The 125,118-nt window shown below is 38.7% G+C and overlaps 1 protein-coding gene across 8 annotated transcripts; it reads left to right on the top strand.

Moving 5' to 3' along the window:
• The first annotated feature begins 18,676 nt into the window (after positions 1-18,676).
• Positions 18,677-93,501, top strand: ADGRL4 (adhesion G protein-coupled receptor L4). 8 transcript variants are annotated; one of them, XM_080602301.1, is made up of 17 exons: positions 18,680-18,785; positions 19,305-19,365; positions 20,924-21,073; positions 56,966-57,118; positions 63,483-63,638; positions 64,159-64,229; positions 65,977-66,150; positions 66,240-66,423; positions 68,726-68,842; positions 69,979-70,172; positions 71,474-71,644; positions 73,172-73,375; positions 74,380-74,600; positions 74,700-74,766; positions 89,369-89,460; positions 91,073-91,241; positions 91,762-93,501. In XM_080602301.1, exons 1-17 carry the CDS (start codon positions 18,744-18,746, stop codon positions 91,822-91,824), a joined length of 2,289 nt encoding a protein of 762 aa, XP_080458427.1. In that variant the 5' UTR covers positions 18,680-18,743; the 3' UTR covers positions 91,825-93,501. The 8 variants fall into 8 exon arrangements, with proteins under 8 accessions (XP_080458430.1, XP_080458427.1, XP_080458431.1 ...); XM_080602302.1 differs by lacking the exon at positions 18,680-18,785 and adding an exon at positions 18,792-19,149; XM_080602304.1 differs by lacking the exon at positions 68,726-68,842 and having other exon boundaries at positions 18,677-18,785.
• The last annotated feature ends 31,617 nt before the right edge of the window (positions 93,502-125,118 follow it).

Genomic DNA, 125,118 nt, shown 5'->3' with positions numbered 1-125,118 from the left:
CTCCAGGTCACTCATCCTTTCCTCATTGTTTGAACTGGAGCACTACATTTTTTTCAACATTTGGGCAGTGGATCTTTGTAAAATCTGCTAGATGATCCTGCTAATATCTCTGCTAGATCCTTTTCACAAGGATCACATCCCTTCAGGATCTGAAGTCTTCTTTCACTAACTTTTCTTAAGCATACATGTACATTCTCTTTACTGAAGGCAAGTTTTACATTTTCACTTTGTCTTTTTGGATTTTGCTCCCAGTACATCTCTGCCGATGATTCTTTCCTGTTAGAAAGATGAGGGGATGAATTTACACAGGCATTTTGCCATGTCTAATTCTTTGTTGATTTTTTCCCCTTCTCTGTTATTCAGAAATCTTACTTAGTCTTTCGTTTTTCTTTTCCCCTAGTTATTTTTGAAGATTCTCTTATTTTTGTTTGTTTATTTATTTTACTTCTTTACTACTACAACACACAGGAGCTCATTATGTTTTAAAAAATCTCATTTTCTTCCCTCAGTTCTTTACTGCTAGCATGTATTTCAGGTGTTAGAGATATTTTTAATCACACTCTCTCTTTCTTTAAATTTCTTCTGCAAATCTCTTCTGTACTTAATACACTTCTGTTCTGAAGAAGAATTTTATTGTTTTAGTTGAAATTCTTCAAATACAAAACCCACAATATTAAAATGTTAAAATTAAAAGTGTTTGTGACTGCTCATTAGAGCAAAAGATTTAACAGGGGCCTTCCACAGTTTTCAAGGAAATAACTGAAAAAGGAACCATGAAATATATTATTCCTAAAACAAACTTACAAAGTATATCTGTTTTGAGGCATAGTGTATATGTTGGTACAGGAACTGAGATAATTTCCAATTAGGTTTATATTTTGACTCTTTTGCATCATTGATCTAGTAGGCCAGTACAGGGGTAATCCAGTAGGGATGAGTGTAGGAATGGCTGCTTTCATTGTCTGATTGTGGGTTTTTTGGTGGATATTTTCCTTTTTTTAATGCTTCCTACATGATTCCTTTTACCTGCCTCCTTATTCATTATTGATTTATGGAAGTACTAGGAGGATAATTGTGCTAAGAATTGCATGCAAAATGCATAGGGTTTTTGTTGTGTGTTGTGAGGGTTTTTTTTGTTTGTTTTGTTTTTGTTTTGTTGTTGTTTTCCAAGGGATACTGTGAATATGCTGTAGGCTATAATTGTTTTGGAAGATTTCACTGAATTAGAGTACTTAGATTCAAAATGACACAGTATCGTGCCTTCTAGGACTCCCAAGACGTATATTTAGATCCTGCCTTGCCAAAGGCTTCCTATGTAATCGTAGCCACTCCCCTTATCTCTCTGTTCTTCAGGTTTCCAGCTAACCCTACCAAGACAGAAATGCTCCCCATCTTTCATCTTTCTGGGGAGATTATAACATGCTATGTATTTCACTTGATTTTTCCCCAAAATGCCCACCTTGACTTCAGGGGGATAATTTCAGTGCATGAAAACTCTATCAAAGACATTTTTTTTCTAGCAATAGAACTCATCAGTTGTTTAAGATGAATATGAGGCTTTAAACAAAATAATTTTAATGCTATTTGAATTGTGTTGTTTTCAAGATGTTACGCATGTTTTAACTAGTATGTCATAATCACAAAGCTGGAATTAAATGAAATTATGCTCTGAAAAGAAAACAATTTGATAATTTTCTTCTACTCTGTACCAAGGACATAAAATTTGAAATTTTCCCCTGTAAGCTTAATCCCTTTCATTTAGCCCCTAAGATCACTTCCCAGTTGTTTTCTTTCAAAAGTATATTTCCGTGTTATGAGAAGACATGTTATTTTTATCTGAAGTGCTTAATATACCACACTGTTAAAACTTTCCCAAAACAGTCAATCTTCAGTCTTAAAGGTTATTTCACTTTATTGCATTATATACCACAATTTCTGCTGCATTTGATCCATTTGAGCTGTGGAGCTGGTAATATTATACATAGTTTATACTTCACAGATATTTAATGTTTCACACATTAGCATTTAAAAATTGCCTTCACATCCCCTGTACTGATTCTTGTGGACCCCAACATACAGTATCATCAAGTGGCTTTGCCGTACACTCTTGATGAAAAGATGACATAGGAATCCCAGTGGGGACAAAGACAACCACAGATTTAAAAAAAAAAAAAAAAAAGGCATCTAGTTGACCACTTTTCTTAAGCCTCATTGTAAGCTTATTTTTCTTCTTTTTATGATGGCATGCAGAGTATAACTGCCTGAGGGCACGCTTATTATAGACTGTATTTTGAAGCTGATTAAAAATAAATTCTCCATGCCTGTCTGAAACTTATTCCGCAGAGAATCTTGTTTTATATCAGATGAGTAAAGGGATCTGTTGCTTAGTTAACTAGGTTCACCTTTTACCTCAGCACACATTTAAAAACTCGTATCAAATTTCCATTACACTTCATTTATTATCCAGTCTTTCTACTTTCATCAGAGAGAACATTATAATGACTGTGACTTTGAAAAGTTTTATAACTAGTGTATGTGTGTGTGTGTATATATATATTTATACATTATTATATTTTATTTATACTCCATATAAAAATTAGGCTATCAAGTCTGACAGAAAGATCTCTGTACCATAATAAACAGACTTGTCTTCACAATCACTCTGCAACACACAGGACTTGGCAAACTGTCAGACGGCAGGATGAAGAGGTAAAGCGCAGAATCTGCAAATTCTGGCCCTGCACGTGGGAATAGGTTCTGGGCTTTCCAAGAACTTGCAGAGAAAATGAAACTTGGCAGGATCCGTGCGGAAATTCATTTCATCTGTTTTCATTTTACACTGTCTGTCATCTAGTTCTTGATCACTAAATGAAAAAGAAAAATGAAATTCTGCCATATGCATTCTATAAATTTCAATTTAGCTATCAGGTGTCACACCTGCCATAACTTTGCTTTTTACTGCGTTTCAGACAACAGACGTAATCATTTGTTTGTGTTGCCAATGTTGGTTTGGGAAAGTTTATTTATGGTAGTATTTGCAGTAAATCTGCTAGTTACCAACCATCACTGTATAAACCTATCACTTGAAATATAGACAGTTATGTCAGCTTGTATAGGAAACATATTGTATAATGTTAATTAAATGGCAATATTTATACCCTCTGCTCCTGTGCTGAAATGCTCTGAGCCCTGAAACTGATTGCTCTGACATTTTGAACAAAGTCACACAATGCAAGCTTCAGGATGATTTTCCCTAAGCAGGGAGGCACAGTTCATGTGTCACGTTTCTGTCTTGTTCATCCCCTCCAGGAGCATGCTGCCCTGCCAGAAAGGGCACAGCCAGCTCTGCTGCCGCTGCCTTCCCACGGGATTCACACCCACCCCCCCCCCCTCCAGCTGTAGAGGGTTCTTCTAGGTGAGGTCAGGGATGGGCGGCATGGCTATTTGGTAATTTCATCTTGCTGTGGTAGCTTTGGCCATGAAACTCTGGCTAGGACCAGCCCTTTCCCATGAAGGTTTCCCATGAAGGCTTTGAGTTTCAGTCCCCCAGGCATCACCAGCACCTTTCCCACACCCACAGAACCTCAATGCACCAGCATGGTAACAAGTCGCTTTTTACTTATTCTGTCCAAACTTAAGTGTTCATACTCTCAGAAGAAAGACTCAGTACAGGGCAGATTTACACTGTAATTAGCCAGGAGGATTAATAGCAGCAAGTTAGCTCTCCACAAGTTTCAAATAGACTTATCGTGGCACTTCTTCACAATTTTTTTTTTTTCCGAGAAAAAAAAAATACACTTGAAAAATGAATGAAGAAATTAATCTCCTCACCAAGAATCAGAAGAAAAAAAAAAAAGCTACAGGTAGGTCAATTTTTGTTGGAAAACAGATTTGGTGGCAAGAATTTTTCATTGGTTCCCTTTCAATTTCTCTGAATTGCTTGTGACAAGAATGGATGGATGAAAATTAAAGTAAAATCTGAAACAGAAGTCAAAATGCTTTGCTCTGATGCAATATCTGGACATTTCAGTATTTGAAATTGAAAGGATTTTTCTATTTGAAGATTTTTTTTTTCCTTATTATTTTTATTTTGAAAATGATACATTCTGTTTTCAGTCAGTTCATGCTTTCTCATTTTGACTCAGGTTTTTGGAACTGTTTCAGGCTTTTTGGAATTGCTGGAAAACCAGAAAAGCTTCATGTGGTTATACACAAAGTACAAACATAAGCCTATTGATTTACCTTTTTTTATTTCCTCTTTTCATATTCTCTTCTTTAAAAAATAAATCTCTGAGCTATAATGTGAGACCAGGTATGCAACAAAAAATGCAAGGATAATCTATTTAATATTATTCCAGTAATAAAACACAAGTCATATTGCAGTCATATTAATGAATCTGCGTGATACCATGTATCATGCCACATACCTGAGTTTTGTTATATTGGATTATGGGATCATGAACTTTTTTTTTCTTTTCTTTTCCATTTTTTTTCTTCTTTATCTTTTTAGTGGAGGTAGAGGAAAGATTCACATTCTAGTTCAACTTTAATTTATACCATAATTTTTAATGTCACTTCATTACAGGATTTTATACTTGCCCTTGGATAGTTAAGGATTTTACAGGCTTTTCATTAATTATAGTAATTTTGAAAAGTTCCAATTCATGCTCTGATAAATGTTGGTCCAGGATTTGAGAAAAATATAATCTATTTGGAGGAAAGTAGGGAAAGGATTCATAGGGTGAAAGTGAACATCTGTAGAGTGACTTACTGGATATGATTTTTGAAAATAATCCACTTGGGTTATAATAAGAAAACAGCTGTGGGGGAATCTGTCACGTTGCATACTGATAAGCATTGTACAGATGGGCCAATGTTCTCCCTGCACACATACACCCGTACACTCTGTCATATCATCCAAAGGTGAGTGCATAATTCAGGACATGATTCGTAAGTTTGTTAGTTTCCCAAAGCTGGGAAAAATATCATTACATTAGTGCTCAAACTTATTTGGCAATGAAATTAAAACAACAATTAGCTTAATGTATTTTTTCTGTCTTTCTCTTTGATTTCCTTGTATTGCACAAGCTTATAGTTTAATTGAAAGATATGTTTTATTGTAATTTTTTTTTTTTGTGGAGCAATGTCAAGCGTCTGTACTTCAATGACACTAAGCTGCTGCCAGTCCCACCTCTTGTAGTTGCATGCTTCTGTTGCCCCAGCAGTTGGGCTGATGGTTTCAATGCCAGCGTGCCATTGCCAGGCACGTACCAGCTCAGCTTGTGGACCTCTGTCTCACTTGTGTGCCTTTCATAGGAAATCCACTTAAGTGTAAAAATAGGCAGTGCGTTATACTTGCATCTCTCAGGAAGCCAAAGCACCCTATACCTATTAATAAAACTGTTGAGAGTCATGTATATCAGAGCATCTATCTCTTGCTTTTTTAGCATTTGACAGATTTAATCAATTAAACTCCTATGCTCTATTCATAGCTCAGGTTTTTTATGGTACAGAGATTTGCATTCCAATTAGCACTCACATAGACAGTTTTCATGTTAACCTGATCAGTAGTATTTCCCCCTTCTTGGTGTCTATCTTATTCCATTGAGACAGCAACAATGTGTCAGGAAGAGCATCTCTGTTACCTTCTGATTGAACAAAACTCTCTTAGGCTTCCTTTGAAATCTTGAGGGCTTGTCACTTGAGATGTTATTTTTTTAAGCATGAACAAATCTTGTCAGCCTAAGCTGAGAAATCAGCTGTATTTTATCAGCACTTTGGGATCAAACTTCACATTCAGTATTCCACACTGGGTGCTGTTTGTGAGACAAAACTGGAGGTTACAGTTTGCTTTAGGAGGACCATCTCTGGTGGAAAGGGATCAGTTTCTTACTGTTTACAGAATACATGCTTACAAAGAAATAGTTCAGACATTTCCATTTGTGTAATATATGAAGTGCTTAATATCTTGCAACACTTGCTTATTTATGTAGGCACATTACGTTGAATTAACTCCAGCTTCTTTGACTTAAAGTGCCTTGAATCCACACACAACTTTTTAAAGAGAATTAATTGGCATCATAGGTCTTTTGTAATTAATCCTCCTTAAGGCTGAGGTAATGCTGCTTTGCAGCAGGTCTATCACTTACCCAATTACACACTGATTGCTGCTCTCCCTAGTCTTCCATCTGGACATCTGCAGAGCTCTGGGACTCAAAGAGCTGGATGCTCAGTCCCATCTGGATGACTGTCACAAATGCAAACATCTACAAGATGGCATTGAAGTAAATAAAACTGAGACGGTAATTCCCTCTCCTACTCACGGTGCCATGTCAAAAGAAAAATGCTCTGTGATAGTGACTGAAGGTAGGGCAGGACAGATCCTCAGTCAATGCTCCCAACACCTCCCCACCTTCATGGGAAATGGAGTACTTTGGCAAGCTGTTCCACCAACACATGCATGCAGTGTGTTGGAAAGTTTTTCGCAAATTGCTCTGACCTGACAGGCACCCAATAAAACATGTCAGGCTCCCAAGGGACCATAAAGAATAAAAATACACCCTTTCTGTGTACATGCTAATGTCTGGGCAGGAGGAGACTTCTAACAGCAATCAAAATTATGTGACCTAGGAGGCAGGCAGAAGCTTGTTGTGCACAGGCTTTCCTGAGCCTGTGCCACAGAGAATGTAAAAGCAAGGAACAGGATCTGGGATCTGTGTCCTGATATTGAGCTGCACATCAGCACAGTGGGGCAGGGAGAGCACTGGGATAGAAACACTGCAAGGTATTCACTGCCAGCCTGCCATCCTGGTCGGTGCTATAGGAGTGTCCCTATTCTCACTCAGAAGACCTCTCCTGCTCTTCCCAACATGTCTGAGACGGGGCACATCACACACTTACAGCAAGGCTCCCATTTCCCTGCAGCACCACGTTCCATGGGGCAGGCTGTCCTCCAGCATCACAATCCTCCAGCACCTCTGCTCTGATTTGAACAAAATCTTTTTAACCTTAGACAAAGAAAGAGAAATCAGAGTGTGTAAATGTGGATGTTGATAGGTTAATGTTTAATTTAGGAACAATTTCAAAAAATTTTAATAATTTTTAAACATAGATTGTACTGTGGGTACAAAGAGAGACCTGTAGTTGTGGATGTTGTGAAGGAGAGCTTACGGCAAAGCCAATGATTTGTCCTAGAATGCTCATTTCAAGACAGGGTTTATCCTTAGACTTGTCCTTCTAACCAGGTTTTCTTCCATTCCTGAGGGAGTCATTTCTCACCTGGTGGCAGGCTGAATTTTCTTAATGCCTATAGGGAATATTCAAGCTACCCAGTACATTCCCTGCTTGCTGCTTTTGCCTTTCAAGATTTTCATTTTTCAGTATTGCAGGCAAAAAGGATATCCCACTGCTTTAGGTTCTGGGGAGAATAAGGGTTTTCACATGGATGTTCTGTCACTTCAAATGAGTGCCAAATGGCTTAGCAGGATTGTCACCTTCTCCAGCATTAAATTCTTCAGCACTGCCTTTCCTCCCAGGATTGTATCCTACCAGGCACTCTCACTGCTCACCAAGTTAAGAAGCAATGATGCACTGTGTGAAAACATTTGTAGAGAAATGCCTCCAAGGAAAAAAGAAAAAAAAAATCTTTTTACTTCATCCTCCAGATTTCCTTCTCCTGAAACCATAATGCTGCTCCTCCAAAGCTACAAAGCCAAATCCATCTGACTGTGTGAGTGCCAATACAAGACATTATCCTGTTTATATTAAAGACTGCTGTAAGTGAGCAGTGTGTCTTCCAGGCTGCTCTCATGGCAGTTTAGAAATGAAGCTGGCAAAACACAGCTGAGTTATAGGAGAAGAATCGTGGCAGTTTAATACAGCAAGTCTCAGGCCTCCTGCCAGTTGTAGGAGGCATCTCATAAAGCACTGTGAGAAAAATCACAGAGCCAGCATGCAAAAGTTTGCACTGGTTTCCAGGCCAAAGTTGCCAATTATGAGGTCAAATGGAATCTGCAACTGAAATGGTTAACATGGGAATTTCTGTACATCAGCATAAGGAAGCAGTGTGGAAGCACTTACTTCCATTTAACATAGTCTAACATTAACTTCTTTTCCTCACTTTAAAACCCCCATGTAGACAAGCCTAATATGGTTATAAAATATCAAGATAACTTAAAGTTTAAAAGACTTTATTCTAATCCAGAGTAGTTTAAATCAGTTTCTTTTGGCCTTTTATATATTACATCAGAGAGCAAGAAATATTTAGTGTTTCATATTTCATCTAGCATCTTGAGCACACACATAAATATATATTTTAAAGAAGTTCTTAAAACATCTTTTTCTCGTAACATAGACCCATGTGAGAACCCTGAGAAAAGAATAAGTTACAAGCATGCATAACAACCACACATCAGTTTAAAAAATGTACAATGGCTAAGCATGAAGGGGAGAGTTAAGGGATTATATGTGGAAGCAGTAACTCTAAAATCTCTATTATTCTAGGTTTAAGTCCCAACATTATCATTATTTTAATGGTGTTTTTATATGCTGTTGAGTAATAGTTTGTCCACATCCTGGCTTTTATCGAAGGAACTGCTTGTGCAGCATTTCTGATGGCAATAATCTCTACTACAGTTGTGGTCACTTAATTAAACTATTTGGAAGTTTACTTTAAGTGACATTTAAAACTGAAATTTCAAGTGCATTATTCTACCATGTTCTCTCTTGGTATTGTTCTGTAAAATGCCGTATTCAAGGAAATCCATGAAATTACAATTCAAAGACGGTGATAAGAATGGATTAGTTTTGTAGCATTTTTAGCTCTCATTACAATTTTTGTTGCAAGACTAAGTCTACAGATTGAGTGTAAAGTATATCAGGCTTTAAGTTCAGTGATAAGTCATTGTTAGGACAGAGAATTTTGTGATAACACAGGCAGAAGATTAATCCACTCTGATGACAGCCTTACAAGTCTATGAGGAACAGAACACAGAGCAAGATTTATCCACCGCGTTGACAAGGACAGTAAGGGGAATGGGAAATGGAACAAAATGAGTCCATTTGCATGACAACCTAAGACTATAATCATATGGTTCCACTCAAATCCTACAGTAATAGACCATAAAGAAAAAGCATAAACAAGGCACATCATTTAAAACTATATTGTACTCATCAACCTTTCCTGTGTCTGCAGAAAACATAATCAGGGAAGAAAAATTAATTTCAGTCTGCTAAATTACACTGTAAATGCAGAGGGGATACAACAGAATTGTTCAAACAAAGTTATTCATGTGGCTTTCATAAGTCTGAATAAATTCATTCTGCTCTGTATTCACAAAGATGACACTATCAGACTAGATCCTCAGTTTGCATAAAGCAGTGCAGTTCCCTTGACTTCAGTGAGCTCAAAATCTTCTTAAAATCTCCAAGGAAACTCTCCTCTTGATAGTGAGGCTTTGAAAATACCGAAATAAAAGATAAATTCAGATACCTAGGGGAGAATTTTAAAGGATGGAGATTGGCAAACAATGTGAAATATAGAAAAGCAAATTTATATGTGCATCTTCTACATCCCTGTAGTTCCCCAAAACACCCTGGAACGCACACATCTATTTGTGTGCCCAGATGTTTCCAGGATCATGGCTGTAATGCTGTCAGGAAGGGATTTGTGATCTGAAATCCAGCATGTCATCATTTGAATTAAAACAACTGTGATGAGGGTTTAGGTTGTAACATATATAGTATATCACGCATATACTATAAATCTATAGTTGCTTTTTTCATTAAGTAATTTAATCAATGCATACTAAGACATAGGCACCGAGTAAATATGATGTCATTACTGGAGAGCTCTTAAGTGCTTTGTCTAAAGGTCAAATGCAGAATTACATTAATTTAGTCATGAACCCTTGCACTTTCTCATCTAAACAATGGAATCCCATTTTAATTTCCTTTTGCTTTAAATACAAGCATTTCTGTGAAGGAAGTTGCATATGAATATCTGCACGTCTGCTTTCCTGAAACCTTATGAAAAAGCTGTGTCATATGGTATAATCAGCACTGACTATGCCACATGCATACAGCAGTGGTTTTTGGAAATAATATTTATTTAAAATAGTTCATTCAAAAACATTCAAATTACTAAGTAAAGACTCCAGTGTACAAGCTCAAGCGGTACATAAATAGCTTCATTGTATTCCAGTTCTTTTAAAGAACAAGCCCTATAGCCATGCATAAGCAAAATTTCTGCTAGCTTTAGCTTGCAGGCAGGAATTTATTCAGTAACTGCCCTGCTATACCTGGGCATTTACATACTGAACTATATATTATTGAAACAAATCATATCTCTTGCTGCTTTTTGAGCATTGCAGACTATATTCCATTCTGTTTTCATCATTATACTAATGTGAAGAACAGACTTTAAAACAATTTAGGCTAATCACCCAAAAGGCCAAATGGTCCTCTGTGAGTGTGGGTGGGTGGATGAGGACTTTGGCACCATCTTCAAGCAGAGCTTAATGTGGAGCACGGATATGAATTTGCTGAAGAGACTGAAGAGTCTTCTTGTCCTTATATGTGCACTTAACACAGTATCAATTCTACTTTAAAATAATAAGGAATAAAAGATGAGGAGAATCAAAACTTCTCACCAGCTACCTCCGTTTAACCTCTTCTTGGTTTACAGAAGTCAAATCAATTTAATCCCTCTGCTATAGCAATGTTTCCCATGCACCGTGTCAGTGTTGCATATACCCTTCCTTATTCACGGGCCTTGCTTCTGTTTTCCCTTTCTGGTATCTATATGGGTTTCAAAGATAACCTTGATCTAGGTTACTGCTGCTGTACAATGCATAACAGAACCAGTAACAGGCGGCACCCATTCTTAACTGCTATTGTAAAATATCTCATTCATTTATGACCTTGATTTATGACGCATCTGATGATGTTTTAGAAATACACAGGGTCACATTTAAAAAGCTGCTGTGCTTCATGCAAGCAGCGCAATCTCTACTATTTGGGTAAGATTAGCAGGGCCCCGCAAAGCCCAGTTACCTCCCTGGGGCTTTGTCTGGCTGTGTAACTGCAGGAGACAGCAGAGATGCAGCAACTGGCAGCCTGTACCAGGTAGCATCCATACAACCAAACCTGCTGAGACCCCATAATCTTTTACCAGATGGGACTGAACCAGAATGCCGGGATGCATGGAATAGTCAAGCTATAAGTGAAAAGAGTTGGAAATATGGGACTGGTCAGGACCCAGTACAGACGGCAACAAAGGGCTGGTCAGGACTATAGGTCTTTACTTGGCACTGGGTGGATGCTGATACAAATGGTGAATGGGAAGTGTCAGAAATGCAGTTCTCCGCTTATGTGTCTTGTGTCAGATTGCCTCTGCACGAGAAGGGGAGGGGTCTTCCAGAACATACTCTTAGTTTCTGAGACTCTACTCCCTGTCTAGTGAAATCCCTTCTGTCCCTGAAATGTGAGATTTGCCCATAAACATACACATTGAATTCTGTTTGGAGGGATTATTTGTATACGGATGTAAAATGTGAATTTCTTGCATGCATTTGCACTAGTAAATCTTTAGCACTCAACCATTCGCAGAAAGTGAATAAGGAGTAGTCACGAATGTGGTCAAAATGGAATTTGCTTTTAACTTCAAATGAATATTCATGAATAATTTCCTCCGCTATTTGCTCACCACTCATATTTAATGATACGGGAAATGGGATGAATAACAAGGTGCTGAAATTTGCTGACAATACACGATTATTTAAGTTAATATAAACCAAGGCGCAAAGTAAGGAATTTCAGGAGGAACTAATAAAACCTGAATGACTGAGTAACAAGATACCAGATTAAGCTCAGTGCAGACAAGTACAAGACAATGAACACTGGAAGAAATCATTTGAACTACTTGTACGTATTGATGGGGCATGAATTAGCTCTAACCTCTCCGAGAGAGATCCAGGGGTTAGGATAGATGAACTGTCCAGCAGCAGCAAGAAAGGAAAAAAGGCTGCAATCCTCTCGTGGGGAAGGGTGAGTCCACATCAGAAGGATCCTTTCGGTCCTACTTCAGCAGGCCTAATTTCACATAGAAGTAGAGACCTCTAGACCTCTATGCAGGGGTGTAACTGAGAAGAAAAATCACTGGATTTATTTATAATTGCTCTCTCTTATTGCGGACTGAATTACACCCAGTTAATCTAAAAGGCAGCTTTGAATAGACACGGTGCAAACAAAAATTCCCAGAGAAAAGGCAAACACGTGAAAAGTGGCCTGAAGGATACAAGTTAAGCAAACAGTTTACTTTCCAAGTCAAAAGAGCATCAGTGACATACAAAATAATATGCAAATCTGTGATGGGCATAATTTGAGTTTCTTCAAGACATGCCACAGTCCAGCAGCTAGGATTAGAGAACAAACAGAAAGGTTTAGCAATGAATAATTAGGTTTAAATTAAGATGCTAAGCTTTTCATTGAAGCAACTGAAACAAATTGTTATAGTGGTGGTCTCTAACAGAGGGTCAAAACAGCATACTGCAGGCTTTAATTTTCAACTGCTTCACCAGGACTTGCCAGAGCTCCATCATCAGTGCAGTAACACTGCAGGAACATGAGCCTGTAGCCGGAAGAATTGTATGAGAAAATGGTTCTACATCACTGTCTCCGGGCAGCAACAAAGCGTGAACTTTTCTGCAACTGCTACCTAGTACTGCTACATAGTACTGGGGTCAAGAGACCCTTTCTGGAGCCGGTCCACATGAACATCATGGCTTGCCAGGTGACCTGGATGCTAGAAAAGCAATCACACAAGTAATTACAGGGATACTTGAGGACCTGTCCCTTCCATTCCTTCTGCTCTTCTCTCCACCAGACCATCGTCCACATCATCTTTGAGTGCAGTGACTTGTGTTTTATGGGGTGGTGCCAACTTTCCTTCTAACCTTGCAGCTTCCCAGTGAGCTACAATGTTCCCGAAACCTGAAATGAAAGGGATGATATCATAGACAAAAAATATTACAAAATAAGTGGTGTCTTGGCCCATGCATCACAGAGAACTTTCTGCCTACAGAAAAAGTCAGCGATGGTAATTGTTTTTAACACGTTTTGTTTTGACTTATAGCACTCTTGGCAGTTCATAGGATGTACTCTAAGTCCTAAATGGTCATCCAATATTTTCCTCCTCTGAGTATTATTTTGTTCCCCAGATACAGTCCTCATGCATTTTTCCTTCTGTAAGGGTTCTCAGATAGGAAGTGCACAAATTCCTGAGGAGTGACTGAGAGGAAGGAGGAAGCTGGGGGGAGGTGGGTGAGGCAGGAATGGGGGCAAGGGGAAGAGGGCTCTGGCCACACAGAAAGAACACACAGAGCACAAAAGCAGCAGACAGGTAGGGCTACCAGGAGATGTTAACCGAGACATTTGCAACTGTGAGGGGCTGAGGGGATGAAAAAGAGCATCTTCTATCCCAGAATTGTGCATACCTCATCTGACCACAGCCTTCTGAGTCCCTGTGGCCATATCAAGCTGGCCGCACCTCCTCCTCTGCTCCTTGTGGGCCTGCATCTCTGCAAGGTACAGCCCCAGGGCAGATGGAGGTTCCTGGGAAGTATAGGACCAAATCCCAATATCCTTGTTTAGGATCTATTCACTCCTCAAGAGACACAGAAGTTAATTCAAGAAGGACTGAAATTTATAATAAAGTTTATAATTTAACCTTGTTTGGCAGTCTGTTGCCTGAGGAGTAAAAAGACTTGGTGTATTTATAGGATATTGGCCTGTGTGGAATATTGATCCAAGTGTTGTGAGGGTATACACCTGGACAGGTTGACAGTGACTGTCATTACTTCATGTCTAAGACTGCATGTTAGAATAACAAGAAGAGTCAAAACTCTTATCCCATGTAATGAAACAAAGAAAAGGCACTTGTCTTCTAGGAGCTACTCTGGTTATCTGATGGTTAACATATTAACACTGCACTGTACGAGCCCTTCACTTCTGATATAAAATGAGTGTGGATTAAAAGCAACTGGTAATCTGGCATTTCACTTCTGTAAGTATTCATGGGGTTCTCTCTATTGCTCCTGAAGAGATGTGACTATCATTGTCACTACCATAGAATAGAATGACCAGTCCCAGGAGAACATAAATAGACAAGAAAACCAAATTACTTTGTCCCTTTTAGCTGTGAAGATATTTTTACCCAGTCTGTACATCTCTTCTGTATTATAGCAGATGTGGAAATGGAGCCCAGTTTCAGGGTAGTTGATATGGATTTTAGAAACATTGCATTCACTTTAAATTCCCTCATTTCATGACTTCACCCAAGGTAAAACAAAGAGCAGAAAGAAAGTGGCTCTGAACACTGAAATATTCAATTTCTTTCAGATGGACATAGCTACGCAGCTTTAGGAGGATGTGTGCACGCATATGTTTATGTGTGTTTGTGTGTTTATAGCTTCAGAGTTGCCTAGAGTTGCATCTTCCCAAGAGATATATTCAGACCTGTATGCTTGGATGGAATATGATGTTTGCACACAAAACAATAAGGATTCGTGAGGCACTCAGACAGGAAGGTGAGGTGAAGCAGTTGAAAAGCAGATGCTAAAACTGCTTTTTTGGCAGAGTCCTACCTGAGGTAGGATGCTCTGTAATAGGCTAGTTTGTGTTCTAAAAATGTTTTCCCTGGATTATTTTTTATTTGAAAATAATTTTAACCAACCACAGAAATATATTATTTGGAACTGACATTAAGTGCATTTTCAACTGTATCCAGTTTTTATTGACTAGGAACAAACTATAATTGGTCTAGTGACTAGGATAAATGAAACATATCTGAAGTAGCTTTAAAACCATCTAAATTCTTGAAGTGATAGGATTTGGTTTGGAAACAATAAATTAATTTGTTATATATATATATTTAAAAAAAAAAAAAAAGATGAAAAAAAAACAGCAAGAAAAAACAGCAAGTATCAGAGATAAAGATTTATCCAAGACATTTGGGCATCCTCAATCTGTTTTACATCTCATTTTCTTTTTGGCAGAAAGCTAGGATATTCAAGTGAATAGTCATTTGCCAAAAATAATGCAAAGGCCATAAGCAAAGATCAGGGTCATCTTTTTATTATTGGTATTAAGTATTCATCAGCCCAGTTCAGTAACAGACACGTATATGTGCTTATGTGATACAGATAAATGTGTGAGTGTGTGCGTGCAAGTGCTTGTGGCTGTTCTGCACATACTGAGTGGATTAATAGAAGCATACTGCTGATGGGTTAGATACCAGAGGCTGAGGGTGCTGAGTATATGTAGAGCTGAACAGCAAGGAGGCTGAAGATGTATGAACCTTACTTAGAGCTTTCAGGATCTCTCAGTGTGATACACTCTCACCAACCCCTCTCAAAATGATTCATAGTGGTCTGAAAGTGGGGTCAGCAACCTACGGCAGATACATTTGTAGGATGCCCATCAGATGACAGCTTTTGGCTCTTGATAGGTATCCAGTGGCATACATACTTAACATGTAATTTGAGAAAGAAATATACTTCCTGATATAACACACTTGTTTATCCCCATTATAATATAAAACTGTAAATGTGGTGAGACTCTTAGGTATATGCCCAGCTAAGCAGTCCAAATTTGATCACACCAAAGGCATAAATCTGTCTTTAATGCAGTAGATTGTGCTTATGTTCATTTGAAGGAAATAATACAATACTAGCTTTGTTCAGTTTTTGCTCTTTTGTTGATACTATAGGCAGCTTCAGTAATAAAAGCAGTTGCTCTATCTTTATCTTTTGAAAGCTCCTAGGACTAAGTTCTTGGAAGTGTTAACTTCCCTTCCTCATCAGCTGTGGGTGTTAGTTCCATAGCATTGTCTGCACAATCAGCATCCCAGTTACCTTTAAAATCATTGAGAATACGTTTCTTCAGGATACAAAGCTAGCAAAATACCCAGTCATTTCTATGAGTAGGCTGATGTCTTCCTACCAGTTCACCAGTAAAAACCCAAATTGAGAAATCTATAGTCAGACATAAGATATTGTAATCAAAATGATCAGTAATCAAAAACGTGTGATTTGAAGTCAAGCATGTTAACGTGTGTATATTCACTTATTTATGCCCTTCTAACTCAGTCTTGCAAAGACCAATGGGCCCATTTATAAAACGAACTGCACATTTAAGTATAGGATCAGGGCTCTGTTTCCACTGTGTAATAATGGAAAGGCATTTTTTTTTTGGAGTGTTTCCACAAACCATTTATTTTTAATGTTTCTTTATTTTAAAGCAAACAGGGATGGATTCTTCTGTACTGATGTTCAACATTCTTGTACACATTTCATTTAGTTTTGACATATTCTTCAGTCTTCCAGGAATATGCATGTTTGTGCATGTTCCTCCTCCTTGCCTGTAAAGACAGACACCCATCAATACTTCAGTTCTGTGACACCAATATTTTTTTCTCAGCATATTTTGAAAAGTTTGGCAGCACAAATTTGAAAGTGTCTGCTTTCTTATGTGTTCACCTGCTTGTTTAACTCCTTATCCCTATATGCCAATAGATAGTATCAGTAAATCCTCCTGGTTTAATCTCCAAAATGTCTCAGAAATCTCCCCTTTCCTCTTCATTCTCCTCATAAAATCTTTGTCAAGTCCATCCTTCTCCACATCCATGCCTACTGCGACCTTGCTGTCTTCAGCCTCTAACTGACATCACATTAGCCAGTTTTTAAAGTAGTCTCATGCAAAAGTAATCCACTGCTCCCAGTATTGAGATCTCATTAAGATATTCCTAAATCCCCCTTCTTTACCGTCTCCCTATTGCCTTCCAAATCTGATCAAAGCTCCTTTTATCACCCAGAGTTCCTCTTGACCTAAACCTTCTTTGTTGTGTCCTTCTTATGCTGTTCTTCCTCATCTTTCTTCTTTACTTGCTTCCTCCTCACCCATTGCCAGTTATAATGTAAACCATTTGCCAATTAGACCTGTGCACCTTCTTTCACTTTGTCCACTGTATCTGACAGTAGAGTTATGCAGCAATGCTGTTGCAGGTGGAAAGGGTCCTGACAAAAGGTTTATACCTTGGACTATCAAAAAAACAAGTTAGCATATACTTTTCTTGTAAAAATTAAAGAAGACGTTTGCCTTCTTATAGTGAGGTTTTGGTTTTGTCTGTCATCCACAATTTCTCCCATATGCCTAGGCCTTGAATCAGAATATGGATTAAAATTCTTACTATAAATTTACCAACACTATGATTCAAGAAACTGCTTCCCAACCTGTCTCTCTGAACACCCCTTGCAGAAAGCTGCTGTCCAGGTGAAACTGAAACATTCATCTCTGACTTTCCAAAAATGTGTTTTCAACACTTAAGATCTGAATTTTAGGTTGTAACTTATTGCTGTCTGTCTTACTCTTAAACATCTATTAGCTTGATTTGGGGGAGTAAAAAGACACGGGGCAAATAGATGTAATTTCTGTATTACAGGCTTTCCACACCAAGCCTTTATGAGTCAACTGCAATTTGGCACCAGGATCTGCAAATTAGTGCAGACAAGCCAAGCTCTCGATACAGCGCATGTCAGCATGAAGGACAGGACATGCAGATCAAAGCTCCTGTCGGTTCATCTGACTTTCTGTTCCTCTGTGTCTCTGCGCATTAGATTATGGGAAAGCTTAACAAGCTCCTTCCTTTCTTCCCCTTTAAGTCCTCCCCCCTACACACAAAGTCAAACCAGAGAAAAACAGCCTTCCTACACCTGGACCCTTTGTTCATTATTCTGTGGTTCATCGAAAATTAACATCCGGTTACTGGAGCTTCCTCTCTCTTTGCCAAGGTGCTACATAAGTACTTTGTGCCAGCCAGACACCTACGTGCTGTTTCTACATGCCTCACTTCTCCCTGGCCTGAGCAGATGTTAACCCATTCAACTCTAGCCAGCAACAATAATGAGGACGCGGGAAAATAATAGTGAGCAAACAATTCATAACAGAGCTAGAAAAAAATGTTGCCACATCCACATCCATGAATATTTTTTTATAAGCAAGCTGATGCCTCCCCATCTGCTCCCTACCAAAATCTCAACTTGAAAAATTCATAGTCAGACATGAGGTATTTTAGCCACAATGATGTTCTACAGTCCATCCATTTTGTTTACTTAGAGAGATTCTACAGTCTTCCAGGAGCATGCCTGTTTGTTCGTCTCCCTTTGCTTTCATCTATGAAGACTGACATACATCAATTCTAAAGTTTTACAGTGTTTCAGTGCATGAGTTATCATCCCCAGGAAGCTGGGAAATGATGGCATGCACATCATCAAAACTACATTAAATATTGCCATGTCCATGGATAATATAAGCATATGCCAAAGTATCGTTGATTAGGATGCTATAATGAGGAAACAATTGCTTTCATGTTTAGCAAAAAGACATGCCAAATGCTTTACCAAATTTGCTATATTTTTATACAACACCCCGCTCCAGTCCCACGAATCTGCAGAAACTTTGTCTCCCTCGGCTCATGAGATTCCCAGCCATACAATTGCTTTCCTGCCTCTTTCCTCCCTGCCTATATGTCTTTGTTTTCCTCACAAAGCAGAGTTCAGTGGATTTCCTGTACCTCCTTACAGGCCATTACCCTTAAAGCAACACTTCTTGGCTGCAGAAAGGATCTATCTCAGAACTGAAGAAAGCTCTAGGAAAATCACAGTCAGGCAGGATTGCCTCAAAGAAAAATGGGTCTTGGGGCTCACGTATACTCAGCTCACCAGGAAAAGGTGGAAGGAAGCATGTAGCCCATTACCTCCGAGCTCGTAAACCCTGGCTAGTTACTAATCTCTTCCACATCTTCCTCACCCTCCCTGATTTGTTTCACCATCCTTCTACTGCTTCTTCACTCCTTCTGCCAGGAGGCTGCCGCTCTGCCCTTCCATCCTCTTCCTCCCTCTATCCTGAGCACTCTCCCAAGCACTTCCTCTAACCCGTGCTCATCTAACCCACTCACTCCTGCATCTTTTCTGACACCTCCTGTGAGACCCAGGCTGCTGCTTCTTTTACTTTCTCATTTACTCCCTTCTCATTTATTTCCTACTGGACAGAACACGAGGTCCTCAGCCCCTCCCAGCCCTCCATGTCCTGCTTGTGAGTCTCAGGATCTTTTGGGAACGCGAAGCTCGGGATAAAGGGCAGTGTCAGGGCAGCACCTGCACCAGGACATAATTTTCCTAATAGGCATGTGTGCATATTTTGCACATGGTCGTACATTTTAAGGCAGGGAGTTTTTTTCTGTGACACAGGGGCTCTGCACCAGGCGCCACGCAGCAACAGTATCACCAATGAAACTGCTTCCATTCCTAGGTAGGTGAAATCTCCTTCCCGGAGGAGCGAGTGGCAAGTGGGAAGGGAGTGGGGTCTGGCAGGACAACCTATGGGGACAGCTGTGCTGGGGCTGGAGAGAAACGAGTGTGTTGGAGGTAATGGAAGGCTGCTTGTACAAGGACTCAAGGTCCGCAGAGCTGTGACTTGTGCTGGTTGCTACAGGCTTCAGCAATCCCGCTGTTATGGTTGTCCCAAAACCAAATCCCACAAATGCCAGTCTTCATCTCATTGTTGGTTTTATCCTATAAAAACAGAAATATTGTGGGTTTCAGTGTTTTTTGTTTGGCTGGTTTGTTGGTTTTGGTTTTGTCTTAAATCCCTCTCTCTCTCTCTGCTTGGGAGATTTTTAGATTTCACTTGTTATGAACACTAACATGGCAACAGAATCCTACAGGTTTCTGTTTTAATCTCTGATAGATGGTCTCCTCTCTCAAAAACAGAGAAGATGAAACTTGGTGATACATAAATTGATTTGGATTATATATAGTTGTTAAAAAATTGTGTGTGACTTTTAATCTTTTGAATTTTTCATGAAATTTTAATTTGTTCAAGAAAACAACACCTCAATGAGATTTCCTGAAGCAATGAAACCTATAATTGTAACACTAGGCTAGCAAATATCCAAAATAATATTTGGGTAGGGAAAAGCAGAACTGCAGGGGAAGACAACATCTAAAAGGGGCTTCATGTTCTGCAACTTTCGTTATGCCTAGCTAACCATTTATAAAGAGCAAATTCAGAAACTTACTTTCCCTTCTGAGTTAACTGCCTCTTTTCTAACCCATTATGGGGTGTGTATAATTATTCAGTGAGCTGTTAGTTTTCTGACAGGGAGAGGTTCCTTTCTTTTCTTTGTGTTGGAAACTATATACATTCATACAACGGGAAAGTAGTTATATCATGTGGGAATTGTTCAGTGGATAGAAAAAAGAAGGCAGTACTTTTATAACATGGAAATGGTATTTTAAGAGATTACTTTTAAATAATTTGGAGACGTTTTTAAACCCTAATGCCACAATGTTTTAAACACTATGACATGTTAATTTAATCTCTCAGACCATGCATGTGTGTTAGCTACGTATGTATGGAAGTGCTTGTAAAAATAAAAATAAAATGATCTTGGGAACCCTCTGTGATAATTTTCACTTGATATGTGTAGGGCAGTTTGTCTTACACTCCATACATAATTCAGAGTGCAAATAAATGTCTGTGCTTTACTGGAAAGTACTAGAGAGATTTGAAAGCCTTTCAAACATTTTCCTCATATCACTGAGTAACTTCTACATTGTTTACCAATTTTATACTAGTTGAACATATATGCAGGTTCTTATTCTCCAACGTCTGCTGTTCCTAGACCCTGAGTAGTTTCACTAGAGTCCACTGCTGTTGATGGCCATAGCCCCATCCTGAAATACAGCTGACTCTGTGATGATATTAAGTTTATATAAATATCTGAATTTCATGGAAACCTTTTGATTTTAGAGGTCAGTATGAAGCCTTTAAATAAAGAAACAAATATGGTTTTCCTTTGTTCCAGTTCTGGTTTCCAGTCTGCTGGACTATGGCTACACTACTGCAAGCTGCAACATGACATGCCACAAAGATGCACGTTGTGAAGTTCAGGGTGGGACACAAGGCTGCTATTGTGCCCAAGGATATACGGGAAATGGCATAACCTTCTGTTACGGTAAACAGATTTTACCTATATGTATTTCTGTGATGTGCTTGCTTGAAAAGAATACTCAAGAGTCCATTAACTCAAGGATTAAACTTCATGGTACAACACCTTATGCTAGCATGCTGTCAATGCCAAAAATTAAGGTCTTGGCAGTTTCTGAGAAATTCTACAGCTCAGCCTCAAGCTACTATTTTAGTATAGCATACCATGCATCTCAGTTGTATATGACCTGTTTTCCAGCTTAATTCTTGGTGCATTACAGTTCCATAGAGATGCTGATGTATCTTCTCTGATTTAGCTTCAGCAATTGCCCTTGTGACTTCAGACTTCTAAAGCTTGGGGTTGACACAACTGCTACTTTATAACCCTCACATCTCATCCATACACACGCAGTGGTAGCTCACTCTTCCCAGCCGCTAATCATGATAAAAAAACTACCATTCCTGAGCTATGCTAGAAGACTGAGGAGGTGTGTGCACCATGGGGAAATGCCCACATGTGAAGCCAATATTCATTTTTCTGCTTCAGCTGCTAGCAAGGGAAAAGTGCCAGAAATCCTGCAGAGGGGTCTGCTTCTGGATGTGTTTGTCTTCCATCCAAAGAAAATTATATTTTCCCCTCCTTCATTTTTGAGTTGTCCTCTATTATGTGTAGCTCTAATACTTATTTCCACTGCTAAATGAATATTGTCAGTTTTTAGTGTCCTGAGAAACAGTTATGAATATTAACCAGCCATTTAGTCAGTTTTTGTGTTTCATGCATCTTGGGAAATTAAGCAGTAACGGGCACTTCAGTTTAGTATACGCAGAGACAAGCTGCCCACCTTTAGTTTGTTTTTTTATGGATCATTCACAATGGTATATTTGGAAGCATGTTTATTGGAAAATTTAGAATGCAAAGACATCCTCATAAGAAATTTGACTATCCTTTTATAAGCTTGGAATGTTTAGACAGAAGTTTTGCAGTCTAAAATAATAAACAATAAGGAATCACAAAAATTGTAGAATAATTTAGTCTGAAAGAGACCTCTGTAAGTCATCTGGTCCAGCTCCCACTCAGAACAGGACCAATTTGGGGTTTCTTGGGGCTTCAGACAAGTTTTGAGCACCTCCGAGGACAAAGATTGCACACGTCTCTGGGCTGGCTATTCTACTGGCTGACTACCAGAACTTTGAAAACTTTTTACCGATATCTAGCTGAAGTTTTTCTTGTTGTACCTTATGCTCTCAAGTGCACTCATCCCTTACTAAATTTCCAAGAATAGCTTAGCTTCATCTTCTCTATGAACCCCGTGACCCCCCCCATTAGGTACCTGTAGATGGCAATAAGATTTCCCCTTTGCCTGTTCTTAAGTCTGAACAAACCCTGTTTTCCTAGGTGCTTCTTTGCATCAAGTGCCATGTAGTCAATAAATATATTTCTTTAATATAACGCTAAACTTGCCATAAATATAGGTCAGTCTTGTATACACCACATTGTCAGTAATTTTCTAGAAAGTTGTGATTATGAATCATTAACTAAATTTACAATAAACATAACTGTTGTCCCTCATTGATGTTATTAAATCCATAAAATATATATGTCAGGTATGGCATTCTTAAATCTACACATGTAAGGATGTATTTATCTTGCCTTCCATGTTATTTGTTCTCATGCAGCATCTTTTTCTTACTTTCATTTTCTCTTTTATTTTCTCGGGGAAATATACATTAAAAATCAGAAGGACACTTATTGGTCATTTAAACAAAATTCAGTACAGTGAAATAGAAGTGTCAGTCACTCACAAAACTTGTAAATCATCTAATTGTTTATTAAAAATAGTACTAAATGTTTGGAAACTTAATATTTTGATCAAAATTTCCAATACCAGTCCAGGCAAACCAGCTACTAGATTTGTATGTGCTGCTTTGCAGTTAAGTGGCAATGGTTTGAAGCAAGCCTCAGGTCAGGAGACCAACATTTTCTCTGGTAAAATAGTTCAACAACCACCAAAGTCACTTACCCTCAAGCTAAGTAGCAAAGCTTGTATCAGAAAAGTATGGCTGTTGTCCCTGAAAGAGAGCCTACATTTCTCTAGGGCAGCATATTATACAGTGTGTTATTAATATTGTGCAGTAGTCCTCTAATAGCATAAACAAGTAATTTTAATTGGGTAGGCTCTAAAAAGGATTAGAAATATAGGCTAAACCCTATCATAAACAGTTTAAAGCTATGAAAATGTAAAGCAAAGCCTCAGTCATTTAATGATGTATTAGATCTTGCTGTTCTGTATGGGGAATGCTGCAGGTGTATCTGCTATTCTACAGATAGCTACCCATTTTTCTTCAGTTAATAATCTTAGGCTTTTACAATGATAGTCCAGTCACCTTCAAAGGAGATCATCAATTATGTGCTAACACAGGCATTTTCTAAAGAGTATATATGGTACGTTATGTTTGCGTGTTTGCCCTTTTTGTTATTTAGATGAGTTGTGAGAGTCATAATTACTGTCATCAACATTAATAATTCTGCATAGTGCAGAACCATCTTCAGTGCATTTACCTGGGAGGCAGTTAAACTGCAGCAGTGGTTGTTCTGAGGTTTTCTTCTAAAACCAGCAACTCAAATTCTTTTGACTTGTAAAAATGTTGAACAAGAAAAACATACTTCTTTTCAGTTTAGTTCTATTAAGCTTATATAGCTGGAAAAGTGTCCCTTTTTATTTATAGAGACATTCTCAATGTATTTAAAGGATTCACAATTTTTTCTCTACTTTCACTTGCTTGTAACACCTCTTAAATACTTGTAAAAGTTATTTCTTTGCTAGCTCTGTCTTTTCAATGTGATACACTTAGACATTTTCCCTTGTGTTTACTGTGCTGCAAAAGGCAATAATGCCCTGTTACATTTATTTTCTAGCACCATTGTTGATGAATCATGAATCACTGATGTCAGCATACCTTAGGAATGGGGTTTGTTAGTTTTTACTTTGCTCCCTTTGCCAGCTGGCTAAGTGATTGTAGAGAGCTCAAGATTATTGGATTTGCTGTGTATAGATAAAGACATATAGATATGAATTTAATTTCCTGGTGTCAAAGTCATGGCTGTTAAAATAATTATCCTCTTACAATCTTTCCCACAAGATTTCAAAAACTTTAAATTAGGTCATGTTTTGGACTTTCCAAAGGCATACTTTGGCCAATCTAACAAAAAGCTAATCCTCTTCATAATCTCATTGTCTTCACTAAGAATATGTGCAGGAATGCACATAGTAAGGAGAATAACTGATTGTAGGATCTGGCCTCTTTTATATATTGGAATTATAACTTGCATAGCCATAAATTCCTTCTGTAGAATATCTTCTAGAAAAAGATAAATGAGTCACCTTGTCAAGCTTTACACCTCTGAGGTATGAAATAATATCCCATTCTTGTTTTGTATTTATATATCTTGTTTTATGTAATATAAAATGAGAGAGAATGGCCTCTGAAAACTGTTTTCTTTTTAGGACTCTTTTTGGGCAGATGTGTACTCTGAATGTAATGTATGAGGCTTTAGCTTCTCACTATCATACACATAAATGAAGTTTCATAGCTAAAGCTCTTGGCAAAAAAAAAAAAAAAGTATATATATGTATATATACAAATAAGGCTGATTTATAGTTAACTTCTTTTTGTGGAAAAAAAAAAAAAAAGCCATGGATTTTGTACAGACAAACAGCATATATTTTCCACTTTTGTAATCTATTTCTTTATGTGAAAAATCAGCCGTATAAATTATGTGTTGCTCATAATCCCAGCTTTCTTCTCAAAAAATAGAAAAAAAAAGAAAAAGGAAACAAACAAAATTTCAGATCCTTTAGAGAAGATTGGGGTGGAAGTAAGATTTCAAAGAAGCTAATATTTTATTTTTAAAACAGAGGGGAAAATGAGTTGGCATCACTGATGCTTTCCCAAGCAGCATTGCTGTTTCAATACTGGCTGCTTCTTGATTGCTGACTGCCAATTTGCTGCTTTGCTGGCACACTGCAGGAAATTAAAATAAACAGTGTGATCACAGTGTTTACTTCAACTTTGTAAAATACGGAAGGAAAATGAAGCAGTGTTGTTTGTTCCAGGAGGGTAGGCAGGCAAGCAGGAAAAGCCTGAACAAAATATCCCTCCCAGATATCCCTGCACAATATTCCCTTATAAATGTCACTTGCAAATTATACTGCAAAAATTAATCAGTCTTGCTTGTAAAATAGTTACAGCTCTTCCAGAAATAGCGAGCAGGGACTTAGGCTATCAGGACGACTTTGCACTGTAACAGGACGCTGACTTTCTTTCTGAAGTGCAATGCAGTAGGATTTATCATTTTCCAGAGGCAAAAAATACATCAGTGAAAAGTGGTATTTTATATCAAAATATGGAATCCCTCTGAGGACACAGAGCAATTTATGTAAACTCAGCTGAATCAAAATGAAAGCCTACTCAAAATCTGAACATAAACATATTTTCTTGTTTTACCGAGGGTCATACTACCAACTCTCTGGCTTTTGCCAGCTCTTAGAAGGAGCCTTCCTGTGAGACTCCCATCTTCTTGCTCTAAGGTGATGTTGAAGTGTCCCACAATCAACTTCTATTGTATTCACTGAATTTGTTTTGATTCACCAGTGTCACCATTGCCATTCTATAGCACTCAATAGGTCTATAGTTTTATGGAAACTATATAGAGTTTGGAAATTTTACCTTTCAAATTAATTTGACCCTGTAAAAACACTGTATACAATCATTTCATTATATTCAGAAGTGTCTTTCGGTAGCGGATGATCTGATCCAAATGCTGGATCACCAGAGATTTTTCTGTTGTTACCAGCAGGCATACATCACTGGATGTCACTTCTGTGTTTACCAAATAGTCTGAAATCACTGATACGGAAGATCCAACCCACACACTTCCTAAATTCATTTCACTGCTATCAGTTACCACAAGCTATAAAAAGGCAAATTGCAGCTGCTCTAGCATAACACAGCAGGAGAGAAATATGCCTTAGCCAAACACAAATAATGGGGCTCAACACAGTGGGTGACAGCTTGGAAAACTTGGGATATGCTACACAGGAAGGCAAAGCAGACCTCTGATTCCAAGCCTTTTTTATACATTCCTCATAGCCTCTGGGCTTGTCTCTCGCTTTTCATTACCCTTTCTCCTTTTTGCCCCTCTGTCTTCTAGTCTCTGCTGTTCTACATCCAAATTCTGCCATATCTTTTCCAGTTTCAGGGTGGTGCAAACCAGAGTTTGGGCTGTATGAAAGGGCAGAATTCATCTTCATATTCAGAATTCATACTCTGTGTTTAGGTGTCTGACATTTTGGTGGTCCCAAGAACTGTTACGAGGCCCCATCCTGTTTGTTGTATATGTAGTTATTATATTTTTAATTAAGTCCATGCATTCAGTGTTTCTCTTTGGGAAACAATAAGTTTTCTTCTTATCTACATCTGCATTGGTCATAACACAGCTGAATGTTTTTCACCTTTTCCTGAAACACAGAGACTGACTGCTGAGCTGTACGATGTTACCCAGCTGAGGTATCTCAACATTCATTATTAAACCTGTAGGCAGATGATGAAATAGGAAAACCTGGGCAAATTAGCCTGGAGGATTTTGTATTCTCTACCCTGTGCATAATGGTCTACTTGCCTGGGAACAGTTGGACTTGCTAGGTTAATGGTTGGACTTGATGATCTTGGAGGTCTTTTCCAACCTAACTGATTCTGTGATTCTAAGTTAGCATAGCAGGTTCCTGGCCATTTGGGGACCTACAGCTTTGGTGGCACTTCTTGTCTTGTGGGTCCTTTCTTTGTGTATGACTTTTGGCTGTTCATACACAAGAAGTTACACTTTTGTGTGATTTTGGGAGGGGTTTGATAGCTATGGTGTGTGTAGGTTGCTGGGGACTACCCAGCAGTTGCATGATTGCTTTCCAGTTGCAAAGGACTGAGATATGTTTATCTTCCTTAAAATAGCCATACTCTTTGCTAAAAGTGTTAATCAAAACAGTATTTGTACAGTTGACTTTACTTTTTATAACTAACTGAAATTGCTTATTGTAACAAGCTACTATTGAAAGTATGTTTTATATGAAGCTTTTAAGAGTAGATCAGGAGTTTGAAAGGGAAGAGGGCGTTACAACAGTGGCTGGCTATGCATAAGAACATCAGTCAGATGGAAAGCAATGCAGGATATTTGAAGTAACAAAATGTTCATGCTGAATAAGACACAGTGGAGGCTGTCCTACTCCAATTGTCTTACCTCCTTAAATGATTGAGTCCATAAAACGTCCATAAACATTTTATGCAGTCAAAGTGCCAAATCCAGTTAGCTCACTTGTATGAAAAAATATCTTACAGTTTTTCACTTGAAGAGAGTGAGATCTATGAAGAGAGAGAGATCTATGAGATAGAGAGAAATCTTCAGAGGGATAGCCCTGCTTCCTACTGGCAGAAAATACTGTTTTCCTGGGCCAGAGATGGAGCCCACTATAATCACTTTTAAAATTGACCCTGACTTTAATAAGGCTTGGACCAAGCCCATGTTAGACTTGTAACATTCACAGATCAGAACACAAAAAAAAAAAAAAAAAGCTTTCCATGTTTTTTGTTTACATTTTTTTTGAAATGCTACTTTGAGCATGACTTAAACATAGTAATGGATTACTAAACTAAACTTCCTCTTGTTATATCTTTAATCATATCCAGTCTCTCTTTTAAATTAGTCCTGTTTGCATCTAAAAAGTTTTTTAAATGTGTGTACATGATGTGGTAGTAGAAAAACAGTTAGTTGTCTCTCTCAAAAATGTACCCAAACTTTCAAGCTGATCAGCTGCACATGGATAGTTTCTCATTTGTTTAATTCAAAACGCGTTTTAACCCTTGCCAAATAATGCTGACTTCCTTTCTTGAGAAAATAATTTTTTCATCCTGATTTATGGTCCAAGAATCAATCAATATGGTCCATGTTTAGAGGATGTGGGAAAATTTCATTTAAAGAACTTAAAACTTATAATCTCAAAGTCTGCTAACTTTGTGCCTACCAGAGACATAACTGACTTTCTGTATCTCTAGCATCTACAACGCTACAATCCAAAAATATCCAGCAATAACAATACATTCTTCTAACTTGCTGGTCCAAAGTAAAGGGATGGTAGATATTTCCAGAACTTTTGGATATACATACATGTATATGACATGTACACAAATGTATACACACCGATCTATGTATATGTGAATAAAAAACACATGGTAGAGCTCACTACACCTATCGGATTCTGCATCTGCCTTTGGGGCTATGAATTTAGTGTAAGTCACCTAACAAAGTATCATAAAGAATTACACACCTAAGAGAGAATGATGTCATCTTTGTATAGCTACATTGATTTTCATATAATATCCCACCAATCTGGCATACTCATTTGTCTCTGTTCAATAAATCATAGAGTTTAATAATGGAAAAGTGTTCTCCATAGGATTTTTGTTGCTTTTCCCCCCCCCTCTTCCAACATAAACTGTCCAGGAGTGGTGAAGTTGTCTGTAACCTCATTTGAAATGTGTAATTTATCTAGGATGATATGCTGGTGCACAATTTTTCTGTGTATGACTGTGAAAAATTGCCGACTGAGCTGTTGGCAGACAGAATATCAAACCTTGCTCAACCCTGTATGTATAAAAGAGTTTAAGAAGGTAATTGACACTTTGGGCCTCTATTTGCCAAAGAAAGAGATAATGACGTTCTCCAAGAAGATTGGAATCTAACCAAACATTGTGCTCTAAATATAGAGCACAAAGCCAGGTGATGTTTGTGAAAATGCTGCTTGGCTGCAGGAGGAGGAGGGTGTTGAAGGACTGCGATTTTGCACTGTATATTTTTTAGGTACAGATTTAATTTAGAGATTATGGCTTGAAAATGAAATTTACAGTATGTGTGTTTTGGGGTGATAAGAAATTGATTTTGTGACCTTGGTACACACTAATTGAAATATCTGGCACTGTGTTTTGCTGAGGTTAAAGGAAGCCATATATGCCTGGAACTGTATTCTTCTTTCACCTTGAACTGTGCAGTTAATCACAACCATAAGCACTGGCAGGAAGGAAGCTGCTGTTTAGCTGTTCTACAAGGAAGCTGAATAATCTCTGTTCATTGTCTAATGGATAGGTTGTTGTGTGATTACTTTAGGCTAGGTTTAAGAGATTCAGATAACTTCAAAATGGAGACTTCTGGTGGCATTAACCATTCAGTGAGCACCCAGGGACAGAGCTTCACCCAGTGCGGGGCAGAGGATGGCGCAAACAGGCAGGTATTCACGGCTCTGTGGAGCTGCCCACCACCACTCTTGTGGCTGTTTGCTGGGGCTAAGACAGCTCTGTCCTGTGCTCTCTGCCTGTGTGCACGAGGTGGTCCAGGGAAAAGCTTCCCCAAGCTGTATCAGCACTGGGGAGGTTGAGAACAGTACATGAACTGCTCTGGCCTTGGACTGGTATTCCTGGACATCCTCCTGCTCGAAAGGCCAGTTGTAGCATTAACAGGTCTGCTTTATTTAGCTGGATTTCTGTCTTAGCTTAGATTTATACAACTGTGACAGTCTAGAGGTTTCTATAAAGCAGTGTGGCAGGGTGCCCCATTATTTTGCTTATTACTTAATGTTACATATTTGTTAGGTTGGCACAGGATCACGTTTTTCAAAAAGGAAAATGAAAGCTCCTGAAAAGCCTTGACAATAAATGGTTATTTGTTCAAAAACAGCCGAGTCCAATCTTTGTTTATGTTAGTTGGCTTCATGTAATGGTGTTGCAATAAAGAAAAATAGCTCTTCAGGATATGCATTGGCTTTTATGTTTTATTTGTAATGAAAGCTATGCACATAGGCAGCAATCTACATAAGTTACATTGAGGGAGAACATAAGCATAGATGGTGACTTGTGTGTTTATATATTTAGTATTTGTTTGTGGCAGAGCGTCTGGATCTCAATTTTAAAGAATGTGAAACCAAGCTGAGGTACTTCAGTTTTCATTCCCAGAAAGCTACCAAACGAAGACTAAGAAAAAAGGTGAATTTACCACCCACCCGGAGACTGCTGCTTCTCCTTCTCTCCTGCCCCATCACTGCAGAGGATCTGCAGGTCCATTCCCCTGACCTTATCTTCTCCTATTCGATCCCAGCTTAGGAGAAAGTCCATGGGCTCTGAGGTTTATTATATTGTGATCCTCACTGCTCTCCTAACATAATGACGATTTTTGTGTATACCTAAAGTTCAAATGGGCTGAGGGAAGCACAGTCCTGGTTCACCACTTGCATCGGGAATGTCATGGGAGCCAGGAGCTAGTGCCACAGTGATATCTGCATTCCATGAAGATCTTCATCACTGATCTCTGTAACTTCAGAGGTCCTAAAAAAACACCAGAGAAATTTGCCACTACAGTTCAGCTACCAGGTATATTGGTGTGAACTGAAAGAAGTTCAGTTAAGCTCTGCGGACCTAAATAAGAGCTCTGAGCTGCTCAAGCCTTGCATTAGTTCTTTGTGGTGATGGAAAAAGGGTAGGTGGAAAGTCATATTTCAGTGGAGGCTTTGCCTTACTTTTTGTCTTGAATAAATCATTTTGGTGGGTAGCATTGATCCTGAGGAACCTCTGCCTTTTTAAAATCAGCTTGGAAAAAGTTCAGAAGGGAGATCAGTGGAAGCTGGAGGTACTCAGGCGAACAGTTCAGGCCCTTTGTACCTATCCAAAATGTTTCATTATTCAGAGATATGATGAAGCATGCATCAATTCATAAATATGACCCACTGTGCAATGTAAAAATGTCAATATTTCTGTCCCATTGTGCAAGGGATACCTGGTGCATACAGAAAGAATTTCATCTCTTTAACAACCACAGAGAAAATAGGAAAGGCAAATAGCCTTCAAAAGAGTATTGACTTGAAAGCAGGGGTAGGTAGAAGTTTCTAAAACTTAACACAGCTTTTGAGCTGGGGTAATCAAAATAGAAATGACACCGGGGAACAGATGTAAATGATGCAGAGCTGCAGTTTGGCTGCTTTTTTAGAGTCGTGATGCAAGTTGTGGTACACTGATTCCACCACACTCAGCTCTGTGGTTAAAATCTAGGAGCTTCTACATGAAACTGTCTTTAGAAGATGAGGTCACTTTAGGCATGCATCACACAGTACCACGGCTGTCACAGGAGAAGCTAGATAGTATGGCCTAGCTGTGCTAGGACAGAGTAGTGGGCTACCCACTGTTGAGCTCAGTTTGCATCATTTTGCACATAAGGTCTAAGAATTAGATGAATGTCAAAGGGGAGGCTGAGACAATATTTACACAGCTGTGGGCTGCAAAGAAAAGAACTGTTAACTGAACTTTTTGTACATCGTCTTGAATAAACAGGTAGTATGCTAATACCACCAAATGCTGAGGAGGGATGTGCTAAAAGGTCTCTGGGCTGTGTTCTCTGTTCTCAGAGAAAGTTATTGCAGCTTTTATTAGCTGTAAAGTGCTCTTGAATTATTGCTTAAGATTTGGCCTTAGAATGATCTAAATTCTAAAAACTTTTAAACTAAGGATGGCACATCACCCCCAGGCAATTCCATGCAGACAGCAGCATTCACACTGGAGCTCAGTATTCAAACTAGTGATGGGGCTGTGCTGTAATATGGATATCTGGTTTTGTGTACCGCAACAGAAACCCAAGTGCTGGACTACTGCTGCTTCTGCTGGCATTGTAGTAAAAACAGTCTCTTGAAATACCTGCTGCCTCTGTTCTCATTGCAGCAAGCAATGGCAAGAGCACAGATGAGTACAATGATATACTTTATTATAGTTTCCTGCAGAAAGGGTGATGTTGATGACTTTCCTCTGATAGAGAGGGGACTTGCAATTGACTTTTGCAAGCCACAGCAGCTGTAGGACACAAAGCCACAGTTAGGGGTGGATTTTCCAAAGAAATATTTGTTGAGCACTTTTAAGCTGTCAGGCTCTATCCTAGGTGCCTAAAGGAGGACTGAGTTGTTTCAAAAGAATAATCTCAGTTGTGGGTGCTGAGCAATTGAAAATCTGTCTGTGAAGTGCCTCCTTCCTTTTTTTTTTTTTTTTTTTTTTTTTTTACTATCATCTGTTGGTAGTTTGGGCTTTTGATTTATTTATTACTTTATTTTTAACTGCAAAGACCCTTTAATTAGGGGGGGAACTCTGAATGAGCTGGCACTGCTGGTGGTAGTAGCTCCTTGCCATTGGAGATTCAGTAATTAAAGAAGTAGATAATATCGTCCTCATTGAGGAGATTTAGAAAATCATAAGGACTTTGCATTATTACAGTGTTTAACATCAGCAAATGGAGGGGAGAAAAAAAAAAAAACATAATGGCAATTTTCATTAACTGCAATGCATGTGGAGGGCTCTTTTTCTTTCTTTGAACAGCCAAACACTAAACAATTCCTAAATCCCTCCTTGTTACTTACGTTGTTTTTTTTTTTTTTGGTGGTTAAAAACCCCATAAAGCAGAAATTGAAGACTTGCGATTAAAATACTTGCTGACAGCTCCATTCAAAACATTCTTTCAAATAGTGCTATCACATCATGATTCATCCACTATTCTGATATAGTTGCTTTAACAAGCACCTTCCTTCACGGTTAGGGCCCATCTCTTTTCATCTGAAAATTCTTCCTTTAGACACTTATTGAATTGCTGCTGTAAACATGTCTTTCTCTGGTATTGCACTGTTTGGGCTACAGAACACATGTAACCCCCCCCCTCCCCCCCAAAAAAAAAATAAAATTGAGATGGCCATTGGTCATGGCACAAGAAAACAAGAAAGAAACACTAACCTTTTTTTACCTTCTTACCAGGAGGATCTGGGTACAAATGTCTTGTGCCATTAGCATAAGTCAGAGTTTCTGGCTCAGTGCAATGACCTTGCATCCCTCTGCAAATAACACGTTTCTGCCACAGAGCTGGCGTGCAGCCCCAGTACTTGGCACTTCTGTGCACTGGCTCTTCTAGGGCCAGGTCTTCACCTGGCGTATAGCAGCACAGCTCTACTGATGACAGCAGAGTTAAGCAGCTCCCACCACCTGAAGACTGAACCCAGGAACATCCCAGGGATTAAGTGGTCCCCAGTGAAGTAAGGTGAGTTTCACTCTCTGAGCTTGAAGTTGGAATTATTTACAGTCACTTTAACAGGACAACAGCTGTTCTTTACCTAGAGATGTGCCAACAGCACTGAAAGAATTTGGATCTGAATTGCAGATGGATGGATTTCAATTTGATTCAAGTAGCTGGACTGCACAATGCTGTACTGTAAGCTCTCAAAGTCAGAGCTTGAGAGAAAAATCATTAATTTGGAAGCTGATACTCTGAAAGACTTTTATGAAGCAATATATTTTCATAGCAGACACAGATCAATTTAAAAGTAGTAATCAAGGGCCATGTGCTACGTGTTCATGGACAGAAAATGTGGAGAATTCAGCCAGAGCCAGACACTTAACATTCAGAGCATTCAGACTAGCACTGAGGATATTGCCTCTATGGAAAATAGTATGGTACAGAATTAAAGTATTGTGAATTTGTCAGATAATCACAATGCTGTACAGATATAAAGAAGCTGCCAGATCACTGCCAGAAACAAAATCAACATAACTTTTCTAGGCAAATTTGGGTTTATCTTCTGTACAAATTTTGGTGGAAGGAAAAGTCTTTACAAATATTCCACAGATAACATGTGCTGAAGTCGTGAGACAAAAGAGAAAAATATAATTCAATAGAATTTAGTATAATTCAGTATCTTTGATAGGCATTCTTTAAATTCAAAGTAACTATACCTGTTATCATCAAATAAGATTCAGGCACAGGGATTATTCCCTTGCCAGTCATAAGAATTTTACGAGATGTAACAATCCCTTCAAAAATAACGCATCCACACAGTACTGTTTTATGTCATGCAAATGATAGCATTGTATAAACCCAAAATTTATATTTACTTGGATACTGCTACAACTAAAATCCTCCTGGATATTTTTAACCTTGCTCCCTTAGTAGTCTCTTTGGAAATACTTTTATGAAAACATAGTGGCCACTGGCAGTGATAGATGTTCCAAAAGGCTGAATCATTTCATCTTTCACAGCAGTCATTGACAGACTCTGCACAGTACCATGCTAAGTGCCTGAAATCAGATCTTCAGGCATTCAGGATTCATACTTGGATCCAGCCTTGTTTTCAGTGCCTAGCTGAAGTCATCCTATGTCATAACTTGGAACAACCTGAAGACATCCTTGTGTGAATCACAAACACTCTCAAAGGTTGCTGGTTCTCCAGTTTTCCATATCAATCCTTACCAGCCAGGGAGGAAGGTAGAGAGTAATGAAATCTTTAATTGGAGGCTTTATTTTAGCTGATATGAGGTTTTCTGCAGGAGTGACATTGAAGTGTGGTCCTCCTCAGTACTCTTGAACTTTGTTGTCTTCCACTGAATCAGACAAACAAACAAAAAACAAACAAAAAAAATGTTTTCTTTAAATAACCTCATTTGAAAAGTTACACTGTGAATTCACATTTACTAAGGAATCCACATGGCAGTATAATTTTTCTTTGGATTGAATAATGAGGAAATGTGACCTTGAGCTTGCATTTCACTAGCCATCAAAGTTAACAAACTTAAGATGTAAAATGGTAGGAAGCCAGGTCTCAACATTTTCAGGTCCTGTGAAAAAATTTTGTTTGCTAATAATTATATGTTTGCTGTTTTTATTGTTATTTCTCTGGTCCAGCCTTTGATAGACCAGATGTAAATTACTTTTGTCTGGTTTGTCTGTGGGCTCCTGTTATTATGAGTTGCAATGTAAAACCCTCCCTCACATATTTGTATAAATAAATCTGGTCACTGACTCTTCCCATTCCCATCCTCTCTGCCTTCCTTCTATATAATATCTCTGTCCTGATTGGTGTTAACAACATCTAGTAATTTAGCATCATCTGTGAATTTAATTCTCAGGCTGTTCATCTCTTTTTCCAGAGCATTAATAAATATGTAAAATAAAACTGGGCTTAACACCAATTCCTGTGGCAACCCAACTGGATACCTCTTCACAGCTCAGTGCAGTGCTGTTTGTCATGACTCATTATCCTTTGTTTACATTCCTTCAGCCAGTTTTCAATGCACATGACAGCACTCTTATCCAAGACATTATAAATTATTTTTCTAATAAGATTTTGTGAGCCACTGTATCAAATGCTACAGCCCAGATATATTGCAGCCACTCTGTTCCTTCCATATACTAACCCAGAAAATGGTGGAGAAGCAATTACATTTGTCTGGCATGATCTGTTTTTTGAAAATACAAAATACTTATTGGTCATGGTTCCCCTGTTGTTCCAGATGATTTTTACGCTCATAATATTTATTCCATTATTTTAAAGGAGATTGATAACAATTGTACCAGAAGATATCAGCGGGTTCACACTGCCTCCCTTTCTCCTTTTCTTTAAAACCTTTCAGGAACTGCTGAGATTCACAGCTAGGACTTTAAGGCAAAAGGGGCAATATATCCCAAATGCATACCCTTCAGCAACAGGGAGTCACACATGAGGAGTATTGCCAGAGGGGTGTCTGAGAGCAGATTACAGCTGCTCCCTTCTCTTTAGATGAGACATCAGTGAGGAGGGACAGAAAGGCTGCAGGGAGGGAGGAGGGGATTGCCATGAAGATCTGAAGAGAAGAAAGGAGCAGGGGAAGGCGGAGGGAGTCTCAAAACTGGGAGTTGAGTTGATGGGGGAATTCTGGAGCTATCAGCTCTAGCAGAGGATCCCTAATCTGTCATTAGTTCAGTGATTTCGTCTGTTCCTATTCAAACTGAGAGCTATGCCTTGCTCTGTTCCCTAGTAATTCTTGTGATGCTGTTTGCTTGATTGCATACCACTTGGGGTTTTGGAAAACAATTAAAAATAACCCAGTTCTTCCATATGAATTCAGATGAAGGCATTTTGTTTGTGCACTCTGCATTTTGTATCTGCAGCCTATCTCTTCTCATGACATCTAGGCCATGTGGAATATTAGGGACAGGAACTTTGCTTTTGTAACCCCATGTTTGGGGTCTGAAATACATGGGCTGACTTTGCACTGGCTTTACAGAGAGCTGTTCTTGCTTGCAAATGGTGGGATCACACCGAGGATCAAATCCTCTTTGTGGAAGGATTACATTTTCTGCCAAATATGTGACATGGTTCAGTTTCAAGCACATACAGAATAAATCTATGACAAGACAGACATTTAATAGTGGCTTAGTATCCAGGACTGTCACAGGAGACAGCTCTCAGTATCTGATCTAGTAAGATCTATTAAGGTCAATGTGGGATCCACCCACATTTAAAAAAAAAAAAATGTACGGATGATGTCTAACGAAGTTTTAGTACAAATTTATATATACTGCACTAGTATGGATTAGTAAAGCTAAATTATATGGGGAGATAACACCTAGGAAGCCACTTTTAAAGAAACTGGTTTTCCTTTCTTCCAGATCTTGTCACTGCTCTGCAAATCTTCCCTATCTTCTTTGTGTCTCTTACCCACGCTTATCCTTTGACTTTAAAATGCATTCATCAAAGAGATAACAGGCTTCATTTTATATATGGCTAAGGATTATCCCATGAAAACAATGCTACTGAAAACATGTGATGGCTGACTTGTAAGGAGTGTGCGAACACTTTGTACATATTTTGAAATTTTCGGTCCAGCTCCTGGAAACAAACAACATGAACTCACTCAGGAGATTCCTGTTTCTTGCTGTGCTGAATGCCATATGCTCTGAGAGCTCCAAAAAGCCTAACTTCCTGTGCTGGGGACAATCAGAGAGACAAATGCTGTCACTTCCACCCTGGAAACTAACTGCCAATGAAGTTAATATCCTTCTCAGACTGCTCACTTAGGAAAGTATGGGTAATAATGTAATTGGATTTCTCCTTATATGACTTTGTAAAAACAAAAGAAGTGGGGAGAAAAAAAAAAAAGAACAAACATGATAAGTAAATTTTAAACCAGATAAGACAGCCTAAAGACTTTGTAACCACCTTCCTCCTCTGTAATTAAAGAATGTTTAAAATAGACTAACTTGGGCTATATCATCATGGCTATATGATCCCAGGATCCAACCCATACTTCAAGATTGCACCGACTGGAATAATGCTCTCATGAATAAAATAATGCAGGATAAAGTGTTGTTTATGATTTCTTTTCTCAGCAGATTAGCTACGTACCTCTTGTAACACAGGCTGGCTCTGTGGAATATCAAGCACAGCAAGAGACCTGTTAGAAAATGAATTATATTATCCAGCCAAAGCAATATCAGAAATGTCTCAGAGTCTACACTATCTTAATGTTGATTTAAAATCATATATTCATATTACCTTTTTATGTCTAGTATAGCAATGTGATGGAGCCTTTCTTTTGCCAAAGTTGTATTATCCCATTTCTCTGAGTTAGGTAAACTGTAATGTGTCTGCTTTACAGATGGGTAAACTTAGCATAAAGAGTGGGAAGCCATTGTTTTCAGTCAAGAACGCCTAAACGTAAGCATTTTCATCTGTATTGGCCATCCGTAGTGGTACTGGTTCTGGAAATGCGCCTCTTTCCATTCATTTCTATGACAGATTATTTTACTTTAAACAATTCTTGGATAAAATACATTAGGCTTCCCTAGGGCAGGAACCTGAAATCAAGACTCCCACATGAAGATCCTTCCTGCCTGGCTGGAGAAATGTGCTCGTGGGCTCAGGATGATTGAATTGCATTTTGCCAAGTGGCATAACTTCATCAGGAGAGATGGGTTGCATTTCTGCTCAGTTACTGCCTGTAGATAGGCAACTGGGGTGCTTTTCATGACAAGGGGAGAGCAGAATTATTTAGAACTACCTCAAACTCCAGCATGCTAAAACTGCTTATGAAGAAGACATTGCCACTGCCGCCTCCTCTTTCTCCTTTTCTTCCTCCTGTCTTTGAATAAATGTGGCTGCAGCTGTGCTGAGTACAGAGCAGGTTCCCATCAGTGTGTTAGGTATATTATGTTTATAGGACCCTGTCCCAGTTTATCGCTGTCAGAGTCACAGGCTCTGACACAGGCTTTTGCAAAAATTCTTTTTTGTCAAGTTGAGACTAAGGAAGTGGCTGCAGAGCAAGGCATTAAATGAGTATCCCTGTCAGTAGCCAGTCCTTTCTAGCCTGCATTTTGATCAATGTTGTATAAATCATAGTATATTCTAAATTATAGGTATATAAATTATAACTTGTAGCATGGAATATTGGACCTGCTGTGGTTTTTAGCCTGCATACTACGGCATAGCCAACATACTGTTTCTATCATTTTAATAACCTTTACAGAGCAGGTGGCTGTTGCAGTTAATGCTGCTATCATTTTTCTTTCCTCATGTGATTTGCTGTGATGACAGTTCCATCATTTCATTTTGAGTATTTAAAGCTATTAGGAAGCATTTTTAGACAATCATCTTGTATAGGTATTTTCAAGCATGCCTAAAGCATATAGGGAGTCAATCCCTTTTGCACTGCATATTTCTAAATAAGTATATAATATGTTTCATGTTAATCTGTGGAAAAACTATGGAAAAGATCACCAGCTGGGATAAACTGCCTAATTTAGTTATAGTTATGCCCTTATATTCCAGATGGGGATCAAGCCCAACATCTTACAATTGCAAAGATTTCAAAGACGTAAAACATTTCTAAGATCACTGCCATATATATTTTGCATTTCAAAGATAAAATACATAAACCAGTATGTCATCAAACCATTTAACTTTCTTCCAAGTTTGAGAGTAAATTGACAAGAGATCAGCAATTGGCAGGAGAACAAATGAAACATATTGAAAGAGCCAATTTGCTAGTATCGAGGGAGGCAGATGTGTCAGTTTTACATCTGCTGAAGCAGAGTCCTTGTTGCTGGTTTTTCCCCTCCTCTTTTTAAAACATATTTAATTACCTAAAGGTTTAATTATTAGATAATTGAATAATCCTTTAGCAATGACCAAGGAGCACCCCATTCAATGAAGAGCCCCTTTCATCACTGTGCTGTGATTCTGGCAGTCACAGTTTGTTTGTGGAAGTTTCTGCTTTTTCCCTCAAACTCGTCACACCTGACACACACCAGATTTCAATTGCAGCTTAGTAGTTTCCTGGGCCCCGATACTCCAAATGCCAATTTATTACCTCTTTCTTGAACTAGCTATTAAAAGGGAAGGAAGTGGAAACAGAGCTGAGTTTTCTACTGACAGCCTGCTTTAGGATGTAGGCAGAATGAAGAGTGGAAGGCTTAAGGAGGAGGAAAAAAAAAAAAGGTAAAAAAATATAGACTAGGGCAAGTGCTTCCATATTTCTATACTCAGCCAGCAAGCTAGACCCATTCATAGTTACTTTCTTCCTGTGAAGCAGGTAGGCAGAAATGAGCTAAGCCTGCCAATAGGTGTTAGTCAGGGCTGTAAGTCTGAGGTGTTGCAGCAGCTGTAGTTTGAGGGAACATACACAGATAATGAAATGAGTAATTCTGTGCCCTTGACTTTCATGGTTAGTATTTGCCAGTCTCTATTCTCCTTTTCATTAGTTTATTATGTGTTAGATTCTTATGAGAAGGATTTAAAAATACATTAACAAAATGAGGTAGCTGAGCTATGTAATTCTTGATATTTTATTAACTTTCAAGAGTCTGATATGTGGTGTATCCAGGATGTGTAAGCAAATTAGAAAGCCAAAGAACTTTATGTGAGAAATTGTAGTACCTCTGGATTTGCAGAGTCTTTGCTGCCAAGTGTCTCTGTGAATCAGTTCTCTCATATGCATGTACCCTGAAAACTAAGGAACTGGAAACAAACAAACAAAAATAACACCTTTTTTTTTCTTGGGGGGGGGGGGGGTGGTAAAGAAAACAGACTTTCTCTGTTGCTAGGAGTTTAATAGATGTTTTCTCTTTTGCTTTTATTCTTCTTGTATGAGGTTTGAGTATTAATGTAGTTAATGTGACTTCAGGAGTTAAAGCCTTAAGAAAAAAACAGAAGCATTGTAGAAGTGTTCACTTCATATAGTGAAGGCTTTTTTAAAGCACTGAGCACTGTAGCCTTGAGGTACTCATTTATGCTTAAAAATAACAATTATGCTCAAAATATACTATTACAGCCTTTGAACCTCCACAATTTTTACCTTAAGTTCTACATTAGACAGTTTTTTCCAAAGCAGGAAAAAATATATATATTTTAGAGAAGGTCTTGGTGGTCTTAGGAGAAGTGCACTACTCACTTACTGCAACGAGGGCTGTTGACTGTGGGCTGGGGTGCCACCAGGTGATCACCAGTGCTTAATAATGGGAACAGCAGCACAGGGCTTAGAAATGAGTGCATGTAACATGTCATTTTTCCAGGGTATTAAAGGGTAGTCAAGGTTAAATTTCCAATTACTTGAATTTCACTTCTAGTTCTACTTGATAGTAGAAACCAGGTGCCTTCCTAACTACACAATTTACATGAGCCTTTGCTCAAAGGAAAAACATTCCATTGGCTGGATGGTCACGCTCAGAGTTGTGGTCAATGGCTCAATGTCCAAGTGGAGATCAGTAACAAGTGGTGTTCCTCAGGGGTCGGTATCAGGACTGGCACTGTTTAACGTCTTTGTCAGTGACATAGACAGATCAAGTGCAGGCTCAGCAAGTTTGCTGATGGCACCAAGCTGTGTGGTGCTGTCAACGAGGTAGAGGGAAGGGATGTTATCCAGAGGGACGTTGGCAGGCTTGAGAGGTGGGCCCATGAGCCCAGTGAGCTTTGTGAAGTTCAACAAGGCCAAGTACAAGGTCCTGTATCTGGGCCAGGGCAATCCCAAGCAGAAATACAGGCTGGGTGAAGAGTGGATTGAGAGCATCCCTGAGGAGAAGGACCTGGGGTGTTGGTTGATGAGAAGTTCGACATGAGCCAGCAATGTGTGCTTGCAGCCCAGAAAGTCAACTGTGTCCTGGACTGCATCAAAAGAAGCATGGCCAGCAGATTGTGGGAGGTGATTCTCCCCATCTGCTCTGCTCTCATGAGACTCCACATGGAGTACTGCTTTCTCTGGGGCCCCCAGCACAACAAGGACATGGATGTGTTGGAATGAGTCCAGGGGAGAGCCACAAAGATCATCAAAGGGCTGAAGCTTCTCTCCTGTGAAGACAGGCTGAGGGAGTTGGGGTTGTTCATTTTCCAGAGCTATTGGATTTATCACCCATCAAAATGCCTTGTGGTTTTTCAAAGGTGTATAGAATGTGTACAAAGCTCAACGATCAGAGAGGCCTGTATTTGCCAGCACTATGTATACTTGCCTATTTTGCCCTTTGTCAGCAGGGCAACCTCTTGCTGATCAGCCACCAGAGATGAGACGTCCTTCTAGGCTGATGACCTCTAATTGTGCTGTTCCCATTACCATCTCAACATTGTCTCTCAGAAGAAATCAGTGTGCTAGAGCACTGCTGAGATAAAAGTTGTGGACAGTATTCATCATGCAGTCTACTGGAGAGTCCACAGCCCTTCCCTGTGCTTAGTATAGATGGGAATTGTTCAGTAGCAGCTGGCAAATGTTGAATTATTAAATCATGTCTACAGCACTTTATATAATTATTGCCCAAATGATAGAACAGTGAGATAAGCTTGATGTCGACAAGCAGACTTATCCACCTTCAGAATTTGGTTAACAGACTTGCTGTTTTGGAATTCAAGAAAAGTCTATTCTGTCAGGAAGGATTTAAATAGAAAATTAAATGGGTTTGCATATTGCTCTGCATGACAGGTTTTTTGTTAGACTTCAAGGTCTGTATGATCTAACCAAGCATGTGGAAGTAAGATACATATTTCTGAGTGCTGTAATAGTTGTAGTTATTGTAGAGAAGTGTTAAATATAAGCAGTTATGCTAAAATGTCATTTTAATCCACAGAATATTTAGTAGATTAAAATAATAATACTGTATGTGGAGGCAGGAGAACTGGGATGGCTGAAATCATTTTGGGGTGGCTTCTCAATTGGCTGTCCAATCAGGGTATTCATTGTCTGATCTTCTTATCCTTGAGGAAGCAAATGTAGACAAGAGAGATTGCTTCACAATTATGTCTTGACTAGAAATAACTGCATCAGAAAGTCTGTTTGCTTTTCCCAATCTCTTTCAGAGAAAGTGCAATTAGTACATTGTTTGCTTCTTTCTGCAAGATGTTTGTAGGCAGTGTTATTGTGAAGGAACACAAGCTGCCACTGCAGCCGTTTTTAAACATGCAGTTGAAACAGACAGCTCTGCTATGGTGACAGAAAACATCAAAGCAACAAAACACAGTATTTTATCTGATGGGGGTAACAATATCTCAGCTAATAAAATGGCTGTCATCCCTGCCCATTGTATAGATAGGGAAGCTGAGGATGTTTGGATGCTCTTTGTTGGCATGCCAAGTCACAATTATCCTATGACAGAGCCTTTCTGGGATATGATTGATGAAGCGTTTTGAGGGGGAAAGAGCTTCAATAAGTGAATTTCACTAGATTTCATGATGACATTCCTTGCACAATGGTTGGCAAAAACAAAAACATTTTAAGCAGAACTAGGAAAACATGGCCTTGTTTAATCTGCCAGGGATGTCCTTGCCACATTCACTTATTTGTATTGTATATTGGATGTAAACAGCTCTAATTCTGAATTTCTTGCGTTGACCTTTTCTGGCATTAAGATCAAAGTACTTTCTGCAGTAAAGATGAGAAGTCTTTAAAGGCTTCAGTGGCCTGTCAGAGTAGGGTATGTAACAGAAAATAACACAACAGTGCACTCTTTGGCTAAAACAGGCACCAAATGAAGTTCTAAAGAAGTTCACTGCTCCTCAAGAAAACCATCATTATCTTGCAGTTTGGCCTAAAAGTGGGCCAGCTTTAAAAATGATTTTCTTCTTCCCTGGGCCTTAACTCACAGGGTGATTTTGCCACTTGCCTCTAACAGATGTAACATAGGCCTCCTCAGTCAGGAGGGAAGGGTTGCCCTCTCCTTATTTGAATTCCTGGGTGGATATGAAGACTGGTAAAGCATTCCTCTGAGCAATAGCCTGTAAAATAGCTTTTCCAAACCACAGTATTATCCTTTCCTTGATGCTGTATGCTGCTGTCTTATACCCAACATGCCTTTTTTCCCTGGCTCCAGCTGTCCCCTATCCCAGATCTTTCAGCGGGTCTCCAGAGGAGGTCCTGGAGGTTGACTTTACAGTGCTTGATTTGGAGCCAAGGCAGCTGGAGTAAGAATTTAACTCTAATCCAGTATTATGATATTTAACAGCTTGACCACATGAAAATAAATCATTTAAACACTACTTTTCTCTGTGTGTAGTACGCATTTACACTTGGAATGTAAACCTACCCTACTTGACAGAATAAATTAGAGAAATGTTTAATGCTTACTATAATATGAAGTTCACAACAAATCTGAGCACAGAAAAATCTTTCCCATCAAACTGTTCTGGGATCTCCAGTATCCTGACTGAACTGGGACTTCTGGAGCAAAACTAAGGATATCCCATAGAACTCTCTGTGCTGGTACATACAGAGGCAGGAGCAGAGGACAAAAGGCAATGACATTTTTAATGAACAAAACATTTGATACATGATGTAATAGTTTCCCTGAATTAAAAATAAACAATCTTTACTACTGCTTTTGCTGAACCAGTTTCTTATTCAATATATCTTGGAAGAGAAACTTACAGTACTTTTCTGCATATTTAATAAATGGCCCAGTTATCAGGCTGTGCTGAACATGCTACGTACATCTAACCTAATGTTTCTGGAAGCTTAGTGTATTTGATAATGAAGATGTTTATCAGTGTTTGAACTTAAATATAGGTGTTTACTTTGCAAGCTTCATTTTAATAAATGAAGAGTAAGTACTTTATTCTTGAGTGATTTGCAGGGGGAGCAAGTTACTACCACTTCCAACTGAGAACTTTGCTCATGAGTAGCACTTTAGTATACTGGTAGTGAGGCTTTCTGTGATTCCTCCCTCTCTGACAGGTCCCCAGCATGGTAGTCTGTAGTGATCTGTGTGCTTTACACTGCTTTATTCACTATGTTACAGTAATCCTCTTTTCCTGTGGCTTCTGTCTTCTTAGTATGTAAATTATACCCCTCATTTTAATTAGTGGCAGCAGTGTTTTCTCTGTGTTTTGTAATTGGGACGTCGTCTCCCAGAGTCTGCTGAAATGACACAACGCAGTACTGGCTAAGCCAGGTCGAGTAGCAGCAAGTCGTGTTGCTGTGCAGCACGTTGCTACATCCAGGCTACGAAAAACTGTGTTTAAATAGGGAGCAGCACTAATGCAGTATCTCTGCTTGCAACCCAGCCTACTTCTGAGCTCCGTGCAGCTCTCATGTGTGGTGCACAAGCCAAAAGACTTGCTAGTTCACCAGTGTGGTACGCAGGATCCAGTTAACCAGATACACAGCTTTTATATGATACATACACACCCTCCCAGCTGCCAATACTCCCAGGCAAATGCACATAATACAACCTGCCATATGAAGTGTTATTATGCTAGGCAAACTTGAAGTGTTTTCACTTCTGTCTTGTGCCTCATTTCAATGTTATTGCCTCTTAAAAGTACCACTTCTGTCCAACCTGAGGACTTTATTCTTTACTTTTTCTTTTAATGGAAGGAACTCCTATATTTTTGCCTGCCAAATGTTTCACATCTTTGGTCTAAGAATGTCCTTATTTGCTGTGTGTATATATATATTCAAGAGAAAATAAGGTTATGTAGACAATGTCAATCATAAATAAAATATTTCAAACTAGTATATAATAACTGTTGAAAAACAGAGCTGTTGGTGTAATCAGCAAGGGAAAGTCACTTTAGTTTGAGTCAGAATCTTATAGTCCTCTCACAGTCAAAACTCATTAAGGGATCTCAGTGCATTAACTTGTTATGCCATTTGAATTTTCTGGATTGTGAGCATTAGAAAGAAAGCTCCAAAAAGAGCTATTAAGACTATGTGGCATGAGGAGACCACAGGCTCCATCACTCTAAAGCTGTAAGGTTCAGTAAGGAGGCCTGAAAGAAGAAATTCAAGCTTTACAACAGTCAGTTTAGGAAGATGTTGCTCCGCAAAGGAAGTGTTATACTTTTCAAATAAATTTCATTAAGATATTTGATTATTATATGGGAAATTGATTGTGAGTATACAAAAATCTGCAACCCTTGAGACTGAGCAGTACAATAGACCTGACTGCTGCATTTTATAACCTGTAATTCCACTTGCATCATTATATTTAGCCCTATTTGATATCAGAAGACAAGAAATGAAAGCTATATGTTTTTATAGAGACTTTTGTTATCCACAATGAACTGCTGGGGTCAGTCTGTCACAATATGACTGCCAGTAGTTAAGACATTTTCACTATGGAGTTAAATGCTTAAAGCATTGACAGTAGCTGGAAATACTTCAGTGGTTATTGTTGAAGTCATTAGTCGAGCTGAAGTAATGCTGGCATGTTTTCCCTTTGGGTAGAATTCCTCAGTCTAATTGTCTCCTCCTTGCCAGACCATATTTGATATCTTCAAGTTTGGAGACTGGATGTTTTCCAGTAATTAATGTTTTTTCTCAGTTATAGATTAAAATGATTTCCTTTCATGGATTAGTCTATTATCCAGTAGTGAAGCTATTGAATTGCAGAGCATTTAAATGGGATAAATTACAGAGATAATATTTAAAAAAAAAAAAAAAAGCTTCACCAGATCACATGAAAGGTATGTGAGTCATTTTAGAAGATGCTTAGTTCACGTGTAAATTTTGACAAGATTTAACAGGCTATTAAAATACAGGGTGGAGAGGAAGGAAGAGGGAGGCCATTGTCTGCTACAGGGGTTATTTTCTTTTAATTACACAGCACTGGTACTAACTTAAAGCAATACAGGTCTCTGCATCTCATAGACTAATGTTAGGTCACCTCATCTAACCTCCTGAATAGTACCAGCAATCAAATTTCATCAAGCTACTCTTGTCTTGAGTACTGTAACTTAGGTTTGACAAAAGTACATCATGAACTCAATGTCTCTGATGCCCAGACTAGACTCTGTAAAGTACTTTGTCCACTCAGAGCATAATTAGCCTGTGGTTTCAGAAATCAATGAATACTGTTCCACAATGGAAAAAAAAATAGCTTTTCTTTTAGTCACTGTTTTATTACCTTCCTTACCATTTGAGCTATTACTTCTTTCTTTCAAAGCAATTTTACCACATCTTTTATTATATTTTGCTTTTTAAATCCAAAGTGGACAGTGATAGAGATCTAAAAGCAAGAAGCATTTTTAATACTGTTTCCAATATGTTACAGCAAAATAATTTTCAAAGGACAAAATTTGCTGAAGATAATGGGGTAGAATCACACCTGCACTTTATCACACGTCACCTATTTTTTTAAGTGGCAGATTCAAAAGCATGTGGGATTTCCAGATAAACACCAATGAACCCAGTTTTCCTTTCTACATATGGATCTGTTCTTGTTGCCCAAATAAAGACTTCCTACTAAAGCTCTTAAATCATGCTACTCCATGACTTAGCAAAACCTTTTTGGTAGAGTTCACATTTTCTTTTCCATTCCAAAAATACTACTGAAGTGGTGAATGTAAGCTGACAGAGTTTATCTCCCCAAGGCCAGGAAGGTAGTCTGGCCATGTGAGTCATGAGAACTTGCGTTCATCCTGACTTCCAGCCTTATGTTTCACTTGGATTTTTTTTAGATGGGGTGCTGTTGAAGAAGCCAGAGATCAAGACCTCTGAGTGATGGCCTGTGTGTAACTGGCAACAGGGAACATCCATCACAGACTCACTGGGGATTAGATATGGAAAGAGTAATGCTAATATGAATATGGTTATACTGCCTTTTTAGATGCATTTAGCATCTGTTAGATACAATTCAATGGATGCCAAGATCTGGTGCGTGATAGTGTTCAACTGCTTTGCAGCTAATGGGGAACTTTTTCTTCCAAAAGATGCCAGTTTAAAGTTTCTGTTGTGAAATGCAAAAGAAAGTTTGGATTTAGACCAATACCAGAATGTGTCATAGTGAGTTTATGTATTTTGGTTCAAAAAGTTCTGCATTTGGAGTTTTCAGAAGTGAGTGTTAGAAATATCAAGAGCCAGCTGCATTACGAAGTGAACAACAAATTTGAGTCTTGTTTTCCTGAATGTAATTAGGCAGTGCCTACTGCAGTAGAGTGGTATAGGTGAGGATATGAGTATGCAGCAGAACTTAGCATTTATTTATATAAACTATGGAAAGTATTAAACAACGTAATCAAGATTTCAGCCTCACGTTCTGATGCATCTACTTTCATAATACTGGCACAGAATCAACACCACGGAAAATGCAATGGGAAGTCTGCAAGAAATTACAATGCAGGTAGTGTCTGGCTATAGGTTTGATATTATTATTTTTAATAAAATCTAATTCCATTTTCAGTGCTGAAACAGAACTTTTTCTTGGGCTGCATATTCAGTTCTACAGGGGCACAGTTATCTACCGATTAATCCCTGTCAGTAGGGAGCTGCTGTTCTGCTCACTCTATTTTAAGCAAAACTATTCTCTGATTGAACATATGCTGTTTTACTTTCCAGTTAAAATATGAGTTTTAGTGAAAACAAGTGAGTTAGAAAAAGAAAAGAAAAAAAAAGAGAGAGAGAGAATGACATAATACAGTAACTGGGAAGTTTCTAAAACCCTTCTGTTGGTAGCACCAAGGAAAAACATTGACGACTGCACGCTGCATATCCAGCATATTCCCATTCAGCTGCACTTCACCTTTTTTTAATTCAGTGTTTCTGATGGAGGCAAATCAAGAAACTGATCATGTGTCTCAGTTACATTCTGTGTAATCCTTCAGAAGTAGGTTTGACACAGGGTGCCTGCCAGGTTGTTGAGGTTGGGTCCTGGTAATTAGATCTTTGTGGGGTGAGGATAGGAAGAGCAATGTGGTTTTCATTCTTCTGCTCTTTACAGGTTTTCCCTCCAAGAGTCTGCTTCTAGAAAAGCAAAGATGTAGGTTAATGGGAGCCACTCCTCTGACATCAGGCAACTTGAGGTCAAGCCCGGTTATGGAAAGAGCTCTCACACTTCAGCAAAACATGGGTGTGGTGTTCTGTTCACTCTCAAATAAGCACAGAAACCACCCTGCTGTTTCAAAGTCCGCCACAAGGAGTGATGGAGCAGGTGAGCTGGCAAAAAGCTTTCTTCAGAATTGGGTGGAGATGAACCTGAACTCACCCTTTAATTCAAATAGCCATCTCTCCACTCCAGGGAGGAATTCAGCAACTGCATTTTAATTTCTGGCTCCCAACTCTATAATACAAACCACCCCCATATGAAATGACCATCAGTGATTTGCATCATTTCCAATTAAAAGTACCCTTAAGCACATACCTATCAGGATATTTCCTCTATAAATCTTTACAGAGCTCCATATACTTTCCCTTCCATGTCTGCCACCATATCCTGTCTGGGTAGTGAACTTGCATGCCTCACTGTATCACTGGTATTAAGTATTTGAAACTACTCTTTGTGCTCTGTGGAGGGCTCCCTGAGCAGAGTGGTGACAGTCCTCTGTGGACATCTGGGCACTTCCAGCCCTGCACAGCAGAAACCCAGTGTTGCTGCTGCCATGTGGTGTTTTGGAAGACCACAGAAATACTCCAGGCTTTAGTTCTGCGTGAGTAATGGATAAGTCTATGTCCTGACAAAAAACAGTGTTATTTCATTGGTCCCAGCCAACATGGGTTCATGAGGGGTAGGTCCTGCCTAACAAATTTGATTTCTTTTTATGATAAGATCACCCATCTAGTCGATCAAGGGAAACCAGCTGATGTGATCTTTTTGGACTTTAGCAAAGCTTTTGACATGGTTTCCCATAGGATCCTACTGGACAAAATGTCCAGCATACAAAAACAAAATATCATGCAATGGGTGAGCAATTGGTTGACGGGCAGGGCTCAAAGGGTTGTGGTAAATGGGGCCACATCTGGCTGGCGGATGGTCACTAGTGGGGTCCCTCAAGGCTCCATTTTAGGGCCAGTCCTCTTCAATGTTTTTATAAATGATTTGGATGTAGGACTAGAAGGTGTTTTGAGCGAATTTGCTGATGACACCAAACTTGGAGGAGTTGTGGACTCGGATGAGGGTGGACAGGCCTTGCAGAGAGATCTGGACAGATTGGAGAGCTGGGCGATCACCAACCACATGAAGTTTAACAAAAGCAAGTGCCGGGTCCTGCACCTGGGATGGGGCAACCCTGGCTATATGTACAGACTAGGCGACGAGATGCTGGAGAGCAGCCCTGCAGAGAGGGATCTGGGGGTTGTGGTTGACAGCAAGTTGAATATGAGCCAGCAGTGTGCCCTGGCAGCCAGGAGGGCCAACCGTAGTCTGGGATGCATCAAGCACGGCATTGCTAGTCGATCGAGGGAAGTCATTGTCCCGCTCTACTCTGCGCTGGTGCGGCCTCACCTTGAGTACTGTGTGCAGTTCTGGGCACCACAGTACAAAAAGGACATTAAACTGTTGGAGAGTGTACAGAGGAGGGCGACGAAGATGGTGAAGGGCCTAGAGGGGAAGACATATGAAAAGCGGCTGAGGTCACTGGGCCTGTTCAGCCTGGAGAAGAGGAGGCTGAGGGGGGATCTCATTGCAGTCTACAGCTTCCTCGGGAGGGGGAGTGGAGAGGCAGGTGACCTATTCTCCGTAATCACCAGTGACAGGACCCACGGGAACGGTGTTAAACTGAGGCAGGGGAAGTTTAGGCTGGACGTCAGAAAGAGGTTCTTCACTGAGAGGGTGGTCGCACACTGGAACAGGCTCCCCAGTGAAGTAGTCACTGCACCAAGCCTATCTGAATTTAAGAAGCAATTGGACTGTGCACTTAGTCACATGGTCTAAACTTTTGGGTAGACCTGTGTGGTGCCAGGAGTTGGACTTGATGATCCTTATGGGTCCCTTCCAACTCGGGATATTCTATGATTCTATGATTCTGATCAAAGCCTTTCCTGCTTGCTTGTAGGGTGTTTGATAAAGCTCATCAGATAGTGCTTAATGTTCCTCTGCCTCATTCAAGCTGTGTTCTCTCTAACTTACCTCCTTTTTCACATGTTGCTTTACCCATACCATAATGGCACGACAGTGGTTTGCATATGTAAGCTGTAATGTGGTGATGCATTTCCTGGCTGTGTTGTTCAGAATCTGGATAATTATCTTCCCTTTTTGCTCTGGAATTTGGAAAAGTGCTGCCTGGAAACATTTCCCCTTTATCAAACTGTTTGCTAAGCTGTTTTTCCTCATGCTTATCTTTTGCTTGGGACCAAAATGTTTAGATTTGAGTAGTGACATCTCACTTGTACACATCCTGTTGGATGGAAGCCTTGGGTTGTTTGAGTTCACAGTATAGCTAACAAGGAGCTGCATATGACTGGTACTGATGATGGGATTATTGTTTTATCCTACTCAGTGTCTATAATCCTGTTTTCCAGTGAATTCATCTGGTCGTCACTCCTTATATCCCAGACTAGGCTGAGAACTCCAGCACTTCATCCCTATTGTGGACGCTGTCCCATTTACCTGTGACTCCTTGCTGTCTCTGATATTCCCTCACTACAGTCTCTTCTCGTCTTTAGCTGTGCATTTTATCAGCTCATCAGCCCCAGTGTTGAGCTGGTGAATTGATGTCACAGGGAAGGCAGGAGGGGAACCGGAGTGCTGCATGTGCAAGGAGGTCATGGTGTGCTTTGCTTCCTTGAAGAGTGAGTGGCCACTCCTTGTACCTCGTGCCTGTGCTGTGATGTCATGGGTTGTGCTCTGCACCCATACCCCTGACAGATGCCCTAGCACCCTGCTCACCATGTCAGCAGGGGTATCCAGACCAGCTCCAAAGTGTACCTGTAATAGAAATTGTGCATCTTCATAGGACTCACAGCCCTTCCCTTCTTGATCTTGTCAGGAAAGGGGTGTCATCCAGACACCAAATAACAAATCTTGGGTTTTCACACCCAGCCTGAAGCTCTCCACTTGCAACAGTACAGCTCTGAATCTCCATTGGTCACTGCAGCTCTGAGGTCTCCTATGGGAGGAGTGGTGGGTCACGTTGCTGCTGTCTGCAAGGCACATGCCTGGAGACTCCTGCTCTCCAAAGGAGGAGGGGAGACAGTGCTAGGAAGAAGGTTTGACAGGGCCTCTCAACAGCTATTTATCCCCCTTTTCCCTGTTTCACTAATCTGAGCACCCTGTTCCTTTTTGTTCTCAAAATCCTACAGATGCTTGTATGGATATATGTTTTGTTTCCAGTCAGTGACTAGCACTTCTAAAGACTTTTTTTCCTCCTCTTGTTCTTCACATATGAGTGATCACAAATTGCAGATTTTCTTTTCTTTTTTTTTTTTTTTCTCTTTTTTGATACTTCACAAGCATTGAAAAGGCAGGTTGTTCTGTGTGGCTAAACAAGTGACAATCTCATCACTGGCACTTACCCAATAATAAATGTTTTTCATGTTTAATTTGTAATGTCTGAAAATACTAGCAAGAGATGAAGGAAGCAGCTTAAATAATATATTAACCTTTCCAAACCTTGTCCCTTCTTTAAAACTCAACCCAACTGTATTTTGGATATGTAGGAACATGTCTTTGCTCCTTCTTTTAGACTGTTTTGCCCCATTCCTCAAAATGGGGCCATAGGATTTTTATTTTTTTGTGAGGACTTGTAGTTCAGCCAAACACACAAAAACTGTTTATCTGAAATCACCTCTGCATGTAAACATAGCCTGTGAAGAATGTGAAAGAAAATGTGTTTGCTGATCCAAGGACTTCTAGGAGTCCAGCTAGCTGCAGAGCCATCAAGTTCAAGCCAGTCAAAAACTCCTAGCAAGCTATTCAAATGTCCCAAGAAGGCATTGTGAAGGGCTCTTACAAGGAGGTAGAGAGCTATGAAATTCAAGCAAGACGGAGCTTTCAGTGGCAAGATTTCCTGTTCAGCAACTGCATGGTCCCCTGCCCCAGTGTAGGACAAAGATGAATCGGGCCCATTATGAAAGCAATTCATATTTAAATGAGATTTCCAGCCCAGTTCTGCAGTCTCAAGTGGTTTTTCTAAGCATCTGCTCTTTCATGCTGATTTAGACCAAACTTGAATGCTGAATCTTTGGAGAATCATAAACAAATTGTGTTAAATTACCATTAATGGAAACACATCACAAGGAAGGCAAGGCAAGGCTGTTAATGGTATTGCTGTTCTTAACTCAGGCTGTGATGGCTGTAGACACACAGTCCTGCAGCACAGAAGTAATGTATGTAAGATCACCCACTGTTCTGAGACCTCCAGACAAGCTAAGCACAGCAGGGGGAGTAGCACTGGAATTTGTTTTACAGGAAGCCTTTCATTTCCTTGCTTTTGAGGGGTTAAGTGAGGCACTTCAAGTACTGTTTTCCCATGAGGGTTACACTAGGGAAGGGTAGTTTTAGCTTCCCCCAGGGGCTCCATAGCAGCTTTGGCAGCAGAGGCTGCTGTCAAAAGAGAACAGCCAAATGCAATGAATCAATGTATTCCCCAGCTGCTCCAGCTGCATTTCCTTCCTATCCAGGGCTGTCCACTTTTCAGACTACTATGTGCAGTACTGGTCCCCAGCCCTGTGCTGCCACTCCCATGCTTGATGGACAGGTATCCCCAAAAGGCCTCTGACCCCGTTTTTAAAAGGTCTGGATTAGAGTAAAATTAGCGGATGTTTTAATTGCTTCTTTTTACGTCACCTGGGGAATGCACAGAATAGAGCAGGTTGTGAATGTATTATAGTATACTGTAATGGCCTTGGTATGAGCTGTTTATGGTCCTTAGTAACATCAAGTGTTCATTAAACTTCTGAAAATCACCCCTATGCTTGTTCAGGTGTGGCTTTAGGAAAATTCAGGCTGCCAAACTCAAGCTCTGGTCAGGAGTCTTTAATTCATTTAAATATTTATTTGAAATGTCAAAATGTCAAGAGTTCACCTGGAACAGACAGGCTTCTGCTGCCTCAGGAAACGTTCTCTTTCTGGCCTTGCTATCCACGTTAGAGCCTGCAAAGCACCTTGACCCCAGGACCAATTACCCTGCATTGGGAACCAGGAATATGGCCTCTGCCAGAGAAGTAGTGCAGTGAGAGCCCTGAGAGCTCAGCCTGTAGCCAAGGCCCTAGTAGAATGCCTTGGGAGATGTAGGTCTAACTTTGATCTAAGATTTCTGAGAATTCCAGCTCCTGCAGAAGAGCCAGGAGCATTGGTGTCAAGGGTTGTGCAGCTGCAGAGCTGGCTTTCCAATGTGATGGGCTCTAAAGCTGCCTGCCATGAATGCTAGCACAGATACTATACAGATACTATCTATTTGTCTATATAGAGAACTGGAAGATATTTGGTCATCATTGCCATTGTAAAATATTTTGTGTGAAGTCAGGCGGATTATTTAAACACATCTAGTCAAACTGCATATGAAACTTGTTTCTCTTGAAAACCTTTCCCTTACTTGCCTTTCTCATTAACCCAGTAGTTTTCCACAGTGAGCACCACTCTGGGCCAACCTACGTCAGTGACTTTTATACTATTAATTTTGATGGAAGCAGGATGTGGTCCAGTAAATTATCCCCCAGCACAGTCTGCTCAGTATAACATTAGACCATTGGAATAGTGAAAAGAAAGTTCCTTATGAATTTAACTCCTTAAAATATCCATTCTTGTGTTTGAAGTTTAAGTTATTATTATTCTTCTCAGATGTTTTTGAGGTTTCTTAAATTATCTGATAATAAACAAGACCACACATCTTTGACAGTATGTACAGCTGGCGTCTGGGAATCACACCATAGTAAAGATGTGCTGGACTTCATTTTCTATTATTTAAGCATCTTGTTTTCCACTTCTGAAAATGGAATAAAATTGCTGCTGTTTCTGACTGTGACAGAATTTTCAGTCACTTAATACATCCCCATATTTCTTAATTATACCTTATTGCATTTGTCTACATATTCTAAATGTGACAGTTCATGGTATGATTTCTAATTGTTGTTCTTCCGCAATATTTAGTATGAAAATCGGATAAATCCCTTAGCATGACAAGAAACAGTGATCCATGGTCATTAATAAGAGTACTACAGAATAAACTATCAAGCTCCTCCTCAAATCTAAATCCTGCCAATTCTATGGTTTAAAGCCACTGAAGCAGGTAAACAGGTGCTGAAATTTTACCTTGTGCAGACTCCACCCATCCTGTTTTATCTGGTACACATGTATGACTGGCATTTCCTTTGCTATCCCACCTCTTATGTATATATACTATTTAGGATCAAAAGACCATTTATAAAATGCCCCAAATTATTGTTTTGTGGAACAGACTAATCAAGTATCCTGCTATTTGGTACTGATAACATGCATGTAGACAAGCTAGTCTTCTAAGTTAACTGTAGAAGAGACTTGTCTTCTCCTAGGAAAGTAAGAGAAACCTTTCCTTAAGGTTCTCTCAATAAGCCTTCTAAGACAATTTAGTCAACATTAAAATTCTTACAGATATTGTTAATATTGGAGGAAAAAAAAATACCAATAATCCAGTAGTTAATTAGGCAGAATTGTAAAGATTTTATTGATGACGACTGCATGAGTCGTTTGATGTTGTCTGTAAGTTCTTTGGGACACCTGAAAAGGTAATAGTGATGGGTTGAGGACCTTAATTCTTATATTTGAGTTCCTAGGAAACAAATCCAAAAGAAGAGTTCTTGCATGTACCCTGTAGTTTTTATCTCCTCAGCTCTATAGTTCCCCTACTTTGAATGAAGCCACTGATCACTGTCCTCCAACTTCTTTTCTTCCATGACTCCTATCCCAAGAGCTTTCCAAAGCCAGCACGTATTGCTGTCTATGAACTATAATGCCTTCCCAACATCATATGCCAGACTGGACTTGTCGTATTCCCATGCTCAGTTTCTGAATTTAGATTAGTACCACTTTTTTTCTCCCTGTCTTACTTTCACTTAGACTAATTTGGATTTACCTTGGCATTCTCTAAGATCCAAATTATACACCTTCTCTGCTGTATTCTCATGAATATCAAAGCTGTAAAATAAATATTGTTGGCATGTGTTGGCAGAGTGTTTTTATACTCGGATTTCTCATTAAATTATATTCAATTTTAGTTATAATGAGCATGATCCACTTAATATTGTTGACTCAAATTCTCCTGAGGAATGCTGACATTCTGAATTGATATTTGAGTCAACTGTATAATATTCAAAATCATGTCAGACTTCAGTTCTGAAAAATGGCCTGTGCCAGGGTTACTCTGGGAGATGAGACTAAGTTACATTGCAGGAATGTATTCCTGTAATGCTTTACAGTGTTTGATGTACTTTAATCTTACCACTTCCCTAACTTACATGACACTGTACTTATCTGTATCCTATCTTTGCAAACACCTTATAAGAACACTGGCCATCAGGAAGCAGAAGCACCTTCCTGAAACTCATCCTTGGGTGTCTTTTCTGAAGTCATATTTCTTCTCCCTGTCATGCTCCTTAATCGTTCTTCTTCTGCAATAAATTGTTATTTCTCTCCCTGTTAGAATTCTTTCCTGTCATTCATCATGTTACAAGTATCTTTTGCTTGAGAACAGGAACAAAATCCCAGCAGAGTTCAGCAAGCCTTTAACTCTTCCTTTTTCAGGATGCAGAAAATAGAGAACTCAGTGTCTTTTTGTTTAGGAGAGTTTGGTTTGTTTGCTTGCCTCAGAGTTTTGGGGTGCTTTGGGAGAAGCAGGCTATTTGGAATGATGACATTATTGGTATTGAGTGTTATTCCTAGTTTGATAGATAACGTTTCTGGAGAAAGAAGCTTTTGAAATTTTCTCAAGTTTGGTCTGAAAATTATTTAATAGACCTTGGAAAATTCTGGAGAGGAAAAAGTTTTATTGAGTCATTGCAGAAGATCAACTGTACAGTATAAAATATGTTTTTATGATTTCATTTGACCTTTGATCAAGCTAGTGGATCCCCATGCTCACCAAGATGGTATATGCAGAGACTCTGCAGAGGGGAAGTAGTCTTAAAACTCATACATATGGCTTCTTTTTTCGTGTATCATTACAGACTTAGGACTAGCCCTGTAAAATAAATCATGTAATACTGTATGTACAAAATTGATGATTTACACAGTACTCACGAAGATGTAAAGATCAAGCCATGAATCATGCTCATCCATTTGTTAAGATCTTTGTGATAACTAAGAAAAAACAATATATTTGAAGACTCAAGTCAGTAAGACAAATTTTATAAGTTTATTGTCTGGGATTGCTGAGAAATACCACAGAAGGTCCTCATGAACTGTCAAGTAAGCTACACTGATCCTGCTTTAGCGTTAGGGAGTGAAGTGGGTTACTTCTTGTTATCCTTTTGATACCTGTTTTCTATGATTCTGAATTCCCAGATGCATCCTCAGGGTGATTTTCTACCTCTAGATTTGTGAAGACCATGTGGGTACCAAAAATGTTATCAAAATCAACCATGGCAGAATATGCATTTGCAATAATCCTTTATTCCAACTGAATATCCAATTAAGACATTCATTTCAGTATCCCGTCGGTTTTCTCATTTGTTGGCTCATGCAGGATGAGGGCAGAGAAGACCTGCTGGATACCTGCATACATCCTTGGCAACAGGAAACCTGTACAGACAAACACCAAGACTGCCGGCTCAGCATTCAAAACTTATATAAATAAAATACTGGAGGCCAAATTAAGCTTTTACTTGGCTGTTTTCTTCAATCGGTAAATGCAAATATATTTCTCTGTAATTTGTGTCTTGACAGATGATAATGAATGTGAAAATGCTACTCAGCCTTGTGGAGAGCATGCCAATTGCACAAACACTGTGGGAAGTTATTTCTGCATGTGTGCACCTGGTTTCAAATCTAGCAATGGTCAACAAACTTTCGTACCTAATGATGGAACCTCCTGTGTGGGTAAGTTATTAATGTCTACCAGCTAGCTTTACATTGTCACTCTTCTCTTATTGTTTCTGTTAATTATAGAAAACTAGCAAAATGCATTCAGATTTATGAAGTTTGGAGTCTGGATGTAAAATTCCCACAATTTAGACTGGTACAAATTTAACATTCCAGTTTTCAGGCACGCTGATAACACAACAGCTGTCGCTGTTTTCAATAACACTTCAGTCTTGACTCCGCGTGAAATATTTTTAATACACTTGTCATAGTTTTAGAGAATGGATATATAGTTAAGGTAACACAGAAATCCCCAACCCCCACCCATTTAAGCCATAGTTTCACTGATAGGTGGTCATATTCTTAAAACAAAGCAGAGTGACAAAGTATTCTCTGTTCAAGTCACTCTGGAACAACAAAACTCCCTATACATGTGACCTGCTTGCTCCAAATATTTTTTGTTTGGGTCGTTTGTTTGGATATTTTCAGTAATTTTTCAAGTCTGACCAAAAGCAGTAAAAAAAAATCAGTAGTACTCCTACCTCCTCTCCCATCCATCCATCAGCTTCTGTTTCTATAGCAGTTGGATGGATCATGTTCAAGATTAAAGGGAAAGAAAAGTTCTCTGGAAAAATGTTATTTGTGAACATCTATGCAATCCTTTAGGATTTCCTTTGAATGGAATAACTGTAACTATTTCTCTCTTTTTTTTTTTTTTTCAAACTCCTGGTAACTTTCTCTGTATGTTGCAACAGTCCTCAGGGAATGGGAAAATGGGAAATAAATCTATTGCCCTTTACACCTTTATGCTGACTGTCTCTCATTCTAGATATGTCTCCTGTGAGCCCATGAGTGCTGACAACCTCTCTTCTTCGTACTGTTCTTAATATCAGCAGAATGGCTGCATATTAAGCCAGAAAGTGATCTAATCAACATTTCTGGCCCATTGCTCACATCCATCTAAAAGAGCTCTGCTTTACCCAGTCACTATGAATCGTTCATAAATTAGCTGAGATTGAGACTGTTAGCACATCGAGCTGTAAATATTCTCATGGTTTCTGGCCCACGCTTTGATTTTTACCAGTTATGACATTTCCTCAGCTTCAGAAGTTTTCTCTTCAAAGTTATTTCTCTGACTGTTCTTGTGTCACTTTAGCTTTTTACCATTAGCTTGCTTTTTCCTTTTTTTTCCCCCCTTTTTCCTTTACTGGACAGACTGATCTTTTTTTATCCTCTACTGAGGGTTAGTTTACCACATTTCTTCTGTTTTTTGCAAATCCATATGGGAGGAGGTGAGAGCTTCCAAAATTCACACTGAAATAAAAAATTACCTGTGGGCACCTTTTCTCATTAAGAGTGTACCAATTACTTTACCAAGCAGTAAGTCCTAAAGACAACCTTTTGATCCACAATTAATTTTCCACTTTATCAGTCAGGAAAACTGTAATAAGATATTTTGTACCCAATGGATCTGCTGCTACAGGTAGTAGATATGACTTGCAGCTGACAGTAGCATATTCAGGCTGTTCTGTACACAGCTGAAGCAGATACCAAGTTTGTAATTCTGACCACAGTACAGGTTACACAGTACAAAGAAAAAGACAAAGCTACCAGGTATCCATCTCACTCAAGTATTTTTAGATTCTGCAAAGCTTTAAGTTTTCTTTTTAATATTTATGTGTGTGTGTGTATGTATATATACACACAGTGATATAGAATGTATATGGCAGTAACTTTAAAAATACAGTGGTTGAATTTTGGAGAAAACACCATTATGCAATCTATTTGTTTATAAACAAATGACATCAAACCTGTCTGGAATTCCCAGTGGTACAACTGTGGTATATCACTACGTGAGTCCATTTCAAAATCTGTGTGCATACACATGTTCATTCCTCTCCTCTTTGGTCATTATTACTAATCTTCCAACTACAAAGTGACAATAATCTCAAGGTAGTGGATCAAAAGGGTATTTTGGGAAGTGTCAGTTCAGCAGAACATTAGGTTTTGCATTGAGCATCAGCCAGTATTTCAATATGTTATCAGGCAGAACTGGTAAAGAGATGACAATGAAAGACATAGATAGAGGAGGAACTGGAGAGTAGGAAAGGAGTGAAAGGAAAAAGAGGAGAAAGGAAATGAAGGGGTGGGGGAGGGGTGGGGAGAAATGCAGATGTGTGGTATTGCTGAAGATGACATTTTTCTGATGTCCTAAATATGAGCTATTAAAATCTATTTACTGTGTAAAAGCCATGTTTTTTCTTAGACTTCACATTTTATTGAATGTTCAGCTGCAGTTAAAAAGGTGAAATATAAACCTACTTTTTTCACCTCAGTCATCAGAGTAAAAATGTGAAAATGGCCACCTTTAAAATGAAAGTGACATCCATGCCACTCTGCCTTTTCCAGGAACATGCTATTAGTTTTCTTCAGCTTTTTATCAGCTGCTTCTGAGAGTACTGGGAAGGCAGCCATTCTCCATCACATCTTTTTCTGTGACAGGGGAGTTGTGCAGTGGATAGGATATGGTATTACGCCACACTGCCAAGTTTTCTTTTACCTGTGCTGTTCTTAGGCTTTTTCATTTCTACTTTGTGTATACTGCTACCGTCCACAGTATGGAGACATGGGGAGGGACATCTAGTGCTTTGCAATTGGACTTTTCAGTCACTTGCGAGCTACTAATAAGCAGAAGGTATAATGTAGACATCAAGCTGTCCTGACTGACTGGTGAAGAATCAAAGTGATGTAGGTACAATCCAGTAATTGGCAAGACTGAACATAATAACTGTTCTCAGTACTTTTAATTTAATTGGAATTTCCTTGCCTGCTGCAGTAAATGAGGAATGACAAAGCACAGAAATAAAATAAAAGGTTATAAATCTATTTTCACCCTAGCCTAAGTGGTGTTGGTGATATTTTCTGATCGGAGCTATTATAAAAGCTTCAAAGTTCAGCTCCGGGATTTGTTTTGAATATTTACTAAAAGGCCAGGGCTTTTTGCAGAGCTATGGCAAATGCTCTTCTGTTTAAAAAGCTGCTGTTCTTCAACCTTTGCTCAGGAATGTTGTCTGTGAAGACTGCTCACACAAGCCTTGGCAGCCCAGTCCTGCTCCCATAGCAGATCAAGGAGGATGGTTTGAGATCCTAGCCTGAAAGCTCCAGTGAAATTGAATTGCTGAAAGCACTGACAAGCTGTTGTCCATGTGTGGTCCAACAATTGCATATTTGTTTAAAATGGCATAGCTACAAAATATAAAGAAACAAAAACCTACAGCTACTGCACGGAATATTTCAAAGCAGGAACTTAAAAGCAGCATTCTTGCAACTGTCACAAATCATTGGCTGCCCCTGAAAATCTCATTGATTTATAAGGAATATGAATCTGATTAGTACCTTGCAAGATCAGGCATATTGCCTTTTAATTTTTTCATCCAGAAGATTTTTTCACTGGGAAATAGTAAATTAGATAGGCATGATATGGACTCATTCCATATGGGCAACTCAACTGCAGAAAGTCTATTTGCATATACTCGACAGGGTGTCTCTATCCGACTTTAAATAGCCATCCTGTTGCCAGAGATGTGCCTTGGTGCTTGAGTTTCTGCTGTTATTTTGGATAATCCTGCTTTCTCATTAAAATCTCCATTACACTTAATATGTGCTATAATTACAAAAAGAAGGGTAATTTGTATGAATGCCCAATAATGACAAATAAATGATTTATCAAACTAAGCTCATGAAAAGCAAATTATCATTATAATTTTGAAATACTTGGAACATTAAATCACATGGAAACCTGATACCTAGCAATGGCAATCTGGAAAGTATTCAAATATTTGTATATTTGGAAGTCATTTTAAGTTTTAGCAAAGCTTGTTTTCATTTGCTGGTGTTTTAGAACTGTGTTACATACATACTGAATATTCTGTTAAGACAAACTGATCCTCCTTCATGTAGCTGACAAGTCCAGAGAAATCTTAACATAAAGCTGATGTGTTTTCTTGTTATGCAAACTGGTGTCGTCATGTTTTTCACCCTTGGCACTTCAATTCACTCAAAGTTTGTCTGCTTCACACTGAGTCATGCAACAAGGCACTGAGAGGCAATTGTTTCAAAAGGAGCTTTATAATTTACTGATGTGAGAGGTTATTTAAATGCCAGGAGCAAGAACTGTAGCCTTTATCTTTAAATGACAGCATTTAATTATGAGGTAGCCTGTATCATATTTTTTTCCCCCTTTTCTTCACTTTTTCCAGATTCATTGAGGTATAATATGATTAGCCCTGTGATGATGAGTACTGAGGCCACAGGAACCGTCCAGATTCGTATAAGAAAAAACTCATCTCCTGAAAGAGAAACATAAGCAGCTGGGGGCATTAACTATGGAAACAACTTATCGTCCTAGTGCAGATAATAATAATTTAGCCTCATTCTGTAAGCTTCATGCTTATGCCCACCCACTCAAGCACAGATTCCTTCATGACTCTCCCAGAAGAGCAGAGGTGGTTTGCTGGGGAGGGAAATGCTCTTCCAGCCCTACCATGCTTCAATCATCAGTGCCCTTCCAGCTGCACCATGCTGTCATCTCAATGGCTTTTCAAGGGAAGCTTCTGAACCCCTGGTTGAAAATGAAGCATTTCAGGTGCAAAGGGGAGCTACTGCTAAGTGAGAAAAATAGGGATGTGAAAGTGAGGTGGGACCTCAGGCCATCTCCTTGCACCCCAGGGAGACATTTATGGTTAAAAGCAGAAGACAGGGAGCTGGAAAATTAAGCACAAAACAACAAAAAGTGTGTGGTTGCAGGAACTTACAGGTTGTTGGGATATTCCACTAAAAGTTCAAACATAGTTTGCAGTTACCTCATATTAGGGGAGAAAAAAATTAATCTGATTGTTTCTGGAGGCTCTCTTGCCATTAGTAAGAAATGTTTTACAAACTTACCAAAAATGTTGTCCAAAAAAGCAGATGGCCCCCAGATACCTTTCAGACATCTTTCTGCATTCCCTGGATACATCCACAGGCATGCAGTATATTTTTCTAGTCTCCCAAAATTTCTGTTTCTCTAGCAACCTTATTTCACATACATTATTGCTCTTTTTGTTTTATTCCATTTTGAAAACCACTAGCAATCTTGTATCAAAAGAGTATGAAAATAGTTCCTGTATGCGAATGGTACATTTCCAGCCCCCTGTATCTTCTGTTTGTTTGATCTTAAAAGCCGTCTGGCTGCATAAAGGCCTCCTATCAATTCATGTAGCCGTTATCCTCCAACAATCAGCTCATCAGTTCTCCTTTTTTTTTTCAGCAATTTCTTACCCAAGCTCATTGTCAACCCAGATCTTAACGTGGTTTGTCTTCTTCTCCGGTTCATCTGTTCTCCTCTCTACTTCTACCTTGCCTTGGTTCAGTTCTCAGCCTATTTTCCTCCCGGTCTGCTCCTTAAAATCTGTTCATCTGTCACTTCATTTTTCAACTCTTTTTGTCAGATATACCTGTCCCAACACTGTTCACTTTTTTCTCCTTTCCAGCACAGCATTTCACAGCCCATTACTTCACTCGTCAGAATTATATGGTGTTGTTCCCAGTTTACTTTCTCCAGTGAATCCATTGAGTTATTTGATCTCTGTCATCAGCCAACCAAATAATGCAAAATAATCCCTACTGCAGCCAGAGAGTCAGTGCCCAGCCCTCCTAAACTGATCAATTTGTGGATTCCCTTACCAGAAATCATGAGGTTTGCTCTTGGACGGTGCCCCACATGGTTACTGAACCTGTCTACCTAGCAGCAAATTATTTAGAAGGGCAAAAGCCATTTTAGGCATATGCAATTTAACTGTGGATTAAATTAAAAAAAAAAAAAAAAGACATGGCAAGTGTTTTAAAGGGCACAGAGCTTAAATCTTAGATTAATGAGATGTATAGAGTGATCTTTTGTAGCATCTTTTTAAAGCTGTGACTTAAAAGAAAAGACTGCTGTTTTCTTCCTCTTTACTAACTGAATAGTAAGGCTGAGAAAATCTATTTAGTCTAATCTCTGGAAAATGGATTTCAGATAATTTGCATCATGCCGTGTATTTTGTTATGATAGAATTAACATTTAAACTTATGGTTTTAAAATATGAACAATACAGTATTATATAGTAATAAATGTGGTGGTATAAAAATATGATCAATTATGATTTATCCTTCTAATCCGTAAGTATTATAATTGGCAGGTGTTTTGCCATTAAGTTTTCCTTTTTAGTTTTTGCTTTTTCTTTTCTTCCATGAAATTTTATTATGAAACCACTTGCAGTATGCAGGGCTATTATCAACAAAGCAGCAAGGTGTTAGTCTGTAAATACTTAATAAAAAATTCAATTTCTTACGATATTTGCAGATGTAGATGAGTGCAGCAATGAAGGAACTGTTGCCTGTGGAGCTCATGCAAAATGTGAAAACGTGGATGGAGGGTTTAACTGCTCCTGTAAGGAAGGTTATCAACCATCCACAGGAAAATTGCAGTTTAAGCCAAATGATGGCACTTCCTGCCAAGGTACATGATATTATAAAGGTTTATGTGTTATTATAGAGCTACGTCTTCTGAGAAACCCACCAGTGTCTCTTTATCTTCTGTTAGATTAATCAGTGAGACATAAAAAAGAGGCAAGGCAGTCACATCTACATTTCCTGAGAATAGAATCATTTTATAAATGTATTTTTGCTAACCAGAATGGTGAAATCCATTTGGAATAATGGATATCTCCTCACAGCCATCAGACCTGTATTCCTCTGTAAAACTGAGCTCTTTGTGGAAGTCCCAAAGAATGGGGCCAAACTTTCTACCAGAGAAAAGCAAAAGCTCAGGTTCCAACCCAGTGCTGCTTCAGTGTTGAACAAGCAGCAAATGTGGCCAAGGCCAAGTCTTAGTGGTTGAATTTTGAGACAGAAGAGCATGTGCATGGATTCAGAATGCTGGTGGTTTGGGGAGTTGCTGAGACAAGAGTTCTTACGATGAGTATATATTGAATATTAATTAAACTGCAATATATAATTGATTTCTTTTTAACTTACAGAAAATCCGAAGGCCAAGTGTGAGTTATACAAAGACTGTATATCTGAACATATTAATAGAACCTTAGCTGGAGTAAGTAGCATTGGTTTATAGATTAATTTGCAAATCCTTTAATTGTTTCTGTTTGAAACTGTTATTTCATTTATAATAGTTCTTAAGGAGCATTTAACGAATGCTTGAAGAATACAATTGGACTTAAGCATGTTTACAGAAGTCTTTTTAATAATTTCAAATTATTTGAACTGGGTTCCATGTTCCAATCATGGTAATAACTTGCTGGGAATCTGTGTGTTCAGTTTCAACAAAGTGAGTCATGATGCATGGAAAATTCAGAAGTGTGGTAATCACTCAACTCTTTCTGTAATTTCTGAAATTACACATTGCTGCAGGTACTGATGTGCAATTATTTGCTTGTTCAGAGTGAAAGGCAGCAAGATAGGTTACAAAAGCAATGTCAACAAGTGACAAAATAGAACAATAACATCCTGGTACGCTAGTATGTTTGCTTCTCAAAGCATAGTATGTAAAGTGGCACAGACATTATAAGACTGAAAGACTCAGGATTGTAGATTCTTTCAATAGAAACTGAGATTTCCTGATGCAAATAAAATAAATAAATAAATAAATAAAGTAGTATTTATTAGTCTACAACTATAGTAATGTCTAATTTAAAATGATAAATGAAACATAAGCATAAATAAATTAAAACCAATTGTATATGTTTGCATTTTATATTAGTCTGTTTGCCTAAGTTACCAGATTCAGAAAGATATTAAATTAAAAGCTTCTATTTGCCTACGTTATCTTAAAGTGCTTTGTGTGTTAACCAACAATATAGTACATCATATTAATATGTGTACAATATTTACTTGCAAAGACATGGTGAATGCCAACATCAGGATCATTAGAGAGAGACTTTTTTTAATGTGTGGTCAAACTAAAGTCAAATCAAAGCAGTAAGTCAAAACACCTCAGTTTTATGTAAATAACTGTTCCAGATTTTACCCTATTTTTTAGCCTGTGTTCTAGTTCTACTCAGATGCAACCAAAGACAAAGCAAAACCCACAAAAGCTACTCAGTAGCAGAGACTAGGTCTTAGCAAATCCTATGTTGAGAGTGTTTTTGGATCAATAACTTCTCATTAGATTTCAGTATCAGGAAGTATGAATTCTTTTCTTGTTCATCCATGACACTGGAAACTGCAGTCTCAATCTACATCTCACCCTCTTTAGCCTATTACTTTTTAAACTAACCGTTTTATGTAAGTACATTTAGTAGTTCATAAATTTTAAATGATGAGGGTGAAACAGGCGGTAGAGTTCCACTGAACTCCATGCTTTATGATCTGCATTTGAAAAAAAAAAAAAAAACACCACCAAAAAACATACAAACACTGCCCATCTGCTCCCACATCTTCAGCTAAATTTTAATAGAAAAGAGTCAACTGAGTTACCATATCATTGACATTTAATTATTTTTGCAGAACATTTACTAGTCCATTTTGGAGCATTATGCTAAATAAAACTGAGCTGCAGTAGTGATAAAAAGAAAAAAAAAAAAGTGTAATGATAGCACACAAATTCTTTTTTTACCATAGTTGCTTGTTAGGGTTATACCAGACATCTCTTTTTTTTCGCTTTTTTTTTTTTTTTTAATTTGTTAAACTCTTGCTTTAAATAGTGATGCTTTTTATGCACAAGCATCTTATATGCCTTCTGTTATTTTTAATTTGCAGAAATCAGTTATTTGCACAGGGCTTACTTTCACACACAGAGGCTTTACCTGTTTTATTAACATGTAGGTTCCTGTATTTTTCAGATTAGTCATTTAAAAACACCCCTGGAAATGCTGCAAGAAATTAATAAGAATACTTTGGGACCACTGTTACCTGTAGATGTGATTTCATATGTTGAAGCATTATCTTATTCATCGCTGAATACCATGCATTACTCAGTTCCTGACAATGAGGCACTTCGTAATACAACCATTAATGTGAGTGGATCAAGCTTTAAAGATGTGCTTTTCTTTCCTTTACAAGTAGTGTATGACTCTTACACTTAAAAATATTATTTTATTTACAGGTTTTGGTTAACACTGTGAATAATTTTTTACAAAAAGACAAAATCACAGTCTGGGAAGCCCTTCCTGTAGACAACCAAAGACAGAGCCTGACTAAGCTGCTGCATACTGCAGAACAAGCAACACTTCTCATGTCACAGAACTTCAAAAAGACAACACAGCTAGATGCTAATGCAAGTGACATAGGTAAGATAAAGAAAATTAATCTAAGGTATACTTTAGATGTGAATTACACTGAGGAGTTTTTCAGCACAATTATAAAGATTAGAAATGGTGTTATGTGAAACACACAGGTGTTAATTTGTATGAATTTCATAACTAACACCTGACTTTCAGTATAGGTATCATAATTTTCAAAGATTGAACATTTAAGCCCAGAAAAAAACCTTGAGAGGCTGTGGGAAGTTGTCTTTTCAGATTCTCTTTCAATCTCTCATTATAGTCACACTGTTGTAATAAGTATGGATTCATCTTACGTGCCCAAAAATATCCTGAACATTATATTCAGAGAAACTGCAGCAGAAGCTGGATTTGCTCTTTTAAAGCTTTTTGGCTCTTTTTGGTTCATTGAAAGTATTGTAAATAAACTTGGAATAAGAATGTGAGTCAGATCTTTTGTGGCCTTGTTTTCAAAGAAATTTCTAATTTTAAGAGAAATTTCAGAGGACAAGAATTGGTATATTATATCTTAATATAAAGATATCTTGGGTACATTATATCTATTGGGTATATTATATCTACAGTATCTTAACTGCACCATTTTGCTCTCTACCTTCTCCCTGTATGCTAATTTCTTCACACTAAATCTTACCAGTTTTCCTAGGATCCAGAGTAAGGCTAATACCATCCACTTTTGAAAACCATACTCTAATAAAACATTGTCAATTTCTTTGCCTATGGTTACTCATTCAATTTTGTTTTTCTGAATGTGACCAAACTGGATCTGACCTGATTTCAGATTTTAGATTCAGTACAGTCCTTCACTGTCTCTTACTTGTTTGCTATATCATAAAATCACTTGAAGGGAAAGATCGGCCTTTTGTTCTAAGGCAGATCAAGCCAACTGTTCTTCTCTCACCTTTCTGAAATTAAATTAGCAACATGATCCAGAAAAAAAAAAATAGGGAGTGATTTGTTCTGTGGAATAAACTCTGTAGAAACAGAATTACTTAAGTTTGGAATAGTTCTGGGTCTGCACTGCAGCAGATCCAGAATGGTGCCAGGAGCTTTTCTCTTCCTCCTCCACCCTGGCTGGAGGCACAGGCTCTCATGACCATGGAGCTGAGTTTCATGAAGGTGGAGAGGAGAGAGAAGTCAGGTGCCACTTCTGGTGGCAGCATAGACAGCACTTAGACCAAGGTGACAAAAATAAATAAATACATAAGGAAGAAGAAAAGAAAAAATAATAATAATGGGAACGGGAAAGAATCTCCATGTCAAATTCTTGATCATTTTCTGGCTTATCTTGTTCCAAGGTAAGAAATTCTATAAGCTCTTTTCCAAATTAGTCCCAAACACTGAAATTGTTTGCTACTGTTTCTCAGCATTAATATATTTTCTGTGGGGCTCATATATGCCCCACATATCTATTTTGGAACAAGACTACAATGTTACCTCTCTCTCTCTCTCCCCATTACTTTTTATGGTGCAAGCTCTTGAACTACAAGCTTTTCAAAACTCTAGCTGCAAAAAATTATTTCTTATGTCCTCCCAAACATTTTCTGACAGCTGGTCTATCGAATAGCTCATATTACTTTTGTGTGCTGTGCTATAAGCAATGCAGATGGTCTAACTTAGTGATAGTCCTCCATCAGTCAAGTTTTAGATTTGTTTGTTGTTATTTAATTTTGTTTTTTAAAAAAGACCTGATTGACTTTTTTTTGTTCCCATCCTGGGTGATTGAAACTCAGCACTATAATGAACCAAGTAAATAGCTGGATGTCCTCTAATGTAGTTTTTGTCCTGAGGGGTGATGCTTGTTTGTTTGCTTTTTGACAAGACACATCATTATTTCATGGTGCAATGTGCATTTGGTAGCATGGATAGATAACTATAAAATATATATGTTTCAAAAATTGGCTTTTATCAAAAGTTACTATTCAGTAGAGAATTTTATGCTTTGCTTTTTATAATTGTGATTTGTGGTCCCTTTCAGAAATGCATTTTTAATAAAGCAATAGTTCTTCCTAAAGTAACCTACATTATTCTTTCCAGTGCCTAATTTAATGCAAGGTAAATAAAAGACTATATTTTTCATGGAAAGAGTAAAAAGTATGAGACCAAAATGTATGCATGGAAATAACAAAATCTAGAGGTTTAAGCAAACATGCTATATTAATAGCATTTTTCTTGAAAAGTTTGGCACCGTGATATATTCTTAAAATTCACAGTAATTATACAATGCAATAGCACATTTATTAACCCAACTGTAAATTATCTTAGACCATAAAGTAGCTGTGATTTGTACAGTATTTTTCTTCTTTTGCAGCACTCAAGGTTTTCGCTTTTGATTCACACCACATGAAACACATTCACCCTCACGTATACACAGGGGGAGATTATGTAAAAATCTCCCCAAAAAAGAGAGAGGACTCTCATCCCAATGGTAAGAAACAAAGATTAGAGAGCCGGGAGTTTAATAAATGCCTTGGATAGATTGTACCCACTAGTAAATACCCAAATGTGCAGTTTACCAAGACTGAGATGCAGCCCTATTAATTAAAGAGTCAAGGCATTTTTATCACCATTTCACCTACCCCTTTTTTATCTCAACATTGATATTTCTACTGTTATTTCCAGTGACACAATGAGCATCTCACAGGGAGGACCCATTAGTTTTATAACTGGTTGTTGGTACCAGGGATCTGAATTTTACACTTTTCTTACCCAGGGATCTGCTGTCTGACTTTGGACCAGGCCTTTCAGCTCCCTGTGTCACTCCAAAAATTGGACCATCTTTTTTATGTAGAGAATAGCTCATTAATACAAGAATGTGTTCCCCAGTGTCAAAACCAACAGGCTCAGATCTTGGCTTGGACCTCAAAGTGCTACAGAAATGGCTTATAGCTCATGATAGTCTATCACTAAAATAAAATGAATGTGTTTAAAAAGCTTCAGAATGAATGCCCCTAAACCAATGAACACCAAATATATATATATACACTTATATACACTTATATATATTTTAACTCTTAATCTTCCAGATAATCCAAGCCTCACTACCTATCAGCACCTAAAATTAAGTTTATCTTGGTACAGGGAAGAGAAGCATGGCATTTTTTCTGACCAGTATTGCACCCTAAAATAATTTTGCTTTCTTTTTTCTTGTGTCATCTTCTAGCTTGACTGTAATGGAAGTCAAAGCAAGCCATGTGCTTCAGAGGGGCCCAGGTCTGAGCCCTTTTTGTTCATGAGACCTGATACCACGTGTGCATCCAATTGCTGTACAGCAGCAAGCATATATATTACTCTAGAAAAAAATATATATGCATATATATCTAATTAGAATTTCCAGCGTGAACACACATTTTTAATTCTAATGGCAGTTGCATTGTTTTAAATAAAGCTATATTTCATTCTCTAAAACATTTTTATAAGTATTCCACAAAGATTCCATCTGTTTTGCATATTTTATGCAATAGCAGTAATAATGTCTATTGTTTATTGTTTCCTTAATGTCTTCAATTTTGTTCTTCTATAAAAAAACCACAAACTACTAAACATGGTCTGTTTGATTGATAGGCACTGTTGCAGTTGTCTTTCTGCGGTATAGCAATATTGGTTCTTTGCTTTCATCGCCTAAAAACCGCTCCTCAAAAGATAGTTCAGAGCAGAGGCAGACAGTAAGCTCATCAGTTATAGCTGTTGCAATTAGCTCAAATCCACCTACGCTCTATGAGCTCGAGAAAATAACATTTACCTTAAAGTATGCCAAGGTAAGTTTGTTTTTTTTATTATCAACTTCAAAACAAAACAGTAGCTAATTGTAGTGTGTTATGTAACCATACCTGCAGTGTATGATACATTGAGACATAATTCTGTTATTTGCTCTTGTGAGTTTAATCATGTTAGAGAAATAAATGACAATCTCAAATGTGGCATCCTAAGTGCAATATACTAAATACTATACTGCTGGAAGGTTCTACTAGACTAAAGCAAGGAGAACAATACCATCTTTGCTGGACTGCAGTATGAATAAAATGCAGTTGCCTGAAGTAGAGAATATTACAGGTTCCTCACTATTTAGGTCTTTTTTTTTTTTTCTGAAATTTTATCAGATAATTAAACATACATACTGGGAAAAAAAAAAAAAAAGAAAGAAAGAAGAAGAAGAAGCAATGCTTCAAAAATAATTCAAAAAGTTATCTTGCACCTAGGAGGTAACGGCAAAACCAATAGTATAGCACCCTTGCTATTTCTGAAATCTGAATACATTATTCTAAAACTGAAAGTTTTACTTCCAGTATACACAGATTTTGCTTGCTTTACTTGTATGTGAAGAATATTCTTACATGGAATGAAGACCTATCTCAAACATAACAAGAAAGTGACTCTATACAGGGAGGTGGACAGAAGGACGAAGTGTTAACCTTGATTGCCTAGCTTTTAAATGAGTTACTTGCCTTGTAATATTTGAGGTAGTGATCACATTTCTATAAATGTGCATATATTTATATGGCATCTATTATAGTGGGGACCTGATCTTTGACTAATGTTAGAATGCACTATCAGTAATAAATAATATTAATGATCTTATTCACCCCTGTCATCACACCTGATACACCAGGTGTGATATGACCCTGGCTTTCTCCCAGATTACTTTGTAAAATGCACAGAATAAGTCTCAATTTTGGAACTGCTCATTTGGAAGGGGCTCCAAACAGGACAAGCAATGTGGCTGTAACCTTGGGGTTTAGTCCATGTTCAGCAGGTGCAGGAGGATATATACAGTTTTCAGTAGGTAAAAATTCCAGCACCTTGGCAAGTGCCAGAAGGGTTCAGTAATCTGATTAGCCTGCATGTTTGGTGGGATGTTAGCTGTGTGAATAAAATGCTTCCTTTCTGAGCCATATTTTAATTGCTTGGAATAGGCCTTACTGAATGTGCTTTTTGTTTCCCAACCTTCCAATAGTAACATGCAATTTTTAATGAATTGTGCTGGGTAATGTAAGAAAGGTCTCTTGATGGGAAATATCCTGCCTTTTGCCATCAGTAAAACATCTTGTTTCTGTTCCAGACTGCAGATAAAGATATTAAATGTGCATTTTGGAACTACTCAGCAGACACAATGAATGGCAACTGGGCTACAGAAGGCTGTGAGCTGACACATTCCAACTCCACTCATATCTCATGCAAATGTAATCATCTGACTCATTTTGCTGTTTTGATGTCCTCAGGTGGCTCTGTTGTAAGTGCTATTTTAATTTAGTGTTTTACCCCATACTTTCTTCCATCTTCATTTGTTATTTTTTATTGCAGTGCAATTTATGTACTTTTCCCCCTTTAGATTTTTTTTTTTGTTGTTCAACAAACACACAATTGTGCACAGGGCAAACAAAATTCCTCCCATATGTGTTTGAATTTCCGTATGTCCTCTCTGCAGTATTACAGAGCAGTGATGCAGCAAAGGATCTTGTTCCAAATACACAGTCTGTTGTGCTTATTTTTGGTGCATTGCTTTTAATTTTAAATCCCACTTTAAGACTACCTTGGGATTTAACTGGCATTCATTGGTGGTCAGTAACCATATGGTCCACAGTTTCTCTCGCACAAAACTTTGCCACCCATTTGTCTAACCTTGGCATCTATAAACTCCTTTAAATGCTCTCCTGAGAGTTTGCAATAGCATTATCAGAAGAGCATAATCAACAGTAAAAGGAATGAATTTTATGACCATTAAACATGGACACTCATGACTAACACAAATTGTGAGAATGACTACTCAGTTTCTGACCGTCTTACATTAAGAGGCCCCATAGATTTCCAAGGTGTATGTGGGGATCCGCAGGAGCTTGGGTCCTGCCTCAGGAGGCAGTTTTATAAGTTATCAGAACTGACTGCAAGCAGAACATTAGCATGAATATACTGTATTGAGACAGTTCTCTCATGCTGTGAATTTCATGCTGATAGAGGCTGTTTCCTGCTTGCTAAATAGCATCCTAAGTCTTCAGTTCAAATTTAAGACCTTTGCAGGTACTTATATAGTTATTTGGAAAAGGAAGGATGGGAGGATGATAATCTCTGGTCCTTTATTTAGGAAAAAAAATACTTAGATGTATTTTGGGACGGCTGAATGCTATCCTTATGCTGATGAGCAGTCATGTATTTCAGAGATTTTTTGTGCGAATACCAAGCAGCAAATGTGACTGTGTTTCTATACAGAAAATACATCCAATATTAAAATAGCCTGTGTTTGTTTAGAGAACATTCATGTTACATATCTGGAATAGCATTTGTTTGAAGTGATTGTTATTTCAGAGTCTTGTTTTGATCATGTTGTAAATTCAGTAAGACGGTTATTCAATTTTGCTTATCTAAGTCACTGTTGTGATAAGTCCTTTTATATTAGAAAATGTTCATGTCATATTAATATATGTCCTACTGCCAGTGTGTTTGTCATTCACTAAAATGATCTGATTTTAAAATCATATTAGGAGATACTGATATTAATAAAGTTTTGGTAGAAAATATCAGAAAATGCAAGAACAGTAACATATATAGTTCATTACTAATTTCCCCTACAGTTATATCTGCCTCGCAAAAAAAAAAAAAAAAAATTAGATTATCCAAAGTGTACATTTAGACTGAAGCTCTACAAATATTTTTGATTAATATTTTGTGCAAAAAGAAGAAAAAAATCTGTATTATAGAATGTGTTTTTCTTGAGAATGTACAAAGCTATTCTTTTAAATGTTATATTATAATTTTCCCCCAGGGTGTTACAAATTATAACATTCTTACAAGAATCACTCAGCTAGGAATAATTATTTCGTTGATTTGCCTCTCCATGTGCATTTTTACATTCTGGTTCTTCAGTGAAATTCAAAGCACTAGAACTACAATTCACAAAAACCTCTGCTGCAGCCTTTTCCTGGCGGAACTTATTTTTCTGATTGGAATTAATATGAACAATAATAAGGTGGGTATTTTTCACTTGTTGTGGCTTGACTTTGTGCTGTAAAGTAAATATACAGTATGAGATACTATCTTCCACCTACTTCCAGTTCCTTCTAGTATCAGTATGAATATTCTAGTGACACTGGCTTCTTATCTAGTAACAGGAAATATAAAACAGTCACCTGAGCTTGCTGTTATCTGGAGTAGAGCTGTCATCTGTGCTGATGTAAATTGACTTTGCTCCATGGGTTTCGTTTAAACTTTGTCACTTTAACCGAGACCATGGACTCAATGCGTTTGGTATTTTCCCATCTGTTTAAATGCTGTATAAACCAATGATAGTGGCTGTCTGGATGATAATTTTCCCTAAAAGCCAGGCCAGAGATACAGTCCCAAGGTAGACTTTGCAACATAGCACTGTTGGCTGAGGAACTTTTGCTTTCTAAATGTAAGGTCTTGAATCCTTGTCACTTTTCATACAAGTAGAATCGTTAATTCTTCCATCTCAGATTAGTTTTAAGAAATTTAATTATACATAAGTTATCAAAAAATAAATAAATAAAAATAGAAGTAAAAATAAAAATAAATAAAAATTAAAATTAAAATTAAAAAATAAAAACATAAAAATTAAAAAAATAAATAAATAAAAATAAAAATAAGCTTGTGAAGCCTATTTGTGTTGTTATCAAAATCATAAAAATAAGCTTTATCTAGATCAGCAAAGCATGTAGACTACTCAGGTGTAACCGTGGAATCAACCTTGTCAGTTTATTTACACAGTTTTTCTGGGAAGGCATGCTTCCATTTTAAAAGTTGAATGTTATCCTCTTATTTTACTATTTGCTACAGAAAACACTAATGAACAAGTGTTCTTGAGGGTACAGGTCAAGTTCCTGTCAATCAGCCTTACATCTGTGTTGTTGGGCCACCACTTGAGCATTGCTAGGTTGCTGTGCTTATGCTGTAATATTAAGAAAGACATACTAATAGAATTATGACTCTTGCTTTCTCTGATTGAATTTCTAGCTCTTCTGTTCAATTACTGCTGGATTACTCCATTATTTCCTTCTAGCTGCTTTTGCATGGATGTGCATTGAAGGTATTCACCTCTACCTTATAGTTGTGGGAGTCATCTACAACAAGGGTTTCTTGCACAAGAATTTTTATGTCTTTGGCTACGTTAGTCCGGCTGTGGTTGTTGGGATCTCTGCTGCACTGGGATACAAGTACTATGGCACCACAGAAGTGTAAGCTGCTGTTTTTGATTTCAAATCAACATACGTGAGAATGCAATAGTCACAACAGCCTTGCACATTTCAAGATGTTTTGTGCTGTTTATTTTTCAGATGTTGGCTCAGCACAAAGAATAACTTTATATGGAGTTTTATAGGACCAGCATGTCTAATAATTCTTGTAAGTATAATTTTCATTTTTTATTGTAGTACATAAAACCAATAATAAAAGGTGTTTAATAATCACCCACCCATTGCCAGCATAGCTGTGAGTGCTAATTATAGGGCAGAATTGGCTAATTTAGACCCTTTTATAGTGTCTCTAAATTATTTATATGCTGTACGTCTAAATACTTCACTAGCCTGAAAAAAATGAATGTTTGACAAAAAAAGCTCAATATAAGATCAGAGCTTTTTTTTTTCCTCACTTGTTTTCTTATTTTTCAATCCAATGGTTTGAGAAAAGCATATTTAAGAAGTAGTATCTTTGTATGTCATTGGCATCTCAGCATGGCTCGGCAGGAGGTGTACACAGACACTGTACTAGCAGACAGATAATCTGGTTTTTCAAATGTTGTATGACTTAATCTCTTATCAGTGATCGGTCATCTTTGTAAGATTAGACTGTCATCTTTATGGTTTTATCACTCGCATGTACCCTGTCATCATCAAAGCTATTTTAAACTAAATTGCGACGTCAGAGAAAAGAACCCGCTATTTCACATGGGCAGACAAGTCAAGTATTGATAGCCCTATTTCAGCTGTGAAGAAGGCCTTTTTAATTCTTATTGGAAGTGGTTTCAAACCTGCAAATTTGGCAGGTATTATATGTTCCATTCTGAATCAAGACATTTTTGGTGCCTCAAGAGCATTTCTAAGTGCTATAAAGTTTAACAAACCATTCCAACTGTAATGGGGCATTATTTTGTATGACTAGGTTGACAGTGATCGGGCAATAGCTGGAGCTAACAGAAGGAGAAGGTACAATGGTGAAGCCTTATAACATCTACGGTCAAGTCAATAACAACCCTTCCTTGCTTTTTAAGCTGATGGTGATAAATGTGAGGATTTGTATAAGGAAGAAGTGGCAGGGCCCGACACACACAAGATGATAGTAAAACAGTTTTATTTCAGGGCATTACATGTTTCAAAGATGAATAAAGTATCAAGTATAACTCTGGTCCAATTCCATCCCAAGCTCCTACTGTAGGCTGGGGGTAGGCTGGGAGCAGCCTGCCAGAGGAAACCACAAGGTGATGCCTCCCCACTTCACCCTGCTGGTTAGCACAGCAGAATTCCAGAGAGGCAAGGTGCTGCAACCTCTCTCTGCTTTGTGCTTCTGGGGTCAGATGGCACTGACAGGTTAATAAGGGTGAAGACCAGCATTTTCTGAAAATTCTTACAGTTCTTAAGTTTAAGTTGGCAATATCCTTTTACATCTTTGGACCTTATCTCTTTCTTCCATGAAGTCAGCTTGCATTGTCGAGATTTTTTCTTGTTGCTTTCCTTCCTATACCTCATCTGCCTTCAGGTGAAGATTTATGACCACTGACATATAACTGCGCTGTTAGTACAAGAAAGCTATGCTATCAAATCATTAAAAATGGCCAAAATGTATACATCTGCAACCTTGTTTTCAGCTCCAGATGAGCTGTGCCTGATACGGGACCCTAGGTACACAGTACAGAGGCAGAACAGGTCTGTGTTGGCTCTGAGGTAAGTCTAGCTGGCTGCAGAGGCACATCCTGCAAGCTGGACTTTGAAGTCCAAAGCCTTTCGCTGAGGCTACAGACAACTCTTGTGAAGCAACAGAAGTAGGTACTGGTCCTATGTACAGATGAACTCTTCCTATGGAAGAGAATAGCAGACAACTGGTGTCTTTTTTTTCCTGTTCCCTTGCCTAAGTTAAGCCACATAAAGGGGCTGTAGCTGGACTGGAAACAGCCCTTCAATTGTTTTTCTATGTTTGGCTATGTTATAGAAACATTTTGTGAATACTTGTTTTCATAGTATTATTTCTCTTCATAACCATGTACATGTGCGCTACTACACTGGGGAGGAAACGCACCCCATTTTCAGTGAGCTGCTTAGCCTGCTGTGTGGTTGTTTTTTTCTGGGGGGAGCTTTGACTACTTGTTTTTAAGGGACAATTGCAAATGGAAGCCTCACCTGCAAGAGGGAGGTTTTCAAATCGGGCCGAGAGCTAGCTCTGTCCTATCCAAGTTATTCTCTGTGGAAAATATGGAAAACCTTGTGAAAATAGGTATTAACTTTAGATGATGAAGTTGGTGTTAAATGTCTGTTCTGTGGAATGCGCGCTGGTGACATTATTTCTGTTTCCATTGTCCAGCCTTCCTGTTGACTGCACTGCATGGGCACTGTGACAAAGACTAAACTCTTTCCAAGGTAGTGCCAATCAGGAAGTCCTTTTAATTACATATGCCTATCTTTCTAAGATTCCCAACTTGCCCATAGCTAACTAAAGGGGAAAAAGGAAAAAAAATAGAAAAAAAAAAAAAGACTAATTAAGACTAATTCCTCTGGAAAGGAATGTTATTTTTGTTCTGTGATAACCAGATAGAGGACCTCAAGTAGAAAACCACAAACTCCGGCAGCTTCAAGCTCACCTTTATTTCTGAGATTCATCTGCTAATGGCATTGATTCTACAGGTTTTCCAAGATAGCCTGGAGAGTTTGGACAGAAAAACTCCGGAGAGCCACTCACTGCAAAGCTGATTCTTGCACAAAAACATTAAACTCATTGTCAGCACAAAAGCCCACATACTCAAATGGTGCTTTCAGTTTCTGTGAATGGGGCCCCAGGAGATTTGTGGTTTGGATTATACTGGAATATGCTGTTGAAACAGCATGTAAATGATGAAGAACAGATCTGGTTCTGTACCAGTGGATTTTCTGTCTCCAGGCACGTTGTTTCAAATACATGCTTGGGCTTTAAATCTGCAGTAATAATAGCGAAGCATAAGGAGCTCAAGTGTTTATCAGGAGTACAAACTAAGTTCTCCTCTGATTGCCTAAGCAGTAAGACTACTTCTGAAGGTGTTTGCTTATTAATATTATGGTCCGATTAGAATTCTTAAGTGTAAAGCAATGGCCTTATGGATCCCATCTAAAAATTATTATTATTATTAGATTGGTGACCGTACATGAAAAAGAGTAGGTCAGAAGCTCTTTAGCAAAGAAAGGGTATCTTAAACCTTTGTAAAGCAAGCTGCAAGCTGAAGATAATTTCCACAACTTATTTCTTTCTCCTAATGCTTGTAATCTTTAGAACCACAACCATTTTAGCTAAAACTATGCAGTAGATTAGATCAAAGCATAAAAGTGTGGTGAAATTATTTATAAAGTGTTTAAACTTTTTAATAGAAAAGTGAATTTATCACAAGCTTTAAGGGACAAACACTCACACACACCACAACCTATGCCTGATTGAGGCAAATATAAATATAAGCTCCAGAGATAAAAGGTAGGAAAGAGAAAAAAAAATCCCTAGAACATTTTCTTTTCTTTTGTAATACACTCTTACAATAATAATCTCCCTGTAATAGGAAGTGTCTAGAATTGAAATAACCATTTTTCTGCAGGGTAATGCAGCTGCAGTTTTGATGAACGTGTAATGTCAGCCAAAAACAGACACCTTCCCATTGTACAGGCCTTCTGCGAGGCTTTTCCCACCTCTCATGACTGCATACTCTGCATTGAGTGGGAGCAGATACATGTAAGGGCTTTCTTCCACATCGCTGACATTTGTGGGAACTTTGTCTTTCAAACACCTTGGATATGTACCTCCATTCATACCTACTGTGAGGAACAGCTATATGGTAGATGTCCAACCAGTGGCAGAAATTATGCTGTTTGGAAAGGCTGGACAAAGACTATTAATGCTGTACTTACCCAAAGTCTATGAGCCATTAACAGGAAAATTTGGAAGAGAATCACTGCTACTCTGTGTGTAATGGTAGAGGACCCTTTTAATATGCCTCTTTCTGACAACATTCTCTCAAAATCTGTTTAGTTGAGCTTTGTGCAAAAAGTTCAAAGGAACACATGATATCTTGATTTGCACCTTTGCAGTATTGACAGAGATATGCAGGCTTGACTGTTCCACCCACTATCACTGCCACAATAAATTGGCATACCCTTGTGAGGAACCATGACTCAGAAGTTTGACATGTAACATTAACAGGAGTAATTTGCCATATAACAGTACCAATCTATCAGTATTTTTTGTTGAGACCACCTCTGTAGCGACAAAATACAGACTTGTTCTTTGAGGTTGGAACATCCAAAATTGCACACCATCCAAATAATCCTGTATGTGGCTTTTATGCAAACATCCTAGCACTGTGCAGTTAAGGGGTTGCTCTTGTATGCTCTTCCTTGTTTTACTCCTCTAATGTGTGTTTTCAGGGACCTTGAAGGTGTCTGGCTCAACTTCAAGCTCCGGTTTCTTGAAACAATTGGTAATTGTAGTGTTTGAAACTACAAAATTGGCTTATGAATGGACTCTGCAATTTGCAGAGCATTCTTGTTAACTTGACTTGGAACATACAAGCCAAGAGTATTTGTTGGAAGAGGTGTCCTCAGAAAAGCCAGGTTCCTTTTATTAAGCATTCCTGTATGCAATAAATGTAATGAATAATCAACTTTCAAGCAAAAATATTCTAAGAATTGCAGTGATTGATTAACCAGACTGTTTTGAACTTCCCACGTATAAATGAATGGGTAAATGAATAAAATATACAGATTGCAGTTGCAAAATATAAAAAAAGTGACATATGAGTGATGAAAGCAGGTTAACAGTAGAGTAATGCTTTTCATTAAGGAACTGCCTGCATATTCATTAGAGCTAGTCGATTACTTAAAAAATATATTCATCAGATAATTTATTTGATTAATTTTACCATTATTTGTCAAATAATTTATTCAACAACAACAAAAAAAAAGTAAAATTAATGTAATAGTGCATTCATCAAATCTTATTGGACAGCTCTAATACTTATTCAGTTCTGTACATTTAGGTTGATTCAGGATTAGTAATACTGCTGCAATCAATGCAGAAAAATTTCCTGGCAAATCCATTACTCCGCTATTTTCTCATATACTCACAAATTTCATGTACTTAATACTCTAATCTAGGCTATTCAAAATGAACATCTTTCTTGTAGAGAAGTAAATATTCAGAGTTTAAGTTTTACGTTTTCCCACACTTCAATGTTGAGCATGATCTGACAGTCCATTGCTCCCTTTTAAATAAAAAAACAGCCCCCCAAAGCCAATCATCCTACACGAATGTAATCAGGTACACTGTCTCCTTAGGCTTCTTCACATTATTATTCCTGTTCTCAGTGAAGCAGGTCATGTTCATTACCCTTGATATTCTAAGGGGTACTATTGAAAAAGTTGTTTGACCTCTGGCCTCCATCATAACAAATCATACCACCATCTCACACTTTTTACTGAATATTTATGATTTGGAAAATTCTGTATAGTCTGTTTTTTGTTTTTTTGTTTTTCCTAAGGGTTATTTGTAACAAATGCCTCATTATGTTTCTTAGCTAGATGAGGAAAATATACTCTGTACTGTTTAGTGTATGAGTTTTAGAAAATAGCTATTTTAAAGACTTTTTATATCTACTCTTGTTCCTCAGTCTGCCTTTTTAGTGGAAATAAATTTCCTACTGGGACTGGCAATGGCTTTATTATTCTTTATGAAAAAATAATAGTCCCTTTTCATTAGCCCCTCTGTGGCTTCGGTTAAAGGTGTCTCCATCGCATTTCTTATGCCATTGTGGATAAAGTGGAAATAATTAATTACACAGTGGCATTAGGGACTGAGTCTGCAACTTTGCTTGAAACAAATTATTTCAAACCGCAATGTTGTTCAGCAAACAGCAATACCTGCTGTGCTAAATAGTCACTGAGTCTGAAAGTACTGGTCCTGTTCTGTTGACAGGATCAGCTTTAGTCTCCAAACCACAGTTTCCACACTGCCATACCAATGGATGCAGTTTCTCAGCAAGGCCAGGACCTTCAGGGGAAAGAGGTTTTTCCTTCTTTCCCTTTGACCTTCAAAACCATCATTAAAGCCCCTGTTCTAAGGTCCCTGGAAATACCTGAAATAAGAGTCTGTGACCATTAGTCCAAGAAATAAAAATTGCTTTCTCTTATGTCATTACATAGGAACAAACTCATATCCCACTATTTTAATGTATCCATGTATCTTCAGCCTCAGTGGATTTTTACAAGTATGCCACAATTGTCTGAACTGTCATATGTTTGTTTTTTTATTATTATTATTTTGTTCCTTAATATGCTTTCAGTGATTCTTTGTTGCCTTGATATAAGTACAATTACCATAAACACATACACTTACCCTAAATTTTTCATTGAGAGGACTCAAAATTTGCTATAGATAATTAACAGACTGATGTTTTCTGTACTTTCTTAATAATTACATACTGACTATATCCACACTGCATATTTTCTCACTCAAATCACATTTTCTTTCACTCTTCTACTGCCCCTTTGGTTCATCATTTGCAGGCATTTAGAAAAGTAAATTCATATTCACAGTAGTAATTTCATGTGAATATTCATTTTGGAAGAGAAGTGGTCATTGAAAGAGCTTTTTGTGGCTTTGAGTACAACCATAAGCCACAGCGGGTGATTTTGTGACCATATCCACAGCAGAATCATAAATACTTCTAAAAGGCAAAGGGCCAACTCCTTCGCAGGATCTGGTTGGCTGTGGAAGGCATGGACAGCTTCTGCCCACTATTCATAGCTCCAAAATGGCAAAAGTAGCCTGTTGTCAGACCCGATATCTCAGTCCTCTTGCTGTATCCATTCTGGTAGCTCTTCCATTCACTGGAGCTGCTTGTGCTAAAAGATAAAATACAACTATTTCAGTCCTTTTCAACTCTAAAAAATGCTTCTGCAGTGCTCCTGCATAAAGCTTCAGATACAGTGTAAGGCAGGTTTACATTTGTAAAAAAAAAAAAAAAAAAAAAAAAAACACATGGGAGAGGTCTAAGATGTAGTCTGAATCTTTGATGCACCTGTAATGAGTGCATCAAACAGCCTGATTTATGTAATTACCAACTCCCAAGTAAGTACACCTTCTCAGAGCTTCTTGGAAAAGGAGAAGAGCATATCTAATTACAATTATACTGAGAGCAAGACAGATCCTTGCCCTACCACTGGATCTACTTGGGCTAACATTTATGGCCAAGGTCAGACACAGTTCTATGATGGCTCATCCCTCCTGCCCTTGGCTGCAGAACTGAGGTTAAATTAAAATATTTAGGTCAGTATGTGTTTAGCTTTGCAATCCAATAAGAAATAGTACTGAATCCAGAAGACTGTGAGAAGCAGTTTACTCTGATGAAAAATATAAACTCCCATCTACTTATTTATTTATTTAGAGCTTTCTGTAAGTGTTCTAAAAATATAAGGAAAACTACTTAGTTATTAAATTGAGTCTAAACCTACAGCTTGAGGTATGTAAAAGAACAACTTTGAAATATTCATGTATTCATATAGAAAGTCTATGTGAAAATTATGTATTTCCTGAGACGGGGTTTGAAATAAACTAATTTAGCTGTGTTTTCACTTTTAAACAAGTGAAAGTATTAAAATCTTAGAATCATAAAAATCTAATCCTGCATTGCTGAAAATATTTCCCCAAAATACAGCCCGGAGGGGTTTTATTAATGTTTTTGTTACATTTTCTACTCCTAAATAAGGCTGCTGTTGTATACCTAAAGCATTCGAGAAGGTATATTCACTGGGGACATGATAATGAGATAAATCAGTCAGGAGACAAACCCAGACTGTTTGACTGCCAGCTTGTGTCCAATTTTATGCAATTAATATGGCATACATTTTCATTTTGAAGCTTAAACTGTTGTATTGTTAATAGCTTAATTCTGTTCTCTCCTGACTGAAATAACGATGACCCACTGAATGTTGTCATTTTACCCAGCCATTAGCCAGACAGACAGAGAGACAGAAATGTATTGCTCTCTGCGGCAGAATTCAGACCATCACAAGCTCATTAATTCAAACGCTCATAATGAGGGTCATTGTAAAGACTGATACAGATACAGCTGCTCTGAACTTCAGACATTTTTTGAAAGAGACAAATTCAATATGATATATGTAAAAAAATCAAGTATATGCCTAAGAGAGCAGCAGGAGAAATTTTCTCGTTCTTTTTTTTGTGAGATCTGACATCAGCATATAGATGGTTTCATCAATTATTGAGACAGGGACTAAGAAAGGAAAAGGGAATGATTTGGGGGCTTCATTTTTGAAGTTTGAATGTAAAGTGCTCAGACTGAATCAGAACTAGTATATCTGAATCTTTAGAATTAGCTGCCTCTTTCTTATACTGGCTTTTCTTTGTAACACTGGAGAGCCTTAAAAGGCTGGTGTTTAAAGTGTTTAAATAACTTTTGAAAGGCTGGAGTGTATCTTTTACACAATAATATTGTACATGAAATTACCAATTCCTTGGTCTCATATTAAACAATTACTCCATTGTTAAAACAAGAATTGTCTTTAGATAGTCCTGGCTGAGAAACTGCAGGGTGAGGGAGATCCAGGTCTCCCTGCTCCAGTGAATATTTAATTATTTATAGGGCATGGAACGGATCCAGCAGGGCTAACGGAGCGATAGTGGTGAATAGCTGGTACAGAGGCTAGAGGAATGAAGGGTCATATTATAGTCTGAATATTAAGTACAACAGAAAATTGTGCCCATGTCTCCTACATCCTGGATAAATGTCCTGTCCACAGAAATTTTTCATTGTTCAGAAGTGACTGTCCTTTCTGGTTTTAATCAGAAAAGCTATGCTGGTCAGAAAGCCTATTCTGGTGAAAATGTAATCTAAACCAATAAATATCTTACTGCTGATGAACTGACATTTTTCAACAAAAAACTGTTGGACAAAATTTTCTTGAATACCTCATCCTGATCTATTTCAGTTTGCAAGATGTCCAGGTGCTAAGTGAGCTACCTCCATTAAAGATGGACCATTTCCCTCTGAGCATTCAAGTGCTCTTTTGATTTGCTTTAAAAAAAATAAAAATAAAATTAAAAAAAAAAAAAGGAGAGAGGAAGGAAGAGAAAAAAAGATTTCTCTGTTGCAAAACTTGACAGCTGTCAGCTACCTTGATGGGGCAAAATGATGATATATCACTTCACACAGTATCTTACAATTTAATTGTAATTAATTATGAAAGAAACTACAACTCTTCAACATGAGTGCAAATATTTTTATTTGCAGGCAGATGTTTTGCATGCTTTATTAAATTTTGTGTATTTCATACCATTCAGTGCTCAACTAAAAATAACTATCATTCTGTACCTACACAGAAAGTGTTTCATGCAGTGTGAAGCACTAACATCATATTTATTTGAGGATAGAACATTATGCTACTCTTCCAGTATGTAAAATACGTACATTTAACAGTGGAATTAAGGATCTATTTTAAATATAGCAGTTGCTAAGCAATGTGCTATTAGCAGAACTCCAACAGCTTGGAACATTTAACATTTTAGGACCTATATGCTCATTTTTATATTATTACTTAGTTTGCAAAATACAGTTATAATCAACAGGAAAGTTTGCAATTTGCTCAGACAATAGACAAGATTGTTTCTCGGTGCTTTTCTGGATCTTCATCTTTGGAAAGAGAGCCTAATAAATATTATGTTTTGGTATCTATAAAACTCTATTATTTCCTTCTGCAAATTGTAGATGGGTGAAATTCTAGTGTGGTGGTCCCAGAACTGCTAGGAGTAGAAGCCAAAGCAGCAGCATCTTTCTCTACCCGTGCCCACTGTTGAGCAGTTTTCCTTCATTACAGAAGCTTAGGCAGAAGTTCTCTGTTCAATTAGCTGTGGTAATATCCAGACAGAGGCAGGAAGGCATCAGCAAAGAAATGTACAGAGCTATCCTGTCTCTGGGTAGAGGTAGCTAACATCACACAGATTTTTTCATCCTATCCTAAAATATATGTGACTGATTGAACAGAGCTGCCCAGACTAATTCCTTTGGCAAAACCTCCTTGTTGTTGACAAGGTGATTAGGAAAGCACTGGAAAATTTCTTTGAATTTGCAATTGTTTTTTCTGTCCTGTGAATTAATTTACAAGAGGAAATTATCCAGACTGATGCTGTCTGACTTGTGGCTGTGAGTCAGATCAGATCTTAGGACCTTTACCACTTCAGACAGCTGTGCACTCTTCCTTACATGCCTGCTTTGTGGTACCCACCACCACCACAGTAATGAATATGCGAACAGAACCATGCAGAACCCCAAAACACTACTGCACGAAGATTTAACTGTTCTACACCTGTTCTACTGCTCTACACCACAGTGTGCATCCGTGGTACATGCGAATGCTAGTAAAACCCATGACAGTGCTCGCTGTTGCCTACAGATCGGTTGGGACTACCACTCTCTGTGAACTGTAAAGTCTTGACAACATGGGAAGCAATGAGAATTTTGCCACTAATCAGTTCTATCATTTGTGAAATGGGGCCAGAAGTCCCTCCAAAGTCTTACATCTTCAAGATCCCTCACAAAGGTTATCTGAAAAGAGGTGTACTGACTACTTACCATCCTCCATTTAAACATGGTCACAGGCGTACAAGAAACCCTAGCTTGTCCAGATGTGTGGGTCTCTGGAAGTTATTCTGGGTGAAATAGATACATAAATGTTGTTGCCCGTATGTACAAAATCCTGATTCCACGGGATCCTAAGAATTGCCCCATTCAATGTCTATTTCACATAAACATATTTTAAGTTTCCTACCATTTGCTCATAAATGTACCGCAACATTTCTAGAATTTAAGAAAGCTAAAAACACTTTACAAATGTCTTTAAGGAGAAGTGATTCCCTCAAGATGTTTAGAATGGAGGCTGCTCCTATATCAACCCTTGTCTTTGATTAACCACTTAGAAAAAAGGAATAGATTAATTATTAAAATTAGTCTTGTAGTGCACCTGAGCACTGAGTGAAATCTGATTCCCACTGATATCTCAGAGGGAAGGGGGGCAGAGGGAGGGCTGAGGATGCTCAGCACCCCACAGGACTGGGCTTGCAATGACAAAGTCTGAGATTTGTGAAATAATGACTGGATGCAGTGTTTACTCAATAGCAGTTTGAGGTTGTTTGTTAAAAAAATAAAAATAAATCAGTTCTGGGCTTGGAATCACTGCAGTCCCCTTTTAGCCTATTACACTTGGCCAGGAGCCCCTCTCAGGACGTGCAGCAGTCTCTCTGACTGCTCAGCCATGTAATAACTCTGAAAACAAAGGCACAAGAATTTGCCCTGTCGTGCTGTAACATCGTTATTCACTTGATAAAACTGTGGCCGTGCCGCAACACTTCACGCTTTGGGTTTGCCCAAAGCTGCAGAGTGGCTCTGCTCATTATACAGGTAACTTCTCCCCAAAGCCAGCCTGTGGCAGCAGCAGTCCCCAGGCTGGCCCTTGCCAGGCCCGTGCGATGTCTGCCCTAGTTTGGTGTCACAGCTGCCTGCACACTTTGCTACGTTCCAGCCTGCTGCTTCTAGGCCTGCCATTTTATTCCCATTCACCGTGCCTGTCACCTCAAGGCAGCCTTAATTATAACGTCATCTAAGGCCTAGTCAACGGCACCTGAAGATTGTGCTTTAACTGCAAAAAGTGAACACACACAATTACAGCCAAAGTAAGCAAAAAGCACGGTATTTGGCTAAAAGTAGCAGCTGGAGGCTTTTTTAGATGCGTCAGTGTCTCTCATCCTCACTTTGTTCCAGCTAGAAAATTTGGAGATCCAGGATTCCTTGGGCCTATTTGTATTTTGGATGCCCTTTGTAGCCATCTACTTCCATTTATTTTCACTTGAAGCTCACTTTTCAATATAAATGCAATATGTCTTAAGTGATCATATCTTGGGTCAGACATTTGGGGTGTTTTGACTTCCTGGCCCAGCTGTTGAATGGCTCTTTGAGGATATCAGTTATATGAAGGCCATTTCCCTTTTAGCACTATTCAGTCCAACCATTCTATGTGAAGTTTTTGAGGTTACTGGTTTGCTCATGGTAAAGAGCATGCACGGTCTCAGGCTGAAGCAGAGCATGTTGAACTTCAGATACCTGTTAAAATACCAGTCTTCTCCAAAGACTAGAGCTGACACATTATTAACATTAACTTTTTTTTTTTTCTGCTAGCTTTACCCATGATTTCATGTTATTCTTTCCCCTAAGTGCTGCTGGATTTTTTGCACTTCAGGACAGTTAAAACAACTTTATTGTTACCTAACTGAGGTCCTCCAGAGGACAAAATGCAGTGCCAGAGGGCTCTAACTTAGGTTGAAAAGAAAAGAAAAAAAAAAAAGAAAAAGAAAAAAAGTTGTTTAAAAGCTACCGTTTTGAGACACTGAACATTGTATAAAGCAGTCTATGCACTTTGCTACAGATATTTTTTATTAATGGAGTGCTTCTAAATGGGGCAAAAACCTACTTAAGGCTTTAATAAATCTTGGAAATGAGTGGGTATTTCAGAAGTTAAGCTCACCTTCATTACCCTGTAACACTACCTCCTGCGAGGCTACCTGAGACTTATTGCACCATGACTGCGTTCTGGCAGCTGACTCCGAGAACCGGTGTTAACCTCTCTCGTTCCCCTGAAATGTACAGATTATTCCCATCAGAATGAATTGATGAATGAAAAGATCATAGTTAATGGGTATTACTTCAATGCAGAGGGCAAAATCCTATTATCCTGTGCAACAGACAGTGTAAATAGTATTTGTGTAAAGGAGCCCCACTGGGATGAAGAGAAATGGAGTCTTCTACTGCGAGGCCCCACATCTGCCCCTTGCCAGCCCCATCCTCGCTCAGCAAAACCTCTCCAGTTCTGCAGCTGTTTTCTGTGGCCAAAGGATAATGGACTTTGGCCCACAAAGCTTCATAAAGAGCCTATTAACAGCAATAGGAAGGCTCTCATTGACATTAGTGATCTTGGTGATGGGCCGGCAGGGAGGAAGGCTGGCTGTGCGGTTCATGCTGCGGTCTTGCTGACAGCTTCTGAAGAAGTAGCAGGGTGTATTCCCTGTGCCCGTGGTACTTTGATCACATTTCACCCTATCTTTTCCAGATTATTTTAATAAGTACATTAGTTGGGTTACACAGATTATAGCGTGCGCACCATGTTATTTGATATATTGTTCACCAACAAATATAAGATAAAAAGTAAGTCTGTATATAATTACCCACAACTGCTGACTGACTTATAATTAACTTTGAAAAATTGCTGGTTTAGGAGATATTATAGATTACAATTTTAAATACAAGGAGCTTCAGAATAGCTCTCACGATCAGTGCAAGTACAAGGTATTCAGTGAAGGATTAATTCCCTAAACTGCTAATCAGCTCTATCTCCTGTCTTATCAAATTGTAAATACATTATGCCGTATTAAAGTATGAGCATGCAGCTAATTAAAGCAGAGCCTGAATTTAATATCAGATACTCCCCCTCGACATAACAAAAATGTTCTAAGGACATACATAACAAGTGTTAACAAAAGAAAGTGATTCTTTTTAAAGTGATGCTGTGCTCCTATAGTAGGCTTTTGTTTTCATTTTGGAGGCGCTTTTTTGTTGGGTTTTTTTTTGGCTTTTTTTGTTGTTGTTTTTTTTAAGAAAAAGAAGGAGGGAGGAAAACCACACAGTCTTTTTGAAGAAACAAGTTGGAGAAGGTATTAATTCTATTCAGTCTACAGCTGTAAACCCACAGGAACCAACCAAGGGATTACAACCAAGGATCTACAAATAGTTTCTGGATGACATCCAGATAAAATTTGGTTCAATTATTAACATTGTAAATAGATTTTCATGTTAAATGCTGTGAACCAAAATAAGGGTTTTCTTTTTTTTTTTTTTTTAAGCGAGAGAGCAAACCCATTCACATTGTTAAAGGAATGCAGTAGGAATTTAAGTGAATGATCAATGAAGCCTATCCAAGCAAAGGTTCAGAACCATAATTGAGCATCATTTACGAAACTGCTTCTTTTAGTTGCTTTTTTGTGTTTCAAACTCAAATAAAACAATGTCATTATAAAGGCAGAAAATAAACACACATACACACGCCGATATTATTCACGAATGAAACGAACATAAAATGGAGGAGAGAATACTGAGCAAAGAACATTTCAACCAAAGTTAGTATCTTATTTTTTGTGTGTGTAAACCTCAAAGTTTTTTGTGCCACTTAAAAGTTTTCACACCCAAAAGACCTCCAAACATATGATGTTATTAATGTGATTCAGAAACAAAAGATATGCATTTTGTCAAATCTACGCAGTATAATAGAAGGGGGCGAGGGGGGGGCTCTTTCTTTTTTTTCTCATTTCTTCTCATTTCTTCTCTTTGCTTAAACATCTCTACTTACAAAAAAAAAATCTCAGCAGGAAATCGAAGAGCTTTACCAATAAAATCAATAAACATTTGCAGACTGTTGGTAGTGATACTGTTGAGATAAGATAGAGTTACAGCCCTGTTTGATCAATCTTTATTAAAGGGCTCATATTTTTTTAATAGACGTGAATCAGAAAAGGATTTTTTTTCCCTTCTGGCACTGGATTCTCTAGGTTTCATATACACAGAAACTATATCTGACGTGTTTCATTTAAATGTGTAACAGTTACTGAAATTCAAAAGCACCCTGGTTTGAACTAAAAAAGTTCTTCTCTTTCCTCCCCCCAGGTTAATTTGCTGGCTTTCGGAGTGATTATTTATAAAGTATTTCAACACACTGCAATGTTAAAGCCAGAAGTTAGTTGTTATGAAAATATAAGGTAAGTTTGTCATTTAATACAAATTCTACCTTCTGTAAGTTTAAATACAGATGGAGACTAAATTAAGGATTCAAAAATTACCATTTAATTTTCTGGAAGATTTGGGGGGGGGGGGGGGGGGAGAGACTTTTTTTTCTTTCTGTTATTCCCTCATATAGATTTAAAGGTAGATTTTGCAATCTTTATTCCTTCTGAGCAGTGCTTCATGCTGTAACACTGGGCTTGTGGGAGATGTTCGAGGAACACAATGAGTAGCCCATGTCAACTGAAGGGTAAAGGCTGATGGAAAGGTTAAAGTAATAATTTCCTTTTTTTTTTTTTTCTTAAACACTTTCTACAGCCTCTATGAAAGTCAAAACAGATTTCGAAACTTATGCCTGAATTGGGACCAAAATATTTGCCTTGAAGTAAGAAGGCATGTAGAAATCCAGTGATAAGAGAATCAGGCCATTCATAGTTTTTGTAAAAAAAAAAAAAAAATCTACAGGAGGACATTGTGCTTCTTTGGTGTTGAGGTGTGGGGGGGTGTTTCTCTCCAGGATTTTTACTTTGCATGCTGCTATGATTTTTCCATCAACTCACTCTCTTTAAAACTGATTTATAGGGACCTTGAAAACCGTTTGTGCAGGAAAAGCTGAAGTGTACTACAGGGAACATTGAAAACAACTTACTGTTTGTGTTGCTTAGGAACGCTCCTGCAGTTTCAATGCATTGCACTAGATTTATAGTTAGGATTTAGCAATTGTTTGATTGATTACTTTCTCTTATTCCTCACCCTTCGTAGCTTCATGTGGTGAGCTGGTTTTAATGAAGTTGAAAATTATTCATTTTCAGAGGAACAGTGCTAAAAATGTCTGTTGTTCAAAGGAAGTCCTGCAATGACTGGGCTGAGAAAGAATAAGAAAGTAATCAGTGGTTTCATTTCCAAGACAACATGCTGCAATTTGCTCAAGTCTGTGAGCAGGGCTCTACAGCACGTTGGAAAAAAAAATCATAGCCAATCAGCTCCTATAATTTTAAAGTATCAATACACTGACCCAGGAAATATTTGAGAGTATTTGTGTTCTAAAAACAAAATATATATATTTTTTAAAAAAGACAAAGAATGAAAGAAAGAAAGTCTAGTTTTACAACTTGCACCGTCTTCTGCAGTGAACCTGAGAGGCAGCCTGGGAACCCTTTGATGTCATGCACATGTACTGACCTAAGAGCATACTGTACATTTTTCTGGGTTATTTTTTGAGGAGGATAAGAGGGGGGAGGAGAAGTGGGGGAATGCTTCATAACAGACATATGTTTTTCCTTGGGGAATTACACTAACAGTAGATTTAAATCAAATCATATGGTGCTGCAGTACACCAGAGAAAACATATCTGAAGATTAAAGAAGCCAGTGTTTTAAGGCCCTCCAGTTTTACTCTTTTACTCTTCTGCAGCGATTGTGTGAGCTTATTCGTGGCACAGTACTACAGCACACCCTAAAGAGCAGCCCATGCATTTGCACTTCTCAGGCCGTTGCAGCTGAAACCAATTGTCTAGGCAGCATTCCCCTTTCCAAGCAGTGAAGGGAGCAAACAGCACTTGCCTGCATGTTGTCTGCAATGTTCCCCCAGGTCCTGTGCCCGAGGTGCTCTTGCTCTCCTGTTCCTTCTTGGGGCTACCTGGATCTTTGGTGTCCTCCATGTCGTACAGGGATCTGTGGTGACTGCATATCTGTTTACAATCTTCAATGCGTTTCAGGGGATGTTCATCTTCATATTTCTTTGTGTGTTGTCTAGAAAGGTAAGTGTCCCCTTCCTCGTGGGGAAGTCACGTATAACCATGCAGGCACATGTCCAGTCTTGAAGCCAAGTTGTGGTGCGAACATTTTATCAGAGCAAGGCAGGAATTCCTTGTGCCCTTGTTGGGGGTGGAAAGAGAAGAGGGGAAGTATATTGCCGTTGCCTGTGGTAGAGGCAGAACAACTGTCTGATTCTTGCCTTCACACATATTTTCTCCCTTTCTTTTTTTTTTAATATGAAATACAGAAAAATGCGTTTTAAAAATGTAGAACTCATTAACCAGATGAAGTAACGTAATGGGTTCAGTAAAGCTCAATTCCAGTCTTTGCAGCTAGTAGCAGGATTCGTATTACCCACACAATTTTGAGATTATCCTTTTTCAGTATCCTGTCCTAAAGAAGAAAAAAAAAAAAAAAACAGCTCCACCTTAAAACATCTAGCAAAGGCATCAGTGCACAATTAGTTGAAACACATATAGACCTATTAATGTTTCATGTTCCAATTCTATATTTTTATTTCAGATTCAGGAAGAGTATTATAGGTTGTTCAAAAATGTTCCTTGCTGTTTTGGCTGCTTAAGATGAACAGAAGGAAAACCTGCATGAGCATCATGGCGTTAAAAGGGAGCAACCTAGACGACGTCGTTATGGATATTACAGGAAAATATGGTATTGTGAAAGTATAAAATGACCCAGTGAACAGGCATATCACTTAACTGAATTACTGACTGGTTTTGTACATACATGTGCATTCATGCAAAGCATTTATTTTGTGCTGTATACAAAGAGTATACAAAACAAACTGGATTATTGCAGAACATGTATTAATGAAGACCAGGGAAAGAAGCAAATTTCTAAAGGATCTCAGGACTTTTCATGACTTATTTTTTAATATCAGAAACAAAATATATCTGAGGTTCTTGAACAAGAGATACCAGAAACTAACTGGCACAGCAGATTTTTTGAATCGCTTGCTAGTAGAAACTTGCTCACTGTCTTTTCATAGTAATTAGCTTCTTACATTAAGTTCTATATGGCCATCGGCAGGGAATGAGTTCCATTGAAGAGTCAATAGATAAAGATCTGCTACAGTCCAGATACAGTTTCCTTTTGAAAACATTTCTTTTAATTTAAAGTAGATTAAAAAAAGGATTTTTTAAAATATTATTCTCTTATCACTCTGAAATATATATTTGTATATTAATCATTTCTTTATTTTTGTAACTGTTAAAGAACTGTTTAGATCTAAAGAGATGAGATCAGATCTGATACAAGAATGGTGGAACAGCCATTCTGTAAGTGAAAGATTATTTTGTGAATACTTTGAAAAATATCTGGTTCTTGTTTTAATTTAATTTAATTGCCAAAAAGACTGAGATCTGCTAAACTGGCACTATGATTTGGGAGGCTGTGGGAAGGAGATGCTTTCAAAAGTTTGTCACAATAGAGATAGTTGGAATCCAGACCTTGTAGGATCAAATGAAAAGTAAAGAGGTAGAAATCACCCATGGAGAAGAATACAGATTTAAATTTGAGGTCATGTATGTCCATATTATGTAAAATTGTAATTACAGCAGTTTTCTCTATTTGTAGCATCTTTGATTCAAACAGTTGTCTTCCTCCAAGGCTCCTGAGTTTGGAACGCTTATCCTGTGTTTAACCTTAGGAACATACACAAGTCTGCTGAAATCAAAGAGAGAACTTCTTGTGATGCAAGTTTTGCTGCATCAGGACATGAACATGTTACATCAGCAGTTCCGATTTTGCCATTGTGTTCATTTTAAAAGTATGCTTTAATTTCATCCTTTTAGCACATAACTTATGTGAAGTGCTGAGCAATCCTTAGCCCATGTGGCCTTCTCAGGAAGTGTCTAGGATCTCAGATGGAGCCCAGTATTTTTACCAGTCAGACACTGTAAATATGTAGTTGTTAATACATTCCACTGTTTTGTCTATTAAAATAAAGGACTATTCTGAATTTTATTTATATTAAAGGGAACCTTTTTTAGTAATGGTCAGTTTGTTTGGATTTTATATGTATACACAAGGTTTTCACTGTATGTACTACAATGGCAGGCTTCATTAGGTATATTCCATATCTCTATCAAAATTTTGGAAACCAAAAGAGGAATTCTTTTTCTGAAAAAAATATTATTTTTTTTGGTTGGTCCTTTGAATGTAAAATATGTGAATAAACTGAAGTGCTTAACTTTCACATTTCAACATACTTCCTTTGATTTAAATAAATACAATGGAAAAGTTCTCATGGTTATATATTATTCATCCTGAATTATTTGTTATATTTCCTTCGATGCTCTATATGTTTTTCCAGGTTTGCAAAAATGTAGTTATATAGTACTTAAAAGAGTATTTTTAGAATGATATCTACTAATGCATCATTTTTAATCTCCTGCAGAAAAGTAACCTATAGTAAAACTGGCTGGACAAAGAATCATCCCTAGTATAATGACTTCAGCGTGCTCAGTGAGATTGAAAAAGTTCTTTGGAAAGAAAATATATCATGAAGTGTTTAGGTTACAATAGTCTTTTTAATGAAAGAACATCTTTTATAGGAAAACTGTGCTCTCCAGTCTGTGGGTCAGATCTTCATTGAAACTCTGTTTTCCTTACATGCAAAGATGAGTTTTCATGTTTTAATACAGTACATAAGGAGCAAAGAAACTTTGTTTAGATTCGTCACCTTTGAGCCTGAAGGATAGTGTAATTGTCCTTCCTAATGCGCAGAGAAATACTGGTGAGAAATAAAAAGGTTTATTTGTCACAGTCCTTAGTAACACAAGCCCCTAGCAGAAAGGAGACACAATGGACATAAACCGAAGGAAAAAAAAAAAAAAAAAAAGATGTTTCAACAAGATATCAGGAAAATCTTTTTCACTGTGAGGACAGTCAAGCATTGGAAACAGTTGTCTGGAGAGCTTGCGCAGTTGTATTAAAACCTTGGGAGGTTTTTAGGACTGGATAAAACCTCAAGCAACCTGATTTCTGCTTTGAGCTGGAAGGTGGATGAGATGACCTTCTGAGGTCCCTTCCATCCTGAATTTTTCCATGAGTCTAGGATATGAAATATCAAATTGGAAAAATAACAGCTGGGCATTAGTAATGGGCAAGTTAAGGAAACTTGTGCTCAAGTGCCATGCATCAGCTGATGGAAAAACAGTTTGTTTTTCTGTGACCTATTTGTCAGATTGACTGGTAACTAGTTGTCTGGTTTGAAAAATAAAGACTTTGCTCAGCATCTTTTAAGATTGCATTCTTTTGAGAGGTATATGACACCTCCAGTTGGGGCCATCAAGAAAAAAAATACCAGTGACTGACAAGACAGATAAAAGTAAAATGTTAAGGTTTCACTGTGAAAGCAAGTGCTTGCTGAAGAGAGAAATTGTTTCTATTAAACCAATCAAAGAGAAATTTGTGCTCAGTGTTGCATTTCAAGGTGTGCTTCAGAATATAATAAATAATGTCTAGATTAAAAATGGCTATTCTGAAATAATTATTTCCTCAAAGAATTAGAAGTGTATTTCAAAGAAACTGCAACATTTAAGAGTTAATTGTCATCACAGACTGGGAGCACTCTTTACCTGCTGGGATGAAATAGATAGGCATCAACACCACCACTGTCCAAACTGGTTTCAGACTTTCCTTTCACAGTCCTTCAGCTCAGAACATGGTGGTGTCTTGAAGACAGGAATTTGCAAACTCTTGTATCTTTCTGAGTAGCCTTAAAAGGCCATGTTGCACATGGTGACATTAGACAAAATGAGCAAATATTCACAGGGCTGGTTCCACCAGTTGCTGCACCTCCACACTTTTACTTTTCTCACCAATAATGCCACTTTTACATCTTTGTCATGATAGTCCCATACAGCGCTGTTCAGAACCATACTCTTGGCAGATGCCTGTTAGTCACAGCAGTCCTGCCTCATTCTTTTAGAACTTCACAGATGAGATAAAAAAAGCCAAAACTTAACTCATGATGAAAGTTAAAACTTTCTTTCCGTTAGTAAAAGAATTAGCAGGAGGAGGAGGAAGGACTCCTCGCCAACATACGTCTCCAGCCTGTATTACTCTTTTCCCTCTATTTTCTTATATTCAGGACACGCAACATGACTATGCTGTGAGATTACAGAAGCGAAGATGTTACCTCACCAAAGTCATCCCCCAAAGCTATTTTTATATTAAATTAAGCCTTTAAGATGGATGCAGACTTGAAAACAGCTGGTCATCAATGCAGCGATACTCCATTTAACCACAACCAAAATGTCAAGTGCAAACGTGCTAAAGCATTTTCACAAGTTGCCTGGCTCCCTGCCAGCTCAGCTCTCATGGCCATTGCTGTGGGCAGCCCATCCACATAGACTGCAGCAGAGCAAAAGACCGTGCTGCCTTTTTCAGACTCTCCATCTCCATGACAACCCTCCGAACAAAACCATACAGAGAACCAAGAGCCCTTGCACTATCCATACTTTGCCAGGAGTCAGATACATGGCTACACGTGGTACCCAAGGTCCTGGAACTGCTGCTTCAGAACAAGCCACAAGATGTGACTAACTCAAAGCACCGTAATTCTGTCAACTTTACTCTTACACAGCAAAATTGACAGCAGCAATTTTACTGGCTGGAAAGAATAGAAAGTAAAGGAAAAAATATATATATATCAATAAAAAATGCTGCCGAGAATATACTATTTTGCAATCTAAAACCAAATGAAAAGCCAAAAAAATGCACAGAAATTATAATGAAACATAAATGTGATTTCTGAATAATTCTATTTATCATAATAAGACCTTAATTTTTTGTGGAGGCCTTATTTTTACATCTTCACAATGTAGGGTTGCACTTTTCCCAGCATTCCTTCTCCAGAGCTATCCCTTTAAACCTGGCAGAAGCTTTGCTTTTATAGAAGTTGTTTTTACAGTTCTCTGTTTTTTTCTCATCTTGCTGGTAAGTACTCAAATTTTATTGTTTTTATTCTTTTGGATTCCCAGGGAAATAGAATATTTTCATCAGGTTTCATAACATAAGGGAGTTCTGTTTTCTGAAGCATCGCTGGATATTCTAATTAAAACTAGGTCTAAGATTAGCCATTAGTCTTCATTGCAGTGCAATAGGTACTTCCCTCCAATGTAAGCCTTTGTATTTATCATAACTATTTATATAAATGCTGCAGTCAGCTCTGAATCCATGTAAACCTAACACTATTTAAATTAATTTTGGAACACTTTTGTGAGACACTGCTGAATAATTTAGTCAAATCCAAGTTGATTATAACCAGTTCTTCTTTACAATGACTAAGTTAGAAATCTCATACAAAAGGGTTTTTGTTGTTGTTTTCAGGAGGCAATTCAGCTTATCTTGTAAAATGTTGTGGGAAATACTTTGATGCTAATACCTATAAAGAAGTTATATTTTAACCAGGGTAGGGATGTATTCCTTCTGAGTTTGACCCCCCTATTATTGGAACTAATGGATTGAGTTAAGGTTGCAACCTTAAATCCCTCTCCTCTCTCTTTGACTGTTTCTACACTAAGCAGGCTTCTGGCACCACCTTGGCTTCTGTTGGGTTTCAGAAATAATTGTTGATGATACAGTAAATTTGTTTTCCATCCCTTGTGTTTAAATCCCAGCCTTACAAACACTCATGCATTTGCTCGGTTTTATGCACGACTAAGTCTCTGGCGTTAATGAGACTGCTCATGTGCATAAAGTTAAGCATATGTGCAAGTGTTGCATGATCAGGGTCTTAGGATGCCAATTTGCAGTAATAACAAATTTGCATAAACTCATGATCCTAGGCACTAGGCTCCCTGCTCATTATCAATAGTGATATTCGTTTATCTGTTTCTCATTCACAGATGTTATGAGCTTTATTTTTTTTAAAAATGGTTAAACCAACTTAAAGTTAGTGTTCTTGCTACTGAGCCATTATTGATTTCATCCTTATTTTCCTTAATATATATGGGGGGTTTTCTCCCTCTTCGCATTTATAAGCTCTTCTGTGGGCTTATAAATGCCCACCTTCCCCACGTTATTATCAGCTCACTTATGCTAGTGATGAAAGATCAGGTCACACTTCTTAAGCTGCAAATATGTTCTTTGCTGTGTATGAGAGCTGCAGAAACACCATGTGCAAATACCCAGCTAGGGCTCATCAAACTCCTGTGCACAAGTCGTGGCTTCTGTCATTGAGGGGCTAGGCCCTAAATGAAATTAGTAGCAGCTGTAACCCATTTAGAATGTGTGCCACCTAAGGGAGGCAGCTTGTATAGCTTTTAAGCAGGTGTCTTGCATGGAATCAGAGAAAAGCAAAGTATATCCTCACTGAAATTATAGTGCATGTCCTACTGAAGGATAGATAACCTTCCTTCTTATGTTCAGCTCTGGCTTGTCTTTGTTATTATCAGCACTTAGTTCTTATATTACAACTCCAAAGCATCTCGGGGTGCGACTCCTTGTTCTCAAAAGTAGTGGTGCCTACAGACCCTCTCTAAATGGTTGGGGCAGGTACCACTGAGAACCTACATACCTGTCCACAGCCCCTCACCTCCACAGGGAATCCAGGATGCACAATTCATGTGCAGTTGGTTTCCAGCCCCCAGCTGAACCTGAGCAGGCTGGAGTGGAACATTTGACTTTGCAGTGAGGAAGTAATCTCAGTGATGCTTAATAGAAAATAGACATTCCTTTGTTTTGTCACCTAACTCAAGTATGTAAATTTTCCAAGGTGGGGTGGGGAAGAGTAAATTCTGGAACAAAATAAATACCAGAGAATGATCATCTAGAGGACTACACACTTCCCTGTCTGAACAACTGAACTTGATAAAAGGCAAATAGTAAGGAGGAAGAGAAGGCAGTGTCAATTTAAAGGAGGGAGGAAAAAATGTGGATTATTGAGAAAATGAGAGAAGCATCAAATGGTAACAGTTTGCAAGGATGTCTCCCCTGAAGCTAAACAAAATTGAAAAGTCATCAACTGAATCTTAAAGAAAACCTCAATGATATTCTTCTATATACTACCTTTCTAATTAATTATTTGTATGCAACACTTCCAGGCTACAAATGTTACAGGCTAGTGAATCAGATGGCATTATCCTGCAGAAACTGCAGGAAAAAGTTTACAATAAGAGAGGAAGAGTGAAAGATCCTGTGGTTCTGCTCAGCTTCCATGAAACCATGGAAGCCTACGGGATTTACTTATCCTATCACACGGCCTGAATGTGATATTCTTGCTTATTTTCTTCTCTTTTAAAACTATTACTTTCTTCATACAGAAGTTGTGTATGTAGAATACATATTCTGTAAGCCATAAATTAATAGCTTCCATCTGGATCTGACAACGTAAGGGTGCATCCATCTCAGCACATGCAGAGAATGTATCTACGTGCACTGAGAAGGATGATCAGAAATATACTTTGTGCTAATTCATAGTCTACAATAGTAATATAAAACCATTTTAATTTTTTTTTTTTTGTGAGCCGTCCTCTCAAGTGGTCAATGTCATCCTAACTACTCGAATGACCAAAGAGTTATATCTCTCAGCTATGTACTACATACTTCAAGCCCATTCAGAAATGATTACAAGTTGCATGGTTATTTTAGGCCTCCTCCCTCAGATCAAAGTTCAAGAAATACTAACGGAGGATGTAGCAAGTGACAGTTGTATTGCGTCTTGTTCTGCGTACAGGAGGTGCTGGTGAAGGGCTTTATGTAATGACAGTGAAGCAATAGTATCTTCTCCAGGGCTCATATAGTGCCAATACAAGATGACCTTGGAGGCTTTACCTGTCTGGTGCTGCAGATGAGTGTTACTGGCTGGTTGCCAAAGCAAACATCCTCTCCAGGAGAGTGGCTGCATTTCAGACCTCCCCTTTCTATAGCAGGAAGACTGGGAAGGAGTTTGTAACGGAAGTACGCTCAGGCTGTGGTTCCCAAATGTGCTGCATGGAGGTAATGAAAAAATCTGCCCACTGTTGTGACAAAAGCAATGGCTGGGGTTATTTCAGGTTTCAGGTACTTGTTGAAGTACATTTACTGAAACTGGCTGATAGCAGTACAGAATTAGTGCTTGGCTCCAGCTGTGTAAGGAAGTGAGCATCTCTGGAGGCAGGAGGAGGCTGCTGCTGTGCTGGCGGAAGGTGTGCAGGGCTCGGCCCTGGCAGAGAACCCTGCAGGCTGGCTACCAGCGTGCCCACCACGGCGAGCCACCAGCTGTGAGGACCTGGGGCTGCTGCTGTTGGAGAGCAGCAAAAAGCAAAGCAGGAGGCTCTCAGGAAAACTGCACGGGAAGTTCAAGATAAAGTGGAGGGGGGAAAGAAAAGTGATGTTGTTGGTAATAAAGTCTCTTGTTCAGCATTACATTAAAACATGTTTTCTCTGATCTGTACCACTGGTGCATTTAAGAGTGCTTCTGTGGGTTCCTGGGATTTCACAATGCTTTACTTTAGTGAACCTAAATTTCAAATTATAACTCCCACATCTGTCACTAATGAGGGCAGCAAAACTTTAGAGATTTCTGAAAGCCATCTGGAGCCACAGAGAGCAAAATCTCTGGAGGCCAGCCCGAGGAAGGTATTAACCCTCTCAGTGCTGATGCAAAAGCAGGAATGCCAGCTACTATTACTAGATAAATGAGTCTGTGCATACCTTGAGGTCTTACTGCAATTATTTTTAGAATAACACAGTTTCTTTACCAGCCCAGGGCCTTTCAAAGTATAATCATTAGGGGAGCACACAAAGAGCCTGCATTGTCCCTTAGCATGCAGCAGAGTCCCATCGTGTCCTCCTTTTGAACAGCAGGGTCTCGTGTTTCTCTGACAGATGTTCCCTGCATCTGGTTGCTGTAGCACCCATGCCCTGGCTTGACTCCTGCAAAGCAGACGCTTGTGACAGAGGAGCCTGCTCTGTTACCACTTATTTGTTTAAATGGGTTCAAAAGTTCTCAGCTTCCTGACAACTTTTTTTCCCCCTTTTGTTTTATACCAATCAGTTAATTTGCTAACATCACCCTCCCTATCTCCTGATCTTAGGCAAGCTGGCTGGGTTTACTGATGTCTTTATCGAGCATTCCAGCTATGAGGAATGCAGGTCGGAGGGAAACCAGGAGGGACAGCTTTTCTGAAATGGGGAGGAACAAGGTCAGGGCAGTGGGGCAGACAGCGAGGGTAGAAGTGCAGAGAAGGGATGTACTTTAAAAACAAACTCATGCTGCACTAATCCAACTGCAGCTCAGTTTTATCTTGCTCCACTTATACATTGTTAGAAATCTCTTTTTGTCTTCCTTTCTTTTTTCTGTGTCTTGTTCTGCCTGTTATAAACTCTTCAGGACACAACCCTATTATTCTTACATGCTTTATAAAGTGCTCTGTGTATTTCACGTGACATGGTTTCATTAACTTCTGATCAAGGAGTCTGTTTCAAAAGAAAACATTAGAACTGCTTGGAATTGGGAACATTTTTCAGAAAAGGTGAGAGTTTTTTGTTTTGAGGCTGCTTTACTTTTTAGGCAGAATTTCTGTCCTAACCAACTACAGAGCTTTTTGAGCTCTCTTCCAGTAGACTTACAGTAACTCCAGATTTACAGAATTGTGAATGAAAACTGAATGCAACTTCTGTCTTTATAACAAAAAGGACAGAGACTTCGAAGAAAGATATTTATTGAGCAGGTCTATTAGAATTTGATGTTTTGTTTTGTTTTGTTTTTCCACTGCTCTGCATGTCCTAGGTGAGCAGGACAGGCCTGCTTTATCTCTTATAATGTTCTTCCAAACCATGGTTGAGCACAGAGGCATGACCATAAGGAAACTTACCTTTACTTCTGCCAGCCGTATACCAGTCGATAAAGAGAAATCCATTTTCTTTCTTTCTATCAAGCACTGAAAAAGAAGAAAGGGGCTATCGTTTGTGTGTGTGTGTGTGTGTGTCAAAGCAAACAAAAGTTTAAAGTAAACTCTTTCAACTAACTCTTTTTCCTGGCAGAACTTTCTCTGCCTTCTGCTGGCTGAAGGGCATTGTAACTCACGCAATAAAAGGGGAAAAGATCTGCTGGTAGAGACTGTTTACATCAAACTTCTGTTTGTTTTGCCTCCACTCTAGGAAAGAATGCCATATTTCTATGAAGCTCTGTATTTTTTTTTATTTTTTTTCCCTTTGACTGACTTGAGCACCGGCAAAAGCTCCCAATTGACAAACAGGAAGCTGAAGGGCTTCCAGTCCCTGCAGGACAGACAGCACGAACTGCTGCACTGCAAGCTGCTCTCAGCTGATCCTCTGTGAGTGAACGGCTGGTACCTGCTAATAAGCCCTGTACTTGGGCCAAATTTTTCAAACCTCAGACACCTAAGCTCAAACACTGGCACTGAAATCAATGCCCTGACATTCAAGAGTTACTAAACCACTTCAGCCACTAATTTTAGAAAAGAATAAGGTATATAAATGCCTCAGGTTTAGTCCACTGGTAACAACTCTTGGAAATACTGGAACTAAGCAGCTCCCACATTGAAGGGCTATATTTCGGGTCCAGTTTGCATACCGCTGGAGCCACACTGACAGCCCAGGCAAGTGCTGTGACCAGCACCCAGATCTGCACAAGTCAGGGCCAAGAAGGTGACAGCCCTGTGGCTGCTGCAGGCCAGGAGCATCAGTTTGTGGCGCCTCGCTGCTTTGCAGGCTGCTGCTCATGAACTGCCCACCCTAAAGCAGCTGGGAACTGAGTTTTCAATTGTTCCTTTGTCACCTGCTGTGGACTCTGTGTGTGTCTGAGCATGTGTGTGTGCTTTTGCCTTTACTGAAGGAGAATGAAAATGAGAACTTACAAAGGGTCATTTGGATGGAATGCTCAGTGCAGAGCAATGCTTTTCAGGGTGATGTGGTATCTGATGTTTTATACCCACTTCCCATATATAAGAGCAAGGTCAAAAAAGGAGGATAGTCTGTCCTTTCAGCACAGAGGTGATTGCCAGAAAGGCAATTGCCATCGTAATTCTGGATCCAGTGTTTCTAGGAGATGTGCCCCACATCCATTTTTTTAATATCAGAGCAAGGGCTGTTTTTCCCTTTTGGTTCTTTTTTGTTGTTGATTGGGTTCTGTTGCTGTTGTTTGCATTTATATTGTCCAGCCACTAGGGATGAGTAGGAAAGTAAGAGAACAGAAATAGCACTGAAATGAAAGACAAGAAGTTGGGAATCCTCCCTTCCCCTGTCCCAGCTGCACAGCTCTGCAGCCAGAGTCAAGTGCTCTGGCTTTCTTCTTTGCAACTGTTTTCTTCTCCCCTCTGTCCCCCTCTAGTTATTTTAGGAGAGTAAGGTTGACACAATGGCATTTGCAGCAATCTGACCGGATGGCCATAGGTGTTTGCTGGCCTCCCTCTTTGCAGAGGCCTTGAGCATCACTCGGGCTCTGCAGACCCTGACATAACGGCTGCGCTCTGCACAGGGGCACCAGCAGAGCTCTGGGTCAGGCAGGGAGATAAATATCTAGTCTTGTGAGAAAGAGGTTGAGAAGATTTTGGGGTCCAGATTTTTGTCGTGGGCATTTAAAGAGCTCTTTGTGCCTCAGGCTTCTGTAAGATCTGACCCTAAATACTGATCTGGAAAATGGCAGATTTATTTTGGTAATATGAGCTATGTTTCCCAGGATGTTCGGGAACATTGATTTTTGGAGCCAGAAGGGATTAAAAACTTTACCTCCTGTGTAGCGAAAAACTAAGAACCTTATCCAAAAACATCTGTCTTGAGCTCCTACCTAGTAATGAGATATAGCAAGTCTCTTAAAATTCCAGGGACTTGAGAACTCTTGTCCATTCAATCCCTTTCCCTTTCTTATGTCTGCTGTAGCTCTTGAATAAAAACCTCCCAAAAATATATATGTAAATGTGGGGCATTTTACAACATGCTTACAAGGCAGGCAAATGGGTTAGGCCTTTGAGGAAGCATGAATAGGTTAGGATTATAATTCATTGTAATGTCATGGCAAGCTGCAATTTCAAAGGCATAAGTCCTCCATTTTGTAGCCAATAAAAAATTTAAAGGGACAAAAAAACAATTTGCTTTATAATCAATAAAATGTACAACTTTTTTATCTTATTAGAAGAGGTTGTCTGTTGCAGTCAACCATTGTCAACAGGCCGTTTGATCTATCAGTGAAACAAATCATTACCAAGAACACAGAGCTGCTGCTGTGGCTTTTGTGGTGTTTTTAATGAGGACTGGAAATACTTCTGTTCCATTACAGGACTCGAAAGTGAATTTGTTGGAGTCACACCCAGGCTCAGAGTAGGAGATAGGGATTTAAAATAATTAACTGCACGATTCCAAGGAACTCAATAGATTAAGGACTCATTCAGAATAACGTAGCTCACTGTCTCTGTGAATGGTATTTGAAGCTAGGCTGGTGTTATGTGCTGCTTCAGCCTAACCTTGGGACTGTGCAGGATTAAGGGGCACACACGGCTGCTCTAAGGGTCTAGACAAGGAGAACGGAGAGCCTGGGCACTGGTATGAAAAGAGACAAGAAGGAGAAGAAAATGTGATGCTGTGGGAGGGGGTGAGGGGCTGTTTGGCAGTTGTTTCCCACCATCACTGTGGCAGTCCCTGTACTCAGTGGCTCTGAAACTCTTGCTGCTGCACCAGTAGCACTGGTTCTCCACATCTTCTATGCTTTCATGTTCCTTAAGGTATAGGGGCATATAATAATGTGCTGAAGGTGACATAGGACAGACTGAGGCTAGAGATGTGGTTTCTTTGGGCATGTTTCCCCATTAGGAGCCCCCACGCCCGAGGGCATCCCCCCTGCAGCACCATGACTGCTTGCCCCATGGAGCTGCTGGCACCCAGGGGCAGGGCAGGGCTTGCCTTTCTCCCAGCCCCAGGGCAATGGGGTGTCCTGAGATTGAATCTGATCTGAGATTGAGATGAGAAACCCAGGACAACAGCTTCTGTGAAAAGCATCATCCTAATTGAAAAGTGATGTTAATGGAAGACATACCCTTAGGTCACATAACTCCTGAAATAAACTACAAAGTAGCCCAGTAAGTCAAGGAGAACAGATTTGCGGCAGCTCCTCCACCTCAGACTGTGTCTTTGGCGCGTAGTTCATAAGAAAAAAAATCCCCTCCACTTGGCAAAATACAGGGGGCTGGGAACAGCAGCACCTCCCTTGAGCCCCCCCGCACCCCCACACACACACACATGCTGGCAGGGGGCTGCGTGGCAGAACAGGTAACGCTGCCCTAGGAAAGCGTTGCGCTGCCCTGGGGGTGTCGGCAGGCAGGCAGCCCTGCTCCGGCTCCCCACGGTGCTGGCTTTGGGAGCCCCCTCTGCGGCCTTTGGAGCCGCTTCAGAAGCTGCTTGAAGCTGGATGGGACCCAGAATTGTCAACAATCTGAGTAGTCTCTTGCAGTCCTGCTGTGAACTGATTATCACATCTAACAAAATAATTTGCTGGAACAAATAACACTTCAGGCTCTGTTGTTTCAGGTGAAACTTAGTCCTAGTAAGTATAAATTTATAATACCAGCCACAGCATTATGAGTTTCCCAACAGTCAGGCTTAATTCAAATGCATATTTCAGGCCCTTACGGGGACACTCTCATCTTTGTACACTGGGATTTGGGGATTTACACACATAATTCCCTTTAACACTAATAGGAGTTACAGTATGCACATATATTCCCCTCTTGTTGCAGAGATTCCCCCGTGAGGGTAATAAAGACGTTTTAAATTCTGGTTCCGTGACGGTTTGCTGTGATATTACATATGCTCAGCCATCGGCCGCGGTTCTTTCCGGGGAGGGGCGGCTGCACCTCGCAGCCCCCGCCGTCCCTGCTGCGCACCCGGCAGGCGTGATTTCGGGACAGCACGGCCGCGCTCACACCGGCTGCTGCGGCTGATTTAAGCACGGAAAGCCCCCGTCCGCCTCTATCCCAGGGATGGAATCGGTGTTTGCAAGCAAACGCCCCGTCCTTTGCCTGGCAGCCCGGTGCCCCGCAGCCTGCGCGGGCCGGCGGCAGAGCCCGAGTGCCACCTGCCGGGGACGCGGCTCCGGCCGTGGGATCGCTGCCGAAGCGGCCCCGTGGAGGGGCACAGCTGGGCACAGCTGGACACAGCTGGACACGGCAGCGGCTGGCTGGAGACCCGAGCCCGAGGTGCACGGGGAGGCGGAGTGGGCAGCGTGAGGCTGGAGCACGGTGCCGCCGTATAAATAAACGGTGGTGGTGGTGTGACATTGGGGGATGCGATGCTTGGTGGGGGAAGGAAATAAATATTTCCCTCTGAGTCCACATAGAATTCATCTAAGCATCTGACAGGAAAAAAAAAAAAATGTGAGAGTAGTGTTTCTTAGGATGGTTAGCTGAAAAAGAGAAAGAAAATGAGAACTGACTTCGTTCCGTTTCCTAACATTTTTTTTGCAGCCATTAAGAGCACTGCTGAAAAACTTCTATAAGGCACTTCACTTAAACAGGATTTAACCTGATGTTTAAATGAGCTGCCCAATCAAGACCTGGAGGGTACTAGAATATCCTCACTGGAAGTGTACTCATTATACTCTGTTGCATTTGCAATGTTTTGCAAATGCCTGCTTGTCTAACAAGATATACTCACGTAAAATGCATTTGTAGCATAATGGTAGTGGGGAAAAAAAATGCCATAAATTTTGTACCATGCCTAACCAAAACCTACTCATTGTGTCCAGTTCCGTTTTTTTGCAAGAGTGAAGTTGACCCTGATGAAATTAATGGCTTGATACATAACAAAACATGTGACAGATAAAGAGATTATGTAGACTGAAAAAGCAGTTGCTTTTGAGATGGATTTGGGGGGTTGCTTGGTTGTTGTTTATTTTGTGGTTTTGTTTTTGGTTTTGATGCTGGTATCTTTGATGATATGTGATGTACTGGTAGCTGTGGTACTCTTCTGACAGACCCACTGTGTTAGAGTCGGAGCTGGCTTGTCCCCAGCTTGCACAGTATAGAAGAGCCATGGGCAGAGTCTCTCTGACCAGGACAGCCCTGTGCTGCATGGAAAGCTGAGCTGCTAAGGTACCCCCCAAACATCTCTGGCTGCTGAACTAGTCCTAGCCACACTTCTTCCACAACCTCAGAACTGCAATTCGGTCATATGGATGGATTGCTAGTAAGAATTTGCCACCATGCTGTATGTAAAAGGCAGGACCCAAACTTATCTACAGGCACCAGACTATGGAATGCCCAAATCACTTTTTCTCGGAGCTGCGTTTCAGTCTAAACTGGACTATAAAGCCACAACCATTTTGTCAGGCTTTTCAGCACCTTCCAAGATTTATCTTCAAAGAATGAAAGTGGTAATGGAAGCAGTGTGTCCTCATGCACACTCACACACCAGAGGTTCATCTCCTCTCCATGCATCGGGCTTCAGTGCTTGATGCAAGCTAAGAATTTGGCCTTCTGTGTGTTTCTCTATCTGCAAACAGAAAATCTGTGTTAATAAATCTCTTCTATGTGCTGTGAAATGTTGGAGGATCTGCCAGCTTATTGCAATTATGTGTATTTTAGATCAGAGAGGTGATGGCTTATACTTGGAGGCTCTGCACAGAGTGTTGCATGTTATGCTAGTGACACGGCTTTGGCTTCAGGCCCTGATCCAAAGCCAGTTGCAATCAAACAGTCAAAGGGCATGTCAGCACAGCATAAAGAAAGTGTAATTGTAGCTTGTCCTAGAATTACCCTTGTTAGTTTAATCCAGCTAGCATGGGAAATAATAACACAAGCAAATGTATAGTCAGGCACTGCCAGAACACAGGGTTCTCTAAAGTGGGTTGGTGATGCCTCCTGGAACCCCTCTTCATGCACAGGCAGAAACAGACCTTGTCCATGTCACTTCTGTGGCCAGCACTGGGCCACAAGTATGCCCTGACACCTCAGTTCATTCTTGGCAGCCCTAGCTGGGGGAGCAGCAGGACCTCTGGCCACCACCTCACCTCCAGAACACTGTGGCCATGGCTCCCACAGCAGTCCCACATGAATGACACCAGGCCATGAGTGCCAGAACAAGCATCCCAGCTGCCCCTTGTCCCCAGAGCAGGATAAGGCAGTTCACACACCAGCTAAAAAAGGCTGGTTACTGGAAAGCAGGGATTGCAGCATGGTGCCAGGTGCCATGAGAGGAGAGAAAAGCCTAATCTTCATAGCTGGGGGAGAGGGAAAACATTAAGAACATGAATGGAGTTTCAGAAAAAGAGGTCTGAGGTACTTGAGAAGAATAAAAAATATATATATTATTCATAATATATACATATAAACCTCATATATATATATGTATACATATCTGTATACGTGTGGTTAAAAACACAGGTATAAATTAATATTTGCATACATATGTGTATACAGATATGCATAAAGACGTATATGCAATATATTTAGTAACATATATAAATATTTTGCAATATTTGCACGATTTTTTTTAGCTACTCTCCCTGTTGTAGGGCTCTGGATTATTTCAAAGCATGGGTCTTGTTTCAAAAGCTGTGGAGCTCTCCATGAAATAATGAGAAGCATAAACTAATATCTGGTGAACTGGACTTCTCCCACTCAAGTGTCCAAACTTTCTGTCTTGGCGAAAGGTACTTAATGCCATTGCTCTAAGTTACTGCTAAGAGCATATTTATGGTCTTATATATATAATGCATAATGACAATGGCCTTTTATATCATTATGCAATATCAGGGGGATTTTATGTTTAAAAAAATACTGCAAAGATAATACATTTCTGCAATATCTGTCTTAGAAAGGAAATGGCTTTGCTATGAACAAAACCACTGATTATTCAGCTCAATATCTGCAAAAGCTGTTGGGTCACCCTGAAATTTGGGGGGAAACTAAAGGAAAGAAAACAAAGAGGAATAAAAGAAAAGAGAAAAAAGCTTTACATTGCTGACCTTTCTTGAAGGCAGACTTTGAGCAGATCACTTTGACCTGTCTCCTGTCTACCTGTCAAAATGATTATTTGTTCTTTCACAGTGCCTAGAACAATTGCAGGGCAAGGGTTTGTTTACTCTTTTGCATCATATTGAAATCATTTACTTTTATAATTGTGGAAAGCTGGAAAAGGACAGTTAGGGAAAAAGATAAGAGCAAAAATAAAGAAAACAGGAAAGATGAAGGACTTTAAGACAGGGCACCAACCAGTTTTAAGGCTTCAGATCACATAACAAGTTCTTATTGAACACCAAAGTCTACCACATAATTCTGTTGCTGGAAAGTAAATTACCATTTTAATTAAATGTCTATTCCTGCCTAAAACAGTAATAACCATGAGCAGGTATTTTTATCTTTTACCCACACTTGTGTGAAAATCAAAAGCTGGGAGGAGGGAAATGGTTAATAACAATTGTTAGATAGGTTTCTGTTTAGTAAACATCTGAATATCTCATTTAAAACGCTCTAGTCTCTGCTTCTAGTTGTTTCATGTGTTTGGTCCTATGTACAACATGGCAAAGCAAAACATAATACTGATATTTAAAGTGAACAACAGCTCTTTTGCAAAATCTCCTCTCCCCTTCCCAGATTTTTCTTCAAGCCACTGTTTTGTCTTCTAAGTACACCACTATTTTTTTTCATCTTGTTGCATTGGTTTTTAGCAGAAGAATGTTTCAAGAACACTAACAAAATATTTAAGAACAATAACTCCTTTGCCTAATGTAGGCACTACTATTATTACTCACAAAGCCACATGTCCTTTCTGTGAATATAAATAATAGAGAATACCTAAGAATGAGCTTAAGAAAATAAGCAGTTTATATGATACTTTCACATTGCTGCCACCAGAGGCATCGGGTCTTATGTGATCCAGGTGTGGTAGCTCTGTATTAGCCTTAATGGCCATTTGTTTCAGAAATTTTCCAATTGCTTTTTGTTGTGAGGTAAATTTTCAATAGCCACCCACACCCTGTGAAAAGGATCCCCAGAGCTTAATGATATGTTCAGTAAAGTGTCCTTTTCTTTTGAAACTGCTACTTGCGCTTTCATTTAATTTCCCCATTTTCTTATTAGAGCAGACAGCGAACAATTGTTACTATAAATTGTTTCTATTTTCGATCTAATCTTTCCATAATTAAAAAGTAATCGGTTTGGTTTATCATTTTTCTGCGTATAGGAAAAGTAGAATTCCCCCATAGTATAGTTACAAGTATTTTGTCCAAAGAATTTTTTTCTCAAGTTCCTATGCAAATATGGGTATAGCTGGGATACACTTATGCTTGAACACCTGTCTTTAACGCTCCTTTATTTTAATCAGAAATGGATGTTCACTAGGAGTCCAGCATCAAAGCACAATATTAACTTATGCCAAATGAATCTCTAAAGATTTTTTTTTAGCATTCGTTTGCTTTTTGATTGATTTTCGGATTGCTCTAGCAATACACAGAAGAAGGGAGGATTTTGCAGTGCATGCACATGCGATGCTGCTTGTCAGTAGCCCCCTCCTTCAAGCTCCTGACATTCCAATTTCTGGTCAGGCCCTTCAAAACGAATCACAAAAGTCTGCGCAAATATTTCATTTACCTTATTCACAGAGCAGGTATATGAGAACACTAAAGCTCTGTGCCCTTATTGATTGGGTTTTAGTGAAATCAGAGTAAAAATTCATGTACCAGATGATTTTCAGGCAGCTGCTACCACAGAACATTTCACTGATGGATGTCACAAAGCAGGAGGTCACACCACAGCATATGCACTCGCTTGTGCTGTGGAGTGACTTAATTTGTATGCAGCAAGGACGGTGAAGCATGGGGCTGCCTCTGGAGGGAACAGTCAATCCTGCAAACGTTTATGACACCACAGACTAGTCTGGGGAAGTTTACCTTGCCCTTGTCCATGTAAAATGTTTTGTCAATCAAGGTTATCTGGTCAGAGCTTTCCTGGAGTCTCAGCACTACCAGTTTATGTAATAAAGGGGTGGAAGGACAGGGGAGAGAGTTTTATAGTGTCTTGTGGAATATTTGTCAGAAAAGCAACTGAACCTGGACTTGGGATTCCTGACCTCGGTTTCCAGGGATTGCTTTGGCCAAATGAGAAACCTTTAGCCTTTCTATGTCTTTGCTACAGCTTATAAACAGCATGCAGATCTCTCTCCTTCATATGGAGCAAGGTCATCTCTTTAATGCTGTCTAGCATACATAAGACCCTGATCTCAGCTGGGATCTATAGATGTTATTTTGTAACATGTTAAATAATGAACATGTAACCAAAATCTTGTTCAGTGTTCGTCTGAATAAATGACATGAGGATAAGAAAGGAGAGCTAAATTAATATCTGTGCTACAGCTTCAGTAGAGGTGAAATTGGTTTTCCAAATGTCAGGCTTTGGTCCTGCTCCATTTTGTGAAAGGCACCATAATTACTTGTTCTTCTTCTTCCTCAATTTTGTAAGTGACTTCCTAAGTCGCTGTGAATCAAGCCTTTTGTTTTCAAGTCCTTATTTTATTTTTCAAAGTCTCAGAGAATGCCTCAAATCAAAGTTAAAAACCAGCTCATATAAAAAGGAAATGTTTTTATTTAACCCTAAGCAATTTTTGTTTCAGTTGTGGATAATTCTGAGAAAAAAATAATAATAATAAATAATAATAATTTTTAAAAAAGATCAGATTCAGGTGAATGTCAAATTACTTGGGGATTTTTAAGAAATGTCAGTGGTAAATCAGAAAAAATCAATTATTTCCATGGGTCTTTTCTTAGCTCTTTATTCATATAACCTGCACGTCCATCACTCCTTTCTCTACCACTTTCATTTTTGTTCTTCTCTTGTACCTTCCCCTCTTCTCCCAAGATCATTTGTAAGAAGAGTCATCTCAGGTTTATATTTTCAGCTGTGCTGCTTGTTATCTTACAGTCTGCAAACAAATAAGCATCTTTTATATCTCCTCTATCCCAAGGAGGTCAAATGCTTCAGAACTGAAGCCACAGCAGCTTCTCTTAAATATAGTTTAAATGATGGGGGTGGGGGTGGGGGTGGGGAAGCTACTTATTTGCTTCTTCATTTGTTGTTTTCATGAGAAAATAAAGTAACAGTTCATTTAGTTGTATTGGGTATCAGACACACAAAAAATGTTATTTCTAATGAAAGGCATTAAGTTTTTGTTGTTGTCGTAAAACAGTAGGTTTTTTGGGGGGAAGGAGTGTTCTTGTTGCTGTACAGGGATATAATCAGCCATATCAAGTGGCATGATGAAACTGAACTAGAAAAATTGTCCAAAGAAAAGAGTTAGCAGCATATACAGGGAAATAGAACAGTCTGAACAAGTATAGGTAGTGTGCGCACATTTGTGTTTCTCTTTTTTAAGACCTGCAGTAAATCACAGTTCTAGTACAAATCTGAGACAAATGAGTGGAAAATCAGCCCCAGATCTTAGGAGTGACCTCTTGTGTGGTAACACTAGTAATGTTTTTCTGCTTACATAAAGGTGCACATGTTCAAAAAGTCAAAAGGGGTTACTGCTACATGATGCCTGCTCTAGCACAGCCTGGGGTTTGCAAACCAGCCAAGTTCCAGGGCAGAATCAGGACATGGGTGTGTGGGTATGGACTGCAATGTACAGAGACTACAAACTTGGCTGGAAGGAAGAAAAAGACAAATGTTCACACATGTTTCTGTGGAGACTGAGCCAGAAAAGTTGGTAAAAGAGGAAAATGTGCCTAAGGACAGGTCACCTTCAAAAAAGGAGGGAGGCAGCAGCAGTGAGGAGAGGGACATGCCAGACATGAGATTTACCACCAGCCAAAGGCAGCCATTACCATGCATTTTGATTAGTTTATCTCCACAAGAGCTCTTACTTCACAAGGTGTGCTGAAGACTGCAGACATGGATTCCATTTTCTACATGCGTTTTGTAGGCACACAGCTACACTAAGTTTGGGCATTTGGATGTCTGCCTGCCTAGTGTTGTGTGCTTATTTCTCATTTGGGAATAGAAGCACTGGTTTTACTCATGGAAAGAACTGAATAAACTCATTTGCAGGTGCAATCTTAATGTATTCTTAAACTGCTGGCTTTTTTGCCTTTTCCAGTTCAATTTTATAGTGTTCGGTGGTTTCTTGGTGTTGTTTTGTTTTAAACAGTCCAAAATGTCCCTTAACTAAGATCTCCTTCATCCAGAATCTTTTCGAGCTTAACTGGACTCGACCAACATTTAACAATGGCAGGGAGAAAGGAAATACAGAGACCAAAGGTGCACAAGGATCATTTGACCATTGGCATTTGGTTCTGAACCGCAGAGTAAATATCTATATTCTTTGTTCTTTCTAGTAATGTAACTTTCCAATCATGTAAAGCACAGCATGCCAGAAACAAAACTTTACAACAGTTAATTCATTTTTGTGCAGTTCCCAACTGCCAGAAGTCAAGGGAGCAAACGAGAACATAGTGTAAGCCACAGTTCATATGGCTACTCTGCAGACCACGAAGACTGCTGATTGATGCAGTGTGAGTTTACCCTCCAGGACACAGCTGAGGTTATTGGTGGGACAAGGAACTGAAGACTGTGTTGCAGATATTGGCTTCATTCATGAATTGTTAATGTAGAAGAATAAAAGAATTCACTCAAGACAATCAATTCCTCTTTAAAAATACAACAATTTACCCCCAAAAAAGTGAAAGAAGGCTTAAGTGATAAATTGCAGGAATATTGCTTTCACATTTGACACCCATTAGCCCTGTTTTATATTGGGAAAATAGTATCATTAAGCAAAGTAGACAGTGCTTTGCAACTATTAGCTTATGAAAAGATTCAGCTACTACATAAAGATAACTGTTATTAAATAGGAACGTTTTGCAAAGCATTTAAAGGATAAGAAACAAGAAAAGTTGTCTTTGGTGGTACAGGTCTTTTTCTACATGCTTTCACAAAAAAAAAAAAAAAAAAAGTCTCACATCTTTAAGACAGAACAATCGGAGCTATTTGAGTTGAGAGGCACTTAATGGGAAGCTAGATTCCCCTAGCAATAAATGCATGTCTGTATCAACTTAAGGAAGTTGCTGTCCTCCTCCAAAAGCATGGGGGTGCAGTGATTACTGTGTGCTGAATTCCTGTGTTGAGATGGTAGCACCTATTGTTCTGTCCTGCGAGGAGCCACTGAACAGAAGCAGGGTGGTCAGCATGCAGCTCTCCAAGGTTAAGGGCCAGGCTAAATAGTGACTCCTTCATCCTTGCCAGCCTTTTCAGGCATAATCTGAAACTGCTTTCACCAGCAACCTTCATCCCATAGTCTTTTTTTCAGTACAGATCATAAACACTTACTCAGTCTTAAAAATACACTATCTTGTAAGCTGTTAAGCAAAAAGTATGTGACCAAGTTTCGAAACCTCTGCCAAACAAACCTTCCTCCTAATGCCCAGAAACTGCTCTCTCTATCTCCATGTCTAATTAGAGGCAGATAAAAACAACTTCTCACCATGCTTTATCCATCTGTTACGTGTCTTCCCACCACATTACACCCCAAAGTCACTTAGAGAAGGGAGAGAACAAGGCTGATAGAGAGGGGTCAGTTCTTTCTGTAACCTATGCCCTTTCCATTCTAAACAAAAAGCATCTACATCTGTTGAAACCATTAGCACCCATCCTGTGTGACAGAGATGCTGTAAAGAACAGCAGTGTTGCAGATGCAGGGATTTGTGAAAGCAAAAGATGAGAAAGGTAGGATGGCAAGGGCTGCATGAAGCATCAAATACAGGCACAAGAAGAGAACTCAGAGCAGGGGTTAGTTTTAGCATGGAGTACTTGCTAGGAAAAAAAAAAAATCTCATCCTTGCTGTTTCTTATGCTTTGTACCCTGTTTATGAATTGTGGATATTTGTGGATATTTGTCTCCATAATATTTTTTTCCCCTTAACCATTATCCCCATATTTGGTATATTTTTGAGGTGAAGACAACATTTTTCACCTGACAAAATTCTGTTCTAGGTAGTTTTAGACTATGACGTGGAAGTTGTTTGGGATAAGCACTGATTCCTACTGACACTAAGCAAAAAAGACCTGAAAAGTCTTTGTTCCTGGCTTGCAAATGTGGACAAGGAAATGCCTTTCAGGCAGCATGTGTGAATCACATGAGCCTCTGCCTCTATTTTGCCAGCACTTTGTCTTCTGCTTCAATAGAACTTTTCCAACCATCACTTGGCCAAATATCTTCCCTTGTCTCACTGGAGGTCTTCAGGAGCAACTGCTCTTCATCAGCAGACCGGTAGAATATCCTCACCAGCTCACGTGCTTCCATCATTTCTTCCTTTTTCTTGCATTTTCTTACCTCTCTGCTTCATTTTATTATTTTTTTCCAGACTTCCTCTTCTTCAGCAAGCAAGAGTTGTCTGCCCCGAACCTTACAAAAAAAAAGCTATGTGCAGATCTGTGTTCCCAATTACATCCGAGTTAAGAACCAGCAACCAGGGGAGGTTGGGAAGTATTTGTTTTTGTTATTGATCAATATTTCTAATATAGGGATACCTCAGCCTCTCAGTCAAAATAGATATTTCTTTGAAGTATATTCTGAGTCTTCTCCTAGTGAGAGATTTTCCCTGCCTTAAAACTTTTATAGTCCAATAGGCATGACATACTATCCACATTTTTTATTGAGTGATTTGCTTCAAGAACAACATGGAACCATAAATTGAAACCGGTTCTTCTCAGGGTATATCCATTGCCTCAACCACAGAACCAAGTTTTCTGACTCCTGCAGGCTATTTAGCAATTGGAACTCTGAAATATTTCTGTTTCTTTTTCTTAGTACCTATAAATCGGGTCTTACTGAAGCCAAAAGGTTTGTTCCATTCTAGTGATATTTGTAACTTTGCTGTGTTTTGTCATGTTTGAATTCAAGCTTACACACCTCTAAGCATCTTTTCTGTTAAATAAGAATGCACTTTTTGCTCTATATCAACCTATTAAAAATGTTCAGAAATTCAAATCCAGAAGTCAGTTCACTCCTCCTTAAACTGTACTATACCAGGTAACTCCAAAACACATTGCTTGCCTCTTTTTCATATCTACATCAGAAAAATTAGTGCTTTGTATATTATGACTGCTAACAGGCATTTTTCAAGCATGTCACTGTTTTGTATGAAGCTTTGTATTAGACCTTCTTAGTAATCAGGAAAGGTGCTACTTGGACTTTCAGATGCCTATCATACGCATAACACAGTGAGTCAAATTGTGTCTCTGTATGTTACAGTTATGCTCCATATCACCATTCTACCCCAAATACTTCAGTCTGGCCACTTATCAAGTGAATGAGCAGCACACTTTCCCCAGCCAAGCCTTCATACAGCTATACTGTAAAATCAACCTCTTACCCATCTCGTTTTCTCCTATACCTTTCCCAAGTGTTATTCAAGTTATCCATAGATCTGTTCTTCCCAGATCAAGGGCATATATTATATTTGCAGTTGCCATTTGATTGGCAGCAGGGATACTATTAGGTGCTAAACAATCTGAAAAGTAGGTCACATACATTTGCAGAGTTTAGTTTGCTGAATAACTGTACAGATTTACATATAGCACAACGTATGAATTTCTTTTGAGCATCCTTTGCCCATGTTGTGCTTTAGAATGATGCCGTGGATGGGAATGTTCTTCTAGCAAAACACCTTTCATACTTTCAATAGGCCTGTCTTGATGCCCGATCTAAAGCTCCTTGAAATTTGAACGTGAGCTGGGTAGTGAGCATAAATGGGAGAAAATGATTTCAATGCTATGAATATATATATATATATAATATATAAAAATCATGGAAATAGATATCAGAGGTGTAGAGAGAAAGAACTGATTTCAGATCTGGTGTTAATTAAGGACTTCCATAGTCCTCACAGTGCATCAGTGTGAGTAACACACAAGACCAAACTAAGCTCTAGCCTTACACTGCTGATATAACTCCAATATCAGGTTTGATTGAAGCAACATTTCGCAATAATCTATAGCCTGTGTTACTGAGGCCCCTGGTTCAGAAACTGTAATGGTCTCTTTTGGCCTGTGAACCTTTGAAACGATCATTCTACGTTTTAAAGAAGACTCTTAAGCATCTTGAGGTCTTTGCATTGGGTTACAATTGCAGCTATAAAATGACCAATAACAAACCAAACACATTTCTTTTCTCTTTTCTGAAACTTGCTTCTTATGTTGCAGACACTGCTTCTCTCACTCATTATAGTGAGATCCCTTATTGCCCAGTATTGTACTAACTCTGTCTGGTCTATTGTATTGTGATAACACTCCTTTGCCCATTGTATTAGGTTAGCACCTCCTTGGCTATAATAAGTATGAAAAAAAATTCAAGGTTTAACTTGTCAAATGGAACTTTTCAGTGACTTATTAAAAGAACCCCTGCGGTATTACAAAATGCAGGTTTTCTGTCATCTAACTAAAAGATCCCCTTAGAAACCTTCATTTTTTATGTGTGTAAAGACAATTTCTTCTACTGAAACTCTTTGATTCTTCCCTGAATGAAATCAAGTGTTTTAAAACTTTTTGAGGTGCCCCAAAGGCTCGCTTCTACACTATGGAATGTGAAAGACTATGAACCTCTCACATAATCGTCACATAGACACTTTGCAGTGTGCTCCTGGCAGCAATCGTTCATTACATACTGCAGGCTTTCATAAGGGGAAAAAAAAAATCGAGGAAGAGAAAACTGTGAACTGTGTCTTTCTTGATCATGAGCATTTGGGGGAAGTGAAGCTGGAGAGAAAGCAGTTGTCAGAGACTGTTAATGAGGTTAAGGTAAACTGTTGCTGGAGAGTTCTTACCTAATGAAATAGAGAATGAAACAGAAATGTGGAGAGAGAGCTTCCCTGTTAACCTCCTTCAAGCAGATATACCTTAAGTGTTGTTGTCTCTTGTACTTTACAAACAAACAGCAACATTTATTTGTAAGAGTGAAGCACTTGGAGCACAGAAGTCAGCATTCTTTCCTCTTCCTTTACATCCCTGCTTGGAGCTCCTTCCTCCCACCACAGCACATGAATTGCTGCCAGCAACGTTGCTGCAAGGGAATCAGGTGCTTGGAGTGCTGTCTCATGTGTTTGTGGTTTCTCCCTCTCTCTCAATCCCTTATTTTGTAATGATGAGGTGAAGCTGGGCTTTTTCCCTTTCAGAGTCCCTGTGGGACAATACAGCATATTTCTAGTGACGAACATTTACATTTTGCTATGGAGCCATTAACATACATGGTAATCAGCATAGCATACACGCAAAGGGATAGAATATTTTATACAAATAACTCTGCAATTTTTAGTGTGCTTTTTTATCTTATTTGTTTATTAGCAATGCCCACCATAAACACAAGAACAGTTTTGGGAGAGGTTTGGGAAGACAGTGCCTCCCACACCTTTAAGTATGTAAAGCAGGGGTGGGAAAGGATGAGGTTGCAGTCTAATTTTGTGACAGTGGCATAGTCAGGGCACCACAGGAGGAGGCAGCAGCACCTAAAGGATGGCTTAAATGCAGCTCCCTTTCCACTCTCTGGACTGCTAAGAGGAGTACTCAGTTTTATTCAGTCTTCTTCGTAGTTAGTAGAGTCTAAGTCCCCATGAAGCAATGTAAATTACTGAGAGGTTTAGAGAACTACAGCATGGGCTGTTTGAGAGATCAAGGAACCATCTGAGGGGTATTGTTGTAGTGGGCTTCTCATTCAGCTTTGAGTTTGGGACACAGAGTAACTGTGTCTGTAATGCCACAAAGCAAGAGAGAGGCTGAAAACGGTAAGAGACATTAGAATAACTTTTCCAGATAAGAGAGAAAAGCCAACTGGGAAAAGCAGAATATACGAAATTCAGGGGTCTTCCAGAAGTGCAAGATTAAGAAAAAGAAAATACCTGAAGCTCTCTTATATTGTTCTGAAGGACCCAGGGAAGGATCAAAGGGAGAAAAGTTTATTCTTGGTTCCTCTTTTTCTGCATTGTACACTTGCTCCTGGCTTCAGATAAGAGACTAGAGTAGACACCTTTTCCAGCCTGCTCATCTGAAGAATTTTAAATGGGTTTCAAAATGGAAAAATAGAATTTTCTATATATATCTATCATTTCTTTTTATTGTGTAGCTTCAAATTATTCTCATTTGTTTCCAGAGTAGTTTTTGGTGTGTATTTATTAAAATTGACTAAAATATCTCCCTATTCTTTTGTTTACAAAGGTAAATTCAAAACATTTTTCCCCCAAGACAGAGAGCCAAAAATAAACTACTTAATATTGAAGTAATAAAACAGACAAAATAACACCTGTGTGTTTCATTTGAAATCCCCTTTTTCCTCATATTTTTTTCCACCTGCCTATTCAGAAGACCAAAGAGTCTCTCTGTAAAAACAATAGGTTTCCAATTAAGCATAATTAGTGGGACAAAAACACTTGTCTTGGGTCAAAGATCTTATAAAGCTCCAGGGCAAAATGAGTGTCAGTGTGTGCAAAGTGCTGTGATAAGAAATCGAATGCATCCCTCCCTGGGAAGGCTGGCATCTATTCCCTCCCTCCCTCCAGATCAATCCGAAGCTGTTGTCAGCTTCCTGTGTGTCTCCTGCTCTTTGGTGATGTGTGCTCCCATTGTCTTCCAGGGTAGGGGAGGGGAGTACTCTTAGAAAAAGTGGCTGCTTCACAGAACTTGCCCTTTCATACCATTGCTGAATGTCTTCTCCTTGCCCCTTGTGCAACCATGCCATTGCAGGCAGCTCAGGCCAACTTCAGTGACTGTCCTTCCTACACTGCCCTGATTTGCCTTTGGTGGTTATCTTTGGCCCCTTATTTCTCACAGCTAGATGTCCATGGGCTTAGTCCAGGTGCATTTTGAAAATCTGTCCACAGGGTTCACCCTTCCTGCAAGGAAAAGGCAATTTACTCATTAATTGACAAAAAAAACTCCCATTTGCTGCAACTTCAGGATGAAAAGGCAGATTGTTTCAAACCCATCACTAAACTGCTCCTTGCAGTTGGAAAAATGTCTCTAGAAATACCTTTAATGTTTTTTATTTAATGTTCTTTTTATGTACTTTGTGCGTGATGTTTCAGTAATTATCTTCTTTGATGTTAAGGTTGGCTTATGTACCTGTGGTAGTATGCCTACATTTAGCATAGACAGTTCTATAATTTTGGAGACTATTAGCCAGTAACTTGTAAGTATGTGGTAGTTTTATTTCGTGAATGTTTTGTGAGGCTTGAGACTACTTGCTTGTTTTCCCTTTTTTCTTGTTTCCCAGGTGACTGGTCTGGCTTTTCAACTGTACTCCAAGATCAGTTTCTATTCCGTGCTTCATTAAGACAGAGCATTTGTTACTCTCTCTTCAGACATTGCCTAAGTCTTGGTACATGCACTGCTGTCACTCTGTTTTATCTTTTTCTATACATTTCCCAACATGTTGGGTGAGTGGAAATTTAAGGATGCAGCTGCTGATGTGCTTTCATGTAGAGCATATTTTCTTTTACAGCTGTATATCTCATATTTTAATTTCCCTTTGTTGTTACTAGCAGTTACTTTTATGCCTGGAAGATGAGCTGTTCCCACACTCCTCCATAGCTTCTCCTGGCAACATTTCTTTGTAGATTGCTTGGTGAGGAGAGCTGAAAGGTTATAGGGCTGCTACCTTCCAGAAAGACACTGAATTATTTAGTATCAATACTTCTCCCTAAAATGATAGAATCTTTTGACTCCAGGTTCAACAATGGCACCACTATCATCTATTAGAACAATGGCTTGAGCACACTACTACTATAGAAAGCCCAGGAGCTGTCTGTAGAACCTAAACATGGCCAGATTTTTGTTTATTTATTTTTTTGTTATTTATGAATAATAGTTTCACTGAGAAAAAGATTTGAGCTTTTTAACATATGGAAAAGTCTGTGTTAACTTGTGTTAATAGTCAGTTCTGCTTTAACTGCATGTGAGATGGGAGCCAGAGGCATCTGCACAGGAGAGTAGTTGCCAGTGGTGGTCTGACAAAGAGTGTAAGTGGTACAGGACATTTGTACAACTCGTTAGGAATTAAAATATATATGCATTTTTAATGCATATATTTATTAGAAGTTTATACTCTATATATTTATATATATGTATTTTTAGGTGCACTAGTGGTAAACTAGTCCTTTACAAGTGGTAAAGGATTAATTCACTTCAGAAAACCTGGAGAACTCTGAAACCAAATAGTTTTATTATCTCTAGAAAAGGTCTTAAATCAGTCTTTAAACAAAGAGGACACTTAGTTTCTGTTTGCTTTTAGTTATTTCACTCCTTGTTATTAGTGTCAGTGTCCAAAAATTCCGGGGGAAAAAAAGCATAAATATTATGAATGATGGAAGCATGTACAAGGTAGCAACTACATTGCTCTATGTTTTTTAGCATGAGCACTCTGGAACAATTATGGGGTACTAATAACTAATTTAAAGAAATGTGGTTGTTAGAAAAATTCTAGAAAAATAAGAAGGTAGCATCAACCAACACATTCCTGCATTAAATAATTAAATATATCAAGTTGGATACTCAGCTGGGGTAAACTGATCCAATTCCATGTAATTTGACTGAGCTACATCAGTTTATCACAGAAGAAACTCAACCTGTGAATGAATGAATCACAAAATAAATTGTCAGAAGAGAAATAAAAGCCGACAAGAAAAAAAGTGTAGGAAACATCTATGGAATCTAGCTGCCTGTCTTTATTCCATTGCCTTCCCTGAAGAATTAAAGAATTGGATAATTATGTCCCATTTCAGTTTTCAGACCGACATTGTTTGGTGATCCATATAGGAATTTCTTGAAAATTAAATTAAACACCAAGAGAATCATTATCTTCTCAGTGTTTTCTTTAAATGGTGAGATGATCAAAGGAAATGAATTTAGGTATTACAGTAAATACACAAATAAATAAATAAACAGTTAATAAATTGATCGGTTTCGTATATAAAGCCTTAAAGAACTATTCAAAAATGGTCTGAGAGGTGCATACGATAGAGCAGATTTTTCAAATCCTACTTGTATTAAGAACTATTTAATTCCTTGAATATTTGCACTAAAGTTGCAGAGATTGCTCAAAGAGCAAATTAGTGTCAGTATATAGTAGATATAGCTCCAGTTAAACTGAGTGAAAAACTTCATTGTGGGGTAGGGAGCGTAGTCAGCCAGTGTCTGCCTTTAACTTTTGCCTGTATTCAGACTAAAAAGCCTTGAAAATAGAATTTGAGCAGTTACTCATTAAGGCTGCACACACAGTGCTGGAGAACAGCATTCATGGCATTCTGACTGTGTTAAATGCTTCCTGCAGCAAAAGGCAGTCTTTATCATAAGAAGTTAAAATTGTGCCCAGTCAAATGGGTAAGAAATTTTCTGCAAGAAGGGTGAAAATGCAATTGTTTAAGAGCATAAGGCACCAGACACCTATAAATTGCAGACCTGGATCTGCATCCAGATCACACATCTCCTGGATGTAGGAATTTGTCAACCTTCATTATTTATATTGGGGGTAAAGAAACTAATTCTTCATAGTCTTAGCCAAAGGTGTGTTCAGGTGTTAGTTTATCCTCTGATGTTCACAGGCAATGTGGAAACATAGCACTGTTGAGGGTCTACACTTGCTTAATAAGCAGATACAAACATCAGTGTTCCATTTAGTATTTTAAACTGCAACTGTCTTATACAGAAAACAGGATTATGATTAATACATACTATACAGTGAATAATAACTTAGAAACTTTCCTTCAAAGTAATGAAACATATGGTGCTCAATTTATTCCTGAACTAACTTTCACATTAACTTAAAAACCAAACTGTGTTATTATTTTTATATGGTTAGACCCTTTAATCTTTGGAAGTCAAAGTCATTGATTAAATACTGGTACATGCTTTTGCCTTTTTTTTTTTTTTTGAGGGTAAAGTCAATGTCTGTTGTTTGAACTGGCAGAGCATTATCTGCTTCTTCCTTGGGAATAATACACTGCTTATCTTATCTGACCCATGTGACCTAATGTCACAGTGACCCAGTGCTGTGAAACTAGAGGTATCACATTCCTCGTATATTCTGTACTGAGAATAAGTTCATACTAAGCTTCCTCCTGATATCATAAACTTACCAGACAATCTAACACTAGAAAGTGACGATCTATATCCATACTCTTGCCATGGCTTTGTAGTATAAGGGAATACAACGCTAAGGTGAAGGTCTAAAAAACAGAAAAAAATAATCATTATACCTGAGAATATTGGCTTCTGGGGAAAACAAATCCTTTATTTTTCATAAAGAATGATATACATTTTGGGTGGAACCACAAAATAAGTCACATTTTTGAGGACTCGTATATATTTGTACAACTCCACACTTTAAAAAAATATAATAATAAGCCCAGTTCCTTTCTTAGGAGAGTCTGAAGTTCTCTACCTCTAACATATTTGTCTTGGTCTAAAGAAACAATGTCTTGAGAGTCTTGTTCTTCCTAAGGCTCTCCCACAAATGACTAAGGTCTTGTTCATCAGAGAACAGAAAAGGATCCTCACAAAGGATTACAGAGGATAATGGGCTTTTTCCTGAGGTGGCAACAAGTCTATAGTTCATATGCTCTCAGCACCTCCTGCAAAAGGGTTGCTGCTGAGTCCTTGCTGAACCAGGTTAAACTTCTTCCTGGAGTCCACCCTAAGGCACACAGGATGGCCTGGGTGCTCCTCACCTCCCTGTAATGTTTTATACAGTCAGAGGGCATTGGAATAAACTTTCTACAAGTATTTTTTCTTTCTGAATTAGCCGTGGTAGCTCCAACCAAGCATGCAATTACAAGCAGTACCTCAGCCTATAGGCGAACAATGTATAACGCAGCACACAGAGCTCTCCAGTGTCCAATTTATGCAGTCACCATTTCATCCCCCAATTGACTGAGGTGGAGACATGATAGGGCTAAATTTCAGGGCTACCTGATTTCCCGTCATGACCAATGCCACTGAATCTAATCACTGTGTGACCATGAAGTCTAAGTTAGGGTTAAGATAAACTTGGAGAAATTATCTTCTAATGCAATAGAATTACATAGCAAACACCAGTCCTCAGATATGACGTGACTCAAATCTCAGATGACAAGTGGTCTGACATTTAACCCTACTAAATGACTTGGGAAATAGTATATACGGAAAGGGGGGGAAAAATCCTGAGGCTGCTTAATCAGTATGCTAGCTGATGAGCCAATGATGATAGCAATGACAGTGGACCACTAGACTTCAGAATGTGTTTTTTTGTATTTAAACGAAATTAAAACCCTTTGAACAACTTCGTAGAGCTAAGTTGTATAAAAACAATTGGTTTTCAGACTGAGACAGCCAGAGATTGATTCCACACTTCCTCTCTTTTTCTCACGTTCATTCTTTGCTCTGGAAATGACAGGCAAATCCAGGCTAGACATCAGGAACAATCACACTAAGTTCATTGAAATGCACAAAAACATGTATTTGGTCTAACAGCATATATTAAAGTAAAACAAACTTATTTAAAAAAAAATAATTTACAGCAATACTATAACTCTAGATCAACAACATCTTTCAAACCATGCATACTCCAACAGCTATACAAAATATAAATAGCATTTCTACCTCTTTCATTTTGCAAACATCGTATCTGATTCCCACAGCTATCACTCTATTGGTGGTGTGCCAGCATCAAACTGGGGTAACAGCAGGGAATTAGGCCTGTTGGTTTCTTTCTAGTTAAAGGAATGGAAGTGGGGGAGAAAAGAGAAAAAAAAATTTAAAAAGCACCTTTTAAAGCAAGCTAGTGTAACAGAATCCCTTTGTGAATGTACTAGAATCAGCATATGGCAATTTAGCCCAACCCAGAACACATTCTTATTCATTAGGCACTGTCCAGAGTCTCTGGAGATAATATCAAACATTATCTTGGAGGCTATGCTACAATAGGAAATGCTGAATATGTTGAAAAAAAGAAAAAAAAATCAAGGAGTTAATGTTAAATATGAAACAGGTGGGAAACTTTTTTTTTTCTTCTTCTTTTTTAATTTTTATATATATTTTAAGTAAGGCTTCCTCATCTTTAGGAATGAGGAAAACTGAAAACTAAAAATCACTTAGCTTAGCCAACTGATTATGTCTATTTTAACGTGCTATGGTTGCTTGGGAGCTGTTTTGCTAATCCCTGCTTTGTTGGTAGGCTATATATTAGCAGGATGGAAATGGCATCACTGCACCATAATTCAGCAACATGAATACAGAACAAGGAGAGTGCAGAGTTATCGGCAGTAGTACAACAGCAGATAATAAGACTGTTACCCAAGCAGAATGTGTTATGTAAAGACAATTGCAGTGTAGAAGCAATAGCTCTAATCAGGTTAATTAGCCTGTATTCATGTTTCATTTATGGTGCAAGTGCCCTGTAAATTCAAAGCAGCCTACCTCATCTTACTGCAGCCCTTATACAGCCATCATGCATTCTCTAACACTCAATGCCATATACTCTCTTCCCTCTAAAATTAAAAAATCCCAAGATATTTCCCATCACTTTTTAAGAAATCCTTTTCTTCACTGTTTATATCTTTGAAAGAAAAAAGACACAGGTTGTGTGTAAAGACCATGCCCATATTAATGTTCCTTCCTCAGCAACTAAATTAAAAACTTAGAATTTGTTTGTGGAGGGCCTGATTAATTGTATTTTATTTATTTTCCTTTATTTTCTTGCTCACTATCATAATGTTTTGAATGTTTAAGAAGAAACATACTGGCTTTAAAAAACGTGGCTCTCACCTTTCCTCCTTTTATCCATTTTCTTAAAGTGATAGATGGCCTGTTTCTGCCCTCAGAGCTACATGGAAAGATGTGTCTCCTTTGGAGAAAGGATTAGAGACCAGTGCTGTGACTCTCAGATACTAGCTGTGTCCTCTCCACT

The sequence above is a fragment of the Anser brachyrhynchus genome (genome assembly GCF_964034855.1).
Source record: "Anser brachyrhynchus genome assembly, chromosome: 8".
Lineage (NCBI taxonomy): Eukaryota > Metazoa > Chordata > Aves > Anseriformes > Anatidae > Anser > Anser brachyrhynchus.
Note: the sequence above shows the minus strand (reverse complement) of the source record. Positions and strands in the feature narration are given on the sequence as shown.

Excerpts from the sequence above, each read along its gene's own strand:
- ADGRL4 (XM_080602301.1), top strand. The coding sequence starts at position 18,744 with ATGGGTCTTGGGGCTCACGTATACTCAGCTCACCAGGAAAAG. Across the intron at positions 18,786-19,304 it reads ACTCAGCTCACCAGGAAAAG|GGGCTCTGCACCAGGCGCCA; the intron begins GTGGAAGGAAGC and ends TCTGTGACACAG. Across the intron at positions 63,639-64,158 it reads TGATGGCACTTCCTGCCAAG|AAAATCCGAAGGCCAAGTGT; the intron begins GTACATGATATT and ends TTTAACTTACAG.